Source organism: Adiantum capillus-veneris, chromosome 7 (assembly GCF_014529385.1).
Source record: "Adiantum capillus-veneris isolate H3 chromosome 7, ASM1452938v2, whole genome shotgun sequence".
Classification (NCBI taxonomy): Eukaryota; Viridiplantae; Streptophyta; class Polypodiopsida; order Polypodiales; family Pteridaceae; genus Adiantum; species Adiantum capillus-veneris.
The window spans coordinates 48,553,418-48,697,596 of NC_140937.1; the positions used below are offsets into that span (position 1 = coordinate 48,553,418).

The following is a 144,179-nucleotide window of genomic DNA, read 5'->3' on the forward strand; positions in this document are numbered from 1 at the left end:
ATTCCAACACTTCAAGTGGTGACCAGGAATAGGAAGCAGGGGAAAGTTATTCACCTAAGGAAAGAGAGTAAGGAAGAACCCAGAAGCTCTGAAAAGGTTATCCACATCAATTGGTTGGAGTTGAGGCAGTCTATTAGTTTTTGAGATCAAGAAGGAAATTAAGGTTCCAAACACCCCCACTTCAGTTACCACCCTTACCACCATTAGGTTTAATCCCTTGGGAGGTCCACCACCACTCCAACCACCAATAATGGCTCAACCACCACCCAACCCTAAAGTAGGGGCAACAAAGTTCAGTGGGAAAGATTACCAAGATGTTGACATCCATGTGTGACAGTTTGAGACCAGGGGGTCTACAAGTGGCTATGATGTGCTCTATAATGATGCAAACAAGAAAGAGCACTTTGCAGCAACACTTCAGGGGAAAGCCGTGACATGGTTCATGCAATATGGTATTGCAACATTTCTAGATTATGATAATTTGAAGACAAGACTTTTGGAAAATCAGGTGGAAAAAACCCCTGAAGATGTCCTGAAGAAAATAAGGAGAATCAAGCAAAAGGATCTATTGGTAGAAGCTATATGCACAACAGTTCAGGAACCTGATGAATAGATTGCAAGCAAATCAAAGATCATCTTGGGAGTAATTGGGTGATACCTCTCACCCAACCACATGATTTTGGCAACTTAGTGGATGCAGCAATGAGAGCTGAAAGAAGGCAAGAAGAAATCCAAGAAGGATTCAGACTCAGAAGAAGAGGACTCAGATTCAGAAGAAGAGTAAGAAGAAGAAATCCAAGTAGGATTCATACTTAAAAGAAGAGGACTCAGATTCAAAAGAAGATGAGGATTCAAATTTAGATTCAGATGAGCGAATCAGACATTGATGAGGATGAGGAGGACACTTGGAGTGCAAAGAAGAAAAAGAGATCAAAGAAGAATCAAAATGCTAAACTAAATAAGAAAAAGAGTAAAGGAAAGAAGAAGAATGAAAAATTAGACTTAGATTATGCTACCAATATTAACAAGCTGATTTTGGAGAAGCCGAAGGAGATCCAACCTTCACCATTTGCAAATTCTTCAAAACAACCATTTTGCCAGGTATGTAAAAGGCCTGGACATGATTATGAAAATTGTTATTACAATCCTAATTTTAGGGGAGAAAGATAAACATATATTTTTGCCAAGATAGAATCAGGGGCAAATGTGGTGGCACCACAACCCTTCAGGAGCAGATTTCAGAATTTAGTTCAACCAAGGTCATTTCAGCAAGGACATTGGCAACGTGTGCAAAGATATCAACAACCAAATAATCCAATGAAACCCTATACTTATTGTGGCACCTTGGGACATAAGCATGGACCTGCACGTGAACTTTGGTGCAAACACATGAATGAAAGAGGAATTTCAATTGTGAATTACACTCCTACAAATGCAAGAGGTAGCTCTTCAAATGGTGGGAGGATGAAGGCACCAGCTCAAGTGAATGCAATGCTTTTGGAAGAAATAGCTTATTCAATTGACCAGCATGATAGTTAGGAAACACATAGAAATTGGAAGCAGTATACTGAACAATCACATGCGAGATTGACAAAAATAGAAGGAGATTCTTTGCATTGTTTTCATCGTGATTGCCCTACATGTATCAAGATTGAAGATGTTGTGGAAAAACCTCTGAAGGTAGAAACTTTGGCTATTACAAGGTCAAAGGGGAAGCTAAAAATACAAGATGAGGACCAAGATAATGATCCTAAAGGACCAATGGACTGGAAAGCACAGGACATAATCAGATTGGGGGTTCTAAAGGAAATTTAACTAAATTAGGATGCTGAGACACTTGCAAAATCATGGCCATAAAGGGAAATGCATAATATTTGGGAAATTTTGGAAAAGGATCCTTTAGATCTCAGAGAGTAGATCCTTTTGTTGAGACAGGGGGTTCCAAGGAATTACTTGGGAAAGGATCATCAGATGAACTTTATGAAGCTCTGATGGAAGCACCTATTTTAGTGAAGGTGGGGTAATTTCTGAAATTGGTATTTGATTTTAGTCAGACATTCTTCAGGAAACTGACAAATCAGGTTAACGACAAGGATGATAAGCAAAAGGGGAAAAGTGCTCAAATTGATCTAGCACAAGTTGACTGTGGAGATGTGGCTCCAGTGGATGTGGATTACAAAGTCCCAGTTATAAACATATCAATTGGAAAGGTTTATTTGTCAGATGTTTTAGTAGATGGAGGTTCAAGTGTAAACATTCTCCCTGAATTAGTTTGTAAGAAGCTGAATCTCTTGAAGTGGGACCTAACACCTTTCCAAGTTAAAATGACTGATCAAAGGAGAGTACAACCCATGGGGATTCTCAAAAATCAAACAATAAGTGTAGCAAGGCTAACTTTTGTGGTCAATTTTTGTGTGCTGAGGTTAGAAGAATCAGGATGTTCTTACCCAATGATTTTGGGGAGGCCATGGTTAAGGGCAGCCAAAGTGAAACAACTTTGGGGTGTAGAAACCATCATTATTAAACAGAGAAAGAAGAAGGTTAATATGCTAATGGTTCCAAAGAAGGCACTTCCACCTGGATTCAGATGCTTGTATGCAGAAGGAATAAATATGGGTGAAGCCATTGAAGATGATGAGGAGGAAAAGTTTCTTCAATAAAATAAAAAGGTGATGTGCAAAAAATTGCAGATTCAGTTGAGATTTAAGGTCAGGAACTTGAAATCTACACTCTAATCCATCGTGCATTGGTTTAACCCATAACTAATCTCTCTCTCTTTATTTCTCTCTCTCTCTCTCTCTCTCTCTCTCTCTCTCTCTCTCTCTCTCTCTCTCTCTCTCTCTCTCTCTCTCTCTCTCTCTCTCTCCATTATGATCACATAATGAATTCCACATCACTCTGCCCACCATAACCCATCAAGGTTTGAGGTAGCTAATGGCGAGAGCAACAACAGATAGGGTTGATGAGCTTTGTGAGCGACCTGCAGATTGAGATCGATGGGGCAAGCGACTATTGAAGTTTTAGATGATGATGCCAGATGAGAAAATGGGCCTCTAGGTAGTCGGATGATGATGAGGTAGGTTAGGGTGGGCGTGCTTGACGTGAGCTTTGGATGGGCATGTTGTAGAGTTGGGACGAGCTGTGATGTGCACAGGATTTATTTCAATGAAGAGAGAGACAACGTGGGGTTTGCTGCCTTTTTTGAATAGTAAATATTGGGGTAAAACACAGCCACGCATCTTGAGCTCCGGATGGCAGGAGCGTGTTTCCATGTAGTGATGTGTTTGTGGGTAGGAGCCAGCTCGAGCGGGGTTTACTTCACCATCCCCCTTGACTTAATAAATTTGAAACCCAACTTGATTTAAAAGAAATCGACCTTTTTTCTCTTTAGGTGATGCCTCCCACCACACAATGTGAACACACACTCACACACACACAATCCAAAAAGTGTAGAGATTGTCTAAATATGCTTATGAACAAAAATGAGCAAGGTAGAATGATGATTACATTTAGTGCATTTATTAATGAAAATGAAAATATATACACATGCGCTAATTGATGGAAAATTTACCAAAGAGGATAGTAGCTCTATGGATTTCCTTGAAGTTGCTTACACATGGTTGATTGCTTACACTGGATTAGTAGGAAGATTATTATGCTACTTAGATTAAGAGCTTAGTGCTAGGATCAAGGATTAGGAGATGCTAATCCCTCATAGGCTCCGATACCATACCAAACGTTTCTCTCTGCACAATAAGCGATTCCATCAACAGCCCAACAAACTACATCCTCGCCAGGCAATACACCCCTTCTTCACCGCCATCCCTCATGGCCACGATAGCTTATCCAAAGCTCAAAAGATTGTCACCTTGTCCTTGGAATCTTGCACTATCGCACTAGCTAATCTGCCACATGTCACCCCTGCAATGCAACCTTGCATGCATAATTGTCCACATCATCTATTGCAGCCACCATCTTGCTTAGTTTTCATAAATCAAAATTGTTGAAGCTACTTGCCCAAGGGGCCATTCCCATAAGGAGTAGCACCGACACCTCTTTTTCACCAGCTTGGCCCCCTTCCCCCATGGTCAGGGACTTCATTCATGTATTCATGTGAAGTATGAAGTGGTAATAACTCATGTTATTAAAACATCAAATTCACAATGACTAGCTAAAACCGAGCCTTCTTGTTGGCTTGCTGGTCATCCTTCCTGGCCCGTCGGGCGAGCAAGGATGCACGGCAAGCTTGGCTATATCCTCTTTTCACCCCCCATCCTTCTAGCCCGTCCATTTTGGCACACTCTGCAAAGCTTCCACCAGAATTTTTAGTTGAGGTTTACTTATTGGATTTTGTTCAGATATCTTTGATCCCTATATTCTTTAAAATCCACAAACAGTTACCTCCCCTGGGTGTCTATCCGCCTGGAAACAGGTTTGGGTAGGGAGCATCCTCGTGAAGGGTTTAGCCTGGTTTAAGTGCTTGGGACTCATTTCTATGGTTGGAATGGAGTGCTCCTTATCACTACACCTACGTACTGTTTTGTTATGTTTAGTTACCTCCCCTGGGTGTCTATCCACCTAGAAGTAGTTTTGAGTAGGGAGCATCCTCGCAAAGGATTTAGGTGGTGCTAGTGCATAAGGCTCATTTCTATAGCTGGAATGGAGTGCTCCTTATCACTACACTAGTATACTTGTCTATTACGTTTAGTTACCTCCACTGGGTGTCTATCCGCCTTGAAATATGTTTGGATAGGGAGCATCCTCATGAAGGGTTTAGATGGTGCAAGCGCCTCGGGCTCATTTTTATTGTTGGAATAATGGAACATAGTTGTATGTTATGTTTAGTTACCTTTCCTATCTATCCGCTGTCTGGAAACAGGTTTGGATAGGGAGCATCCTCGTGAAGGGTTTAGATGGTGCACGTGCATGGGGCTCATTTTTATGGTTGGAATGGAGTGCTCCTCAACACTACACCAGAGTTCTTGTTTGTCCATTTTTATTGTTGGAATGGAGTTCTCCTCATTACCACCAATTTCATGTCTTTTTGTTTTATTTTATATGTACATTATTTTACTTTATTATATGATTGTTCAATTAATTACAATTTTTCAAAAACCTAATATTTTTATGATTGTATGAATGCATAGGTGCCTTGTGAACTTGTCATGGACGCTAATTCTTGCTCCCAAAACATCAATGCAACTACTTCTAATCACCCATCGACAAGTGGTGAAGGATCAAACAATGGAGCTTCCAAGAAAGGGAAGTGCAAGGTTGGTGGTAAGGTGAGGGCCTGAGTGGCAATTTGCTAAGAACGTAAGAAAAGAGAGAAGTCATCAAGTAGGTGTCCCCAATGTATTACATGTGATCATGGGAAAATGCCAAACATTGTAGAGTAGTTGGTTGTCTCTTGGAGGAGTGCTTTCCTAGCTTGCACACATTTGGTTGCAATGCACATAGCTTGAATCTTGTGTTGCAAGATTGGTATAAAAAAGATGACATTGATTGGTTCAAAATCATTATAGATAAATCAAGAAAGGTGATGAAGTTTATTTTGAAGAGACAACGTGTGCTAGGCATGTATCCGCAGCGTATGTCCACAATATTGAAGCTTCCGTGTGAAACAAGATTTTGCACTAACTTCAAGTACACTGGAAAGTCTTTTGCAAAACAAAAATGTTGTTTTGGAGACATTTATTTGTGCTGGCTTTTATGATGGGAAGCAGTGCAACCAGAAGGAGTTACATCAAAGGTGCAACCCTTGAAAGTGCTTATTGATGATAGACACTTTTGGTCTAACGTTGGTGCCACATACTTGGTGATGAGGCTTGTGACGATATCCTTGCGTTGGTTTGATCTTAAGTTGCCCAATATAGGCAAGGTGTACATGGGTTGGTATAATGTTTAGGAGAGTTTGAACTCTCCTTCAAAGCCTGCAAATTGTTTGATTAAGCCTTAGAGAGCACCTTTTAATAAGGCTAAAAGGGATATTTTATATAAGTATGTACATGCTCAATGGACCAGTGCGCATAGTCCACTACGTTGATTTTTTGCTTGATCTAGAGTACTGGAACATGGATTGGAATGAATCAGATGAGGAGGTGATTGAAACTTATATGAAGTGGTTAGTAATTTCTACAAAAATCTAGATGATCAAGCCTAGGCAATCACTAGCCTGACAAAGTACAAGCTAAAGGATGGCCTTTTCAATTCAGAGTTTGTGCAAAATCTTGCATTGGAACAGCCAGATGGAGATGGTGGCGCATGAACGGTGCTTTGATGCCTACATTATGGAGATTGGTAATTAGGGTTCTTGCACAATGTGTTGCCAATTCAAATTTTGAGCAATATTGAAGTACCTCTATCTATGTACACTCAACTATTCGTAATCAGCTTCTCATCGATCATGCTGAGCAATTGGAATAGCTATATATTGAGATCACAGGCTTCTAAGCAATATTCAATCAAAAAGGTATGAAGAAGACAGACCATGGTGGATTGTGGATACATAAGCAAGGGGAAGAGGTGACAGTCTCAAAGAACTCAAATTTTGTGAGCTTGGTGGATGTACTTTGCTTGAATTGAATTGAGATGGATGATTGTCCTCCTACCCGACAAAGAAGGGTATTGCGGAGCAACGATGTAAACATAGATAGCATTGTAGGTTAGCACTTTATTGGGGTGCAAGTCAATTGAAAGTCATGTTAACTCTTTTTTTGTGACTGTGGTTCGTGGGCCAAGGGAAATACTGTTTTATTGTCTTTCAACACGATAGTCTGAGTGTTGCCATTTATGACTTTAAAAAAGTTTGTTTGCTTGAATCAATTGGTGGCTTTATACACTTTGTTATCTAAGACTTCTCTGGTGCCAAGAAATCACCATAATTTTTTTTTTTTTGAATCAATGGGTGGCTTTATACACTTTGCATTTATAAGGTTATTTTATACACCAAGTAAGACTATCAAAACATTCACAGATCAATTTATCCGCATTTGGTTACAAGGCAGTTTGCTTCAGCGTTCATTGCAAGGATATCATATACCATTAAAATTCACTGCATGTTTAGGGAGGCTTCTGCTGGTATACTTGCAATGCCCACCTCTCTCAGTTTTGCCACCCTAATATATGCTGCACATTTTGTAAGGCCCCCATATGAGGAGAAGCCAATGGTGCACATATATTTGGTGGTTCCAGCTTTGCACACTGATGAGATCTCTATTTGTGATCTTGGATGGTACGGAGCAAATTCAGGGCCAAATTTTTATTCCTTTCACCGGAATATTCCTTTTTACCAGAATATCTTGGCCAGACAAGGAAGACAATCGGAAAATGGCCATCCGGTGGCCTGTTGTCCGTGGTCTTTGGCCGGTGGCCGGATTCACTTGGCTAGTGGCCGAGTTCTAGGAGGACTTGTCTACCCAAAAGCGGCTACACATGGGCACATGGGAGAGTCCTACTTTGACTTGGCTATCTAAGGGCGGCTACACATGGGCATTTAGAGGCTCCCTTAAATCTATATAAGGAGGCCTTCTCATGAGTAATTCGGTAGAATGGTGTGCACACTTGACGCACACAACACATCTTTGTTTTGAATGATTGTTAGTCCCTTGTATTCCTACTTGCTCTAGTTGTCTAAATCACCATCTAAGCTATACCTTGAGAGTGCATGGGTGGATGACGCCATCACTTTGCAATAGTGTGGTAATCTAAAGTTTTTTATTTGCCACTAATCTAGTTTGCATTGTATCTCTCTCTACTCTCCTTGCTAGTAGAGCCTTATTGTATTCCGCATTTCTTACAACTTCAATGTTCATGGCAAGGGGGGAATATACAATGATCAAAAAGTCACTACAATCCACTCTAGGTTAAGATGTTTACAAAGATAAATTCAGGATATCCAAACAGAGTCTCTCTCCCTTGCAGTGGCTACCACTAAGCATTGATAGTCTTTTTCCATTTTGAACATGGAATACATAAAGCTCATCAATTGGAGCCTTGCAAGTGTGGCACTCTTTTTTAATTACCATGTTTTGCATGAGACATGGAAAATGGTACATGTGGCCACAAGTTATTCTGTAGTGGCCACTCCAAATGTGGAAAAAGTGTCCGCATATCGGGCAAGGATCCACTACGTGTTTTGTGTAAGCTGGAGGTGGCCGCAATGTGTTGGGAAGCTCAACCATAGTTATGATTGACTATTGCTGACACTGTTACTCCATCTCACGGAGGTCATGCCTCAGGAGCTCGATGTCTCTCTGTAACTCTTTGGTGTTGCTTGTGTCACCTTCCCCCATTGTCTGTAAGGAGGTACAAATCTATGTTTGCAATTCCTCCACAGCATCGTGTGTTTCCATAGCAGCACCGACCAATGCATATCTTAGCTCCTCTCATGATATTGTGACTCTCTCACTTTGGATATCCACTATACTCTTATTGGGGGCCCTGTTTGCTGAAGTCCACTGGCTCATTTTGAACATATTGGACGTTGCAAAGGGGAAATGGGGGAACACACCCGGCACAAAAAAGACTTCCTCTCTATAGCCCAGAGCGTACACAATACCCCAATCCACTAGAGTTCACCTTCAAAACTCACAACACATGTTGGGAGGCCACCGCCTGCGCACACATCTATGCGTAAACACGCACACACTCAGCTACCCAAGCATTTCACTGCTCGTTTGGAGCAACACACCACTGCCGCACATGAAACCACACTCTCACTTCCATTCCGCACACAAGAAGGGGCTCGGAGAGCACACACATCCACACTAGCACTGCACACACAAGCATAAGAAGGAGAGAAGGAGGGGCAGGGGAAACGACGTGGGAGAAACACAATGGAGGCTTCACCATTGTTCAAACACTCTTTACAACTCTTTTACATCAAACGGTGCACCCACATGGTCGCCAATCAAGAAAACACACACTTGGGGCTTTGCAGGCACACACCTCTGCACAAAAAAGCCAACCCAAGAACTCACACACACTATCTTGGTTCTCTACAGACTCACCGGCTAAAGGCCCTAGCAAGAAGGCTATTGTGGCAAAAAGCCTGAAAAATGTCATAAAAATGGCTTATATAGGGGTGCCCGTTTCAATTTGGGCATCTATACTTTGATTGGTCCACTTTGCATACTTTTTTAGCAACTTTGGAGGGGGTAGCTGCCTCTGGCTTCATCTGCTCACTTGCTCTCTTCTTTTGCACTTGGGGAAGTGCACTAGCGATATCGCTAGTGCCCTTTGGTATTTTTTATTATTTTATATTTTCCTTTATTTTTTACCCTTTGGGAGGCTTCCTCTTGCACTGCCCATTTGACTCCTCTTCTTTGTCCATTTTTTGTCTGACCCTTTTCTTGGTCCACCTTCCACCAACCTTCTCTCTCTCTTTCTCTCTCCTCATTCTCCCTCTTGGTCCTGTTGTGCCCGGCCTTCTTGTGCTTTCTCAGCCTCCCTTGGACTCACCTCTCTCACACAAGACCTAGCCCGATCCGTTGGGGATCTGCTAAACCTCCTGACTTTGAACTGCAATATTTGGCACATCGGGGTTCCCTTTGACGAGCCATCTGGACCAGCTTTTTGAGCACCTCAAACACTACATTACAGATCACTAACTTGGCACTTCGGGCACCTCTAACTGCTATCCCATATGGACCATTTTTGAAGACCTTTTGTTCTAAAAACCGCATAGAGCATACATCCCCGCTACCCACTAGTCTTCCCAGGGTCTTCATACCTGCTCTAGCCTTCTGCATTGCACCTGCCTCTGCAGCCTTCTCTTGGCATAGACCACTTTCTTGCACAGACCAACTTTGGTTGCACCAACATATAGCATCTTTGAAAAGCACAAGAGACAATCCATGTGGTTTAGTGTACTCCCTGTGCATGGAAGGTTATGGCCTTGGCATGCATGCAAATGTCTGCCACAATTTGTAGAGCTTCAATCTTCCCTTGCGGATGGAGAATTCTGACACAATCGGCCACGCTTTCTTGACCAACTCTGTGGTGACATCTTTGTTGATGTCTTTCCATTGCTTGCCATTCCCCGATGCCCACTCGCTGGTTCGCACGATACTCTCGCTTGGTCATTTGGGCCAGTTGCATCTACAAGTGCGCGGAAGCGGTCGTATCCTTTTTTGGATTTCTCACGCTCATCCATGCCTGGCAAAAACACATTTACAATGTCTTCAATGTGCGATAAAAACTTAAGTTTACATCATAGAAACTCATTTACATTTGCAAATCTAGTGGTACAAATTGATTTAAGTTAGCACACCACATTCTGTATTGATCACTTTGCACCATGGTCAATATTACAAAAAGACTTTACTTATGAATCCAGTGTCCAGAATTCAATAAAAACTAGTAACAACAAACCACATACTGTATTAAATCGCTTTGCACCATGAGTCCATCATTATAGAGAAAAACTTTACTTGTGGATGTAATGGCTAGAAAGTGAGATAAATGATCAAAACAAACCACATAGTGTATCAGTCACTTTGCAACATGATCCATCACTATACAAAAAATGTCATTTTCTACTTTGGTGTCTAGAAAGCATCATAAATTATGCAACACACCACATATTGAACTTTGCACCATGGTCCATAAGTAATGAAAGAGAGCATAGAAGTGAGACAGATACAATTTAACTCCATGGTCCATGACTATACAAAAAAAATCCATTTACATGTGCGATCTGTACAAATCCGGTCCGATAATCCAAATAAGACCGTTGTCTACAAAAGTGATCAAAATAAACTAGAATCTAGGCATCATCTCACTAAGCAGACGCAAACACACCTCCAAGTTGAGCTCTAACATATCCATATGCTCACTCATATTTTGGAATGTCTTTCTCTGTCTGGGTGGTTGCTTTAAATAGTTTTTGCGCATTATACTGACAATCCCGCAATCAGTTTTCTTTTACTTTTTCCATGTCACATTGTAATGCTCTAAAAATCTTTGCACTAATTACATAGTTGCTTGATGCAAAAAGTAACTGCATAGGTGTGAGTGGCTTTACAATACGGGCAAGCCAATTTTGGGTTGCAAAGCTTGAGGTCCTCCAAGGATGTAGGGCATTCTCTGTGGAGTCTTTGTTGTTGGTTGCTCGCTTCTCCATGCACACTTGCAATGCCAATCCGCAATCAATGACACCCACATGCGGCACACCCTGCTTGGTGAAATCGCTCATGATGTTCCATGGGTGCAAGCCACATTGTATGATTTCTTTGTTGTGTGCATGTGCCATGGTCTTCACCAGGGCATCCATAAAAGAGGCACCCAATTGAGCATATGCTTGCATATCTCTAACTCTTGCTCTGTGGGGGGGGGGGGGGGGGGGGGGGGGGGGGGGGGGGGGGGGGGCGCATCTAGGATCTTCCTTTTGATCCGCTGGTATGTTAAAAAATATGCCTTTAGGTGGTGGAACACACTCTAACATGTCACCTAGATCCATTCCATTAAAGTAAGGAAAGATGAGGGAACATGGCTCTTGATATATTTGTGCTATGCACCTTACGATGCCCCCGTGGAACAATTTCATGCTCGCCTCTATAGAAAAAGATTGGTGGTTCTCTGTTGCATCTCCTTTGAAGTCCTTGACCACATATTGCACTGCTAGTGGCAACCAAGTGACTCTTTCGATGGTGCACTCTGACATAGCTCCATAGCATCCTTTCCCAAGCTTTCTACCATGCTAGATAGCTTTGGGTGTGAGGTAAACACCGGTGGCACACTGGGACGTAAAGCAGGTGCACAATAAATCTTGTGGTCTACCCTAGATTGTGCATCAAACCTTCCCACTACTGCGTCTTGAGACAAGGCTATAGAAAAAAGGATGGTTCTAGCTTTGTGGCTAGAGACATCTTGTGCATCAACTCTTTTTTATTCTGACCTCTCTGCATGCCATACATTAGTCCAATGTTGTAGCTTTGCTAGATCTGCATCCGCTGGTGTATCAGCATCCAAGTCTCTCAAGCACTGTGTCATATTGCCCACAATAATATCCATTAGTCTATGAATAGCCTTTGCATTGTAAGCTGAGAAGTGTATCCAAACTACTTCAATTCTGACATCAAAGAAATGCTCTCTACACGTCTTACTCTCCAATGTAGAGGTGATCTCCTCCGTGGCCAGGGCATACATATACGTGACCATAAGAGTTCTGATCTTTTTTTCTAACTCCTTTATTTCCACAGGATCCATCTATTCTACAATGATAACATATTTTGTGATCTTTAAAGACAACATAACTTGAAATTTTATAACAAATATAATATTCATTCATTGAAACTAACGACAACACTAGCTTAAAGAGTAGGGCATCATTCAATGGGAGTAACGACACCTCCAGCCCGGTAGTAGAGTTGATGCCAAGACCACCATTGAACTAGCCTAAAAAATCAGGGCATCATTCAATGCAACTAATGAGACCTCCAACCCAATAGTAGAGTTGATGCCGATAGCAACACCGAACTAAGCCTAAAAAGCAGGGAATCATTCAATGAAACTGACGACACCTCTAACCAAATGGCAGAGCTAATGCGAAAGCAACACCAAACTAGCCTAAAAAGCAGGGCATCATTCAATGAGACTAACGGCATCTTCAACCCAATAGTAGAGTTGATGCAAAAAGCAACATTGAACTAGCCTAAAAACCAAATCATCATTCAACAAAACTAACGACACCTCCAATCCAGTAGTAGAGCTGATGCCGAAAGTAATACCGAACTGGCCTAAAAGCACTTATATAACACACTGAACATAGAAAGCAACCTATCATCTTGCACAAAGACACTCCCAGTACAATAATAGAATTGATGATGATGACAAGACTAATAGAGCTACCTATAAATCAAACATAACCAAACAATGACACTTTCGATCCAAAATAAAACTAATGCCAAAGTGAACATAGTCAGCATGTTGTAAAACAGTGCCTATTGGTCTAGCGTTTCACAAACGATAGTATCGATGATCGAATAATAGAACTGATGCCGACGTGAACAGCAAGATCATCATACTTTTAAATATACAAAAAAACATTTATTAAAAAAAGGTATACCAGCTTAAATACAAAGAAAATAAAGAACTTATGAGATTAAGCTAAGATTTATACCAAAAAATCTATGCTTTGGAGGGCTTTGCAAATTTTTGTCTTGCTTGTGAGGATACCTAGGAAGATTTGAGTGGAGGGCAAGGGAATTGAGAAGAAAATGGGCCCCCTTAGCGGCCCTATATATAGATACCTCAAGGGCCTGTCGGGTTGCGCGTCGGGCTGGCTATGTTGCCTGATGGGGCCCCACGGGCTATAGCACTGTATCGGTGGGCAAATCCCATAGGACCTTCAGGTTCCCATCAATTGACCATGCCATTTCCTATGAATGTGAAGACTTGTGAATTGAGAATTTTGTTAATTAACAATGTGATAACAAAAAAAAACACGTGATCACGTGAATATGAAATCCTTGCGGGCCACGATAGCCAACCCTTTAGCTTTGATTCCCTTTTTTCTTGGTGGCCAAGCCCGTGACCCTCGCAACTCAAACATGTCAAGGCATCCCCACTCACTTGTAGTGCCCTCACACATTGAAAGCATCAAGGCTTTGATACGATCTTCAACTCTAAGGCTTCACAAAGGCTTTTAAATATTCAAAGAGACTCAAGGGTTTAGCAAAGATCCGAAGTAATTCAGCTTCAAAGTGTCTCCATCATTTGTGAAAAGGAGCTTCACAGAAGTGAAGAGTGACTTCACAATTGGTACAAATAATTGCAATTAATGTATACATTCATGCTTTCACTTATGCCTTTTGTAAGAGGTCTAGACACTGCTCTTGTCAAAGAGTAAGACCTTCCTCCACATCACTTGGGGTGCACTACAATGGGTGAGACAATCATCGACAAATTTATCGGGGCAAAGGCTTCCACACATGGCAAGCCAAAACTAAGGGTTACTTGATGAAGAAGCAATTGTGGAGTGTTGTCAAGCCATTGGGGGAGAGTGAAAGGGTAGAAACATGTCAAAGCCTTGCACAATTTTCTCCCAAAGATGAACAGGCACTTGGTATCCTTCGCACATCACTTGGGGACAACTTTGTGCACTACTTAGATGAATGCACCACAACACACAAGGCATGGACTACTTAGAGTGTCATTTTGGAATTGTTGCAAAGCACTCCAAAATATCCCTAAAGATGCAACTCTATAGCCTAGTTATGGAGCCTGGATAGGACATTGCTTCCCTTGTGAATCGGCTCAAAACCAAGCTTGGCTACAACTTATGTCCCATAGCAGATGAAGATCAAGTTTCCATTTTTCTCAAAGCAATGCCTGACAACAACTATGGACAAATAATCACGATTTTTAAAAAAAAGGAACCCCTTCCCTATCTTGAAGACGTAATTAATTCACTACAACAACATGAGAAGAAAATAAAGGGAGGCACAAGTGAATCTAGCGAAGCTTATGCAATAAGAACAAGCCCAAGAAATGTCAACAAAAAGAAAAATCTTAAGTGCACATGCTACCAAATATTGTAGCCTCAATGATAGACAAGTGAAGTTTTCCAACAACAACACCAGAAGCAACTACAAAGAGCTGTACGAAGACAAAGGCAAAGCCAAAATTTGGCTTGCTGCTGAAGGTTTTAGTGATGAAGATATGATAAATCAAGTTGGCATAGTCTACAATGATATATTGTGAAGCACTATCATTTGTGCTTCTTTCATTTGTGTTGTAGGAAAATATTTGTGTATATCCCACCTACTTGTGTTCAAGGGGAGGCTTGTGAACATGTGTGTGCCTAAACCCTAGTGTGTTTTGAGGAGAGGAGTGTGTGTGGGAGTAGTGCAACAAAACCCACAAAGGGAGGGTTGTTGGGGTGTGAGATAAGTTGCACTAGAACTATGTGTGTATACCCTCTAGGGTTGTTGGGGTGCACGATTTGTTGCACCACAACTATGTGTGAATTACATCTATCCACATAGATAGACATGTGCTCTAGAGTCATGTGAATTTGTATGCCAAGAAATGTGATGAAACATGTAGGTCAAGCCATCATGTGTAGCCATGTGATTCCATGTGAAAGATCATGTGTACGGCCAAAGGGGACAAAGGCATCTTGCCTCTTAACTCTTGTCTACAAATATCTTGGTGGAAAGATCTCCACTTGTAGTGCCTATATAAGAGGCATTGTAATACTCTTTGTGTGTTGAATAATCAAGCCTATTTGTATCTACACTCTAATCCATTGTGCATTGGTTGAACCCTTAACTAATCTCTCTCTCTCTCTCTCTCTCTCTCTCTCTCTCTCTCTCTCTCTCCCCCCATTGTGATCACATAATGAATGCACATTACTCTACCCACCATAACCCATCAATACAAGAGTTCGTGAAGTTTTTGTTGTGCTTGCAATTTTTGTCTGCTGCTTGGATCGATGTAGATGTGCTTGACACCATGAGTGTATGCCCTACCCAAGTTTACTACCAATTTCAACTTTTGCAATCAAATTTCTATTCAACTCTAGAATTTTGGCACAGGAGGACCAATACTATCAAAGGGTCTGGGTAAAGTACTCTAGAATATATACGCAAACTTGGAGAGGTTTGGGCTACTCATTGATGAATTGGAATGCATGGTTCTTGACTTTATGCAGCAAGAAGGCATAGATGAGGTTAAGATTGGAAATGCGGTGATCATGCTTTTGCTTTATGCCGATGATGTAGTGCTCTTGGCACATACCTTAGAAGATGCACAAAAGCTTATGAGTGTCTTGGAACGCTTTTGCCTACATAGCGGGCTGATCGTGAATGGATCCAAAACCAAGGTTATGCTTGTAAAGACCCTCAATGATGAAAATCCATGCATTGTATATAACAATGAGAAACTTGAAGTGGTAGATCACTTCAAGTACCTTGGCCTTGAGGTTCCATCCAATCATAAATGGAAGGATTGTGCAATGCGTCGCTTGGAAGCCAGAAAGAGGGCCTATTATGCATTTGAGAACATGTGCAATGCAGGAGAGATCAAGTGTTGGGCTCTCAAAAAGTACCTCTTTGACACATTGGTGACACCGATGCTTCTTTATGGAGTGCAGGTGTGGGGTGGAAGCATTGGGAAGTCTACTTGGAAAGAGTTTGAGAATGTCCAAAAGCGTTTTCTCACCAACTTTCTCCAAGTCAAGACACAAACACCCTACATGCTCTTACTTCTTGAGTCCGGATTGCTTCCCATTGAGGTCTTGGGCATGCAAAGGGTTGTGGAGTACATGCGTAAGACACAACGTAGTCCTTTGCATCGACTTCCTAGAATCGCATATGAAGCAAGTCAAATGGTTCAAAAGACATGCAAGAGCAAAATACTAAGTTCGGGGTGGATGCTTGATATCAAGAAATGGTTTGGAAGATGGGATGCATGTCACTTGGTCAAGGATGCGTCGATCGACTCCCAAGTTAATGAGGCCTTCTTACAACGCCAATGTATCACGGCTTGGGAGAAATCCGGAGGTTCTTGCTTCAGCCATTACACCACACACATTGCCCCAAACTACAAATCTCTCTTCTTCTCGGAACGAGGTAACTGAACCCATTCCTACATCCTTGAGCCCATCCGTTTGAATGCGATCCGCAACATTGCCTCCATTCGTCTTAGCTCCCATTCTCTACGTTGCGAGACAGGACGTTGGGGCACTGACGAGGAGTGTCATCGACTTTGCACCTTATGCCCTCGTCAAGTGCGAGAGAGTGAGTACCACACACTACTTGAGTGCTCAGCTTTTGACCACATTAGGTCCTCTTTTCCCCATATATTCAGCCATGATCTCTCCCTACATACCTTCCTCTCCCAACCACGATGTGGACTCTTTATTGCGACGCTCATTTCAGCCATTTTTGAGCATCGAGAGTCACTTATGAACTCCACTCACACCACGTGACATGTTCATTTGGTCCCATAGGTCATATTTGACCTCCCAGGACGATAATAGAACTATCTCTCTCTCTCTCTCTCTCTCTCTCTCTCTCTCTCTCTCTCTCTCGTATCCCCTTATCAGCATCCTGTAGAGTAGTATGAAAGGATGTATCCTTTATACAAAGCAAGTGTCCCTGCACAATGGAAGGTGGAGCACTCATACCACCGTCATATCCCAATGCTAAAAGGGAATCATATCATCCTCCAAAATTATTTCCATGTAGTCAAAAGGTTCAATCTAGAAAGATTATCATTAATTAAAGATGGTAGGTGAAAAAAGACCACTACCACCACTAGTGTGTGTGTGTGTGTGTGTGTGTGTGTGTGTAGGTTACCAAATAGAAGCTCTCTAGAAAGCAAATAAACAAGGGAAGATGCCAAAAATAGTAAATCATAATCAACAAATCTTGAATTATGGTTGGGTAAGTGGTACAAAAGAGGAGAATTTTGTAGACGACCAAACTTGGAAGGAGATGATGCTAAATGAATAGAATAAGGATCCCTTCTATTATACCTACCACCATCACAGTCAACAAAAAGAGAGTGTTAAATAGTGGAAGACATGTGTCAAAAAAGAGATCCACGCGTTATTGATGTCAATTCTAAGATAGAGCGTATGTAATCCTTCAAGGGGGTGTGTATGCAAAGTAAAACACATAAGTAGTACCCTCCATAGTCGACTTGGCGTGAATGTAAGAATAAAGCCCAAGCAGCTACTCTAACAATTGTAGAGTCTGAATGTCATGCACTACGACTCTAAGGTAGTATGCCTCATGTTGCACCAAGTCAGAGAAGAACACTTCTTTTAAGTCCATGGCTCCTCATGTGCAGGGTGTAGTTGAGGTGGAGCCCAATTGTAGTAAAAAACCGTTGAGTAGTGGGGGGCATATGAGCCCGCGGGGGTGGGGTACTGCCGAATGCATGATGTAGTGGGGTTTTAAATTAATGATGTGTCTTTACACGCGGCTAGATGTGCAAATCATCTAAGTGTTGAGTAGATTTTCAAAAAAAAGGATAAGGTGGGTTTTCATGGCTTAAGTAAGCTAATGGTGAATTTAGATATAAGGCATGGTGTTTTAGATCCCTCCATCCACTCCCACAATAGGGCCTTAAGAGGGGCACTAGGCCACCTCTAAGGGGTCCTAGTACCCAACACCAAAAGATAGTTGTGCCAAGACTTCATGAGGGTTACAAGTACAGGGTGATGCTGCAAACCTAAGTAGGTTGAGTCTTACAAGCAGTCTATCTTTTAAACACACATATTCCCACCATAATTCTATTGGGACTGTTAAATACATCTTATTATTGTTTCTCTATAAAAGTTTGTCGATCTTGTTTGATATAATTTCATTAAATTAAAGGATAAAATTGCTAATATTTTATTAATGGCGAGGTCCTTGCAACCATCATGATCCCCACTCCCATCACATTTGGTGAAAATGTAATTCACTTTTGGTACTCCAAACTGTTAAGTATGGAGCCTGATTTACCCTTGTAATTTTCTGTGGTAAAAGCGCACATTTGTAAGGCCCCCATTATGAGGAGAAGCCATCGTGCGTGAAGGAAAATCACTCACCGGAAACCAAAATTTTCACGGACAAGAATCAGGGGCAACTTTAAAGGCCTCGGGGGCCCCCGAGACTTTTTTTCGCCAGAATATTCTTTTTCGCCGGAATATTTTGGCCGGACGGCAGCCGAAAAGTGGTCGAAAAACAACCGGTCGGTTGGCCGGTGGCCGGTAGTCAATGGCCGATGGCCGATGGTCGGAAGTCAATGGTCGGTGGCCGGTGGTCGGTGGTCGAAGGGTCAAATTTGGACTTATTCACACAAGGGCGGCTACACATGGCTGTCTCTCATAAGAGAGGGCAGCCCTTTTGGCCTATAAAAGGAGGCCATTTCTACACACATTTCATAGTGTGAAGTTGATGCAACAAGGTGAGTGTGAGGTGGTGAGAGTGAAGCAAGGCGGGAGCTCCATTAAGGGTATAATCCCTTTGTAAACTACTTCTTGTTTTGAAGTACTAAAGCCATTGAGTGGCTGCTTTCCCGTGGACGTAGCCCACATTGGGTGAACCACGTATATCGTGTGTACTCTCTCTCTCTCTCTACTCTATAATCTCGTGTATATAAATCTGTCTCTCTCCATTAAGTAATCTACTCAATTATCTATTTAGCTACGTCTTATTTCCTAACAACTGGTATCAGAACAAGGTTTGCTCGTAGCTAAATTATCTCAAGGAAAGGATTCTTTGAATTGAGTGGGAGTTATGGCGGAGGAAGGGAAGCTCAAGATTGAGAAGTTCAACGGCAAAAACTACCAACATTGGAAGATGCAGATTGAAGACTATCTCTACCAGAAGGACCTCTATTTGCCACTAGGCGGTCTTGCGAAGAAGCCCGCAACAATGGCAGATGAAGCATGGATTTTCCTTGATCGAAAGGCACTGGGAACAATCCGGTTAAGCTTGGCGTCAACGGTGGCCTTCAATGTTTCGGAGATGAAGACCACGGAGGACTTGATGAAGTCACTTGACGAGAAGAAGAAGGAGACAGAGTCTCAAGACAACAAGCCAACATCGGAGGCCAATGTGGCAGGTAAAGTAGAGCAAGATGCTCTAATTCTCTCATTAGACAATGTGTCTAATTCCTGGATAGTAGATTCCGGGGCTTCATTCCATGCGACACCACACAAGCAACATTTCCAAGACTACACCAAAGGTAATTTTGGGTATGTATACTTGGGAGATGATGAAGCTTGTGAGATTGTCGGCAAAGGTACAGTTTCTGTCAAAACTGCTAACGGAAATGAATGGAAGCTTAAAGATGTTAGGCATGTTCCTTCTCTTCGCAAAAATTTGATCTCTACAGGACAATTGGACGATGAAGGCCACAACATTGCATTCGGAAACAAACGGTGGAATATCTCAAAGGGATCTTTGGTGGTTGCCAAGGGTGAAAAAGTCGGTACACTTTACTTGTGTACTGTTAGCACGCAACCTTCAGCTTGTGCAGCAACTACAGAAGTTGACAGTGCGGTGTGGCACTACCGACTTGGGCATATGAGTGCCAAAGGAATGCAAATCCTTCAAACAAAGAAGCTTCTACCAGGTTTGAAAGAAGTGGACTTAGAGTTCTGTGAAGATTGTGTTTATGGTAAACAAAAGAGGGTAAAATTTCAAAAATCAAGAAATGAAAGAAAAAATAAAAAACTTGAGTTGGTTCATTCTGATGTTTGGGGTCCTGCAAGTACACCATCACTTGGTGGCTCATTATACTATTGAATATTCATAGACGATGCGACTAGAAAAACATGGGTTTATGTCATGAAGAATAAATCCGATGTATTTTCCATATTTCAAAGGTGGAAAGCCTTTGTGGAGAATGAAATAGGTACCAAGGTTAAATGCCTCAGATCTGACAATGGAGGCGAATATTGCAGCCAAGCTTTTGAAAACTTTTGTGCTAGCAATGGAATTCGGAGGCAAAGGACAACCCCAAGGACACCTCAACAAAATGGGATTTAGAAAAGGATGAACAGGACAATCATGGAACGAGCACGAAGCATGCGGCTACATGCAGGCCTACCGCTTGACTTTTGGGCGGAAGCTGTAAGTACGTCTGTGTACTTAATCAATCGGTCACCCTCAACGGCATTGGATAGGGGAGTTCCAGAAGAGGCATGGACAGGTAAATCGGTGAATTATGCATTTCTCAAAGTGTTTGGGTGTGAGGCTTTCATGCACATATATAGAAACCTAAGATCAAAGTTAGATGCAAAGTCCAAAAAGTGTTTCTTCATTGGCTATGGAGAAGGAGACTTTGGGTATCGCCTATGGAATCCTGAAGATGGTAAAATCTTAAGGAGTAGGGATGTAATTTTTAACGAACAAAATATGTACAAAGATTACTTGGAAAGAAAACAAACAAAAGAAACAGGTGATGAGTACATGGAGCTTGAGGATGGTCAAGACACAAGGACTGCAAACGGTGACAATGTGCAGCAACGTCAACCAAATGAGGAGCCTTAACCTATTCCCCGAAGATCTACAAGAGCAAGTAGACCTCCATAAAGTTTTGTTCCTTCCTTCAACCATCTCTTGATCTCAGATTCTGGAGAGCCGGAATCATATGAAGAAGCTATGCAACATGAATCCAAAGAAGAATGGACGAAGAGCATGCAAGTGGAGATGGACTCACTACATCGCAACCAAACATGGGAGTTGGTTGAGTTGCCTAAAGGTAAGCGGGCACTTCAAAACAAATGGGTGTACAAGCTAAAGGAAGAAGAAGGTGGGAAGAAAAGGTACAAGTCTAGGCTTGTGGTAAAAGGTTTTTCTCAAAAGAAAGGTATTGACTTCAATGAAATATTTTCTCCTGTTGTAAAAATGAACTCAATTAGGCTTGTCTTAAGCCTTGTGGCTGCTCATGATCTAAATCTCAAGCAAATGGATGTAAATACGGCATTCCCTCACGGTGACTTAGAGGAGGAAATCTACATGCTTCAACCAAAGGGGTATGAAGTAAAAGGTAAGGAGAAAATGGTTTGCAGATTAAAGAAGAGCTTGTATGGTTTAAAGCAAGCATCAAGACAATGGTACTTGAAGTTTGATCGATGGATGTTGGATCATGGATTCACAAGATGCAACTCGGATCACTGCGTCTACACGGAGAATTTGGGAGATGGGAAATACATCATCCTAATGTTGTATGTTGATGACATGTTGATTGCAAGTGCTAACATGCAGGACATCAAAGACCTAAAAGAGGAGCTGTCCAAATCTTTTTCAATGAAAGATTTAGGTGCTGCAAAGAGGATACTTGGTATGAAAATATCAAGGGATAGGACGAAGAAGACAATAAAGCTATCTCAAGAAGATTACATCAAGAAGGTACTAGAAAGGTTTGCAATGCAAAATGCAAAACCAGTTTCTACACCTTTGGCTGGTCATTTTAAACTAACGAAGGATATGTGTCCAAAGACACAAGAGGAGATAGCCTATATGTCTAAAGTTCCATATGCTGCAGCGGTAGGTTCTCTAATGTATGCTATGGTCTGGACAAGGCCAGACATTGCACATGCAGTGGGAGTTGTGAGTAGGTTCATGGACAACCCAGGTAAAGAGCATTGGCAAGCTGTGAAGTGGATACTTAGGTATCTAAAAGGGACAACAACAAATGCTTTGTATTTTGGAGGAACTGATATTTTTCTAGAAGGGTATGCTGATGCAGATATGGCAGGTGACAAAGATACTCGAAGGAGCACTACTGGATATGTGTTCACGGTTGGAGGCACAGCAGTAAGCTGGGCTTCAAAGCTGCAGAAAGTGGTTTCACTTTCTACCACGGAAGCAGAGTATGTAGCAATGACTGACGCAAGCAAAGAAATTATGTGGCTTCACAGATTCTTAGAAGAGCTTGGATTCAAACAAGACAATTGTGTCTTGTACAGTGATAGCCAAAGAGCTATCCATCTTGCGAAGAACTCAGCCTTTCATTCAAGGAAAAAGCACATTGAGGTGAGATATCACTTCATACGCACTCTTTTGGAAGAGGGATAACTAAAGCTAGGAAAGGTGCATACAAGTGAAAATCCTGCAGACATGTTTACAAAGGTGGTCAACAAGGAGAAGTTGAGCTTTTGCTCATCTTCAATCGGCATTCAAGGATAAGAAGCCAGAATGGAAAGCAGTCACAGGTTTGGTTTGGAGATCAGTCTCCAAGTGGGAGATTGTTAAGTATGGAGCCTGATTTACCCTTGTAATTTTCTGTGTTTAAAGCGCACATTTTTAAGGCCCCCATTATGAGGAGAAGCCATCGTGCGTGAAGGAAAATCACTCACCGGAAACAAAATTTTTCATGGGCAAGAATCAGGGGCAACTTTAAAGGCCTCGGGAGGCTTTTTTTTCGCCGGAATATTCTTTTTTGCCGGAATATTATGGCCGGATGGCGGTCGGAAAGTGGTCGAAAAACAACCGGTCGGTTGGCCGGTGGCCGGTAGTCAATGGCCGATGGCCGGTGGTCGGAAGTCAATGGTCGGTGGCCAGTGGTCGGAAGTCAATGGCCGGTGGTCGGTGGCCGAATTCAAAAGCGGACTTGTCTTCTCAAGGGCGGCCACACATGGGCGGATTGGAGGGTCCGATTTGGACTTATTCGCACAAGGGCGGCTACACATGGCTGTCTCTCATAAGAGAGGGCAGCCCTTTTGGCCTATAAAAGGAGGCCATTTCTACACACATTTCATAGTGTGAAGTTGATGCAACAAGGTGAGTGTGAGGTGGTGAGAGTGAAGCAAGGCGGGAGCTCCATTAAGGGTATAATCCCTTTGTAAACTACTTCTTGTTTTGAAGTACTAAAGCAATTGAGTGGCTGCTTTCCCGTGGACGTAGCCCACATTGGGTGAACCACATATATCGTGTGTACTCTCTCTCTCTCTCTACTCTATAATCTGGTGTATATAAATCTGTCTCTCTCCATTAAGTAATCTACTCAATTATCTATTTAGCTACGTCTTATTTCCTAACACAAACATGGCCGCAGGGTTTAGAAAAAACATGTTTTTCTACACAATCAGAATAGCTTCTTCTTTGATAGATGACCTATTTAAACTTTTCCATCTGGATTACAAAGATAACAAATCAAAGTTCTACGTTCGCTTACTTTCAAAGCACAATAGTGCCAACAAGTGCATGTGAGTGTATGCATGAAGACCCAAGTTCAATTCTTAAGAGAATAATCGAATAAACTAAGCACAATATATTTCTTAAAATCATAAAAGTTTTTGGTAGTGACAAGTCCTTAGCTTCATTAAAGAGGATGTTTTACAGATTTACTACCAGCTTTTTGAGGTGCAAGCACTCACTAAGATATAGCAGGCTCATCCACCAGGGGCATAGAAAGAGGGATGTTGTCCTAGCAAAAAAGGAGATGAAAAAAAGGGAGAAGTCATGAGAGGTGAAATGTCTCAAGAGCAAAAAAGTAATACATGCAGGTCAAACAACAATTTGGGGGTTCAAGGAGATGGTAATCAAATATGCTTGATCACTATGTGTGCCTTACATGTGCTCTCTCAAGAGTGCTTAAACTAAATATCACACATCGGATGGAACTTGGTTGATTATATAACATGCCAAAAAAGAGAGGAAAGGTGCCCACAACCAACATGAGTATAAATGCGAGCAACAAAATAGCATCCATCAGTGGAGAGATTTGGCCAACGTTAGGGCAGTATTTGCACATTCCCATCACTGTCGCCTCTAGGGGCTGGCAGTGAAATAGGTGCCGCCAAAAAGCGGATGGAACCAAGATTTCTTACAAGGCTACTTGCTTTGCCTTTAGATTTGACGCTTAACATTGGTCGAGCATCTTCTTCATGGTCTTCTTGTGTTTCATAGTTCCATAGTATGGCTATCATTGCAAACTGCTCTCTCTCTCTCTCTCTCTCTCTCTCTCTCTCTCTCTCTCTCTCTCTCTCTCTCTCTCTCTGTGCCCTATTGTGGGAGTGGATGGAGGGTTCTAAAACACCATCCTTATATCTAAATGCACCCTTAGCTTACTTAAGCAATGAAATCCCACCCTATCCTTTTTTTGAAACTCTACTCAACATTTAGATGATTTACGCATCTGGCCGCGTGTAAAGACACGTCATTAACTTAAAACCCCACTACCTCATGCATGTGGCAACACCCCACCCCTGTGGGCTCATATGCCTCCCACTACTCAACGGTTTTTTACTGCAATCGGGATCCACCTCAATTACACCCTGGGCATGAGGATCCATGGCCTTAAAAGAAGTGTTCTTCTTTGACTTGGTGCAACATGAGGCATACTACCTTAGAGTAGTTGTGCATGACATTCATACTCTATAATTCTTGGAGCAGCTGCTTGGGCCTTATTCTTACATTTACGCCAAGTCGACTATGGACGGTACTACTCAAATGTTTTACTGTGCATACACACCCCCTTGAAGGATTACCATATGCTCTATGCTTAGAATTGACATACCATGTGGATCTCTTTTCGGACACCTGTCTTCCACTGTCTAACACTCTTTTTGCTAGTTGTGGTGGTGGCAGGTATAATAGAAGGGATCCTTATTCTATTCATTTAGCATCATCTCCTTCTAAGTTTGGTCGTCTACAAAATTCTCATCTTTTGTACCACTTACCCAACCATAATTCAACATTTGTTGATTATGCTTTATTATTTCTGGCATCTTCCCTTGTTTATTTGCTTTCTAGAGAGCTTTTATTTGGTGACCTACACACACACTAGTGGTGGTAATGATCTTTTTTCACCTACCATCTTTAATTAATGATAATCTCTCTAGATTCAACCTTTTGACTATTGGGAAATAATTTTGAAGGATGGGATGCTTCCCTTTTAGCCTTGGGATATGATGGTGGGCTGCTTGCTCCACCTTCCATTGTGCAGGGACTATTTCTTTGTATAAAGGATACATCATTTCATACTACTCTATAGGATGTTGATAAGGGAGCACTATCTCTTGATGATTCTAATGAGCTTCTGGTCCTTGCCCAACTTGACATACCGGCATGGTTCAACATCTATACTCTAGCACGAGAGAACTCGGCTATTGCAGTCACCCAAGTCATGAACATTACTACGAATCCACATAATATTCAGGATGATGATGGTAGAGAGCGCAAGGAATGGCTTGATAATTCCCCCCACATCATCATAAAGTTTATGGATTTGCATGGTAAGAGACTTCACAATGACCCCCTGATTAGGAAAAGAAAGAAACACATGCTGCAAGGTGCTCCTTCCTTATCCCTATCACCCCCAACCACCACCACTAACTTGTTGATACTAGATGGTCTTGATGAAGATGAAGTTGCTATCACTACTCAGAATTTCTCTGTCACTAGTCCTTCTTTGGGAATTGCTAAAAAACCTTTTGAGACTTACACTGACCCCTATATCCCCTCTAGACTGTTGGAAGTCTACTTGGCTGATGCTAATCACAAACCTTGGGCCCCTTGGGAACTTTTCTTTACTGGCTCCTTTCTCACCCTACTTAATGACAGGGACAAGGAAGCTCTAAAGATTGGTCTTCAACACATACTGCAAAATAATTGCTTAACCATTATTGAGTCTTACTTACTAAATTGTCCTTTCACTATGAGAAATTTTGAAACTCAAAGATGTAAAGCCACTCTGGGCTGTCTCCTTGGTGTAAAAGGGCTTATAAGCTCCACAGGCAAAGACTCTAACTGTCATAAAAACTAATATCTAACCAACCCAAATGATTTTCTCATATTAAACTGACCACTTAATGTGGGAGAATAAACGGGAACAAGGGTTAAGATATAGACATGTGCTTTTAGATCTATCTCAACACGGGGCCATTGGTAAAGGGGCCCAAATGAGAGATGGTCTATCAAAGAACAAGGCTAACCAATGGAGCATAAGACCTTAGGGTTAGCTTCATTGAAGACCTCCAATAATATGTGTAAAAGTCCTTTGACCTTAGGTAAGCTAGGGTTGATGAGCTTGAGGCGTGGGAACCCGACCCAGCTCCAGGTGCTTGTCCTGCTTGTCATGCTTGATGACTAAGGTGCTTAAGGTGCTTGATGATTGAGGTTCTTGAGGTGCTTAATGATTGAGATGCTTGAGGTGCTTGACATGCTTGAGATGTTAGGGTTGCACTTGAGGTGAGAACCAAGGTGAGAACCCAGCCCAAGCTTAAACTGCTTAAGGGCCAAGCTTGTGGTGGGAACTGGGCCTATGCATGAGGGGTTGAGGTGTCAAAAAGTCAAAGATTCAATCCCTACAAGGAGGGGGCGAGCCCTACATGAGGGGGGATGAGAGAGAACACCCACACACTCACACAAGGCATGCATGGTACAAAGAAAGCAAAAGGGACACTTGTCAAGTTCCTCCTCATGTTGCCCTCATGGTGTGCCTAAAGCCTATTGGTTGGCCACCCAAGGGGTCCAATGATAATTTAGGGGATTTAATTAATTGATTTTTCATTTATCAAGTCCTCTCTCTCAAAGGGGAAAGGGGGACACTTGTCTCAAGGCTAGTCTCAAGGCTACCCTTGCTGCTTGTAATGCCTCCTGCTTATGATTGGCTAGGCCTAGAGGGGTCCAATGAGCTTCAAGCATGAGCTACAAGGGAGGGTCGAACCAAGCAAGCTAGGGGGTTTCTTAGGGGGTATACTCACCCACACACACTCACAAACACTCTCATTGTGTGCTATGCAAGGTGCAAGAGCTCCATCTCCTTCTCCAAGCTCCTTGAGAAGTTGAGAGCCTACACCAACACTCTTGGCTATGGAATGCAAATCCAACCAAGAGCTATGCTTCAATGCTTAAGCTTTCCATCTTCTCCATCTTCATTACTATGCTATTATGTATGCTAAGCAAGAAGAGTGATGATAAGTGAGGAATTATTTCTTTCTCCTATGGAATACTTCTTCTTCCTCTTCCCTACCCTCATTCCCTGCTAGCTCTCTCCACATTTGAAGGTGTTTGAGGTCTTGGGACTGAGGCTTGGGATAGTTAATGCTTTCCACAAAGTGCATGTTATGCTTATTGCAAGAAGGCTAATGTTTTATTGCAAGTAGATTAGTTACTTAATGCAGTAGATACTTCGGACTTCGCTTTAAATGGAATACCCATGCATGCCTGGAGTAATCATCAATGAAAGTCACGAAGTAAGGGTAATTTCCCAAGGACAGAGTTTGCATGGGCCCACAAACATCACTATGCACAAGCTGCAACCTGCATGTGGCCCGAACTGAACCATCCTTTGGAAACTTAGAACGCTGCATCTTACCCAAAATACAGCCTTCACAAACATGTTTGACAGGTGCTTCAAGAGGCGGCAAAGAAGCAACTATATCAGATTTCTGCAAACCAAGCAAATTGGCAAAATTCAGATGACCAAAACGTGGGTGCCAAAGTTTTGCATCTGAAATAGCCCTCGAATCTGCAACAGCATTTGCAAAATTTTGTCCACACTTGTCATACAAAGTGAGCTTATATAGCCCACGGCACAAGAGGCCAGATGCAACAATTTCATCACCAAAACTGAGATCATGAACTATACATCTGCCATCCACAAATTCGACTACAAGTCCAAGTCTAGCAAGTACGAATACAGACAAGAGATTCTTCTTGATCCCAGGTACATAAAGTGCATCAACAAGTGTGAAGGAACTTCCATTTGCAGCATTAAGCACAATCTTTCCAACTCCTCGAACCAGATAAGAGGCATTGTTGGCACAAGTGTCTGAATTCCCATGAGGGACAGACTCGAGAGAGGTAAACAATTCACGATGTGAGGTAATGTGCTTTGTAGCACCACTATCGAAGAACCACACATGTGAATCTGCAGCAACTGACAAGCATGCATCATGGACAGCAGGATTATAAGTGCACTATGCACTAAAGCCCATTCTGCATCAACATCAGCATTACAGTCTCCTTTCACAGAAGACTCAACAATGGCTGCATTTGTAGTGGAACCAGCATTTGCAGTGGAACCACACTCTTTCTTCTTAGCCTCTTTGGCCTTCAACTTAGGACACGACTTGATCAAGTGATCATTAGCTTTACAATAATGGCAACGCATCTTCTTTTTGCCCTTATCACCAGAATTTCCAGATGAAGTGCTGCCAGCAGAAGCATTAGGAACAGAATTTTTGCCACTCGCAGCAGAACCATAAGAAGTGAGTGCTACCAACAGAAGCATTAGGAACATAATTTTTGCCACTCACAGCAGAACCATAAGAAGTGGTTGCATTGCTATTACCACCCTTTCTTTGAGAAGCAATAAAAGCTTGTTCAATTGCATGCTGTCTAGTCCTGTTTTTTCTAGAAAGTGACTCTTGCAACAACAATGTGCATAATGCATCAAACTTGACAACTTCAGGATTTCCTTGGGTCATCAGTCTCCAAGTACTAGCAAAAGTCTGGTAGGAATCTGGTAAGGCATCAAGAACAGTCTGCACAAGGGAACTGTCTGAAATGACTTCTCCTGCAGAAATAAGTTGCTCATTGATATCCTTGACACTAGCAAGGAAAGTGTCCATATCATCTTCCTCATGCATAATCTTCGACTCCAGCTCTTTATGCAGCAAAGCAATTTTAGCCTCATTGCGGCTTGCATAAAGACCAGCCAAAATATCCCAAGCCTGTTTTGCAGATTTTGCTGAACGGATGTGAGGAACAATGGTGCGTTTCACAGACAATGCAATCAATGCATGAGCCTGCGCATCCTTAACATCCTAACGAGCTTGTTCTGCCGTAGGCAAAACAACTCTAACAACAGCAATCCTTGCAACAAGACCTGCAACATCCTCAACATCGCCTACATCCTCAGAACCAAGACGTACATCAATGCCCTGCACAATATTCTAGACGCCCTTTGACACAAGAACGTGTTGCATCATATAAGCCCACATAGGGTAATTGTCCCCATCCAACCTGTCCTCAGCAGCAAACATCTTGAACACATCTGTGTTGTTGTCAGCCATGGTAAATGCTGCACCTGATGTGAAAACTGCCCAAAAATAGGAGAAACGGAGCGGGAACAACACGTGCTATATAGCACAAACTGTAGAAGACTATAAGGCACTTGTTATGCAGAAAACGACACTGACAGAAATTCTACACAAAATGACGAAATAGCTTGTGCAGCACTGCTTGTAGTGGAAACGAAGGCCAAAATGAGTCCAAATCAAAAATATGAGCAGACTGAGCTCTATGAGCTCACCCGAAATATTTGTCGACCTACGAACGCTCGCCAAACCTCACTGTAATCGAAGAAAGTGAGCAGGCGTGTGTTGGAGCAGCTGGCGACTGAGCCCGGGAGAAGGCAACCTGCTCTGATACCAATTGTTGGAATTAGGGTTGCAGGGAAACGCACACAGCTTGGAGAAGACGAAGGAAGCTCAAGGCACACAACAGAGAGTGTGTTACTTAGTATGCAATGGAAAGATAGATAGCCCTAGAGTGATGGGCGTATATACAATGCTCCGGGGGAAAAACCTCCTAAAGAGGGAAAAAAAGCCCCGGCGGTCCTAGCGTGTTCACACACATCACTACCACATGTATATGGTAACAGAAACGACGACTCTGGAATAGAAACACAAAACTTCAATCAGTTAAGTGTAATTTTGTAGATGCTCTAACTATAGCCATAGACCAAGGCATAGATAAAAAATGAGAACTTAAAATGCTTTCAAGAGAAATGGATGTATTGTTTTCATATGATGTGCTCTTCCCCTTTCGATTAGCCCTGACCAATTTTATTTGTTTCTTTCATGGGGTGGCCTGATCAAGGAGTAGGCTTTGGGCAAATCAGCCAAACTTCAAGAACGATGGAGATACCTATAGCTATTGGCAAATACTACCTGACAAGTGGCAAGGATATTTCATCAAAGAGAAAATCAATTTGAGAGCAATTTGATCTATTTAAAACTAGGGAAAATTACCAAAATACCCATAAAACCTATGGAAATTCCCAAAATACCCCTCAAATTTCGAAGATATCCTTGCATTATTTGGGATGGATTTGCCCCGATTTTTGCATAGTTTAATGTTATGACAATGGAGATCTATCTTTTAATGTTTGAGGCAAAATTACTCACCAATGAGCTCACAAATAGAGGCACTTTTGTTCAAAAATGATGAACGATTTCATTTGAAGAGCCCTCAACACCATCTAAAATCCTAGATTTATCATCTTCTAGTCAGGAGAACCAATCTTCCTATGAAGAGTTGGAAAAAAAGTTGTTTTTAAATATGTTTGTAAGATAAATTAGGGGTATTTTGGGAATTTTGGCAAAATTGAAGGGCATTTTTGGAATTTTTGGCCAAATATAAAGAATAATTGGAAAATTTTCAAATTTGAGGGGTAGGGGTATTTTTGTAATTTTCCCTCAAAACTATCGGGTTCAGTGACATGAGGAAGGTCACTACTGAGGGCTACTAGATCAAAGATGTGAGCAACAAGTACAATTGTGTGGAGAGAGCTGGCCCTTCCTCACTACAAGAAGTGGTTTTGCCTCCTTCATGCGAGCTATTGCTTCATCATTGGCCAAGAAGGCTCAAGGTTCACAATACACATTTGCATAGCTTATAAGTTGGCATCCATCCCTGCCTAGCAAGGCTCGCTAATTCCAACCATTACAACCAGGCGGTATGTGGAGAATCCGAGATCAAGAAAAGCACAATTTTTATTATTAAAGACATTAATCACCATACCTCCCAAAGACTACACCAATGTTGTAAGCAAAGTAACAAGGGTTTTCACAACATCAAACACGTCCTCATCCTAGCTTTTATTTTATTAAACCCCACACATTCTTGAGCAGAATCTGTTGCGTGCGACAACAAAGAACGCATGATGGCATTACACAAAGATTTGCATGCTGCTAGCTGAGGATGGCATGCTTTTAGCTCCTTCCAAACTCTAGTGTTGATTATAATACCATCCAAGTACTACTTAATCCTGTGCATTGTCATTTTGAACAATGAACAATATGTTGGGTAAAACATTTACTACACGCACTTTGAAAATGAGTGAGTAGTTCCCTATCTCCTCCCACACCTTATGTGTGTGGTGTGTGTATATAGCAGATGTACCATCATCAATACCCCCGCCCTTGTGAAACTCATGCACGTTCACTTTTTGATACAGGCCTTGAGCCGAAGATGTAGACATAATTGGTGAGATGCCTACGAAAGTACAATCCTTATAAGAATTTCACCTTATTAGCCCCTGCAGTGAAATCACTAACGGGAAAGCCCTTCTTGCTAAACCAACAAGTGATGCAGTCTCTAACTCAACCCTCATCAATCTTGGTGATCAGCAAGCTGCATGCCTAATCAAAGCAGCAAAGAGTTATCTTGCATTGCTTGGCACACTGAACACATCACTAGACACAACAAAGGCCAAGGTCTACCAATGTTAGCATCTATGATATCTTGCCTTCGCTTATGTAAATGTAATGGAAATGGCCTATGAACTTTGAGAATAGCGGAATTAAGAGAATTAGAGTGAGCATTTTTATGAGATTACTTTGAGAACATAGAGGGTGAACTTAATTGATGGTAGCAACATGAACATAGTACTTAATTAACTTGGCATGAACAATAATTTTGCAAGAGAGAGAGAGTATTAGAGAACATGACAATAGTTGAGGACCAAATTTACTTGGAGCCGGTCCCCCTTCCAAAAGCGTTGTATTATAGATTCTCCCATTAAGAGAGACTTGTTACAATACAATCTTTGTGTTCCTTGTGACCTTGGTGATGCTATGAAGATGGAAAGTTGTATGCATCACGAGCATAACGTAAAATTTGCAAAAAGAATTAACTATCCCAAGCCTCAGGCCCAAGGCCTCAAACACCTTCGAAGGTGGAGAGAGCTAGCGGGGAATGAGGGTAGGGAAGAGGAAGAAGAATCATTCATAGGAGAAAGAAATAGTTCCTCACTTATCATCACTTTTTTTGCTTAGCATAGCATAATACCATAGTAATGAAGATGAAGAAGTTGGCAAGCTTAAGCATTGAAGCATGGCTCTTGGTTGGATTTACATTCCATAGCCAAGAGTGTTGGTGTAGACTCTCCACTTCTCAACAAGCTTAGAGAAGGCGATGGAGCTCTTGCACTTTGCACTCCACACAATGAGAAAATGTGTGTGTGTGTGTGTGTGTGTGTGTGTGTGTGTGTGGGAGAGTATACCCCCCTCTCATGCTTGGTCCACACCCCTCTCTCTCTCTCTCTCTCGTATTATTTAATTATTTCATTTGGACATATATCCTCTTTTTTCTCTTTGAGAGAAAGAACTTTATTATTTATTTTTATGTATCAAAATTCTCATTGGACTCCTTTAAAACCTATACAATAGGATTCAAGTACATCATGAGGGCCACATGTGGAGGATCATTTGAACATGTGTTTTTTATGCTTACTAAGTCATTTGGTTTGAATTGAATACTTCAAGCACTTAGTCAATCAAGCATAGAAACGTTTTATGCCTCTTGAGAGTTTATCTTTGAATTGAACACTTCAAGAACCTTTATCATTTAAGCATAAAAATTACCTCAAGCTTTGGGCAAAGTTCCCACAAATATTTTAAGCATCTTAGCATCTCATGCTTGGGTAGGATTCCCACCTCAACGTTAGCCCTATCTTGCATAAAGTCAAAGGACTTTTTAACACTAACTTTTGGAGGTCTTTAATGAAGCTGACCCTAAGGTCTTTTAAGCTTCATTAGATGCACGTTGCTCTTTGATAGACTACCTCCTTTTGGACCCTATTGAGATGTAACCATCTTTTCTCTTGATCCCTTGCTAAGGTAAATCTAGAAGAACTTATTGTGCATTGCTCTTTGGTAGACCGTCTCCTTTTGGACCCCTATTGAGATGCAACTATTTCTCCTTTTGGTCCCCTATTGAGATAAGTTTAGAAGCACATATCTATATCCTAACTCTTGTTCTCCTTTTATCTTCCCATATTAAATGATCAATTTAATATGAGAAAATCATTTAGTAAAGTTAGATATTATATTTCATGACATTACCTCTCTTTTGAAATCATAATTGTCCTCGACTATGAGGTAGAGAAGATAAAGCCTAGTCATTAGTCCATGTTTCTTAGCTAAAAGAGGATCCCTTTTTACCCTATAACATCATTCCAGAATGAATGACTAATCCATTTGGTGCTCGGGAGGCTTAGCTGGTGCAAGCATGTCTGCTCTTTAGTCCATATCATACTTCCAAAGTAGCGTGACAAGTTCTACTTCGTGTTTGGGAGCTATCGTCAGCACAAACATGATCCTAAGCATGCATACTTCTTAAATTTTGTACACAATGAAAGAAAGAGAAAGAGTCTTATAAGACAAAAACATTGTTCATTTAAAATGCATTTTCATTTGCTTACTCTAGTGTAGCATAGTAAGCATTGAGAAGGTTCATAGTATCCTTAAGCTAGGTTCCTTGCATCCATCTAGCATCTTTAAAAGGATAATTCTTAAACTTAACAAGATATCATTGGATAATCTTACCGTTTTTTAGTACCTTGTCTTCATATCGAAGAATCGATTCGGGTTGCAACACCTCTTCTTGATCTTCGATCTCTAGTGGGTCCTCCATTTTTGGTTCTTTTGGCGTCTTTTCTTTGTAAGGCTTGAGTAGGGCAATTCAACATTGTGAATGAGCCAATGGTTGGGTAAATTTAACTAATAAGCCGTCTCATTGATTGGCTTAAGAATTTAAAAAGGACCATAATATCTTTTTGCTAGTTTAGCATAATACTCTTGGTGGCCCGTAGGATTCTTACCCGTAGTATGCCTTAGACGAACCTTGAGAAACTTTAGCAAGACCCAATCATTTTCCTTAAAGGCTAAGGCTCTGTTATGAAAGTGCATCGACCACTTGATTGTGCTTGCCAGCAATGTGAGCAATATGAAATTGCGAAAGAAAATTTGTCCACCTCATTTGTTTGTCGGAGAGCTTGGTTCATCATGAATTTTTTGAGGCTTTGTGATCCATTCGTAGGATGAATGGAGCCCCCAAGAGATAGTGCTTCCATGTGTCTAGGGCATGTAGAACAACTAAAAGCTCTTTTTCGTATATGCCCAAGACCCGTTCATCAGCATTGAGCCTTCGGCTCTCATATGCTATGGCATGCCCTTCTTGAAGCAAGACTGCTCCAAGGCAATCACCACAAGCATCACATTGGATCTCAAATGGCTTTGAGAGTTTCGGAAGCATGAGGACTAGTTGGGAGGTAAGATTCTCTTTGAGCTTGTCAAAAGCATTTTGTTCTTTAGCAGTCCATGAGTACTTAACGTTCTTCTTTGTTAAGTCATACAATGGTCCTGCTATTTGAGAGAATTTTGCTATGAAGCGTCTATAATATGCACACATACCAATAAAGCTTCTTAGCTCATGTAGATTTCTTGGATTAGGCCATGCTTTTAATACCTCCAACTTTGATGGATTCATACATACACCATCTTGAGAGATAATGTGACCTAAATATTGAATCTCTTGTAGGAAAAATTCACTTTTCTTTTAATAAATGTAAAGCTTATTCTCTCTCACAACTTGAAAGATTACCTAGAGGTGTCACTTGTACTCCTCAAGAGAATTTGAGTGGCTTGAAGATTTTTGTCCATCGTGAGTTTGAATGCGGCTGGAGCATTTTTCAGGCCAAAACTTGTAACTTATCAAATAGATCTTCTACCCGCGGCACGGGAAATCTTTTTTTTTTTTTAGTGATCCTATTTAGTGCTCTATAGTCGACACACATGTGATATGTGCCATCTTTCTTTTGCACTAAAAGTATTGGTGAACAGAATGGAGAGGAGCTAGGCCTCACTATCCCTTTTTTTGCCAATTCATGCACTTGCCTCATGATCTCCTCTTGTTGAGCTTGTGAAACTCAATAAGGAGGTTTATTAGGCGGTGAGCTTCCTGGTAGGAGCTCAATTCGATGGTCATCATCCCTTCTTTTTGGAGGTAATTCCATAGGGATATCATCGATGGAAACATCTTGGAATCCATTTAGAAAAGTAGACAACTCTAACTCTTCTTGATTCCTATCATTTTCATTTGATAAACCATTAGCGTCATTAGTGGATTCTTTGACAAAAATCATGTACACAGAAATCGAGCTTTTCATTGACTTATCAAAAGCTGGTGAATTTACAAGTGGTATAGTATGACCAGTCTCATTAGCATCTATATACATGTTCTTTCCCCTATAGGTGAAGTAGATTCTCCTTTCAAGGAACTTCATGTTGGCAGCCATGCGATCAAACCATGGCACCCCTAGGATAACATCCTCATGTTGGAGAGGAGAGATGAAAAAGTCTTGTTCGTTGACATAGCTTTGGACATGAAGCCTCAACGTCCCAATCAAGGGAGTAACGGAGGCTTGATGTCCCTTGAAAACTGTGTCAGTTGTTACAATATCTCTCATCTTGAAAGCTTGAATGCACAACTTGGTGTCCAACTCCATTGATATGAAGTTGTGAGTAGAGCCAGGGTCAAACAAGATGAAGGCATCATGCTCCCTTACCTTTCCCCAAGCATAGGAGAGAGATGATCCTTTGCAATGAGCATCCTCTTTTGGAGCTTCGATAGTAGAAGCCCTAGAAGTCTCATTGCGAGCATTTTTCTTGGGGCAAGAGCGATAGCCATGTCCTTGCTCCCCACACTTAAAACACTTATGGTCCTTTCGAAAAGCTTCAAGCTCTTCATGAGAGAGTTTGTTTTTACCTTTGTAAACTCCTTTCTCCTTGGACCTATTGTTGTTGTAGGAAGTGCCTTGGGAAGAATTTTGGGCATTGGTTTTTCCCTTTGCATCATTTTTGTCTTTGTTTTCCATGGGCTTGACATTCCGTCTAGCCCCTTGTTGGAAATTGATGTGGAAAGCAACCATGGTGTGGTGGATTACTTCGGTGATAGAACCAGGCCGTTGGGAGTTGACATACTCGGCCATTTCTTCAGGTAATTCCGCACAAAATTGTTGCTTTTGCTCGGCAAAGTATATCTTTTGAAAGACAATAGCCTTGAGATGTAAATCCCAAAACTTGTCTACGTATTTGTGAATAGACTCATGTGAGAGAAGCTTCAAACTGCACCATTCGGTAAGTACTTTGTCCTTTGCATCGCTTGCAAGAAATTGCTTCATGATGGAAACTCGTAGAGTTTTCCATGTCTTTGGGGCTTCATTGCCCCGGGGATTCACCATGGAAAACTTACCGCACCACGTAAATGTTGGGGAGGGGTATTTTTTTACAAGTTACATAAGCGTGTAAGTTAGGGACAGGCCCCCAATAATTTATCTCTCAAGCTTAAAAATAAGGGAGGGGGGTATCATATTTAGGGGGAGGGGGACCTGACTCAGGTTGATTACTTGTAATGATTGGTCATCGGTGTGCACTAGAACTCGGATGAATTTTGGGAAAGATTTTTATCAGGTCACATATCAAATTTTGCATCAAGCCGATTGTAGATAAGGGCTGATTTGGAGCAGGTCAAGAGTTGATTTACACCAGCTTTGGATGGGTCAGATTAAGAAACATCGAGGGTACATTTAGTTATCAATAGAAGTGGTTCCTTAGTACATTGCCAGTCACTATGCTACACACTCTTTGACTAGTTTTACTTAGTTAGATTATGTGAGATCTAAATTTTATATGTAAGATAGGGGTATGATAGTTTTCTTTCTTGATTTTTGTATAGCGTAGAAAGGGGGTTATATTCCCTAATATGAGTCGTATATAGGGGTTGTATCAAAGTTGTCCGCCGCGTCTCGTTTTTGTATATAGAGTGAATCCCCTGGGCTTCACCGTTGCCACAAAGGCTAGCCCACCATTGACGAGCCGATTTTTGGAAGTGCATAGCTACATGGCATAGCTTGGAGGACTTCGTGAAGCCCTCGTCTCCAAAGGCCGCATCAAATTGCTAGATGAAAGCCAATACTTTGTCGGTGGCACCAAAGGTGCCATCATAGGTGAGAAAAGAGATACTCTTTCCTCCCTCTTTAAACTTCTTGAGCTTTTGTGATCTTTGCTATGCAGGGTATGATTTGTGATGTCCTCCCCTCTTGTTATTCTCTAGGAGAATAGCCATAGCTTTCGTCGGGAGAGGAGGAAGGTGAAGAAGAAGGAGAAGAGGGTGACCTCTTTCTTTACCTTTTCTTCCTTTGTTTCTTCTCTTCCCTTTCGGAGTGACGAGGAGAAGGACTGTGTGTTGACCCTCGTCTTCGTGGAACCACATCTTCAGAAGAACTTAAGGATTCATTACTTTCTTGTTCTTTGGATTCCTCCTCTTTTATGGGAGAGAGTCTTCTTTTGGGGGTCTCATCAAGAGGCCTCCTAAGCTCTCTCTCTCCTCTTGGAGAGGAAGGGAAATCCCATAAGCACGAAGTTGTTGAGTAACTTCTTCACAAGAAGAAGAAGAAGAAGAAGAAGAGAGTTTTAACGTCGTAGGAAACTATCCCAAGAGACCTTAAAGATCTAGCCAACGAGGAGTTGAACTCGAGACCTGTTATTCAAGAGGGAAATGGCATAACCAGTCTACCACGCTTGGGTGAGAGAGAGAGAGAGAGAGGGGGGGGGGGGGGGAGAGAGAGAGAGAGAGAGAGAGAATCTGTTCATGAAGTGGGATGGCTCACGAGACTTGTGCAATTATGTTTCAGTAAGATTTTCCCAGCAAAGAACTGGCAGGTGAAAGATCCATTAGTTCAATAAAAGACAAAATAATGAACATTTTGAAGAGCATCACCCACCACTTTACGTCATAATCACATTATCAAACCAATCCCAAACCGTGCATTTTCCAAAAAATAACTTCTCCTTTTTCATTAGCAAAAATGGGGCGGTTTTTCATGCTGGCCTTTTTGTCTTCTCGGATTTATTCCCTCGCCTTATCAAATAATCTTACTTTCATTTGCTTGTGTTTTTTTTTCCACAAATGACGAGTGGTGTTGCGATGCTCGTCAGCTGCGGTGCAGTGGCGCTGCACTTGTCTGCCTTCAATGGGGACTTTGGCCGCTGCTCTTCTTCACCATCAACCTTATCTTCTTCTTCCTCCTCGTCCACAGGCAGTGCAAGAACCGACCCTTTTGCTAACAAGAAGCAGTACAAAGACTCCCCACTTGACCTCCTTTTCATCAATGGCTGCAGGCAGGTCTACGGTAGTCTCGCAGGCTGGCAGGTTCTCTTTTTCTTGCTGAGTTACGCTTAGAGAGAGAGAGAGAGAGAGAGAGAGAGAGAGAGAGAGAGAGAGAGAGAGAGAGAGCTGCACTGCATGATACAAACCCTGCCAAGGAACCATGTTTTGCTATCTTTACTGAAAATTACAACACCTTTGTCTATCAAGACAAGCTAGATTACTCTCTTTCAAGAAGGGGAGATGTCACAAACTACTTACGTGTCAAAGCCCTGAAGAATGGAGCCAACTTGCAGATGCCTGCCGAGGGGCCTAAACCCTAAGAAAAACAAGTAACAGAAGAAGAAGTCCTACTAACTTATGGGGACCCCATCCTATGGGGCCCTAAGTGACATAAAGGATTAGAATAAAGCTGGACCCTCACACACACACAGTGTGGAAATGATGATGTGGCAGGCTGTACGGATTTTTCTCGATTTGCGTTGATTGCTGATGTGGCAGTTATATGGAATTCCGTGATTTACGCTGGCAGCTTTTTGGCATTGCTTTTGGACCAGAAGCTTTTGAGTGTAAATTGCTTTTCATAGGCAAAGGTCCTTTAAATATGTGCTAAGAGCTCGTTCTCTAGCATGCTTCTTGGAGAAGGTGCAGAGTCTAGAGTACTGGCTTGTACTGTGTTGATGCAATATAAAGAAATACTGAAAGGGGCGCCAAGGTTTGGGGCCAATACTCTCTGGGATGGAATTCCACCACTCCGTGTTGCGTGTCATCTCTCTCTCTCAATTCAATTGTTATTGAAGTGCTAAAAGTCTGTTCAGTCTGTTCTTTTCCATTGGCACGTGGTGCCCGTCATGTGACAGTGATATCAGAGCATTAGGCGTGTTCTTTTTTGAAAGCATACCGGTCCTACCAAAGAGCAGACAGAGCTACTGGAATGAGCTACTGTAATTTTACATGAAGTATCTTTGGGTCCTGACCCCGGACTTATTAGCCACTCCCACCCTTCATACATCGCGCATCGTCTTCATCGCTCATGTCTTACCGGGCATAAGCGATAAAGATCACTTGCAAGAGAAGGATCCAAGATTTGTTTTGAGTTGCTGTTTTTCTCAGAGGCAGTGCCATGCAAATGTTGATGTCTATAGCTACCAAGCCGCACACTCCAAGGACTTGGCAAGCTTTCAAGAAAATTTTTGCCCGAAGTTCTATGGTTTCTGATATCTTCCTTCGGAGTGCAACTTCTGGCAGAGTGGGGTATCTTGAAATGCTTGTCATGGAAACCCTAGCAGATTATAACTTGAAATTTCTCGACATCCCTCAGTAGATATCTCTTCAATAGGTGCAGCGGAAGTGAATGTTGAACTTTGCTCAAGAGAGTGCTCCGAACTGTGCTCAAGGTTCCTTGTTCTTAGGGAAGGGAGAGCCTTCCGTGCTTTAATGAGAGAGTGCAAGTGATCACAAACAAAGTGAATAGACACTGTGCGTGAAGGTGTTGAGATTGAGGGATAGAGAGAGAAGAGAATACGACACCAGGGAGTTGTAAACCCCTCCTCCAAGGGCCCCACTCTCAATGGCGAGAGTGGTCTACTATTGATTGCGCAATCTGATACAAGATGCTAATGCAAACCTAATGGGGCTATGTCGAGGCCGACGGTGTGGACGACGATGACGAGACTATGGCTGGAAACTGAATGCTTCGACGACGACGGTGACGACGACGACGACGCTATCTGCTACCGTGACTTTGTTTGCAACAAACGCTGTCCTTGGAATCGTTGGATCTGTTGCTCTTCTATCTGCTGAATTTGCTGCCCTAAAACGCTGAGTCCTTGTCAAAAAGGCTGGTCCATGGGCTGCAAAAACGCTATGATGCAGGTGTTGAAATGCTGGTGGAAAATGCTAGGCTGCTGGCTGAAATGCTGGTGCAAGAAACGCCAATTGCAGGGCTGGAAAAAATGCTGAGTAGGTTGGTTTAAAAACGCTAATTGGCTGGTTCAAAACGCTGAAATGCTGAGCTTTTGCTGGCTGAAAACCCTTGCTGAAAACGCCAAGGATTAGGGCTGAAAACGCTGAAGTGGCCTTGTGGAAAACGCCAGGCTGCTGGGTTCTTGTTCTTGCTGAGAGTGGGCCTGTTGAGCAATGCTCCTGCTGCCTCCTCTGCCAGAAGGTGCTAACTCTGGGTTGCTTATATATTATCTTAGCAAAATTGCCCTACCTAGTTCCCAACAAAAGTCACTTAATAAATAAGTGAAAAATGTCAAAAATAGGGAAAATAGGTTTAAATGCACTGGAAAATTCCCCTTATGGATTCTGATGGGAATGCTGATGATCATGCTGTGTGCAACCGGAGGATATGCATGTAATCTAAGTGTTTGGTCATGCACAGTCTGCAAACAGACTCACAAAAGTGCCAGATCACTTCCTATTCTAGATTGACTTGACTGGCTGAACCTTGGTTGTGCTATAGCTTGTCCATAGATACATATATTTGAATGTGTCACGTGACATGTCTCTTCACGAGTTGATGACCTTAGAGGTCCGATGTGATTACTATGTCTTCGGACTACCATGGCTGCCAGAGGAACACTATCTGTCTAAGAGCTAATGGACGATACTGTGGTCAGCTACGATCTTATGGAAGGAATCTAACCCTGAGATTGTTTTTTCTAAGTTTGAGTTCTGTTTGAGAACTTGTTTGGTGATCCGGTTTGAAATTTGTTTGAAATGGATGGTATCTGTTTTGAACCTGTTTGGTGCCGATTTGAATTGTTTGACTCTGGTTTTAAATAGTGGTTTCAATGATTGGTGATTTTACTCCCGGGTGGAGGAGTGAGAAATATTGTTTTGGTATTGTTTGAACCTCGGAACGACGCAGGCCGATGCCTGGGGAGCGTTTCGTTGTATGTTTGAAACCTCAAAACGATGCAGGTTGCCCAGTTTCCCCGCATCCAAAGCACTTCCCTTCCTTGCTGTAGTGAGCTCTCATGAGGAGTGAGTTTGGGTCGTGCATCTTTCTTTTCTGGGTTGCTCTTCCTCTTTCTACTTTCATTTGTCGAAGTCTGTTCAGCTCTTTGTGTCATGATCTCATTGGTGGGGTAGGTCAAACTGCCTTAGTAAATGGCAAAACTCGGTTTTGCATGACTCATCAACTCCTGAATGGAAGCTGACTTTTGTTCCAAGCAGTGATCTCGGATCTCTATAGGAAGACCCAAGGTAAATCGCTTAATCTGTTCTTTGAACAAGATCTTCTTAAATGAAGAGGCGGGTAGAAAAGAGCTCCAGAATCTCTCGCAATAAGCGTCCAATGTATCCTTCTTGGTCATCCGAAGATGGTTCCAAGCATTTCGTATATCGCGTTCATACTCTCGAGTCAGCCAAGAAGAAATAAAAAGCCTCTTGAATTTCAGCCATTTAACTGGCGCAGTCTTGTTTAATAGAAGCGTGGACCGGCAAGTTCGAGCATTCCCCTTACAGTAAGAGACAGTGTCACAAAAATACGGAAGCGTAAACTGACTTTTAATTGTACTTCAAATACTGAAGAGAATTAGAGGGAGAAAGAGAGAAAGCTTGACACTTCATTGGGGACCAGAAGATGGGCTGGTCCCCCCCCATAAAGAGATTATCTTTATTACTAAGAGAGAATCTTTACAAGCATAAGAACGGGGCAATAGCCCGTCCTCTATTCTTTCTTTTCTGCTTCTGACTGAGAGAGTGCGAAAGCTACTCTCTGAATACTGAGAGAATATTCTCTCTACTATGAGATTTTGGGAAGCTCTCGAAACGAGAGTCCATCTTCCACAAAACTCAACGGAAGCTCTCGAAAATGAGAGTCTACCTTCCGCTAACTGAGTCCCTTTATGCATAGTTATTCCTGCAACAAAAACAAGGGAGAAACACGCAAAATGCACGCACACATGCTTGCTGTAATTTTCTGCACATAACCTGAAAATGTTACCTGAGCACCTTCCAGAGCTGAAATAGAGACCTTTTCCGCGATGGAATTGCACGAAACTTTGTGTATACGTAGTGTAGGTAAAGAAGAACCAGATTCTATATGTATTTTGCTGAAATTCAGCCTAAAGGAGGTGATTAAGGGCTGAAAACAGAGAATTTACAGCCACCACACTCTACGAAGAGAGTGCTTGCTGCAACTTCTCGCGATGAAACTTCACCAAAAGCTGGCTATGACGATGAGAAACCTTGTTCTAGACAATGGGAGCACGAGGCCACCACATATGTCGCAAGGGGCTTCTCTCAAGCTTCCATGGAGGGCTCCAATGCGTAGAGCATACTCACAATAGGGGGGGTAGGAGCACTGCCAACATTGAAAATGGGGGAGGGGGGCCTTCTAAATAGCCATGAGGGAGAGGGGGCGCTAGGAAGAGAGAGGGTGAGAGTGAGAGTGAGAGAGAGTTAGTTTGCATTGGTAAGTGTGTACACAGAGTTGTTAGCTGCTCCCCAGCGCAATGCCGTACCGACACTGCTCTGGCATTACCTGTTCGCACTTGTCTGATCATTTGGTCCGGCATAGACAATTTAAAAATACCTTAACTGACTTATCCTAAGGCCGTAAAATGATTCAGGCCTTAGGGTTATTATTCTAAGGACCCCATCTCATTCCTGTGCTTGCACTAGCGCGCGTAATTTTCTGAGCCTGAAATCTGAGGCTACTATCTACCCCTTCATTGAAGACCCGATTTCCCAATCACTAGGGCTTCATGGTATTTTTCTGCTAGGGTCTCCCTGAGGTGCTCTGGCACAAACTTGGGCGCACCTGAGGCCCCAGAACTGCTAAATCTATTCTGATGTGCATACAACTAATTAGATAATTCTTTTCTTGTAAATAAATTAATTATTTACAAAGTCTGACATAGTTACAGACAACTCTCCGAATCTTATAGTGCTCTGAGTAACACCCTCCTGCGAAAGCGATGTCAAACTGTTGTACAAAAGACAAAGCCTTCGAAGCATCTCTACAACCAGAAAACGTGTTAAATTTAATTGATTGTCCACCTTCCTTATACTCTCGGACTTTTTTGCTTTTTGTCTTCCAGACAATCATACTGGTTGGCTTTGTAAAACTTCTTCTTCTTTGCATAAAAGTTGCTGTCATCAGAGTCCGAACTGCTTGTAGATGAGTCCTCTGTAGAATTGTCAATCACGGGGCGAGATTTAGGCTTCTGTGCCTTTTTCTTGCCCTTTCTGAAGCGTTGCTTTTTGCTTCCCTTTTTGCCTTTTCTGTCTTCTTCGCTCGAGTCAGATGAGCTAGAAGAACTGTAAGAAGAAGAAGAAGAAGAAGAAGAAGAAGAAGAAGAAGAAGAAGAACCGGGTACTCCTTCAAATCGAACATGCTTCTTCTGCTTTCTTGCCTTTTCAAATGTAGACTGACGACCTAAATAACCCGGGAAGTCAGTGCCTTTCTTCTGCTTTTTGTCGTGCTTTTTAGCTTTGTTTTGCGCGTCAAACAGCTGAGCAATTCGTGCATCAACCACCTCTTCTAATTCTTTCTCTGTATACTTCTTGGGAGTAGGAGGTTTCTTGAGAGCGGGTTTTAGAAGTGGTTTTGTGGTCTTCTGCCACTGTGTGTGCACCTCCTCGAAAGAAGTCTTGCTTATATATTTTGCCAATTTCGGGTCCTTGGCAAAATTAGGCATCATCTTTGTTGCATTGCCGATCAATTGTCGACGCTCGATCTCTTGACGCTCCGCCTGAGTAGGCTGAGGTGGGCCATACTCGCGTGAATCTTCGTTGCGATCCCTTCCCACATCTCCGGATGCAGAGGGAGTCCATTGATCTTTGCCTGAAGCCATAGGTGTCGCGAAAAAAAAAGATCGGATTTCCCGTAGAAGAGAAATTGGCCGTGCTCTGATACCACTGTAACAGACTTGGACATTCCAAGTCAAGAATCAACCACGGCACCACAAATAATCACTTCAAACAGTTCACAGTTCACAATTGATTCGACACTGGCCCGGCGGAGTTCCGTGCCTAGAGATATTGGCCCCAAAGACTGGCGCCCCTTTTGGTATTTCTTTTTGTATTAATCTATGTTCAAAGTACAAGAGTGCGGGTAGGCGCTCACACTCAGACTCTGGGTCCAGATGCTCTGAGCTATGAGAGCCTGCCTGCATATTTAAAAAGTACAAGGGATGCTAAAAGTAGAGCCCTAGAAGCTGGTAAACTCAAAAGCTCTCCAATAAAATAAAGCAGGTTCTCTCTCTCTCTCTCTCTCTCTCTCACAAGCTCTCTTGAGCCCATAGCCATAAAGCAAAAAGCTTCTCTCTTTTTAACTGCGTAGCCAGCCCAAAAAGCAAAATTGCCCTGCTACCGCAAGATGCGCCGCCTTTTACGGATGCCACGTCAGCAGCCTGTCCGTATGGCAGTGCCACGTCAGCAGATACGGTAGGTTTCCCGCGGGGCTGTTTTGAGCAGAAGGCAGCCACGTCATCATTCCTACATTTGCCAGAGGGTGTGTACCAGGCAGCCACCAGTCACCAAGTGGGCAGCCACGTCACCAGTTTGTGACATCCTCAGCTGCCCTCGATCTCTCTGGCCTGTCTTCATTCTGTTCTTGCTGTGCCCTTTTAGGGCACTTCGTGGAGACGTGCCTATGTTCCCTGCATCCAAAACACTCCCCCTCTTTGATGTAGTTGGCCCTCTCCCGAAGACTCAGCCGGGGTCGTGAATCCTTGTCTTTCTTTTCTTGAGAACTCTTTCTCTTTCTACTTTCATTATTAGAGTTCTGATGGTTCTTTAGTCAAGATCTTATTAGTGGGGTAAGTTAGATTGCTTGAATGTATGGCAAAACCCCGTTTCGCATGACCCATCAATTCTTGAATAGAATTTGACTTTTGTTCTAAACAGTAATCTCGGATCTTTGTAGGAAGTCCGCAGCAAACCGCTCAATCTGTTCTTTAAACGAGACCTTCTTAAATGAAGAGGCTGGTAGAAAAGAGCTCCAAAATCTCTCGCAATACGCGTCCAGAGAATCTCTCTTGGTCATCCGTAGATGATTCCAAGTAGTTTGCATATCTCGTTCGTACTCCCGAGTCAGCCAAGAAGAAATAAAAAGCCTTTTGAATTTCAACCATTTAATCGGAGCTTCCTTTCTCAGTAGAAGGGTGGACCACCATGTTCGAGCACTTTCCTTGAAAAAAGAGGTAGCCCTCCGAATCTTGGAGTGCTCTGAGTAATGCCCTCCAGAGCATAGTTACAGGGGACGGGGCCTAGGACCGCCTAACGTCCGGGGACGGAGGGAAACGGTCAGAAATTCATCCGACCGGTGGGGTTGCAAGCTGCCGGCGGACGGGGACGACGGGCAGAATTTTAAAATTTGAAAAAATGGACCGTTTTTAACGGTTGCTTGCAGCCAACGTTCAGTTCTTTGGGGGGGGGGGTTTGGCCCTTGGGAGGCTATAAAAGCACCCTTGGGCCTCATCTTCTCTCAAGCTCTCCTCTCTACGGTCTACCGTCTACTCTCTACACTCTACGCCGTCTACGGTCTACCTACAAGCGCTCAAGCTCTACCCTTGAGTCTCTCTACCCACTCTCTCCCTCTTCTACCCTCTCAACTTTGAAGCTCTCCTCTACTCTCTCTCCACACAAGCTCTCCTCTAAGCTCTTAGCTCTACTCTCTCCACCATCATGTCATCTCAAGCTAACTCCACTTCTCAAGTTGGCTCTTCTTGAAGGAGGCCCGCCGTGCAAACATGGTCTGGTGGGATGAAGTCGACTCTACAACGCGTGGTAAAGGTGGCGGTGCAAGACCATGGACGTGCAAGCTATGTCCGTACAAAAGAACGGGTGGTGCAAACAAAGTGCGAGTCCATCTTCTTCATGAACCCGGTCACGAGATGAAGTTTTGCCCTCGAGTATCTCCCGAGAAGAGGTTGGAGCTTCTTGAGAAGCTCGCGGTGTATGAGGTTGCGGAAGCGGCCAAGAGGGGCCGTTTTGTTGCCGTTGATCCCTCCGCCACGGCGACACCACGAGAGCAAAGGGAAGCCAGCCTTGACGACACCTCTCAAGCGTTCAAGACAAATGCATCTCTACGGTCCTCTTCCGTTGCTCATCGCCAAAGCACGCTCAACGAAAATTGGAATCCTAAATTGAAGGACGAGGTGGATAGGTCGGTTGCCCGATTCTTCTTCCACGACCACATTGCCTTCCACGCTTCGCGGTGAGTTTCCCTTTGCATATACACATTGCAATCTCCCATTTTGTATTCATTATGGGATCTCGACTCTCGACTCTCCATACTAACACAACATGCTCTATTTTGTGTGGATAGGTCTCCATACTTTCGAACCATGGTTACTAAATAGGGGAATATAGCTCCTCTTATGTGCCACCTTCATCGGAGAGGCTTCGCACCACCCTCCTTGACAAAGAGAAGCTTGCCGTGGAGCAAGCGGCTCAAGCAACAAAGGATTTGTGGGAGACCAATGGCGTCCTCTCCTTGTAGATGGATGGAGCGACACCCGCAAGTGGTCCATCCACGGAGTGGTGGCCTACTCTCGGGGGGGAGATGTACTTTGTGGAGTCACATGATGCATCCAACAGTGGCAAGGCCGCGGAGATGCTTGTTGCGGAGTGGACAAGCACCATAGAGATCACCGGCCCGGAGAATGTCCTTTGTATGGTTGCAGATGGAGAGGCGTCAAATAGGGCAGCCGGGGCTATCATTGAGGGCATGTATCCTAGCATCCATGTCACATTTTGCATGGCGCATTGCCCCAATAACCTCCTCAAGGACATAGGGAACTTGTAATGGATTTCACCCACCATTGGTGACGCCTCTCAAATTATCTCCTTTGTGCTCAACCATCAAAAAGTGCGCCATAAGTTCTCAAACAGGAGCCACTTGTCCTTGCTCAAATATTCAGAGACAAGATTTGCATTTAATTGGCTTATGCTATGCCGCTTGTCTACATGTGGCGGAGCCTTAAGGGGCCTCTTTCTCAGTGATAAGTTCGAGGCCATGTCGGAGTCTACATCAGCAACAGGATTGAAATGCCGAGAATGGGTCGACGACGCCGCTTGGTGGGAGGAGGTGAAGACTCTTGACGCCATGGTCAAGCCTATTCTACACCTACTTCGAGTTGTGGATGGCTTGTAGCCATGCATCGGCTGTAAGGTGCAGCGGAATGAATGATGAACTTTGCTCAAGATGAGTGCTCCGAACTGTGCTCAAGGGTTCCTTTTACTTACGGAAGGGAGAGCCTTCCGTTCTTTAATGAGAGAGTGCAATGGATACAAACAAAGTGAATGGACATTGTGAGTGAAGGTGCTAACACTGAGAGATAGAGAAAGAAGAGAATACGACACCAGAGACGTTGTAAAACCCTCCTCCAAGGGCCCCACTCTCGATGGCGAGAGTGGTCTACTATTGATTGTACAATCTGGTGCAAGATGCTGATACAAATTTAATGGAGCTATGTCGAGGTCGACGGTGTGGACGACGAGGACGAGGCTAATGCTGAAAACTGAGTGCTTGAACACGTACTTGCTATTGTTGCAAAAACGCTACCTTGCTAGGCTTCATGTTGCCGAATTGGAGCGACGACGAGGCTATGTCGAGGTCGACGGTGTGGACGACGAGGACGAGGCTAATGCTGAAAACTGAGTGCTTGAACACGCACTTGCTATTGTTGCAAAAACGCTACCTTGCTAGGCTTCATGTTGCCGAATTGGCTGATGCAAAACGCTGATATGCTGCTCTTCTATCTGCTGAATTTTGCCTTGCTGAAAACGCTGGTATGGCATTGCAATAACGCTGATGCAAGTTGGCAAAAAAGCTGAAGTGGCTGGTCTCTTAAGCGCTGCTTTTCTGCAGCAAAACGCTGATCATAGGCTGCTGAAAATGGCTGGTTTTGAGGGCTGAATATCTGCTGCTGCAGAATCGCTAATTGCAGGGCCTTGCTTGCTGAATGTCCTTGCTGAAAACGCTGGAGTCCAGGTGATGAAAAACACTAGGCTGATGGGGGTCTATTCTTGCTGAGAGGGAGAGGGAGAGGGAGACGCCTGCTCCAAGGGGGCCTTGCCTGTGCACTTTCCTCTTCTTCTGCTAGATAGTGCTAGCCTTAGGTTGCTTATATATTATCTTAGCAAAATTGTCCTACCTAGTTCCCAACAAAAGTCACTTAAAAATAATAAGTGAAAAATGTCAAAAATAGGGAAAATAGGTCTATGCACTGTAAAAATGCTCCATGTTTTGATGGAAATCCGATGATCATGCTGTGTGCAACCAGAGGATATGCATCTATTCTAAGTGTCTGGACATGCACGGCTTGCGAATAGACTCACGAAAGTGCCAAATCACTTCCTATTCTAGACTGACTTGATTGAACTGAACCCTGGTCATGCTGTAGCTTGTCCACGGACACATAGGGTTGGATGTGTCACGTGACATCCCCTCCTTATCAAAGTGAGGTACTGGTACCGAACTGTATGGCGTCGAGGGAGATCGCCAACAACGTCTGGAATCTTAGAAAGGACTCTTTGCCGGCCCACTCTGATGTGTGGGTCGTGCGGTACTTGAACTTCATAAAGGTCTGCAACGCTTGCTTCTTTGGGCCGCGCCGAAAGCGACACAAAGTCATCTGTGGCTCCTTCAATGCTTCAACTTTGTCTAGAGTCATCCTTCTTCCTTCTTCAAGAATCGTCATGGCTGAAAATTCATGAAACCACTTCCAACACAAAAACATGAACATACCTATTCCATGTAAAGTGACTGGAAAAAATATTGTCTTCCTAAAAGACTGTGCATGCAATGTAGATGTACAAATAGATGGAGTGCCAAACCATTCACCACACACACGCAAACAATGAGATTGACTCTTGTCTTGCTGATCTAAATCAATCAACTGTGGCAATTCACAACGGAAATGCCCATGCTTGGTGTTCATACTTGCTTGTGCTCTCTCTACGACTGTGTCGTGCCAAGGAAGACATGGAATGTGACTTCCTTGAATGCATACTTTTCAGCTTTTCATGAGAAATCCGCATACATTCGTACTCATTCATGAGTGAATCGTGCTCAATGTACAATATGGCATGCCTTTGGAAAGGGATCACATAAAGACTCTGACTAAAATAAAGGAAACGATCATGAATGGAACACTCGAACAATGTGTGCTGACGAATCATTCAAACACATAGTACTTCCTGGACCTAGGCTCGAGAGCCAAGATCGGTTTGTCGTGATTGATCGAATCTGCAATGAGGTTAGCTTCACTAGAGAAAGTACCAACTAACATATCATCCTTGTGAACAATCACATCATCTGTATCTTGCAAATCATTATGCTTGTGAGAAATCACATCTTGATATCATGCAATTTATGATGCTTACCATAATCATGCAATTCGTGTGTATCATGCTGTGGAGAAGACGAGACCGAGAGAGTCTCCTTCTCCTGAATCCATTCAATCTTCGCCTGCACATTAGAAATGAGAGATGGAGAATGAACAACTTGCTCTCCACGAATGACAATGGGAGAGTCACTTTTGGCATTGAAAGTGAACGTATTTCCGCCCAATCGATGAGAGGATTATGCTCACGAAACCATCGAATACCCAAAATCATATCACATCCTGAAAGAGGAGAGACAAAAAATTTTCTACGGAAAGCAGCTTGTTGAACTGTAAACAACACATCAAGGTACTCTTTTGTGATGAGAGAGTCCATAGCGGGGGCGAAGCCAGAGACCTCGAGAGGAGATTTCTGACTAACCTCTAGGTGGGCTTTCTCAACAAGAGAGGGACTAATCACATCATGCATACTGCTTGGGTCAAACATTATGACAAAACGCTGTCCCGTCATATGACCATAACATTTAATGAGACTCATCAATGGGAGGGTCATGAGAAACTTGGGGCACACTCGTGTTGTCATTGATTGCATTGACAGAGAAAGTGGGTTCTGTGGATTCTTTAGATTCATTAGAGTCAAGCTTAGGACATGTTCTTTTTATGTGACCCTTAATGTGACAATGAAAACAACGACCTTCCTTAGAATAAGTGCTTTGCTCTTCCAATGTGATGTATCCTCCTAGAATTCCTTGTGCTATCTTTTCATCTGGAGTGAGCTTAGGTTTAGCAATTGTGTTAGCTTTACCCTTAGGTTCACTTTGAGAGTTCTTTTTTGAGAGACTATTGGAAGATTGGTTAGAAGAGTTACCGTTCTTCCCATTCGTACTGTTCTACGGGTTCTGAGAAGTCTGAGAGGTACTTGTGGAAGTCTTGTTTTCCTTAGGCTTTCCCTTGTTGTGCTTCATCTCCTATGCGAGAGCAATCGCTACCGCCTTGTTGAGATCGATTGGATCGAGCACCTCGACATCATTCTTGATATACTCGTCCAATCTATAAAGGAATGTCTCCTTGCGCTCTGCATCCAATTTGCGTAATTGAGTGCCGAGATGCAAAACACGATTAGAGAAAGACATAATTGGCATACCATTTTGCTTGAGACCGTGCCAATCGTCCTTCAATCGTGCTAGGTACTGAGGTGGCATAAACCGCACCTTGAGCTTGTCTTGGAGTCGGCCCAATTGAAGGAAAGGAGCGTGAATTCGTTGGCTTCCTCTAGGTGCGCGGCTAACTGTGCCTCTTGCCATGGGTGGTACCAATTGATGGCATCACCTGCAAGGTACATAGCTGCCGTCAAAACCTTGCTATTTCCTGTCTTCTTAGTTGTCACAAAATAAGCATTAAATTGATGCAACCAAGATTGAATAACGGTAGCATCCATCTTACCATCGAATTGGATCTTCTTTGTGACTGGGTTGTTGGAGTCCGAATCTCGGCTTGCGCCACTTGATGAACCACCAACATCTTTGGCTGGCTCGGACTTCGAGGCGAGAACATGTCGTACCAACTCTTGCATGTGTCGTCCACTCTGTGCTACACGCTCTGCCTGTCTTTCTTCAACCGCCAAACGATTCGCTTCTTGTTGTGCCATCATGTCCAGCATTGTCTTGACCAAAGCCTCCATAGGATTTGGTACAATCCGTGGTGTAGATGGGGAAGGGGGAGGGTCGAGAAAACCTCATGGTGGGGAAAACTCTTCTTCGCCACTCCCATGCTCACCACCTCCATGCGAAGTATCCATTCCGCTTCGGGTGATGACCATACACTGTGGTCTTGGTTCTTAAGTTCTCGAGGAACTTGGGTTCTTGTGGGTCTTGGGTTCTTAGGGGTCTGGAGTTCTTGAGGTTCTTGAGGTTCTTAAGGTTCTTCTTTCGCTTGCAAACTATGTTAGAGAAGGATCTTCTCTTCACCCGAGTTCTGCTCTTTTCTGCGGGAGCACCTCTTGGCGGCCTTGCGTTCACACCAAGGTTGCTTTTTGCCACCTCACGTCGATTGGCCGGCCGCTAAGTGCACGGTCCGCTCTCAATGATGGAAAAGAGGCACAAGGGGAGGCTGGACAAGCCCTTGTTTCTTGGGTTTCCTGTCACTCTTTAAAAACACGATTAGGCATCGACACGCCCAAGCGAACTTGGGTTCGTGTGACCGCAACAAGCAAAAAAAATTCTTGTGGTTCTTTCCTTGAGTGATACAAAACACTGCCAAAGCTCTGATACCAATGGAAGGTGCAGCGGAATGAATGTTGAACTTTGCTCAAGATGAGTGCTCTGAACTGTGCTCAAGGGTTCCTTTTACTTACGGAAGGGAGAGCCTTCCGTTCTCTACTGAGAGAGTGCAATGGACACAAACAAAGTGAATGGACATTGTGAGTGAAGGTGCCGACATTGAGAGATAGAGAGAGAAGAGAATACGACACCAGAGACGTTGTAAAACCCTCCTCCAAGGGCCCCACTCTCGATCGCGAGAGTGGTCTACTATTGATTGCACAATCTGGTACAAGATGCTGATGCAAATCTAATGGAGCTATGTCGAGGTCGACGGTGTGGACGACGAGGACGAGGCTAATGCTGAAAACTGAGTGCTTGAACGTGTACTTGCTACTGTTGCAAAAATGCTGGCTTGCTAGGCTTCATGTCGCCGAATTGGCTGATGCAAAACGCTAATATGCTGCTCTTCTATCTGCTGAATTTTGCCTTGCTGAAAACGCTGGTATGCCAGTGCAAAAACGCTGAAGTGGCTGGTCTCTTAAGCGCTGCTTTTCTGCAGCAAAACGCTGATCATAGGCTGCTGAAAATCACTGGTTCTGAGGGCTGAATATCTGCTGCAGAATCGCTAATTGCAGGGCCTTGCTTGCTGAATGTCCTTGTTGAAAACGCTGGAGTCCAGGTGATGAAAAACGCCAGGCTGATGGGGGTCTATTCTTGTTGAGAGGGAGAGGGAGATGCCTGCTCTGCAAGGGGGACCTTGCCTGTGCACTTTCCTCTTCTTCTGCCAGATAGTGCTAGCCTTAGGTTGCTTATATATTATCTTAGCAAAATTGTCCTACCTAGTTCCCAACAAAAGTCACTTAAAAATAATAAGTGAAAAATGTCAAAAATAGGGAAAATAGGTCTATGCAATGTAAAAATGCTCCTGATGGGTTCTGATGGAATCTGATGATCATGCTGTGTGCAACCAGAGGATATGCATCTATTCTAAGTGTCTGGACATGCACGGCCATATCACTTCCTATTCTAGACTGACTTGACTGAACTGAACCCTGGTCATGTTGTAGCTTGTCCACGGACACATAGGGTTGGATGTGTCACGTGACATCGGCAAAGTCTACGAAGCCATGGATCGGATGATAGAGACACTTGAGAAGCTTGTGCCATACCCTGTTGAGTATACGGAGATTCATGGCTTGTGTGAGTCGAGGTGGAATGGATACTACTCTCCACTTCATGCGGCAGCTTATGTGCTTAACCCTGAGTTTCAGGGAAGGCGTCAAGAGACCGACAAGGAGGTGAGCAAAGGATGGCGGCTTGCATTGGAGTGCCTTGAGCCTAGCAATGACACTAGCCGCAAGATTAGAGACGAGCTACTCAACTACAGGCAAAAGAAGGGCTCCTATGGATGTGTAGATGCACAGGTTGATCGCAACAAGATTGGCTCGGTTTTGTGGTGGGAGAACTATGGAGGAGATGGCCCACATCTGCAGCTTGGCTGTTCGTGTCCTTAGCCAAGCATGTACCACTAGTTGCTTGGAGCAACTATGGAGTGTGTACAGCCACATTGCCTCTTAGAAAAGGAATCGCCTTGGGGTCTAGAGGGCCATGATTTGGTGTTTGTGAGCGCTAACTTGCGCATGCTTGCCAAGAGCATCACACACAAGGCAGATCCCTTCACTGAGTGGGAGATGGCACAAGAGAATCCATCTATGGCCGATACACTTTTGGAGGAGCTAGAGGAGGACTTCGAGCCTCAATGCGAGCCTTGCGAGGCCTCATATGTCGCTGACGACCTCGACTACGACGACGATATGGAGATTCAGCAGGCGAGCACTTCTTGAGTTTGATGATCATTGATCACTCTGGAGTCTAGAGTCTACTTACTACCTAGCCCTTTGTACTTTTTGTTATCCTTGAGGCTTTGAGCCCTTGTGGCATGCACTTTTCATTTTGTATCCATCGATGTTTTATTAGCACATTTGTGCCTATATGACTCGTGCTCTCTGGTCTATTTAGTGTAAATTTGTGGTCAAAGTGATGCTCTATGTGTGTAGGTCAAAAAATGCCAAGAAAACTCCTTTTTTTTTTTGCTGTTCCGAACCCCGTCCCCGTTTCCTCACTTTTGCCGTCCCGTCCCCGTCCCTGTCCCTGTCCCCGTCCCCGTCCTCGTCCTCGTTCCCGACCCCGACCTGCCGTCCCGTGTAACTATGCTCCAGAGAAAGCTATGTCAAAGTGCTGTATGAAGGCCAAAGCCCTCGGAGCATCTCGAAATCCAGAAAAAGAGTCAAATTTAATTGATTGTCCACCTTCTTTGAATTCTCTAACTTTCTTGCTTTTATCTTCGAGGAAATCATATTGGTTGGCTTTATAGAAATGCTTCTTTTTCTTGCCCTTTCCGAAGCTTTGCTTTTTGCTTCGCTTTTTCCCTTTTCTTTCTTCTTCGCTCGAGTCAGAAGAGCTAGAAGAACTGTCAAAAGAAGAAGAAGAAGAAGAACTGGGTAGTCCTTGAAATCGTAAATGCTTCTTCTGCTTTCTTGCCGATGCAAAAGTAGATTGACGACCCAAATAACCCGGGAAGTTGGTTCCTTTCTTCTGCTTTTTGTCGTGCTTTTTGGCTTTATTGTTCGAGTCCAAAAGCGGGTTGATCTGTGTCTGAACTACCTCTTCTAATTCTTGCTCTGTAAACATCCTCAGAGAAGGAGGTTTCTTGAGTGCCGGTTTGATGGGTGGCTCTGTGGCCTTCTGCCATTGGGTGTGCACTTCTTCGAAGGATTATTGAGGTCTTGCAAATTTTGAATCCTTCGCAATGTCAATCATCATCTTTGTTGCGTCGTCAACCAATTGTCAACGTTCCAACTATTGAATCTCAGCTTGAGTAGGCCGAGGTGGGCCGTACTCTTCATGAGAATCTACTTCGTGCTCTCCTCCCGCATTCCCAGATGTAGAAGAAGTCGATTGATCTCTGTTGGAATGCATAAGTGTCGCGAGAAAAGGATCGGATTTCCTTGTAGTAGAGAAATTGGCCGCGTTCTGATACCACTGTAACAAACTTGGACATCCCAAGTCAAGATTCTACCGCGACACAGCAGAGATTCACTTTAAAACAGTTCACAATTCACACTTGAGTCGACATGGCCCGACATAGTTTAGTGCCTAGAGGTATTGGCCCCAAAGACTAGCGCCCCTTTCGGTATTTCTTTTTGTATTAATCTGTGTTCAAAGTACAAGAGAGTGAGTGGGTAGGTGCTCACTCTTAGACTTTGCATCCAGATGCTCTGAGAAGTGAGGCCCTGTCCACTTATTTATTGTTACAAGGGATGCCCAAAAGCAGAGCCCCAAAAGCAGTAAGTGAAAAGCTTCTTAAAATAAAGCAATTATCCCAAAAGCAGTGCTAAATCAGCCAGCGTAAATCCAAGAATTCCGTACGCAAATGCCACGTCAGCAGCTGTCAACGTGAAAAGCACCGCTTTTTCCGGAAATTCCGTACGGTAGTCTGTCAACGCTTTTTGCGGATCCGTACTGCCACTTGTCAGCGTGTGTTTCCCGGGGTCTACTGCCACGTCACCCATTTGTGACAGATCTAGGTCCATCAAGATTTTTGGACGGATGAGATGACTAGATTGAATGATTGAAACACATTGCTCAATGTGAACTAAGTGTATGATTTGTGAACTGCATGTTCAGTGAATGTACGTTGTTGTGGACTCTAGTAAATGGATACTTAGGGTCAGTGTCTACTGAAGAAAGTTTTTGTCCTATAGTTGTTTTGCAGGTGTAATCGAGGACAATTACTCTTCTTTAAAAGAGGGGTATGTGACAAGTCAGTGACGTGGCAATAGTTGTACGGACACCCGCAAATTGCCTGGCTGATGACGGGGCAATTGTACCACCTTTTCCGTGATTTGTGTTGAGCATGACAAGTGGTACTCCTGTATGGATTTCCGCACTTTACCCCGGCAGCTTTTGACAACTTTTAGCGCTAGCTTTTGGGAGCAGAAGCTTTTAAGATTAACTTTTAGCACTAGCTTTTGGGTGCACAAGCTTTTAAAATTAAAGTTCTTTTAGAACTTATGTTTTTGAGGCTTTGCTTTTGACAACCCTTGTAAGTTTATAAGTGCCCCATGGGCGACTCTTTAGGGGATCTCGACGCAGATCTTGAAGAGCTGGACCCATCAGGAGTTGTATCTTCGCAAGTCAACAATAAAGAAATATAGAAAGGGATGCCAGTCTTTGGGGCCAACGCGTCTTGGCTTGGAACTCCACCGTGCTGTGTCGTCTTCTCCAGTTGTTTTGAAGTACTAAAAGTGAGTGTTGCCAAGTGTGTAGATTGCAGTCATCTCTATGTTTTCGTACGCTCTATTGCCGGAAGTGATTACAGGAGCAATTAGTAATGTCAGTAGCAGTCGCAGTTGTGTGTGCCTCGGGTCTATCCATAGGGCATGTCAGATCTATGCTGGACCACCCTTGGTCACTTGTATGAGCAGCTTGTTATTAGCTTGGAGAGCCTTTCTCAGATCTCTCTCTCTCTCTCTCGATACTTTGGTCGCTTCAGTTATGCACTACGCGGTTCAGGTTTGGGGACCGTCTATTGACAGTGCTGGATGGACTAATATGGAGAGACCCCTGATATCTATGATTTCTAGGTTGATTAGAGCCAAGGCCTCAGTCCCACATGACATCATACGAGCGGAGCTGGCTGCCCCACCTATGGAGGTTGAGGCACTCACCAGATCAGTATCATTTGTACACAGCTTATGGGACACCACCAGGGACAGGTATGCCAGGCTTGCTCTCGAGTCATCCAGACAGTTGGCATTACAGGGAGATACATCATGTTGGTATGCACAGATGAGCTCATGGTTTCAGAGGCATGGTTTCAGCATGGACAGGCTGCCCCCTTTCCAGTATTCTCTTGATGCACCATCCTTGGCTCTTACGTGGATGGAGACTACTAGACTCATTCGGCAGGTTCTTATCCAGCTTGATAGCAAGAGGACATGGATAGAACCATCACGGGAGTTGGGTACGAAGAGGGTTTTCTATAGAGAACATCTTCTTCAACTCACGACAGACGGATTTGTCACACGGCCCAGTTACATGGACACACATCTATCTCATAGGTTACGATGTGCTATTGGCCAGATTCGCACATCTTCACACCAGCTTGGGATTGAGACAGGTAGATTCAGAGGCATACCAGCAGACAATAGGATATGTCAGTTATGCCATGCAGAGCCAGAGACAGAGTTTCACTACATATGTCGCTGCACAGTCTACTATGAGATACGGGGACGCTTTCATTGTCTATTCAGAGATGGTTTTGACTCGTTAGACAGAGTCATGAGATATCAGGATCAAAGATGTCTCGGATTATTCCTACTTGAGATTCAGAGACATAGAGACGCTCTATTGAATGGGCAAAGACAGAGACAGTCCCAGAGACGCATCTCAGATTTCTTCAGTCTGAGTACCACAGAGTCAGAGAGGACACCACCACCAGAGAGCTCGGTTCCCACCCATACACACATCAGCGGTACTCTCATTGATCGAGCTATTGAGTTAGGGAGATCGAGACGACCGCGACTGAGGAGGGGGGCCACGCAGCACCAGCGGAGATTGCGGCAGAGGATCCACAGGATTCTAGCACGACACCCAGAATGTCGATCGGGATAGGCTTCATGCTACTGCTATATTGTATCATGGTGACACTTATCCCCACTTTGTACCTTTATGGCATGATACCATTGCTCAGCCTACCAGCCACCCATAGGAGTCGGTAGCACTCCTATCATTTCTTTGTTTGTAGTTTTCTTGTTTGTACCCAGACTTGGTACTAGACTCATCATTGTAATCAGTTGGTCTCATAGGTCATTTTGGCCTCTTGTAGACGTTAATCTATCATTTCATTTCATTTTCTCTCTCTCTCTCTCTCTCTCTCAGATGTCGTCTCTTTCTACCTCAGTGATCTCTCTTCTCCACAGGTGTCTTGTTCATGTATGTGGCATTAAAGGTATTCTAGATTGAAGTCGAGGTGTCCACCGTATCACGAGTTTGTTCTTGTCTTCATTGCATCTTCCGTTGCCACCTTTGACACATCGAAGAGGGGGTTGGGCTGCGAGTCTTGATGGGGTTCTCTTGTCTTATATTTGCTAAACATAAGTAAGCCATTGTAAGAGGTGGCAAGGTGGAGAGGGCTCCCTTGGCCCTAAGACAATGCATGGGGTGGCTAATTTGAGCGTGTGTGTTGATTTCTAACGGGCCTTGGCATTCTAACTCTTGAAGGGCAAAGTTTGCTTAGTCTTGGTGTGTTGTGGTTCGCTTTAGTTTAGTCTTAGTTCTCACTTAGATTGTTGATCATGATTATATGCTTTGAGAACATCGAATGCCAATTGGTTGTATATTTCGATTTGTCCGTCAAATTGTAGATAAAATATAGAAGAAAAATCTAATTGATCCCAAAAATGGGATGTGAACTATGTATCACAATCTGATACAATTGATTTAGGTAGACCACACAATGGATATCAATGCTTTATGAACAATCGTGTAACATCTTGTGCAATAACATTGGACTTGCAAGGGATTAACATGCAAAATCTTATCAATCTATCAACGATAGCCAGACATAGCATGTTCCGTGCAGATGAGGAAGGAGGTAAATTGGTTACGACATCTATACTAATGTCCTCAAATAGTCCATCAAGAACAGGCAACGGCATGCGTAGCCCTTGTTACTTACCATGAGGGACTTTTAACTTTTTGACATACAACACATTTAGTAACATGGTGTACACATCCTTACGCATCTTTGACCAATAGAAATATCGTTCAATCTTTTCTAATGTAGCATTTATACCTTTGTGACCACATGTTAATGCATCATGTACGTCATGCAAAATTGGTGCTCCGTGAGAAGACAATACACAAACAGTTCCTAAAGAAAAGCCAACCATCATGAATGACATAATTGCATGGACCTTCTGCGTTAAGTGTGTGTAACCAATGCTTTTGAAACTCTAAACCTTTTGCATTAAGTGTCTGTAACTAGTGCTTTTGAAACTCTGAACTATGTAATTATTTTTGAGATCGTCAAAACTCACACCTTGAATAGAGAGAAAAGAATGTGTTTCTAACGAGAAAATTTGTTCTTTCCTACTCAATGTATCCGCAACAGGGTTAGCTTTGTTAGGCACATACTCAATCATACCACCAAATTGCTTAAAAGATTGAGGTTATCGTGCTTGTTTATCACTCCAATGTGCACTAGGCATAGATTGAAGCTAAGTGCTTGGTGATTTGTGCGAATGACAAAATCATGCCCATAAATAAAATGCTTCCAATGCTTCAATGCATAAATGACAGAGAGAAGGTCCTTATTATAAACAATATAATTCTTTTTAGCACTATTTAGTTTACGAGAGAGAAATGCTACTGAATGATCATTTTGTTGTAAAAATGCACCTATTGCAATGTTGTTGTTACAAGCTTGGACACTCTAAGCGAGAAATCAATAGCAACACATGAACGGAAACTTCAAAATCGCTAAACTTTGAGAGAGAGAGAGAGAGAGAGAGAGTCGACACGGCATGGCGGAGTTTCGTGCCCAGAAGCACTTGCCTCAAAGACTTGCGCCCCTTTCGATATTTCTTTATTATTGATCACATCAAAGTACAACTCCCGAGGGTCCTCTGCTCTTAGACTCTACGTCCAGATGCTCTGCAGAGTGAGGCCCCAAGGGCTCTTATAAACAGTACAAGGGATGCCCAATAGCAGAGCCCCAAAAACATCAGGTTCAAAAGCACTAAACCCCAAAAGCTAGCATAAATCGCGGAATTTCGTATAGCTTGCCACATGGCACAATCAACGCGAAATGCGGAAAATCCGAACAGCCTTGCCACGCCATCGTTCGTACGGCTTGCCACATCAACATGTAAGCGCTGTAACACACTTGAACACTCCAAGTCAAGAATCAATCGCGACAGCACCAAATAACCACTTCAAACAATTCACAAATCACAATAGATTTGCTCTGGCCCAGCGGAATTCCGTGCCTAGAGATATTGGCCCCAAAGACTGGCGCCCTTCTCGGTATTTCTTTTTGTATTAATTAGTTTAAAGTACAAGAGAGTGGCTCGGGGTTCACTCTCAGACTCTGCGTCCACATGCTCTGAGAAGTGAAGGCCCAAACCACTTATTTAAATGTTTACAAGGGATGCCGAAAGCAGAGCCCCAAAAGCTTCAAATCAAAAGCAACTGCTCTCTCTCTCTCTCTCTCTCTCTCTCTCTCTCTCTCACAGAGAGTCAAAACTTGAGAGCAAAAGTACTCTCTCTCTTTCTCATTGCGTAGAGAAGAAGCAAGATTTGCGTAGCTCAAAACCAAAAAAAAATAAAAATAAAATTTCCCGCCACCGGGATTTCCGGAAATTAGGGTTTCTGGCAGAAATTATTTTAGGGTTTCTGGTAAAAATTAGGGTTTTTGCTGTCCGTAGCCATGTCATCACTTTGTGACATACCCCCCTCTTGAAAGCATTGTAATCGACCGCGATTACGCCTGCAAAACCGACAAAAGCCATAAACCGTCTTAGCAGACATTGATTGTTAGTACCTACGTACTAGGAACACACATCTAGCACATGTACAAAATCGACAGTCACATCACACGACATCATAGGACATCACATGACATTCAACATTCATTCGGATCTTAGACCATGATTTATCGACAATGTAGCTAGCAATCACATCTAGGTCCAATCGGGACCTCATCGATGTCCGATTGACTAACCCCTATTGCAACCATGTCTATTCTAGATCAATCAGACCAAAATGCTGCAGTCATTTCGTCTATCAGTTCCTGCACTCAAAAGAAGTCAAGAACAAATCAGTATCTTTATCAGGAATTCCATTTCATAAAGTCATCCAACAGAATACTGTCAGCTCTCAGTATCCCTGAAGCTCAAAGAGACATCAGTGACTTTAGTATCAAAATCAAGGCATCTATTGACAAAGGAGCGGAGTAACTCCCCTCTTGTGCATCCCACTGCACCAGATCTTCGGCCAAGCTCAATTTCTGGGTTCCGTTTGGAGTAGACTATGCTAAACAAAAATATCGAGGTAAAGTTTCACAATCCGAGGAGTATCTGCTAGGTCCTCCTCCTCCATCCACTTCCCATCAGATGCAGGAAAGTTCTTGAACTTAACCAAGAACCGCCTTCGGACTTTACCTTTGTTCGTATCCTTATGTGCCAAATCTGTTCAGGAATAAGGATCTCCTCGTTTTCTTCCACTTAGGGTTGCTCATCAGGCTTCCCATCATCAGGCACATCACCTTTAAAAGGTTTCAAGAGACTCATATGGAATGCATTGTGAATCCTCCAAGTATCTGGCAGTTTCAATCGGAAGGAGACATCATTTATCTTTTCAGTAATTTGGAAAGGTCCGTAGTATCGCATACTTAGCTTTGGAAAAAGCCTCTCCTTTCCCTTTTTCTTTCTTAGGCGTGCCTTCTCAAAACATAAGAGCACCCAATCATCCTCCTTCAATTTCAAGTCGTGACGATGGCGATCCGCTGCCTTTTTCTGTCGTTCTTGAGACTCCTGCAAAGTCTCACGAACCTTGGCAAAAGTTGTATCCAAATCTCGCAACTATTCATCCGCTTCAAATATCTAATCTTTCGTGCTCAGGAAGGATGGAACCTTCGCAACACTTTTAACAATCTTAATGGCGTCTTCCCCGTCGAAGAGTGTATCTTGTTATTGTAGGCAAGTTCCACCAAAGGTAAGTTCTTTTCCCATTGAGTCTTCTGATCCGAGATACAAGACTTCAATAAATCTAAAACCACTGAATTGGCAATCTCAGATTGCCCATCAGTTTGCAAGTGGAACGATGACGAGAACTGCAACCGCGTGCCAATGTTCTCCCAAATTGCCTTCCAAAACAAATTCATAAATCTGGGGTCTCTGTAGGAGACAATCGTCTCAGACGTGCAATGTAATTGGAAAATCATCGTGATCATTCTGTGTTCTCGGGAGATCAAAAATGAAATCCATTTCAATATTTTCCCAGGGGCGGGTGGGTATGGGTAAAGGTTGTAACAATTCCTGTGCCTTATGCCTGTCAAACTTGACCTTCTGGCATACTGCGCAAAAACTCTTCCACATCCTTTTTGAGTCTCGGCCAAAAGAAGTATCTCTCTACCCCTTCATGGTGGTAGCAATGCCGCGGTGACCCGTAAAAGGTGGACAGTGGCATTCAGTCATAACCTTTTCCCGCAATGGCTGTGTAACGCACAACATAGTCTTTCTCATCAAGTAGCCTTCCCGAAGGGAGTATCCAGCTACTGTCTCCCCATCCAGTATCCGTGTGAAAATATCTGCAAAATCTGTATGTGTGGCATACTGATCGACCATATCCTCGAAGCTCCTATGATGTATCGCGGAAATAGCCAGAACCAACGGCTTCCGAGACAAAGCATCTGCCACCACATTCTTCTGTCCTTGCACATGGACAATCTGGAAGTGAAGTGTGACAAGATGTTCGCCCACCGCATCTGCTTTTCCGAAAGATGCTTCTGTGACAAGAAGTAGCGCAAACTCTGATGATCTGTAAAGACAGTAAAATCCGCCCCGAGTAGGTAATGCCGCCACTGAGTAAGAGCATGGATAACCACCAAAAGCTCTTTCTCATAAATCTGTGCTGTCATCTCCGGCCTAGAGAACAATCGGCTCTCGTAAGCAATGACATGGCCTTCTTGCATCAAGACCGTACCCAGACTACGACCATAAGCATCACAAAATACTTCAAATGACTTCTGCAAGTCCGGCAAAGTCAAATCTGGTCGTGTAGTCAATTTCTCTTTCAATGTCTGAAAGGCAGTCACCTCTGTGGATCCCCACGAGAAAGGGACTCCTTTCTGTATCAAGAATATGCAAAGGGGAAGCAACCTCTGCAAACTTTCGAATGAACCGTGTATAGTACGAAGACAGTCCCAAGAAGCTTTGAACTTCATGGACATTCTACAAATCGGGCCAATCACGGGTAGTGTCCATCTTGCCGGATCCATTTGCACTCCTGCTGCTGAGACAAAGTATCCCAAAAAAGTGTATCTCTGCAGCAGATGATCTCTGTGTTCTGCCTCATTCTTGGAGAAAACAATGATATCATCAAAGAAAGTGCCAACAAATAGCTTGTACTATCGAAAAATCCTGTCCATCATCCGGTTAAATGTCGCAGGAGCATCGGTTAAGCCAAAAGGCATCACCAAAAACTCAAATAACCCAAAAGTTGTTCGAAAGGCTGTCTTGTAGACGTCTTCCGACGCGATTCAGATTTGATGATATCCACTCTTCAGGTCAATCTTGCTGAAGCACGAGGATCCCTGTAATCTGTCAAGTATATCATCGATCCTAGGAAAGGGAAATCTGTTCTTGATGGTGATTTTGTTGAGAGCTCTATAATCGATGCACATTCTCCAAGATCCGTCTTTCTTCAAATCCAACAACAGTGGAGAGCAATACGGTGAAGTATTATGCTGGACAAGACTCTTTTCCAAGAGGTCTTTCACTTGGTTCATAATCTTTTCAGTCTGTACTCGGCTCACACGGTAAGGTGGCCGGTTCGGTGGTGTGCTTCAAGGTATCAAATCAATGGTATGATCTTGAGGCCCTCTAATAAGCATTCGGCATGAGTGTGGAGAAAAATCTTGGCGTTCTTTTGATCAGGTCCAAACATATTCAACCTTTATCCATCGTTCAGGTCTCTCCCATAAGAATGAGTAAAGAAAACTGAAGTTCATCAAGTACAATCTCTGAGCCCTTCATTTGTCAAAGTCGCTTTCTCGGCCCGATAGTCAACCACGGCGTAGTTCTTGTGGTACCAAGGGATCCTGAGTAGAACGTCACTCGCGTGTCCCGAACACCCCTGTCGTTGCAAATGAAGTTTGCCAATGCTCGGTGTAATGGCAACATCCCATCCGGGTGCCAGTCGAACTACCTCCGCCTGTGGCGTTAGTCTGTCGGGCGTAATTCCAAATCGAGTCGCCAATTCCAAGTGAAAAGAAGTTGGCCTTGGCTCCTTCAAAAGAGCTTCCTGATCCTTCACTTTGCCCCAAAAGCGGCAAAGTTTGTACTTTCATTCATTAGATTCAGTGCAGGTCCCACGCCATGTGGTACCTGTTCTGCTTTTCTATTTGCCTTTTCTGCCATGTTCCTCAACTGCTCTCGAACTCTCAGGCCTGTCGTCGTCTTTATCATTTTGTTCTTTCTATGCCTTTTTAGGGCACTTTGCAGAGATATGTCTATGTTCCCCGTATCCAAAGCAATTCCCCTCTCTGATGAAGCGAGCTCTCTCTGTCACAAAGTGATGATGTGGCGGACAGCAGAAACCCTAATTTCTGCCAGAAACCCTAAAATTCTTGCAAACCCTAATTTCTGCCAAAAACCCTAATTTCCGGAAATTGCGGAGGCTTTATTATTATTTTTTTTAATTTTTAATTTTGAAATGATGAGCGACGCGAATTTTGATTTAAAAAAAAAGAAAAAAGAAAAGACTCTCTAAAGAGAGAGAGAGGACTACTGCTTTTGATTTTAAAAGCTTTTGGGGCTCTGTTTTTGGGCATCCCTTGTAACCTTTAAATAAGTGGTGAGGATCTCACTTCTGAGAGCATCTGGACGCAGAGTCTGAGAGTGAAACCCTAACCGCTCTCTTGTACTTTGATGATTGATTAATACAAAAAGAAATACCGAAAGGGGCGCCAGTCTTTGGGGCCAATATCTCTAGGCACGGAACTCCGCTGGGCCAGTGCAATTCTATTGTGATCTGTGAATTGTTTTGAAGTGGTTATTTGGTGCTGTCGCGATTGATTCTTGACTTGGAGTGTCCAAGTCTGTTACAGTGGTATCAGAGCACGACCGATTTCTCTTCTACGGGAAATCCGATCCTTGAATTTTTTTTCCACGGCACCTATGGCTTCACGCAAGGATCAGTCGACTCCCTCTGCATCTGGAGATGCGGGCTGGGATCACAACGAAGATTCTGGCAGAGAGTATGGCCCGCCTCGGCCTACTCAGGCGGAGCAAAGAGAGATGACGCGTCGTCAATTGATTGGCGATGCAACGAAGATGATGCTCAATTTTGCCAAGGATCCGAAGATGGCAAAATATGTGACCCAGACCTCGTTGGAAGAGGTACAGATGGAGTGGCAGAGAACCACAACACCACTCCCGAAACCCGCTCTCAAGAAACCTTCTGCCTCCAAGAAAATATACGGAGAAGGAACTGGAGAACGTGGTTGATGCATGGATTGCTCAGCTTTTTGATGTGCAAAAGAAAGCCAAAAAGCACGGCAAAAAGCAGAAGAAAAGCACTGCCTTTCCAGGTTATTTGGGTCGTCAGTAGACTTTTGACAAGGCAAAGAAACAGAAGAAGCGTGTCAAGTTTGAAGGCTTACCCAGTTCTTCTTCTTCTTCTTCTTCTTCTAGTTCTTCTAGCTCCTCGGATTCGAGCGAAGAAGACAGAAAAGGTAAAAAGCGAAGCAAGAAACAAAGCTTCGGAAAGGGCAAGAAAAAGGAAAAGAAGGCTACATCTTGCCCAGAGACTGACAGTTCTACTGAGGACTAGTCTACAGACAACTCAGATTCCGATGACGGAAAGTTTTATGCGAACAAGAAGAATTTTTACAAAGCCAACCGGTATGACTTTCTCGAAGATAAAAGCAAGAAAGTTCGAGAGTTTAAGGAAGGTGGCCACTCGATCAAGTTTGATACTTTTTCAGGATACTCAGATGCTTCGAAGGCTTTGTCTTTTATACAGCAGTTTGATAAAGACGACGACAGGTCTGAGAGTTAGAGAGCAGCTGAGGAATGTGGCAGAAAAGGCAGATAGAAAAGCAGAACTGGTACCACATGGCGTGGGACTTGCACCGAATCAAATGAATGAAAGTACAAACTTTGCCGCTTTTTGGGGCAAAGTGAAGGATCAGGAAGCTCTTTTGAAGGAGCCAAGGCCAACTTCTTTTCACTTGGAATTGGCGGCTCGATTTGGAATTACGCCCAACAGACTGACGCCACAGGCGGAGGTAGTTCGACTGGCACCCGGATGGGATGTTGCCATCACACCGAGCATTGGCAAACTTCGTTTGCAATGACAGGGGTGTTCAGGGCACGCGAGTGACGTTCTACTCAGGATCCCTTGGTACCATAAGAACTACGCCGTGGTTGACTACCGGGCCGAGTAAGCGACTTTGATAAATGAAGGGCTTAGAGATTGTACTTGATGAACTTTAGTTTCTTACTCATTCTTTTGGGAACTGAACGCTGGATCATTCTTTTGGGAACTGAACGCTGGATAAAGGTTGAATATGTTTTGACCTGATCAAAAGAACGCCAAGATTTTTCTCCACACTCATGCCGATTGCTTTTCAGAGGGCCTGAAGATCATACCATTGATCTGATACCTGGAAGCACGTCACCGAATCGGCCACCTTCCGTGTGAGCCGAGTACAGAATGAAAAGATTATGAACCCAGTGAAAGACCTCTTGGAAAAGGGTCTTGTCCAGCCTAGTACTTCACCGTATTGCTCTCCAGTGTTGTTGGTTTTGAAGAAAGACGAATCTTGGAGAATGTGCATCGATTATAGAGCTTCCAACAAATCACCATCAAGAACAGATTTCCGATTCCTAGGATCGATGATATACTCGACAGGTTACAGGGATCCTTGTGCTTTAGCAGGATTGACTTGAAGAGTGGATATCATCAGATCAGGATAGCGCTAGGAGATGTCTACAAGACAGCTTTTTGGACGACTTTTGGGTTATTTGAGTTTTTGGTGATGCCTTTTTGCTTAACCAATGCTCCTGCGACATTTAACCGGATGATGGACAGGATTTTTCGAGAGTACAGGCTATTTGTTGGCACTTTCTTTGACGACATCATTGTTTTCTCCAAGAATGAGGCAGAACACAGAGATCATCTGCTTCAAGTCTTTCAGGCATTACGATATCACACGTTAGTGATTAATGCAAAGAAAAGTGATTTTTTCCTACCAGAGATACACTTTTTGGGACACATTGTGTCAACACAGCAGGAGTGCAAATGGACCCGGCCAAGATAGAGACTATCCGTGATTGGCCCGATTTGAAGAATGTCCATGAAGTTAGAAGCTTCTTGGGACTGTGTTCGTACTACAGGCGGTTCATACGAAAGTTTGCAGAGGTTGCTTCCCCTTTGCATACCTTGACACAGAAAGGAGTACCTTTTTCGTGGGGACCCACAGAGGTGACTGCCTTTCGGACATTGAAAGAGAAATTGACTATGGGACCTATTTTGACTTTGCCGGACTTGTAGAAGTCATTTGAAGTATATTGTGATGCTTGTGGTCGTAGTCTGGGTGCGGTCTTGATGCAAGAAGGCCATGTCATAGCTTACGAGAGCCGTTCGTTCTCTAGGCCGGAGATGACAGCACAGATCTATAAGAAAGAGCTTTTGGCGGTTATCCATGCTCTTACTCAGTGGCGGCATTACCTACTCGGAGTGGATTTTACTGTCTTTACAGACCATCAGAGTTTGCGCTACTTCTTGTCACAGAAGCAGCTTTCGGAAAAGCAGATGCGGTGGGCGAACATCTTGTCACAGTTCCACTTCCAGATTGTCCATGTGCAGGGACAGAAGAATGTGGTGGCAGATGCTTTGTCTCGGAAACCGTTGGTTCTGGCTATTTCCGCGATACATCATAGGAGCTTCGAGGATATGGTCGATCGGTATGCCACAGATACAGATTTTGCAGATATTTTTCACACGGATACGGGATGGGGAGACAATAGCTGGATACTCCCTTCGGGAAGGCTACTTGATGAAAAAGACTATGCTGTGCGTTACACAGCCGTTGAGGGAAAAGGTTATGACTGAATGCCACTATCCACCTTTTACGGGTCACTGCGGCATTGCTACCACCATGAAGGGGGTAGAGAGATACTTCTTTGGGCCGAGACTCAAAAAGGATGTGGAAGAGTTTGTGCGCAGTTGCTTGGTATGCCAGAAGGTCAAGTTTGACAGGCATAAGGCACATGGATTGTTACAGCCTTTACCCATACCCACCCACCCCTGAGAAGGTATTGCAATGGATTTCATTTTTGATCTCCCAAGAACACAGAATGATCACGATGATTTTCCGATTACATGGCACGTCTGAGACGATTGTCTCCGACAGAGACCCCAGATTTATGAGTTTGTTTTGGAAGGCAATTTGGGAGAACATTGGCACGCAGTTGTAGTTCTCGTCATCGTTCCACTTGCAGACTGACGGGCAATTTGAGATTGCCAATTCAGTGATTTTAGATTTATTGAAGTCTTGTATCTCGTATCAGAAGACTCAATGGGAAAAGAACTTACCTTTGGTGGAATTTGCCTACAATAACACGATACACTCTTCGACGGGGAAGACGCCATGTGAGATTGTTGAAAGTGCTGCGAAGGTTCCATCCTTCCTAAGCACGAAAGATTAGATATTTGAAGCGGATGAATATTCGCGAGTTTTGGATACGGCTTTTGCCAAGGTTCGCGAGACTTTGCAGAGTCTCAAGAACGACAGAAAAAGGCAGCGGATCACCATCGTCGCGACTTGAAATTGAAGGAGGATGATTGGGTGCTCTTACCTTTGAGAAGGCACGCCTACGAAAGAAAAAGGGAAAGGAGAGGCCTTTTCCAAAGCTTAGTATGCGATACTACGGACCTTTCCATATCACTGACAAGATAAATGATGTCTCCTTGCGATTGAAATTGCCAGATACTTGGAGGATTCATAATGCATTGCATGTGAGTCTCTTGAAACCTGTTAAGGGTGATGTGCCTGATGATGGGGAGCCTGATGAGCAACCCGAAGTGGAAGAAAACGAGGAGATCCTTGTTCCTGAACAGATTTTGGCACATAATGATACGAAGAAAGGTAAAGTCCGAAGGCGGTTCTTAGTTAAGTTCAAGAACTTTCCTGCATTTGATGCGAAGTGGATGGAGGAGGAGGACCTAGCAGATACTCCTCGGATTGTGAAACTTTACCTCGATGTTTTGGTTTAGCATAGTCTACTCCAAACGGAACCCAGAATTCAGCTTGGCCGGAGATCTGGTGCAGTGGGATGCACAAGAGGGGAGTTACTCCGCTCCTTTGTCAACAGATGCCTTGATTTTGATACTAAAGTCACTGATGTCTCTTTGAGCTTCAGGGATACTGAGAGCTGACAGTATTCTGCTGGATGACTTTATGAAATGGAATTCCTGATAATGATACTGATTTGTTCTTGACTTCTTGTGAGTGCAGGAACTGATAGCCGAAATGACTGCAGCATTTTGGTTTGATTGATCTCGAATAGACATGGTTGCAATAGGGGTTAGTCAATCGGACATCGATGAGGTCCCGATTGGACCTAGATGTGATTGCTAGCTACATTGCCGATAAATCATGGTCTAAGATCCGAATGAATGTTGAATGTCATGTGATGTCCTGTGATGTCTGGTGATGTCCTGTGATGTCGTGTGATGTGACTGTCGATTTTGTACATGTGCTAGATGTGTGTTCCTAGTACATAGGTACTAACAGTCAGTGTTTGCTATAAGACGGTTTATGGCTTTTGTCAGTTTTGCAGGCGTAATCGCGGTCGATTACAATGCTTTCAAGAGGGGGGTATGTCACAAAGTGATGACGTGGCGGACAGCAGAAACCCTAAAATTCCTGCAAACCCTAAATTTTGCCAAAAACCCTAATTTCCAAAAATCGCTGAGGCTTTATTTTATTTTATTTTATTTTTTATTTTTGAAATGATGAGCGACGCGAATTTTGCTTTTTTTTATATAGAAAAAGAAAAGACTCTCTAAAGAGAGAGAGAGGACTACTGCTTTTGATTTTAAAAGCTTTTGGGGCTCTGTTTTTGGGCATCCCTTGTAACCTTTAAATAAGTGGTGAGGGTCTCACTTCTGAGAGCATCTGGACGCAGAGTCTGAGAGTGAAACCCTAACCGCTCTCTTGTACTTTGATGATTGATTAATACAAAAAGAAATACCGAAAGGGGCACCAGTCTTTGGGGCCAATATCTCTAGGCACGGAACTCCGCCGGGCCAGTGCAATTCTATTGTTATCTGTGAATTGTTTTGAAGTGGTTATTTGGTGCTGTCGCGATTGATTCTTGACTTGGAGTGTCCAAGTCTGTGACACTCTCCTCAGGAGGAAGCTTGGGTCGTGCATCCTTTTTCTCTGGGTTGCTCTTTTTCTTTCTACTTTCTTTCCCAGAAGTGTGTTCGGCTCGTTGTGTCATGGCCTCATCTGTGGGGTAGGTCAGACTACCAGAGTGAATGGCAAAGCCCCGCTTCGCATGACTCATCAACTCCTGAATAGAAGCCGACTTCTGTTCCAAGCAGTGATCTCGGATCTCTGTAGGTAGACCCAAGGTGAACCGCTCAATCTGTTCTCTGAACGAGATCTTCTTGAATGAAGAGGCGGGTAGAAAAGAGCTCCAGAATCTTTCACAGTAAGCATTGATTGTATCTTTCTTGGTCCTCCGAAGATGGTTCCAAGCAGCTCGTATATCTCGTTCATATTCTTGCGTCAACCAAGAAGAAATAAAAAGCTTCTTAAATTTCAGCCATTTAACTGGCGCAGTCTTGTTTAAAAGAAGTGTGGACCACCAAGTACGAGCATTCCCCTTAAAGTAAGAGGTAGCTCTCCGAATCTTGGAGTGCTCTGAATAGCGTCCTCCCACGAAAGCGATGTTAAACTGCTGTATAAAAGACAACCTTCGAAGCATCTGAGTATCCTGAAAAAGTATCAAACTTGATCGAGTGGCCACCTTCCTTAAACTCTCGGACTTTCTTGCTTTTATCTTCGAGAAAGTCATACTGGTTGGCTTTGTAAAAATTCTTCTTGTTCGCATAAAAGTTTCCGTCATCGGAATCTGAGTTGTCTATAGATGAGTCCTCAGTAGAACTGTCAGTCTCTGGGCGAGATGTAGCCTTCTTTGCCTTTTTCTTGCCCTTTCCGAAGCTTTGTTTCTTGCTTTGCTTTTTACCTTTTCTGTCTTCTTCGCTCGAATCTGAAGAGCTAGAAGAACTGTCAGATGAAGAAGAAGAAGAAGAAGAAGAACTGGGTAGTCCTGTAAATCGAACACGCTTCTTCCGTTTCTTTGCCTTGTCAAAAGTCGACTGACGACCCAAATATCCCGGGAAGTGAGTGCTTTTCTTCTGCTTTTTGCCGTGCTTTTTGGCTTTCTTTTGCGCGTCAAAAAGCTGAGCAATCCGTGCATCAACCACCTCTTGTAATTCCTCCTCGGAGTACTGTTTGTGATCAAAAGGTTTCTTGAGAGCGGGTTTTAGGGGTGGTGTAGTGGTTTTCTGCCACTGTGCATGCACTTCTTGAAAAGAAGTCTCGCTCATATATTTTGCCAATTTTGGATCCTTCGCAAAACTGAGCATCGTCTTTGTTGCATCGCCGATCAATTGACGACGCTTCATCTCTCTTTGCTCCGCCTGAGTAGGAATCTTCGTTGTGATCCCTGCTCGCATCTCCAGATGCAGAGAGAGTCGACTGATCCTTGCGTGAAGCCATAGGTGCCGCGGAAAAAAAATTGGGGATCGGATTTCCCGTAGAAGAGAAATCGGCTGTGCTGTGATACCACTATAACAGACTTGGACACTCCAAGTCAAGAATCAATTGCGACAGCACCAAATAACCACTTCAAACAATTCACACACACACAATCGTTACCCTGCAGCAGCAGCCATTCAACGTGTTGCTCTCCTCTTCTTCTCTTTTTAACTATTATCCAAAGTATATTTACAACATAGTATAGTCAGTGTCCAGCCGCCCATAGCACAATGGACATATTCTTTAACATCATATTCTTTAACACTCCCCCTCAAGCTCAGAGTGAGCTTGCATATGATGGATACCCAATGCTTCACGAAAGTAGCAAAACTTCTCCTTTCCCAGAGCTTTTGTGAATATATCCGCAACTTGATCATTTGTCTTCACATACACGAAATCAATCTCATTTGCCAAAACTTTTTCTCTAATGAAGTGATAATGTACCTCAATGTGTTTAGTGCGAGCATAGTAGACTGGATTCTTTGCCAACATGATGCTGCTAATATTGTCACAATATATAATGACACTGTCAAGATAGTCAAAACCAAAGTCTACCATAAGTACTCTCAACCATGACTCTTCACATGCTGCCAAAGCTGCTCCACAATATTCAGCTTCTGTACTTGATAATGCTACAATTAATTGCTTCTTGCTACTCCAACTTATCATACCATTGCCAATGGAAAATGCATAACCACTTGTAGATCTTCTATCCATAAAATCTCCTGCCCAATCTGCATCTGTGTAACCATAAAGACAAAGCTTCCCATTCTTTTCATAAAACATTCCATAACTGACAGTGGCTTTCACATATCTCATAATCCGTCTCACTGCATCAAGATGACTTTTACATGGCTTTTGCATGAATTGACTCACAACACCTACTGCATAACTCAAATCTGGCCTTGTTATTGTCAAGTAAACAAGGCTTCCAACCATCTTGCGATACGTAGTGACATCCTCAATGCAATGTCCATCATCAAACAACTTCACATTTTGATCAAGAGGTGTATCAACCGGTTTGCACGCTGTCATTCCATACTTCTTAAGCATATCCAACGCGTATTGTCTTTGTATCATCCAAATTCTTGATAATGTATTGACAATTTCAATTCCCAAGAAATATCTCAACTCACCAAGGTCCTTCATGTTGAATTCTCTCAACAAACTCTTCTTGACATGCAAAATTTGCTCATCATGACTTCCAGTGAGAATCAAGTCATGAATATAGATAACAATAACGACGATCCCTCCATCAACATGCTTCAAAAACAATGAGTGATCAACAGTAGACTGTTTAAATCCAATCTTCTTCAAGAATCTGGTTATCTTTTCACACCAAGCTCTAGATGCTTGCTTCAAACCATATGTAACTAAGTCAGACTTTGTAAATAATTAATTTATTTACGAGAAAAGAATTATCTAATTAGTTGTGTACACACCAGAATAGACCTAGCAGTTCTAAGGCCTCAGGTGAGCCTAAATGTGGGCTAGAACACCTCAGAGGGACCTTAGCAGAAATTACCCTGAAGCCCTAGTGATTGGGAAATCGGGTCTTCAGAAAGGGGTAAGCAGTAGCCTCAGATTTTAGGCTCAGAAAATTACGCGCGCTAGTGCAAGCACAGGAATGAGATGGGGTCCTTAGACTACTAACCCTAAGGCCTGATTATTTTACGGCCTTAGGATAAGTTAGTTAAAAGTATCTTAAATGATTTGCGCTGGACCAAATGGCCGGACAAGTGCGAACAGGTAATGCCAGAGCATTGCTGGTACGGCAATGCGCTAGGGAGCAGATCAAGTTTTCATTTGTTGCATCTATGTGTGTAGTTGTGCACTTAATTGCACATTTCATTAACTAGCATAGGATTTTTAAAAGTCAAAAGTTGAATGGTTTAAAAGTTTTAAAGTAAGTGTGCCACTTGGCACACTTTCCCATGCAATCTCTCTCTCTCTCTCTCTCTCTCACTCCCTCTCTTCATGCTAGCGCCCCCTCTTCTGGGAGGCTATAAGAAAGCAGCCCCTCCCCCTCTTGCCAGGTTGGCAGTGCACTACCCCCCAAAGTTGATCATCCTCTATGCAGTGAAGCTCTCCATTGAAGCTTGAGAGCAGCAAGCACCTTGTGGTGTATGTGGAGCCTCTGAGCACCCATCACCTAGAACAAGGCCTCTCATGGTTGCTTGCAGCTTTGGGAGAAGTTTCATCGCGTAAAGTAGTGGAAAACTCTTTTTCTCCCTTGTCTAGCTGCTGCAAATTCCCTGTTTTCAGCCCCTAATCACTTGTATTAGGGTGAATTTCAGCAAAGTCTTATTAGAATCTCATTCCCCACTACCTACTCTACACATACACCAAGTTTGGAGCATTTCCATCGCGGAAAGGACCTCCATTTTGGCATTGGAACGCGCTCAGGTAACAATTTCTGGTTATGTGCAGAAAATTACAGCAATCGTGCGTGTGTGTGTTTGGCATGTTTCTGTGGTTGGTTAATTGCAGGAATGATTACGTCCAAAGGGGCACAGTTAGCGGAAGATAGACCCTCATTCGTAAGAGCTTCCGATGAGTTTTGTGGAAGGTAGACTCTCCCCTACGAGAGCTTCCCAAAATCTCACAGAAGAGGATAGATCCTCTCAGTAGTCAGAGAGCAGTTTTTCTACTCTCTCAGTCAGAAGCAGAAAAAGGCCAAGAAAGAATAGAGGACGGGCTTTCGCCCCGTTCCTGTGCTTGTAAAGATTCTCCCTTAGTAATAAAGATTTTCTCTTTATGGGGGGGGACCAGCCCATCTTCTGGTCCCCAATGAAGTGTCAAGTTTTCTCGCTCCCTCTAATTCTCTTGAGTATTTGAAGTGCAATTAAACGTTAGTTTACGCTTCCGTATTTTTGTGACACCATACAATGCTTTCTTTAACTTACACACATAATATGGAAACTCTGGATGTTGATAACCCTCTGGCTGTATCGTATAAACTTCTTCCAAGTCACCATTCAAGAATGCATTATCGATATCCATTTGCCGTAACTTCCAACCGAACATACTTGCCATTGCTATCACCAATCTGACTGTTGTCATCTTTGCAACTGGAGTAAATGTCTCATCATAATCAAGACCTTTTGTTTGTGCATAACCTTTAGCAACAAGCCTCGCTTTGTATCTTTCCACACTACCATCTGACTTGCACTTCACTTTGTATACCCATTTTGAACCAATTGCTTTCTTTCCACTTGGCAAGCGAATCAAATCCCAAGTGTCATTCTTCACAAGAGCATCCATCTCATCATCCATAGCTGACTCCCATTCTGATTTTCCAATTGCCTCTTGAAAACATGTAGGCTCTTTATATTGCACACGTGAAACTATGTATGCATAATGTGTACGCATGTAACCGTTGTATGTCAATCTATCAACTGGATAACGCACCCTCTTTGATCTTCTCAATTGTGGTACACTCTTCTCTTCAACTCTTGCATATGGGGGGTACATATTTCTCAGCATGCTTACTACCAGGTGTCCTCAAATGTGGTAAACCATGCTCTTCATCGAGGCTTTCATCTCCAGAACTCTCTTCAACCACTTTCTTCTTGCCTTTCTCGTCTTGCTTCTTGTCTCGCAAACGACCACTTCATGAGTTGACACTTCCTGTACACTCCTCTGCCATATGTGGTCCTGAAATAGTTCTTGTTGATGGTCCTGGCTTATCAACAACATGATGCACATTCTCTTGCTCTTCATACTCATCTTCTATCATCACTGGCTTTTGTTTATACCATGGTTCATGCTCACAAAATCTGACATCTCTACTGACATAAACTTGTCTTGTCGTAGGATCATAGCACTTGTAACCTTTCTTTTCAACTGGATAGCCCAAGAATATACACTTCACTGCCTTTGGCTCCATCTTCTTTCTTGCTTCATTTGGCACATGAACATAGCTGTGGGGGAGCAGGAGAGAGAGCCCACTTGCTGTCCTATGCAATGAGAGTGAAGGAGAAGAGGAGATTGGCGCAGAAAGAGCACACGCAGAGAAAACGTGAGAGAGAGAGAGAGAGCTCGTTGAAATCTGGGAAAAGCCACGCTAGTTATCTTTTGGGCTTCACATTTGAGTATATGAGTAAGTGACTAGGGGGCCATTCACACTTGGGCCCCCTCACTTATAAGTCTTTTAACTTATAAGTTAGTAAGTACAAGGCACTTAGGCCTTTATTCCCTAACAACCTCCCACCTAAAGGCAATGTACCTTGGGAGATCAAAGAATCAACTAACTATGATACATCAGCTGATCATGCACTTACTCATCCAACACCCATCATCTGTCGGCAATATGCAAACCGTTCTGCTGGAAGACTCTTGGTCAAAAGATCTGCAGGATTGTCATCTGTGTGCACCTTGACAAGTGTAATGCTCTTGTCATCAAGCACACTCTTGATAAAATGATACTTCACCTCTATGTGCTTTGTCTTGGCATGAAAAACAAGATTTTTTGCAAGCATAATTGCACTCTGACTATCACAGTGTAGCACAGGAACCGGTGACTTAATGCCAAGCTCTTCTACCAAACGCATGAGCCACAAAGCTTCTTTGCATGCCTCAGTGGCAGCCACATACTCAGTCTCAGTGGTAGACAAAGCAACACATTTTTGCAGTCTAGAAATCCAAGAAACTGCACCTCCTGTGAATGTAAACACATATCCAGAGGTAGACTTCTTGCAATCTGGATGTCCAGCAAAATCTGCATCTGTAAAGCCATGCACAGATGTCTCACTCTTCCCAAAACAAATGCACAAGTCTTTAGTGCCTTTCAAGTATCTCAAGATACACTTCACTGCTTCCCAATGCTTTTTGCCAGGATTGCTCATGTACCTGCTTACCACTCCCACCGCAAATGCAATGTCCGGACGTGTAGCAACCATAGCATACATCAAACTGCCAACGGCTGATGCATAAGGAATCTTGGCCATTTCAGCCCGCATATCATCTGTGTTTGGGCAGTCATGTGCAATCAATTTTACATATGGAGGCAGCGGAGTACCAAGTGCCTTTCCCCCATCCATATGAAAACGATGTAGCACCTTATTAACATAATCTCGTTGAGATAGATACAGACGCCTGTTGGGTCTATCTCGAGAGATACGCATGCCCAAAATATGATTAGCATCACCAAGATCCTTCATGTCAAAGCGATTCTTTAAGCTTTGCTGTAATGCATCCAACTCCGTGACATTTTTACCTGCAATAAGCATGTCATCAACATACAAAATCAGCAATAGAAGAGATCCATCACTTGCCGTTTTGATATACAAACAATGATCAGAATTACTTCTTTTGTATCCTTGAGACCTCATGAATGTATCAAACTTGTGATACCATGCACGGGGAGACTGTTTCAAACCATACAAGCTCTTCAAGAGTCTACATACTTTCTTCTCTTGCCCCTTTGACACAAAACCTTCTGGCTGCATCATATAGATCATCTCAAGCAAATCGCCATGCAAAAACGCTGTTTTGACATCCATTTGCTTTAACTCCATATCTTCAGAAGTAACCAGGCCTAAAACAAGACGTAATGTGGCAAGCTTTACAACAGGAGAAAAAATCTCATCAAAATCAACACCATGCTTTTGTTTGTACCCTTTAGCAACCAAACGTGCCTTGTACTTAGAAGAAGCATCAGATGTGACCTTGGTCTTGTAAACCCATTTACATGGCAGAGCCTTATGCCCTTTAGGCAAATCAACCAAGTCCCATGTATGGTTTTTCTCCAAAGACTGCATTTCCGAAACCATTGCTTTGAACCATTTCTTACTGTCTTCCCGTTGCATAGCCTCTTTATAGCAAGACGGCTCACCACAATCAGTAAGCATGACATAGTCCAAAGACGGTTCATATCTATCGGGGGGCCTTGTCACCCGAGTAGACCTACGCACCCAATGATCCATAACAGGTGGATTTTCAGCCTGTAAACCATCAAAAACAGCAGGCTGTTCAGCCGGTTGCATCGCAACAACGGGCGGTCTAGGAGCATCAACCTGTTCCCCTACCTGTGGTGCATCAATGGCAACTTGTTGGGGCTGATTTTCAGCAGCTAATGGCTGATTTTCAGCACCATTTTCAGCATGTAAAGGCTGCTGAACATTGGGCCTTCTTGGTTGTCCATATGTAACATCTTCACGAAAAACAACCCGACGCACTTCCTCGACCTTTGTGGGCTGTTTGTGCATGCAATTCTCATTGAAGATGACATCATTGCTGCGTATGATTTTCCGTAATGCGGGATCCCACAATCTATACTCCATTTCACCATCCTCACCATATCCTAGGAAAATGCATTTATGAGACTTTGGTTCTAGTTTGGTGCGCAGTTCACTCCGGATGTGAACATAGGCCTCACAACCAAACACTCTTAAATGTGCATATGAGGGTGGCTTGCCAGACCACACCTCCTCAGGCACCTTTCCACCCAAAGCCTTGCTAGGTGAGCGATTAATCAAGTGAATAGCTGTTTGCACAGCTTCTGCCCAAAAACCATGAGGTAATGCAGCATGTGACAGCATACTCCGAACTTTCTCTTGGATAGTCCGGTTCAACCTCTCTGCAACTCCATTCTGAGAGGGATTAAAAGGAGCCGTGAGCTCTCTTTTAATACCTTTAGTAGCACAAAAGTCAATAAATGCTTTTGATACATACTCCCCCCCATTGTCTGAGCGCAAAGACCTAAGCTTCTTGTCAGTTTGGCTCTCAACAAACGCAAGAAACTTCTTGAAAGTATCCAAAACATCGCTTTTAGCACGTATTGGATACACCCACACCTTACGTGTAGCATCATCGATAAACGAGACAAAATATTTCTTTCCCCCTAAGGACAACTGTGGCATTTCACATACATCGGAATGCACTAAGTTTAACCTGTCAGACTTCAAAGAAAGAGACCTTTTGTGCGGTGTTTGACTGTGCTTACCATAAATACAGTGCTCACAATGAGAAAAATCAGCATACCTCAAACACGGCAAATAACCACAACGAGACAGAGTTTCCATTCCTCTTTTACTCATGTGTCCCAACCGGCCATGCCACAAAGAAACACTTGGCTGCTCGGTTACGGCGACAACATGGTCACGCACACTAGATACATGCAAAGGATACAAAGTGTCCGATTTACAACCCTTGGCTACAATCCGGGCCCCTTTACAAATTTTCCACTTACTATCACCAAAAGTGGTGTGATAGCCTGCATCATCTAGCTGCCCTGTACTAATCAAACTCTTCTTGAGTTGTGGCACATGACGCACTTTGTGCAAAACAAAAGTCATACCATCAGCAAAGGAAAACTGGACACTGCCAATACCTGCAATGTCACATGCATAGTTATCTCCCAAATAAACAGTGCCCTGCACCTCACCTGAGTACTGTGTAAACCAATCCCTATGAGGTGTTACATGAAAGGAGGCACCTGAATCAAGAATCCAAGTATGCATGTCCACATCAGAACCCATAGCAAGGGTATGTGCATCCACAGAAGAGGCATTGAGTACATCAGTGCTGCTGTCACTGTCACAACTACTAGCAACATTGATTTCCTCAATCAACACAGTGCTCTTCTTGGCATTTCCCTTGTCCTTTGCATCAGTTTCAGCACCCTTGTTCTTCTCTTTCTTCCACTCATAGCATTCCCGTTTATAATGCCCTTTCTTTCCACAATGATGACACACAACATCTTTCCTACGAGATTTGCTGCGTGCCCTGTTCTTACTGTCAGATTTCTCCCTCTGTTGAGACCTGCCTCTCAAGTGCAATGCATTAGAAGACCCACCTGTGGTGTTCTTCCTGTTCATCTCTTCCATCAAGAGAGAACTCTCTACATCTGCATACTTAAGTGACGCACTTGAGTTACTAAGAGCTGTCCGGAATACATCCCAACTCTCGGGCAATGTGCATAGCAGAAAAGTAGCTTTGAACTCCTCATCAATCGTGAATTTCAGCTCTGTCAGTTGGCTGAAAATAGAATTGAATTCATTGAGGTGCACTGACATGTGCGTGCCCTCCTTCATGCGGAGATCCATAAGCTTCTTAAGCCAATACACTTTACTGGCAACACTCTGTTGTGCATACAACTCGTCTAAACGCTTCCACATGCCCCATGCTGTCTGCTCATTCTCTACATTGAAGAGTAAATTGTCAGACACCGAAAGCATGATCGTGGAGCGAGCCAACTCGTCCACTTCTTCCCATTCTTCAACCTCCATATCAACCGGTTTCACACCCTGTAACTTAATAGGTTTCGCCTGTTTCTTCTGCAACATTACATTATAACATTGCTTCTTCCATATAGCAAAGTTATGGGCACCTTCAAGCTTGCGAATGTGCAACAAATTGCCACTTTCACTGCTAGAAGCCATTCTGAGTGATTGCAAACACTGAAACCCTGTTTTGCCGACCTAAACACGCCCAAATGTGCGCAATCGGGCAAAAAACAGCTTGCTGTTACAGAAAAACAGCGAGCAAATTTCACGCGAAATCACCCCAAAACGGCGTACATTCATTGCCAAACCCTTACCAAAGGTTTCCACAAGGTGTATACATCATTTGCTTGCTGAAATTCCCTGTTTTGGGGCAAAAATCAGACCTGTAAACACCTGTTTTGCTGAATTTTCAGAGCCTCGTTGGTGGAAACACCTGTAAGATTGACCTGTGAGACTTGCCCTAATGAAATTGCATCAAATTGACCCCGAAATTGGTCAATTTCAGCAGAAATAGACTGCTGTTCGCCAGTTTTTGAAACCCTAATTTTGGGGAAACTGTCACCGGAGGTCGATTCTACACGGTGAGAGGATCCCTTCGCGACAGAGTTGATCGAAAACGGTTGAATATCCTTCCCGCAGCGAGCAAGAATAGAATTCTGATCTGTGTTGCGAGAATGGCTCTCTTGGAAACCCTAAAGCTCTGATACCATGTGTGGGGGAGCAGGAGAGAGAGCCCACTTGCTGTCCTATGCAATGAGAGTGAAGGAGAAGAGGAGATTGGCGCAGAAAGAGCACACGCAGAGAAAACGTGAGAGAGAGAGAGAGCTCGTTGAAATCTGGGAAAAGCCACGCTAGTTATCTTTTGGGCTTCACATTTGAGTATATGAGTAAGTGACTAGGGGGCCATTCACACTTGGGCCCCCTCACTTATAAGTCTTTTAACTTATAAGTTAGTAAGTACAAGGCACTTAGGCCTTTATTCCCTAACAATAGCAAACACATCCAAAAACTTTCATGTAGGAAACTGTTGGCTTGATCCCATAAAGTCTCTCATAAGGTGAAATTTCATGAATGGAAGTTGTTGGTGTTTGATTCATAATGTGTACTGCTGTATGAATTGCTTCAGCCCAATATGTTAATGGCATATTCATCTCATTCATCATGGCTCTTGCAATCTCTGCTATGACTCTATTCTTTCTCTTAGCAACTCCATTTTGTTGTGGTGTGTATCTGCAAGTAATCTGTCTTCTTATGCCTTGTTCACGTAAGTAATCATCAAAACTGTGTGACATGTACTCTCCTCCTCCATCTGTACGTAGGCATTTAATTTGACAACCATTCTCTTTCTCAACCATAACTTTGAACTCCAAGAATACCTCAAATGCCTCTGACTTTGCCTTTAGAAAGTAAACCCATGTCATTCTGCTGTAATCATCCGTGAATGTGATGAAATATCGACAACCATTTAGCGTAGCATGATCACAAGGTCCCCAAATATCTGAATGAACAATTTCCAAAGGACTTTGGCTAATTCTCCCCCTCTTTGGAAATGATAAACGAGATTGCTTTCCAAATTGACAAGCTTCACAAACATAATCAAAATTCAATCTCCCAAACTTTGGTAATCCACGTACAATTTGATTTGATTGCATATGCTTTAGTCTTCTAAAATTGACATGACAAATCCTCTTATGTCATAACTCTGCCCAATTATCTTGAGTGGCTGATTTGTTTGCATACATACCACTGTGTAAACATGGATCTCCAGCTTCCAATGAGAACAAGCGACCTTTCTTTCTTCCACGTGCCAATATCTTGCCTGGTCTGCCTTTGTGAAACTCCTCTATGAAGCAGCCATAACGATTAAAACGGACTTGCAACCCTTGATCTGTCATTTGTCTAACTGATGCTAAATTCTTTGTGATTGAAGGCACATATAGAACATCTCCCAATGTGTTGTATGTCCCGTCTTTTTCTAGCAATGGAACTGAACCAACATGTGTAATCCGATGCATAGTATCATCACCTGTAGCGACAAACTCATCCTCTTTTAATTTCTCTTTTCTGTCAAACCATTCACCATGATATGTCATATGATTTGTGGCACCACTATCTAAATACCAATCATCTGTATGATGTGGCTCCACCATGCTTCCAACAACATGCTCCATAGGAAATAAATGTCCACTCGATCTATTGTCATATATATTTTGATCATGAGGATTGTATCCAACAAAGTTTCCTCCATGTCTGCCATAACCTCGGCCTCTTGACCATAAATGCCACGTCTGTTACAATATCCATCTCTTTGAGGATGTACATATCGTCCACCTCCACGTCCATGAGGTCGGGCTCTCCCCCTGCCTCTTTGGCTATAATCATTGTAACTTTGACTTTGTTGGTTTTGCCATTGACCTCTTCCAGCATTGTTTCCACGACCATAGTTTCGTCTTTCACCTCTATTGTTTCCATGACCTCTAGAGTAAAATACCTGATCTCTAGAATGGTTATTTGATGTAGAAGGACCTGACTTGCCTAACTTCACCTCTTCTTGCAAACAAAGGTTTACTAACTCTTCAAAATCAGGCATGTGTCCTCGAACAGATATAGATGTATCCAATGACTTGTATTCCGGCCCCAAACCATTCAATGCCACTGAAACTAAGTCATCATCTGGAACTTCAACATTAATGCTCGCAAGATCTTCCTGTATTTGCTTTATCTCTGTCACATAATCTGATATGGATCTATTTCCTCACCATACACAATGTAACCTTTGCTTCAAGTGAACTTTTCGTGGTTCTGTATTGGAGCTGTTCATTCTTGCTAGTATCTCCCATGCTTCCTTTGGAGATTGAGCCTTCTTCACATGTGGTATAAAGAAGTCACTAATGCACAATGAAATCCAATGCATTACTTTCCTTGAATTCTCGATCCACTTCTTGTAAGCTTCTACTCCTGCTTGCCATGTTTTATGTGCTTCAACATTCTCTCTATTTGGTTCCAAACCAACCTCGGGACACTCTTGTTCACCTGTAATAGAATCCCATAAACCTTTGCCCATGATAAAGTTCTCCATCCTGTAAGACCATATGCTGTAGTTCTCTCTGGTCAGCTTCTCTCCAACAATCTGTGTGACTTGAGTTGAACTTTCTGCCATCTTCACTCTCTCAATTTCTTCCAAAGGATTTTGACAAAATTTCGGCAAAGTTTCGTTTGTATTTGGACAATATCTCAAGTGACAATCTCAACCAAAGTGCTCATAAACACTGACAGAAAATCTCTCACTGCCAAGGGAAAATCCACTGACTCACTTTGCCACAGACTGACTCAGTACTATGCATAAATACTCTAAAACAATGTCCACATGGACCAGTATGCAAATGCAATCCATACGCTGTCCTGTACCACATATCCATACATCCACCTTCTTCCCATAGTCGTAAACGACATATGAGGTCTTTCGCGGGGCCAATCGAGGGTTCGCTCCAGTACCTAATCCACCTTGCCAAGGTACCAAAGCTCCCAAGGCAAGGCTTCAAAAAACCTCACTCGACCCTCACAAAGGCTGCAGTTTTCCAAAATACATTGACTGCATATCTATACATAACCACAAAGTACTCAATCTGACAATATAACCGCCTCAACTTCTTTCCACAACCTTTCTTACATAGGCGGCTGTCCATAACGGACCCACAACAACCAAACATAATCTTCGATAACACAATATCATGATGCAAAAGCTCTATGTCGCTCTCCAAAACCTGTGTAAATGCTGAATTCTTCACGTGTAACTTGTAAATCTACTGTCGAGTGCAAAACTGGACATCTCCTATGCTTGTGTGAGTTGGCTGTTTGTTGCAGAAAATTACTATGCCAATGCGTTCGGAATGCCTAAAAACATAAAGATAGACTCCTGGATCACTGTATTCCGAGTTCGGGTGAGGGAGTTATGACCAAAAAACCTCTCTTTTTTGTTGTTTTCCAGAGCTGCAGAAACCTGTGTATTGACTGTAGCTCTTTAAACTGAGTTCTGATACCACTTTGTAGAGTGCGCAGGTGATGGAGAAGGTAGAAAAGAAGACTACGCACACACACCAACACACATCGAGACACACACACAATCGTTACTCTGCAGCAGCAGCCATTCAATGTGCTGCTCTCCTCTTCTTCTCTTTTTAACTATTATCCAAAGTATATTTACAACATAGTATAGTCAGTGTCCAGCCGTCCATAGCACAATGGACATATTCTTTAACATCATATTCTATAACACTGCGAACAGGCTCACAAAATTGCCGGTACTTATCCTCCTAGGATTCTAGACATCCCTATCTAGGAAGAAGGGGAAAACTGGCTCTAGATGTCGATGAAGCATGTCCATGTGGCACACAGAGCCATGCGCACGTGACATCCCCTCCTGCTGAAGGTGAGGCTAGGTGGTCTCGTATGGTCACGACGTTTTGTCCACATACGAAGACGTGCGCTATTCATCGAACTTTAAAATATATTGTCGCACGACGACGTTACGTATGTTCAAAAAAAACAAGCGTGCAGTTGTAGAGCTTGGGAGATGTAGACTTGGGGAAGGCTTGAGAGCTATGAGGGAGGGAATGGAGAGCTTGAGAGCAATGTCTCATGAGAGAGCTTGAGGAGAAGCTTAAGAGCTATGAGTTTATGAAGAAGAGGAAAAAAGAGGGTATGCTTCTACAGAGTTAGGGCTTTGAGGCCCTTGAATCTTGAGCTAGAGGAAAGGAGGGAGACAGGAGGAACATTATGCATAATGCAGAGAGGGAAGGAGAAAGGGAGAGAAAGAAAGAAAGTTCTATTAACGTCCTTGTCGAGGCCAAAGCTGGCCTATAGGACAATCATATACATCTTTGATTACAATCCACTTTGGGTATCATCAAAAAAGAAAGGTGCATGTGCCAACTAAGTTGAAGGCTCTAATGACTCATGAGAGTTAGATATTACAAATGATAGAATCACCATGTGCATAATGTGACTAGATGTGTGTGTGTCAAGTCCATGTCTTTGACAAGGGGCTGTGGTCTTGAAATCTCTGATAATAGCTTTTCCTTCTCTGTAAACTGCCCATTTTCCTTGTTTCCTTGCTTCTTTGACGCATTGGATTCCTTTGTGAGAGAGAGAGAGAGAGAGAGAGAGAGAGAGAGAGAGAGAGAGAGAGAGAGACCATGTACAATGCGAGGGAGGGGGATAAATTATAATGGGCAACTAGCATTGACTCTTGAGGTGATGTCACAAAGGTATCCTAGGCTAAATGTGTGCAAAAAGTCCCCCTCAAAAAGGCAAAGTCAAATAGTCAAACTGCTAGTTGACAGTCAACATGATAGTTTTGGTCGGACGGAACGGACTAAACAATCGGATGGGATGAGACTATACGGACCGCACTAAACGTCCCGTCCAACGGACGTGAACTACCCCGAGGTGAGGTACGGGTACCTATTTGCATGGTCTCCTTGCATGAGGCTAGCAAATGTGGAAGTCGGTAAAGTACTCCTCATCCACAAAAGAATCTGCACGTGTTCCTCGATCCTTGGATTTGAGGAAATGTTGCTTTGCTTCCTTCTTATTGCCAAACTGAAATTGAAGTATTGAAAAACGCTTCGGGTTGATGACTTTGAATGGAACAATGATCTTCGGTGGTTCTTCTTTTGGATTGCTCCTTGAAAGTCCACCCTTTTGGTGGCAACTCGACAGGTCCACTTTGGAAACTCGTTGTGCCTCATGTAGACGCTCCAAAGGAACGGCCATGTGACGTCACAGCTTCCGAAATTCGACCATCCTTGACTTGAGTGCCTTGAAATCCACACAAAACTGAAGTGAGTTTGATTTCTTCTGAACAAAGAGAACTGGTAAACCAAAAGACCGTACCTTGGGAGGGCGAAGCCTCCTAAACGAGAAATCACCTGGTTTTGGCTTCTCTTTATCCGGTTCAGAAAAAACGTTACCCATCATGCAATTGATGGGAGACAATGTCCATAGATCGATGGGGAGGGTGTATAGGGGAATGATGATCCTAGGAAAGTACGAAATTGACCTTGACAAAACCTTAACTATACCTGTCAGGAATACCCAAGTTCCTTGATGTGGGGTTAACATAGATGACCGCCTCTTGGGCTCCTCTTTAGCGCTCTGTTCTCCTGGACGTGAGAGATGAGAGGGAATACCACTCTCGCCTCGAATGAGGACAAGTTGCGACACATTATCTTTGATGAAAAACGTGAACTTCTCCCAATCGATAATGGGCTTGAACCTGCGAAACCACTTAATGCCCAAAATGATATCACATCCTGCAAGTTTAGAGACTACAAAACGACAAGTGAATTGGGTTTGTTGAATGATCAACTTGACATCATCACATTCTTGAAGGATCGAAGCATCCATGCCTTCAGAAACCCTTGCATCGGGAGGGTGGGGATAGGAGAAGTCTGAAGACGTGTACATTTCACAAGAGATTCACTTATGACATCATGAGACCTTCTAGAATCAAACAACACAATGACCCTTTGACCATTAACTTGTCCATGACATTTTTTAAGTTCATCCTCTTTGAAAGTCCCCTCCTGCTTAGCTTCTTGCTCGACCACACTCATAGCACTTGAGGGGTGGAGTGAGAAGTTGAGGCAATAGAGGTTTTGAAACTGGCCCGTAGGGCGGTAGACGTAGGCTTTCACCCAAAACTTTACTTTAACTTTATGACACAAAGGAACTTCATGAATAAACCTGTGATTGGAATTCAACACTTCAAGACATTTCATGACTTGGTAGCTAGAGCGCTCCCAAGTAGACAAGGACACCCTGTTGGCCCCAAAGACTGGTGCCCCTTTCGGTATTTCTTTATTCTTATTAAACTTGAGAAAAACCTGTAAACTTTTACAAGCTGTCCCACTTTTATCGGGCTGAAATTCCTCTACTCTAACCCGATATTGGCAACATAACCACAGTAGAAGTCTCCACGGACAAAATCCCAAGTAAATAGTGACTTTCCATGCACTTTAGAGCACTTTACAAAACCTGGCCAGAAATTACAGCTCGCTGAATTCTCTGTTTTGAGCTCCGATCCGCGTGCCAATCTTTTCTGTGGATAGCCCTCGAGCTCTCGCACCTGTAGGGTCACTTGCCCCTTGAATTAGACGAGATTCCTCGCGGGAAATCTCTTTAAATGTCTTGTACAAGCACCCAATGCTTTCCCGAGGCTCCCCTGGCAAATAAATGATCCGAACGCTTGTACCTTACCCTCACCAAGCTGTCCAAACCTGTCCATGGCTGTAATTGCAGGTTTTTGACCCAATTTCTCCAGCATAACAGCCCAAAAGTTCCTCTAGGTCAAAAGGTACATGTCAAGGACACTTTCCCTTGCGGTATGGAAGCTTTCCAATGAGCTGTAGGTCAATTTCAGCATGCTTTCCCCTGTAATTCGGACGAGTTTTCACGCGAGAAAACTTTCTGTTTTCGCATCCCTTCGCGATGGACTTGTGCGTACCTGAAGGGGATTAGCAATTAGCTAATCCGGTTCCTGTATAGAAGGCTCTTGCCTTGGCAAACGCGCATAAACCCCTAGAACTGTACATGGTCATCTGAGCAACCCAACTAGTGGGGCATTACCATATGTGCAAAGGGGAGAGAGAGATGCGCGAGAGCAAATCGTCGTGCTACATAGAGCAAGGGAGAAGGAAAGCTTTCCATTAAAGCTGTGATCACCTGCACCCACTACTCACACAGACTATAGCACTCTCCTCAAGTCAAATCAGCCCTCTCATGGGCGCCCCCTCTTGCTGATGTTTCTTGCAGATGCATCTGGAGCCGCCATGTGTCCCTTATGCCTCTTTTAAGTTAATTTCCTAGTACCCACCAACTTAGAAGTGTCGCGAGGGGCCTAAATGACTTTGAACTGAGCCTAGACACTTTTATTGCTCGGATTCCAGTGCCGATTTGCCCGACCAACTCGTGGTGACCTGCCCTTCCCGACTACGAATGAAACTCTCGGCCGTCGGCTATTTCACACCGGCCATACAATGTCCGACCATTTGCAACTTCAAAAAGAGGGTCCCAAAAATTAAACAAAAATCATCAGAAAGAAACCAACAACTCAAGTTAGCAATTGCCACGTCTTCGTGACATGTTTCCTTGTAAGATTCTTTCTTAGGACACTCCCTTTTCATGTGACCAACTACGTGACAATGAAAACACCTACGATCCTTTGCATACAATGCTTGTTCTTCTTCGCTTTATTGACCACCTAAAACTCCTTGAGCAATCTTTTCATCGGGTGTGAGTTGAGGTTTATCAGATTTTCCTTTACCCTCATCCTTAAAGTTATCGCTCTCTGATTGAGATTGACATGGAGAATTAGATTGAGAAGAAGAACTGGAAGAGTTCTTTTTATGTCTACCATTCCCATTAGAGTTCTTGTCCTTAAAGGAGTCATGAGAGGAAGAGTTACCATTACCTGAGGCCGTCTTGAGCTTACTCTTGTTGTGCTTCATCTCTTGGACTTAGCCAAACGTATAGCGTCTTGCAATGTCTTTGGATCAGCGGCTTCCACATCAAACTTGATTTAGTGGTCCAATCCAAAGAGAAAGGCCTCTAACCTTTCCTCATCCGATTTCCGCAATTGTCAACCTAATTGCAACACACGATTAGCATACGACATCACAGGTTTACCTTGTTGAGACAAAGCCCGAAAATCCTCTTTCAATCACTTCAAGTACTGTGGAGGTAAGAAGCGAGTCTTGAGATCCTCCTCAAACTCCTCCCATTTAAGCTTGAGAGGGGGAACAAGGAGAGACTTGGCATAGGCCGCCTTGTGGACCTCTTCCTTCTTCTCCATCCACTCATCCTTCCAAGTGATAGCATCAGCCGGTGAGATGCATGGAAGCCAAGAGAACCTTGTTATTATCAGACTTTTTCACAACCACAAAATAGGATGTAAATTGATGCAACCATAGGTAAAATAACAATAGCATTGTCACAAACTGCTGATGTGTCAAGCCATTGAAGAACGGAGCCAACATACAGATCCCAACAGAGGAGCCTAAACCCTAGAAGAAGCAGCAAAAGAAGCAGAACCAACAGAAAAAGTTCGACCAGCTTGCAAAGTCTTGCCGAGTGGTAGTCTTACCAACTTATGGGATCCCGTCTGATGGGGCCCACGGGACCTGAAGTGTAACAAACTTGGACACCCCAATTCTAGGTTCTGTCGCAACACAATAGAGATTCACTAAAAACACTTCACAATTAATGAGTCGACACAGCCCGGCGTAGTTCCGTGCCAAGAGAGATTGGCGGCAAATGCTATAATCTTGTCGTTAAAAATCGGAAGAGTTTTAAGTTTGTCCTTTTTCTCTTTGGTTAGCAAAAGCATTTTTGGTGAGCCTTGGTCCACAAGTATGCCACTCAATGTTTTCAGTTTGTGGAGGATCATTCAAACGCTTTGCGGCGTAGCCTATCTACTGGAGTTGCTTCCATAGTGTCGAGTTCATCCAATGTTTCGTGTTAGTAAATTGAAAAGGTTTATTTCTAACGACAATAATGTAATTGATGGAATGATTATTTTACGAGAATCGAAAGAGTATGACCATAGTCCATAGAAGATACTAAATAGGAAAGAGAAATGGTTGAAAAACCCTATCTTCCAAGAAATCATTGAGGACAAAGATTTGTTGAAGGGGGAGAGAATGCCAGACGAAGAAGACCTCGAATTTGAGGATCGGACCTAGATGGTTGAGAAGATCTAGATTAGGCGTGAGCCAGCAACGAACGAGGTGTGAGGCCGAAAGCTCGGGTTTTTTCTTGGGTTGATCTCCAAGAGGAAGGTGAAAGGTGCCCAATACTGTAGGGGGTAAATATGGTTGGGTGGTGAGTTGAAAATCACGCCATTGAAGAGTTTGCAAAAGGGAAGGCAGTGGAACACTCTAGAGTGGGAGCTCTGAGCTGTGGAAGGAGTAGGAAACTGAGAGAGGAAAAGTCTCTTATAAAAAGGTCTTGTACTTGGGTCATAATTTCTTCCTGTTGAGCTCAGCTCACTCTTGATTTGGAGGAGTACTGCCAGGGTTCGATTCTATGGTGTGATCCTCTGCTCTTTCTGGCAGTATCTCACTAGGCAAATCCTGTGAGAAACAATCCGCGTGAGCTTGTCGGAGAAAAATCGAGTAAACAAAAAGACTTGATTTTATTAATTCAAAATGACTGAAGCTAATACAAGCGGAACTGTCTCGCCTTTGAGTTTTACGTCAATAACCACTTCTCTACCCTTAATCGCCTCTATTTGAAGTGTTTTCAAGTTCTGTGATTGCAAGTCTATATAGTTCTTAGCCAGCCAGGTTTCACAATGTGTTCACTTTATGTGGACCAACCAAACATCGGACTTTTAGTGCAATAACGGCATAACTATTATGTTGACTTCCTTCTGGTTTTGTTTGAAGTGATTTTGCCTACTTTGAAAGGGTTGGATCAGCATAGACACTCTCGTTGTGTCTACAACGTTAAGTTCCATTTCATGCTGTTCCAAGATTTGTAGAGAGAAACAAGTGAAAACTTATTCTATTTTATATGTGCTTGTCATGACAGTAAGTCAACATGCTATGCAGTCTCCCCGCAGCTATGAGGAGGGTTATCTAGGGATGGTGGAAGTTTCACATGCATTAATGAGAGGCAAAAGTGCAGCACAGCAAGCAGAGGCTGTCATCCAGGTCTGCATGCTAAGTTCTCACTTCAAGTACCACTGTTCTCTCTATTTCAAATATGAATAATTTCATGGGCATTCCAGGGATTCCCAAAAGTGCCAGTTTGGTTTAGAAAATTATTTCCTTATTCTGATTGGGGAGCTGAATTAAATGCCCGGATTACTCCTCTTTTCTTCGAATGGCTCGTGGGTCCTTGCAAGGTACTCGCTTACTGAATTATGCTTGGTAGGATCAGTAGCTAAATTGAACATCTTTGGTTCATATTGGCCTACAGATAATTGAAGTGGAGATAGGAGGAAAAGCTCTGAGTAGTGGGGTGCAAATTGAGAAATGTCGGTATTTGGAGACAAGTGGTTGCACAGGAATGTGTGTCAACCTTTGTAAAAGGCCAACTCAGTATTTTTTCACTAAAGAGCTTGGGTGTGTCTTTTGTGATATTTCATTTCTTTTACCTAGAATTGGCATATGGCTTCAGATTTATTCACCATAGCTTATACGCACGTTATCATTGATAGTTGCTTTCTAATGGGAGAAGTTTTACTGGGCAGAATGCCACTAACAATGGAACCCAATTTTGAGGACTTGAGCTGCCGCATGATTTTTGGTCAAGAACCCCCTCCATTAGAGGAAGATGAAGTTATGCAGAGAAGTTGTTTCAGCTCCTGTCCCTCTGCAAATATTGCCGCGGAAAGGTGTCCCAAGCTGATGTAAAATCAATCGAACATTCACTGTACATGAACAGAATTCGTATCTATTTGCAAGCTTGGCACGTGCCATTAATAGATATTAGCAATACCAAAGCAAAACAAATTTTTAAAATGCCTAACTAAAGAGATTTAATCCTATGGAAACTAGACTTGGTATAAGAGCCCTTGGGAATGATGCCCCTATCCTTTCACCTCGTAAACAAGCTTAATTATCTGGTTTTTTTCACCCCGGTCGCCTTCTTCGTATTTGCAATAACTTGTAGCAAGTATTGTGTGGCTTGAACTCTGTTCACAATGGCTGCTCGTTGGCTCGACTCCTAGTGATAGCTATATTAGAGGTGAGGTGCGACCCCTCAGGTTATTTATTCACCTAAGATGGTTACTTTTATTTTTCTACATGGATGATTATTCACCGAAAATTATGGGAATGAATGATCTCTGCATTGGCTATTTATTGTTGTTGAAAACCTAAAACAGAAATGCTATCGTCGTTGATGTTTGAAAAAAAAAGGGTAGAAGGAGCCATCCTCTTTTTTTATACTTACTGCTTTAAAATTTAAAAACCTTTTGATAGGAATAAATCCTACTAGGGAGGACCTTGTAATGAGGAGACTTTTTATGTTAATGTAATTGGATAGTTTGGTTGATGTTGGTCTGCTCTTAATAACCTGGAGTGTATTACAGTCTTGGAACAAGGACCTTTGGATAAAGGGAATGAATATTTCTGTCGTTGGATTAGGAATATAGGTCTCTTAGTGAGGATCTTGTAATTGATATGCCACACATTGGTAAGGGCACCCCTCACAAGAAGTTTTGGATAGATTCTCACTATAATTCTCACATTGTGACTTCCTCAACATCATGAGCTTTTGTGAGGGAGGCACCGCATACCTAGCTAAGTACGATTGGGGCCAGGGGACCGTCGGCCCCCCATCGGGCCGGCGGTCCCCTGCCCCCAATCGTACCTAGCTGGGTATGTGGTGCCTCTCGAGCAGAAGCTCATGATGTTATGCATTGTATGAAAAACACTGAAAAAGACTCCATTTTCCTAGATCAAAAAATTTCTAATCTTCGTGTGCCTATGATTAAAAATAGTAGCAATAATTATGTCTATAGTTGGAAACCAGTGTGCTACTACTGAATCTAGGACACTGAGTCTTGAGATTGCCTAGACTCAAGATGTTGAGGAAAATTTAGAGCACTTCATTTTTTAGAACAGAATAGGCTAGTGAGACTAAGGGAAACACATTGGCAGGGGGAATTGTATGGTTGGGTATATTAGGTTAAGAAGAAATGCCTTAAATTGCATAATGTGTTAACTTGAATAATGTAGAAGGGTTGAAATTCTTGCGTCTAGGAGCTCTATGTTAGGTGAGGTGTAACCCACTAAGAGCATATGTTTGGTTGAGCACTAGACCTAGACACTCTAAAGAAAGAGTCCGAACTCTGAGAGCTTGATATTTTTCATGTATGATTTGAGTGTTGTTTTGGTACTCACTGATCTTTCTATTCTGCCAATGGCTACTAGTGGCTAGTCTTGACTGCTTACACTCCTTGAGATGTGATAAACCTTTAAAGACAAAGGACCAGCTAAGTCAATAACATATGCCTCTATTGGGCTATCTGTCCTATGGTGGGGTAAAATATACTAGGTTATGCTATTGACCTCAGGGTTATTATCGTAATGTCCGAAAAATATCAAATGGTTTAATATAAAAAAATACAATGTATTACAATGTATATCGTATGGTTTACATTTGTCCGGTGTGCTTGACTTGACTCTTCGATACTAGTCTTTGGTTGGAAACCTAGTGTTTTAATTCTTATATATGAGTGGTCGATCAAATTCTCAACCATAAAAATAAACATACTCCTTCGAACCTTTTTACTTAACTGCATAGTTGAATATAAATGATAAAAGGACTAAAATTGTGTTTTTGTTTATACCTAGGCTGTATTGAATCAAGCTTAACCTTTGCATTCGTCTCTACTAGATGCCGTTTTCCACTACTTAATGTTGGAAGAAGGTGGGGAGGGCAATAAGGAGTTTGCACTTTGAGTAGTTCAAATTAGTGGCTTTTTTCTAGACTTTCTAAAACTAACATCAGCTCTGTGAAGAACTTGAAGATTGAATAAGTTAAAACAATGCTCTTGGCCAAGTTATCTTTTCAAAATTCCGATAAACATTGGAGATACAGGGGACAAAGTATTGTGCTTAGTGTGGAGGATATATTATTGAAGCGTACAAATGAGTGTACTTGTGATAAGGACATCCCTTTTGATCCTTTTGTGATTGAATTTCATATTTTGAGCATGAATGATACAAAGGCCAAAACTTTAAGTTGTACTGAATCAAGCTTAACTATAGGAATTGTCTCTCTCTCGATGGCATTGTCCACTATGAAATAGAGAAGGTGTGGATTGCACTATAGGGTTTGCACTTTGGGTAATGGGTAGTACTACCTTTTTTATAACCATCTTTTGAAATTTTTTTACCAACATCAATTTCAGACCTAAGGTTACAAAGGAGAAGTGTTTTGAATACTTTGTGGGACTTTCTCTTTGATCTAATTGCTTGAAGTTGTCCTTAAGGATTCCTAAAGGGAAGCTACTTGAGAATATAGGAATCTATAGTCATTTCTTTGAGCATTCTCGTCTAGTAATGAACATGTTGCTTGGACTTGAAACTTATAATCTAAGCAAAATTGGTGGTTGATTGTGGAAAAAGCTATTCTTTTATGATTGAGGCTTACAAAGGGTATAGGAGCTAAAAATAGATGATTGGACCTATCCAAACTAATTTCTTTTTATAGACACTTGATTTTATGGCATAGATACTATCGTAAATAGTTTTAATGGATTGAATCAAACTTTGTATATATGGGGAATGGAATAGATGATTGGACCTATCCAAACTAATTTCTTTTTATAGACACTTGATTTTATGGCATAGATACTATTGTAAATAGTTTTAATGGATTGAATCAAACTTTGTATATCTGGGGAATAGTTAATCATTTGCACAAGAAGTCTTAATGACTTTTAAAGACCAAATTTTATGGTAGAGATACTATTGTAAATAGTTTTAATGGATTGAATCAAACTTTGTATATCCGGGGAAATGGTTGATCATTTGCACAAGAAGTCTTAATGACTTCTAAAGACAATATATAATATTGATTTGGTAGTTTAGTTTTTCATAAAAAGTAGGTAAAAGAAACTATGGGTTAAATGCTATATTCTTTTTTGAAATAGAGGATTATCAGTTTGAATAATTCATAATAACAAGGATCTATTAGGGCTTAGAATAAGTGAATAAAGACTTAGCCTAGTTGAAGTTTTTTACAGTTTTTGCTTAAGAATGGGGACAAGGCCCAAATATAACTATCAAACTTTGGAGAAAAAACACATATAGAGGAAAGAAACATATATAGAGGAAAGAAGAACTTTGCATAAGAAACTATGAGTACAATAGGAAGAATCCTAATGGTTAAATATGGTAAGCTTTGATTAGCTTCAAAATAAGTGAATAAAATTTGATAAAATAGGCTAAAGTTAAACATTCTTGGGTGACATCTTTAGCATGTAATGGTTCCTTGGATTTTCGTAATACTAAAAATTGACTAGTCAATATGTTTTCTCTATTGATGGATACAAGTAGAAGGGATTTCTCTTCTCTTGATGTGTAATGATTGGCCTCTAGATTGCTGGATGATGAAGTATAGTTCTTTTGTTCATTAATGGACATTTTTGTAAATTATGGATGTGATGAAATCTTTATAAAATAATTGTGTAGACTTCTAATAAATAAGAATGATGTACATGTTTTTGGTCTCTGAGAGGTAGATGCTAACCTTCTTGCACAAAGTGTCCACTCTTTGTGCTATTTTATAATACTTCAATACAAGAACACATTAGCCATTAGAAACAAGGGCTTTTGCTAAGAGACTATGGCTTCAATCCCCTTAATGAAGGAAGTATAAAACAATATATATTCCCTTGGTGGGGTTTTTGCACATAGTCATGTGTATGGTTTGATGGTAAGAAGGATGCAAAAACTACCTACCTTGTAATCTCTTAAAAGCTACACAAGCTTAGCTGTGTTTTGTGTCTTTTGATGCCTTTGATAAACCATACAAAGTGAGTGCTAGGATGAGAACGTCTAAGTGTTTTGAAAATATGTCTCATTGACGAAAAGTTTCTGTTGCCTAGTGTATACAAGGAATATATTCTTGTCACATTGGTTGTGCTCTCAATAACTTGTGGCTAGTATTGTGTGGCTTGAAGCCTATTCACAATGGTTTCTCCTTGGATACTCTAGTTTGAATCCTAATTATAGCTATAGAAGAGGTGAGGTGAGACAACACTAATGTGTCTCAATTGATCCATCTGGTTTCTTCTTCTCTCTTTCTATCTTGTTGAAGTGGTGCTTTCATGGAACTCCCTCTCGTTGTTGTGGATTCATTATCATCCTTAAACCAGGTAAAAGAGGGTTGTTTATGTAGATGGACGAATACTCAAAGAAAGTTTGATCATTGGCTACAAACTCTTGTTGAAACCTAAATTGGAAATGTTGTTGTAAAATGCAATTTGTATTCATTTACCTAAGCTGATGTTGGATAAGAGGGCTACACAAGATCTAGGGAAACCACTGACCTGTTGAATCTAGGACATTGAATCTTGACGTAGCCAAATAGGGATAAGAATATTCCTAATATTTCCTAGACTCTAAGTGATGAGAAAAATTCTGAGCACTTCATCTTTTTGAACAAAATATGCTAGTGGCATAATGGTGAGACTAATAAAAATGCAATGGAGGGGAAGTTGCATGATTAGGTGTATCAGGTCAAGAAGTAATACTTTAAAGTGCATAATGTTTTCTCTTGTCTAAGGTAGAAGAATTGAAATCCTCATGTCTATGCATAAACTAGGAGCTCTATATTAGGTCATAGGTAACCCACTAAAAGCATGTGTTTTGTTGAGTAGTAGACTTGAACATTCTGAGCAAACAACTCAAAATCTAAGAGCTTTGATATTTCTTGCCTATGATGTGAGTGTTTTTTTGGTATTTTGGTTAGACAATTGATTTTTCTATTATTGACTGCAAATGGATGCAATGGGTTGGTCTTGACTTGATGAACTCATTGATTTTTTATAAATCCTTGGAGACAAAGGACCATGCTAAGTCTAGAAAATATGCCTCTATCGGGGTATGAGTACTTGGTATGGTTCCTAAAGTGGTGAATATCAAGGTCTACTATTGGACCTCAGGGTTATTTCATATGAGAAAATACATTGTGTTACAAATATATCATATGTTTAAGATTCATTCAATGTGCTTGACCGGACTCCCAATAGTGGTTTTTTCTTAGAAACCTATTGTTTTATTGCTTATGTATGAGTGGTCTATTAAATTCTCAACCATACAAATAAACATTCTCCTTAGAGCCTTTCAGAATTTCATAGTTTAACTGTGAGTGATAAAGGGACTAAAATTTTGTGTTTATGCCTATGCTCTAGAGTTTGCTGAATCAAGCTTAACCATAGGATTAGTCTCTACTAGATTCCATTGTCCATTATGTAATATTAGAAGAAGGTCGGGAAGGCAATAAGGAGTTTACAATGTGGGTAGTAGATATTAGCAATCTTTTCTAGACTTATTCAAATGAACAACACTGTTTGAAAAAGTTGAACATTGACTAAGTGAAATGGATGCTATGGGTCAATCTCAACTTCCTAATTTTTTCAGGTTTTGATAAACACTGGAGATATAGGGGAAAAAGTATTGTGCTAAGTATAAAAGATATATTGTTGAAGCATACAAATGACTGTACCCGTAATAAGTGCATCCTTTTTGAGCCTTTTGTGACAAAACTTAATCTTTTGAGCGGGAATGCTATAAGGGCTAAAAATATTGAGTTTTGTTTGTACTAAATTAAGCGTAACCATAGGGATTGTCTCTCTTGAAGGGAATGTCCACTATGAAATGCATACAAAAGGTGTGAAATGTACTGAGGGGTTTGCAATTTGGGTAATATGTAGTACTAACTTTTTTATAGCCATCCTCTGACTTTTCAGACCCACATTAGTTTTTGACTAACTATACAAAGGAGAAGGGTTTTGAATAGTTGGTGGGACTTTTTATTTGGGTTGATTGCTTAAAGTTGGTCCGTAAGGACTCATGGGGGAGCTACTTGAGAATATAGGATTCTATGTACTGCGTTATACAAGCATACTTATTTGGTAATGAACATGCAACTTGGATTTGAAACTTGAGTGTGGAGACATTGAATAAAGCCTTAACCTAGTTTTGATAAAATTTCTTTCTAGTTTTTGCTTGAGAATGGGGATAAGACCATACTCTCATCATCAAAATTTAGAGACAAAACATATATAGAGGAAAGGAAGAAGTTTTCGAAAGAAACTAAGAGTACAATATGATTTCTAATGATTAAAGTTGTCAAGATTTGATTGGGTTTAAAAATAAATAAATAAATTTGATAAAATGACCTAATGATAAGCATTCTTTGGTGACATTTTTAAAATATGGGGGTTTTAGATGGCACCTATAATACCAACAAATGACTAATCAATTGGCCTTTTTGGGGCCTTTCTCTATTGATGGATGCTAGTTTTATGAATTTCCCTTCTCTTCATGTGTGATGCTTTGTCTATAGATTCCTAGATTATGGAAGATGATTCTTTACTGTGAAACTGAAACTTTCTATTCATTATGGATGTGTGACATAATACTTGCTAAATAATTTTACATATCTGTAGTATATGAAAATGTTGTAGATACTTATGGTCTTTGAGGAAGCTAGGAGGGAGTATTTGTTACTTGTGGAATTATACGATAGTTTAATACAAGAGCACTCACACACATGCATGTGTACATGCTTGCTCGCTCTCTTTCTCTCTCTCTCTCTCTCTCTCTCTCTCTCTCCCCCCCCCCCCCCCCCCCCAAATGTCATAGCACCATTGACCATCTTGTCACTCTTCGTAGTCTCATGGAGAAAAGTCAGTTGTTTGAAAGGCAAATGATTGTATGGTTGCTTTGTGGACGTCAAGAAAGCGTTTGATAAGATTTATGTAATTATTTGTGGAGAAGGATGGAAGATTCCAAGTGCCAAGTGAGTTTATGCTTGCGGTTTCTTAAATCTATGAGAAGGTGGTATGACAATTGCGCATGGGTAGAGGAATTTTAAAAAATTTGCAAGCACTATTGGAGTTAAACAAGGATGTTCGTTGTCACCAACTCTCTTTGGTCTATGCATTGATCAATTGGAACAAATGCTACTTGACTTTGTGCATCAAGAAGGCATTGAAGAGGTTACTATTTGCACTAAAATAAGCATGCAGTTGTTGTATGTGGATGATGTAGTGCTCCTATCACACAGGTTAAAGGATGTACAAAATCTTGTGGTCGTCCTTGAGAACTTTTGCTTACATTTTGGGGTGATTGTGGATGAATCCAAAACAAAGGTTATGCTTGTGAAACTCAACCATAAGTAGAAGCCATGCATTGTGTAAAACAATGGGACACTTGAAGTGGTTGAGAGCTTTAAGTACCTTACCCTTGAGGTTTTGTCCAATCACAAGTGGCATGAATGCGATATGCATCATTTGAAACCTGGGAAGAGAGCATACTATGCATTTGAGAACATGTGTAATGTGGGGGATGCCAAATGTTGGCTTCTCAAGAAGTATTTTTTTGACACATCGGTGACACCGGTTTTTCTTTATGAAGTTGAAGTCTGGGGTGAGAGCGTCTCAAAAGTCTACTTGGAAAGAGTTTGAGAATGTCCATAAGAGTTTTCTTACAAACTTTTTTCAAGGTAAGACACAAACACCATGTATGAAAAGCGTTGTGGAGTACATGATAAAGATGCATCAAAACCCCTCACATCGAGTGCATGCAATTGCATGTGAAGCAAGAAAATGAGTTCAAAAGACGCATTGAAAGCAAGATCTTGAGCACAAAAAGGATGCAAGACATAAAGAAGTGCTTTGGGAGATGGGATGCTTTACACTTGCTACATGATGCCTCAATAGACGTCCAAGTGAATGAAACCTTTCTACAATGCCAATGTATTATGGCTTGGGAGGAATCCAGTGGGTCACGCTTCATATATTACATCACCCATATTGTCCCCGACTACAAAACATGTTCTTCACGGAAATATAAAACTGTACACTCCCTTACAAGTGTGGGCTTCTGCCGCACGTATCAAAGCAAGGGCCTTGCCTAGCACTGTGTGCGAGCCACAGATGGCTCCAAGCACGGAACTAGCCTAAACTAGTAAGCTCAAACATGGCGATGGTGTGTCACTCACCGCTCTACGCTTGCTGTCGTGGAGGATTCCTCGCCGCGAAGAAGAAGGAGCCACCACTGCGTCCCGCTCAACCGCTTCACTGCCGTCGCCGTGCCGTCGTCGCAATGCTCGATCACACACACACACTCTCTCTCTCTCACGTGCACACACACACACACACACACACACACACACACACACACACACACACACACACACACACACACACACACAAGGAGATGAAGAAGAAGAAGATGGAGATGGAGCAAGAGCACTCTTCAATTGCACAAATGAGAGAATGAATGATTTTTAGGTTTAGATGACTTTTATATGAGCTCGCCCCATTCACACTTGGGCACCCATACTTAGCCAACTAACCCTTGAATGTGCCTGTTAGAGTGCGCCTCTCATCGGCGATCACTCTTACCCTTTTCCTATTGGACTGACAAGCCCGGACCATGACTACTAGAAGTGGACGCTAATGGTTAACATGCCCCCCTTTTTGATGTAGATTCTGTCCTCGGAATATAACAGTGCAACATTGAGATCCACGATAGAAGTACCTGTATCAGAAGAAAAACAACATTGTGAAAGCTCAAAGGCAACATGCACATGTGTGCAATAAGTGGGATGCATACATGATATTCTAGGAAATGCAAAAGCAAATTCATGAATGGTAACATTGCCAACTAGAACAAGCGTAGAAAATGCAATTGAGTTAGGGTCTATTAGGTCAACTCTAAGAGAAGTACACAAGAGCTAGGGCTAAAGTAAGTACTAGATTGACCAACGTTAATTAAAAAATGTCGACTAAAGAATAGTTAACCCTAGGAATGCTCGTCGAGGTCTAAGGACTAGTGGTCTTGTCACTTATACCACTTAAGTGTGATCTACAAAAAATACAAGGAAGTTTGTGCTATTTTTTTTTTCTTTGTTTTCTTTTTTGTTGTTGACATAGTTGCTACAATTAGCTGGGGGACTCAAGGTCTCAAATACCAGCTTAACACACGGGCTTCCATAACACAAGTCACACTTAGGTGGAATAAACTAGAGAGAACTATATCCTCTTAGCCTAAAACATTACTAAAGTTACTACAATTAATAGACTATTTAGGAATTAAAGTCAGCATAGTTTAGCCTAAGGTCCTGATACCTACTTAAAGCCAACTAATAGACCAAACTCAAAGAGAAGAACAAGGTATTAGAAGTTTGAAAAATTATAGCATCTAAATTGGCAATGTCACAACTTTATAAATTTTATGCATTGTTCGAATTCAAATGACAAGATGCAAACATGTTAATGTGGAAGTATAGATAAAAGGAAGTAGTACACCTGATATAATGGAGAATATCTATTGTAACATGTAAACATGCATTGTCGTTGTCCTTCAAAGGCATCCTTATGTAGTCACAAACTATACAATAGTTATCACCAAACATCCACCTTCCAGAGGCACATTAGTGGGAAAAGGTACCAATACTTATTGAACACAATTAAAAAACATAAGGATCCCTAACCTAATTATTTGCTCTCCCCCTAGAGAGTCAAGGGAATAGGATATTGTAGAGATTGGGAGGGACCCCTAAGGCTAAACCCCTATCCTCGTCGTCAACAAAAACAAAGTCATCATCCGTGAGACCATATTTGCATCCGTGTAATCATGTAAATCTTCTTCTTCATCAGAGGCACCAATGTTTACTAAGAAGGTCACTAGACGCCCATAGTCATATTGGTTAAAAGGGTAGGCTTGTGCAATGGGAGAAACGCTCTCTACTAAGTATGGATCAGTCGTGGTCAAGAGATGTATCAGCCATTCTAACTCCTCGAAATTCCTTTCACATGCTAGCGTACCTACCAAATCCCATTCACAGGCAAGCACCGGAAAGACCATGTGAAATACTTGTGAAAAGTAACGAGAGTACCTCTCACCCAAGGCAAGAGTGGATGACTCTAGCATACTAGCCATATCTGTACACACATATAGATGATGGTTAGAGTGCAATATTACAAGGGTCGTGTTCTTGTGCATAATGTGTTTTTATGATTTTGTGCTATGTATAGAACTTGTAAGTTTCCACATTATTGTTTGGTGGCTCTTGCTCTTTTACCTTTTTTATCTTGTTTTTGTGAGTATAAGGCTTTATATATACATTCCCTAGGATTGGAGATTGATAGTTCAGGGAGGAAGGTTCAGAGGGAAGCAAGTGAATGATGGATGTCAGAAAACACTCTCCCCTTCCTTGGGTAGATCATACCTTTTGGAATGATGTCATCACCTTTTGAAACCAATTGTTCCAAGTTGTTATGGGTGAAGGCTTTAACCAATAGTTTTCGACCGCCCTATGCGTTTCATCTAGTTGCAAGGCGGTAAGGTACTCTCCCACGATTTTATTTACAACTTTTTGTTGTAGGTGGTGAACTTACAATGGGAGGTGCAAACTCTTCCTTGTTTATATGAATATGTACAATGGTGGGTGGAGGTTGTGTCAAAGCTTCTATTTCCATATAGGAACTACATGAAGAGCAAGAAGCTTCATTTGACTTCCCTGTTCCTGAGATAGGTGGAACAAATCATTCTTTCTTCAGTACCCAAACTAGCTCTGGAGCGGGTGTGTAACATTCCGTGATTTTTTCCTTTCTGCAATTTTCAATTTGTTTTGGAGCCACAGGATTGGGCTCACATGGGCTAGGTAACAAGTAAGAGCACAACTTACGTTTTGGCACCCAGATTTGATCATTTTCTTCATAGTAGCCTTGGGCTTCCAATAGTTTTTTAGGAATCCAACGCAACATTTATTTACATTTCTTGGGGCGAGTGGGACGTCTCTTACCAGGCTCCTGTGTTTTAGCACTAGCTATGCTCGCAAAAGAAGCTTTAGGGACCCACTTGTATGTTTTCTTTGTTATGTTGGGATGGGTCTTGTGTGTCTCAAGCTTTATTTCAACTACATCAATTGAAGATCTAGAGAGTTGGGCTATGGGGACATATGGTTCAACCTCTTGGACATGCAATGTTTTGGGTTATCTTTCCTTAAGAGGCAATATCTCAGGGACTATGGCTTGAGTCGCAGGGCTAAGAGTTGGTTTTTGCGTTGTGACACTCCCTGTCCCCCAATCAATAGTGCATTTGGTGGCTATCATCCACGTGCGTCCTAGGTTTATATTACCCTCCATAGTTCCAACAAGCATGACCAAAAAGTGTCATAACTGTCAGAAGTGTGCCAGATTCCAAAAACCGTAATTTTTTTCTTGTTGACACCCTTGACTTGGATAATACTCTTAGATAGAGGTGGCTTCCCTAACTGACACCACACCCCATATGATAGTAGATTATATTTGGCACACGTGTTCAATAAGGCGTTATATAGCACTTTTCCATAGGCAGTGTTTAGCTCAATAGGGTATCGTAGAGGTGTGTCAGAGTCCAACAAATCCTCGTCGATTTCAACGTGAAATGCATATGTAACTCCAAGGTTAGCCTCTCGTTGTCATCTTGTGCGTTATTGTCTCTCCTTAGCCTCAGCTTGAGCTTGTATCTTCTTCAATTCTGTTTGTGCCTTGGCTGCCTTTTTTTGATGGATGGCACGTAGCTCCTCTTGGCTTAAAGGATCATAGTATCTTTTAAACTTGCTCCCATTGAGGAATCCAATGGTTTCAACTCCATCAAGAGTCTCCACACGAATGGTTCCTTGTGGGGTGATCTCACATACTCTATATGGTCCTTTTTCCACATATTTCAAATTTTTTGTTTTGTTACGCACTCCATACATAAGGACTTTATCACCAACATTGATATCTTTGTTCTTTAGATGATGGTCAAACCATTTCTTCCTCCTATCTTTCTCCACAAGTGCATTTTGCACAGCTAATTGCCTCTCTTCATCTAGCTTTTCAAGGATATATAATCACTCAACTAAGGGGTTACCATCCCAACCTTCTTGAGAAGCTACTCGAAGACTAAGAACGACAAACTCCCATGGCATAACCTTTTCTTAGCCATACATCATCTTAAATGGTGTGCAGTTAATGGCAACTTTGTACGCAGTACGATAAGCCCATAAAGCTGAAGTCAGCTTTAACTCCCAATCTGTGCGATGAGCATCCACCATTTTGGTCAAGATAGAGATTAAGGTCTTGTTGGTGCTCTCAGCTTGGCCATTTCCTTGTGAATAATAAGGTGTGGACTTATGGTGAGCTATCATAAAGTTGGTAGTGAGTTCTTTTATTACTCCATTTATAAAATGAGTACCATTGTCACTCACAATCTCAAAGGGACAACCAAATCTTGTAATAATGTTCTCAAAGAGAAACTTGGCAGTTGACCTCGCATCAGCCTTACGTGTCGCCCTGGCTTCCGTCCACTTTGTGACATAGTCAGTTGCAACGATAATATATCGAGATTAAGTTCTACAAGGTGCCGGACTAATTGGGCCTACAAAGTCCAAACCCCATTTTTCAAATGATTGAGTCACTTTAACAGGATGTAAGGGCATCCTATCCTTTCGTTGCGTGATTTTGTAATGTTGGCATTCATCACATCCTTTTGCAAAAAGTGATGCATCCTTGAATAAGGTAGGCAACCAATAGCCTGATTGTGATACCTTTCTAGCTGTTAGTTCCCCTGAGAAATGTCCTCCGGCTATACCCATGTGGGCTTCTTGAAGTATGTATAAATACTCATCCTCACGGGCACAACGTCTAAGAATATCATCCTTCCCTAGTCTATAGAGAGCTCCTGCAATGAGAGAGTAAGGTTCACATTCTTTTAACAGTTTTCGAGCTATGTCCTTATGAAGCTCTTTGGGTGGAAAACCATTAACTAGAAGGTTCACAATCTTCTCACTCCATTCAAGTATGGTTTCGACTAGGAATAGAGAAGTATCGGGAAACTCATCATCGACTCCAGTAGGGAATTCACCATTGGGTATGCGAGACAAATGATCCATCCCATGACATGTCTTTTACCAGGCCTCACCACAATGGTAAAATCAAACTCAAGGAGAATTAACAACCATCATGTAATTCTTCCCGTGGAACAAGGTTTATTTACTAGATACAACAAGGCTTGATGATCAACATAGAAAACAAACTTGTTGTCCAGAAGGTAGTAGCAAAATTTCTTCAGTGCATGAATCATACCTAAACCTTCTCACTCTGTAGTGGTGTAATTTCTCTCGGCATCATTCAATTGACGACTTGCAAAGCTAATGGGATAGTCCAGTTTATGTTCTCCTGGTTGAGCTAGAACACACCCAATAGAAAAGTTTGATACATCAATATGCACATGGAAAATTACATTCCAATTGGGCACTCGTAGAATAGGAGTGCTAGTCAAGGTCTTTTTCAATGACTCATAAGCATGGTCACACTCCGCGGTCCAATGGAACTCAATAAGAAGCTTGTACAAAGGACGAGCTATCTCGGCAAAGTTTAAACTAAACCATCGATAATAACCAACATGGCCCATGAACCTTTGAACTCCTTTATAGTTTGTAGGTGGTGGCAATTCAGCAATGGCTTTAATTTTGCTCTCATTTGTGGAAATCCCATTTTTTGACACTATATGTCCTAAAATGACTCCATGTTTAACCCAAAAATTGCCATCTGAAAGGGTTTAAGGAGATGCGATACAATTTGAACTTCTTGAACACTTTTTGTAAGCATGATAGATGTTCTTTCCAAGAGGAAGAAACACAAAGGTCATCTAAGAAAGCTTCACAAAACTCCCTCAAATATTCTCTAAAAGCAGTGTTTATTAATCTTTGAAAGGTAGCAGGGGCATTGGTTAAGCCAAAAGCCATAACACGAAATGTGAACACTCCAAACTCGATTATAAAGGCTGTTTTAGCTTGGTCCTCCAGCGCAATTGTGATTTGATTGTAGCCAGAGTACCCATCTAAAAATCTATAAGCTTCCTTTTTTGCAACTCTTTGAAGCACATGTTCTGAATATGGCAAGGGGTTATGGTCCCTCCTAGTGGCGGCATTGACCTTCTTGAGATCCAAGCACACTCTGAGTTTCCCATTCTTTTTTGGCACAATCACTATTGGAGACACCCATCTGAGTGTTGGGGTATAAAGCCCAATGTGGTCGCCCAGGTAAGTGGGCGGGCCGCCAGGTATGTACACATATTCTTTTGTAAAAACCTAATAAGAACTCACTATGCTCTACACATTACAGTAGAGCGAGTTCACCATATCGTCGTGCTCTTCTTCTCGCACTCTCTCTCGCGTCGCACTTCCGCTCGTACTCCTTCAACTGGTATCAGAGCTCAGATCGAGGCTCGGGGCAGCACTACAGGAGGCTAGAGTCACCAACTCAGATTGGAGTGAAATTCAACAGGCGAAGACATGACCCCGAATTTGGTGGGTAAGCCCAAAGGGCTTGGTGTGCTCAGAATTTCATTCTGAGGTCATCTCGGTCACCGTTCGGCTTCGACAAAGGTCTGCGCAGGCCATTTTCGACTACGAGGTCTCAACGGGTGCAGATCTGACTCTGCAAATTTGGGGTTTTCGGCCTACGACTGCAGGTGCTGAGGATATCGACACTCCCAGAGTGTTGATTTGTGGCTGTCTACACATCGAAGGATGGCTCACAGTTCTTGGAGGCGTGTCACATACGACACGGGCGCATCTACACACAAACTGTAGGCGACATCCACTAGTTCATCAGGTAGCTTGTGTTTGCTGCTTGATATTCCAGATTTCATCCTGACATTGCAGGTACATCCGCATGGGATGTATTGTCAGAGATGATGTATGTCTGTTGAGGGTTTGCTGGCTGTGAGTCACGCAGCAAACAACCGCCGCAGCGGTTACAACATACAGTGGGAAATTTGTCGATGTATGACTTTGTGGGAAGTCTATGTATTGTCAGATTTACTACAGCCTTTGTTGAGGGTCGAGTGAGGTTTTATTGAGCTAGGGGATTCTCGAATGTTGAGATCCTTTCGATGATACAGGTCTTGGAGCGATCCCTCGAGCACCCTTAGATAGGCAGCTAGGATGTATTGACTGTGAGTTAGACAGTTGGGATTGCATCTTTGCTTTACTGCCGTTGAGGCATTGTCGCAGTCTATGCTTACAGGACAGTGACAGGACAGTCAGAGACAGTACAAGTGCAGGACAGGTTTACCCGCAGCTTACAGTGTCAGAGAGACAGTGTTTTTTTTTTGAGCTGTTTTTTGGTCTGTTTTTTGAGTACACCAGAGCCATTTTACAAAGGAGACTCTGCCAAAATTTATGCAGAATCTGAAGCTTTCTTGGTTCATTTGATAGGTTGATATTGGTTCAGAGGTCAGTTTACAGGGGAAACTCTGCCGAATTTTTCCCAGGAAAGTAAACCATTGTGAAGCGTAGCTATGGCTGGATCACAGGACACTGCTCTTTACAATATCAAGAAGCTGGATGGAACCAATTTCCCATTGTGGAAGAAGCAGATTTGGCACATGTTGGTACAAAAGAAGCAGATAAAACCTATAAAGCTCAAGGGGATAAAACCAGAAGATATGGACGAATATGAATGGAGCGAAATGGATGAATTAGCACTTTCTACCATTATGCTGACTTTGGCAGAAAGCGTTTACTTCAATGTAGCAGACGAGATGTCGGCTTATCAAGCATGGTTAAAGCTGAGTGATCTTTATGAGAAGCAGAGTGCAGCTTCACAGGTATACTGGCTTAAGAAGCTTGTTGACTTGAAGATGAAAGAAGGGACACCTATGTCCAATCATCTGAATGAATTCAACACAATCTATAGTCAGTTGTCAGCTCAAGGTGTCAAGTTTGATGAACCTGTTAGAGCTATGTTCCTGTTGATCACATTGCCGGAAAGTTGGGACACTTTTCGCACAGCTTTGAGTAATTCTGCACCTCCAGATGGTTTGAACATAGCAGGTGTAGAAGGAAGTCTGCTTACTGAAGAAACCAATAGAAAGACAATGGACAAAGGCAAAGGAATAGCCTTAGTTGTCAGGGGAAGGACCAAAGAAAAGTACAAAGGTGGAAAGAGGAATCAGTCTTTAGCAAGTCCCGCAGTGCTAAAGGCAAGAGTGACATAGAATGCTACCATTGTGGCAAGAAGGGTCACATGAAAAGAGACTGCAGAGAATGGAAAGCAGAAAAAGGAAAAGAGAAAGCTGAAGACCATGGTGAGAAGAACAAGTCCTCAGTGAAGATTCAAGAAATAAATGTGACAAACACTGTTGCAGAGGATGACAGTCTAGTGTCAGGAGACATCTACTTCTTGAAAAATACAATGGACTCAGCTCTTCTTACAACATCTGATGGAAATGCACTGAGTGACTGGATTATAGACTCAGGGGAATCACTTCATGTGTCTCCAAACAAGGAGTGGTTTACTTCTTATGTGACCACTAAAGATCATGTTCGGCTAGGCAATGGGCAGACATGTGAGATCTTAGGTGTTGGAGATGTTCAATTGAAGTTTCAGAATGGCTCTTATTTCACGCTGAAGAATGTGAGACATGTTCCCGCAATTACAAAGAGCTTGATCAGCACAGGTTTACTTGATGATGCTGGCTACGTCACCACTTTTGGATAGAACATGTGGAAGATATCCAAGGGTTCTATGACAGTAGCACATAGAGTAAAGTCTGGAGGACTTTACATGATTTATGTATCAAATGTCTCTAAAAATGTAATCAATGTAACCGAGCAGCCAAACGTTTCTTTGTGGCATAGCCGGTTAGGACATATGTCCAAGAAGGGAATGGAAATCTTGTCTCGTTCTGGTTATTTGCCTGGATTTTCATTTAATGATTTTGAATTCTGTGAACATTGTCTGTATGGTAAGCAAACACAGCAGCCACATAAGCATAGAAGCAGTAGAAGAGATACACAGTTGGCACTTGTTCATAGTGATTTGTGTGGACCTATGCCTAACCTATCTCTAGGGGGAGCTTCTTACTTTATGACATTTATAGATGATTACTCGAGGAAAGTATGGGTTTACTTTCTCAAGCACAAGGATGAAGCGTTTAGTGTTTTCAAAACGTTTGTGACACTTGTGGAGAATCAGAGTGGCAAGAAGCTTAAATGCTTACGCACTGACAATGGTGGAGAGTATGTTTCAAAGGCCTTTCAGGACTTTTGTGAGTCAAAAGGTATAAAACGTGAACTTACTGCTCCTTACAATCCTCCTCAAAATGGTGTTGCTGAGAGGATGAATAGGACCATACAAGAGAAGGTCAGAAGTATGTTGTCTAATGCACAACTGCCAAATGGGTTTTGGGCTGAAGCTGTATCAACAGCTGTTCATCTTGTAAATAGATCTCCTAGCAAGGTTTTGCAGAAGGATTCAGTGCCAGAGATGGTATGGTCAGGCAAGGTGCCCTCATACAAGCATCTCAGAGTCTTTGGCTGTGAGGCATATACTCACATTCCAAAAGAATTTAGGAACAAACTTGAGCCAAAGAGTAGAAAGTGCATCTTTCTAGGCTATGGTAATTCTGGTGAGATGGGGTACAGACTTTGGAATCCCGAATCCAGGAAAGTTGTCCGCAACAATGATGTTCACTTTAATGAATCCAAATATCATTCTAAACCAGAGAGGGTTGGGGAGATTAGAAGAGTTGTCTTCCAAGAAGATGGACCTGCACGTGCAAGACAAAATGTCAGGGCTCAAGAGGAGCAAGGACAGGATAGAGTGGAACCACGGTTGTGGCTGAGCCTGAGCCACCTATTGTGCATAGATCTGGACGTGTCACGCGACCTCCTGATTGATTTGTTCCATCTATGAACTATGTCATGTTGACTGGTTGCAATGAGCCTTCATGTTACAAGGAAGCAGTGCAAATGAAGGACTCCGGGAATTGGCAATTGGCCATGCAGTCAGAGATGACAGCTATGCATAAAAACAAGACATGGAAGCTAGTTAAATTACCACAGCGCAAAAAGGCTCTACCTTGTAAATGGGTTTACAGGTATAAGATCACCGCTCATGATAGTCAGCCAAAGTACAAAGCGAGGCTTGTTACCAAGGGCTTTAAGCAAGAACAAGGAATTGACTTTGATGAATTCTTCTCTCCAGTGGTCAAGATGACTACATTGAGATGCTTTCTTGCATTGGTTGCCATATTAGATTTGGTGTTGCACCAAATGGATGTCAAGACAGCGTTCTTGCATGGTGATTTAGATGTGGAAATTTACATGCAGCAGCCAGAAGGGTTTGTTGAGAAAGGCAAGGAAGATTGGGTATGCCAGTTGTTAAAGAGTCTTTATGGCTTAAAACAATCACCGAGGGCATGGTACCATAAATTCCACAAGTTTATGCTTTCTCAAGGCTACAAACGTAGTGAGTTCGATCACTGTCTATATACAAAGAAGGCTAAGGATGGCAGTTGGTTGATCCTTATTTTGTATGTGGATGACATGTTGATTGCTGGCAAGCACTTGGAAGAAATTTCAGCTTTGAAGTCAAAGATGGCAAAATCGTTTGACATGAAAGACATGGGTGAGGCAAGTCATATACTTGGTATGCGCATTGAGAGAGACAGATCAAAGAAGTTGATTTGGTTATCTCAAACAGAGTATATTGACAAGGTTTTGCAACGTTTCAATATGGAGAAGGGAAAGGCATTGAGTGTTCCATTGCCACCATATGTGAAACTTAGCAAACAAGATTGTCCTGTGTATAAGGAAGAACAGGCTGAAATGGATAAGATTCCATATGCGTCTGCAGTGGGTAGTTTGATGTATGCAATGATTGCTACTCGCCCAGACATTGCATTTGCAGTGGGAGTAGTAAGTCGATACATGTCAAACCCAGGCAAGAAACATTGGGAGGCAGTGAAAGGAATATTGAGATACCTGAAAGCTACAAAGAGTATGCGTATATGCTATGGGAGTCAGGAGCTAAGTGTAAAGGGTTTTACAGACTCAGATTATGCAGGTGACTTAGACAACCGAAGGTCTACGTCAGGGTATGTCTTTACATTGGCTGGTGCAGCAATATCATGGCGTTCTAGATTACAAGATTGTGTTACTCAGTCTACTACAAAGGCTGAATATGTTGCAGCATCAGAGGCATGCAAAGAATCAATTTGGCTTAATCGACTAGTAACAGATTTGGGAATCAAAGAAGAGATGCCTGTGTTATATTGTGATAGTCAAAGTGCTATACAATTGGCTTGCAATCCAGTTTATCACTCAAAGACAAAGCATGTGGATGTGAAGTATCATTTCATCAGGGAAATGCTCGAGGATAAGCAACTTCAGCTTGTCAAAGTTCACACCACAGAAAATCTTGCTGATCTACTTACAAAAGGACTTTCCTCAAAGAGCTTTGCGCATTTTCGCAAGCAGATAGGTGTAGGGTAGTACATCACTTCTCTACATCTCTTGTATATTAGCTTGTATAGTAGCTTCTCTCACACTTAAAGTACCACATTAGACTTTAAGTGGGAGGTTGTTGGGGTATAAAGCCAATGTGGTCGACGCGAGAGAGAGTGCGAGAAGAAGAGCACGACGATATGGTGAACTCGCTCTACTGTAATGTGTAGAGCATAGTGAGTTCTTATTAGGTTTTTACAAAAGAATATGTGTACATACCTGGCGGCCCGCCCACTTACTTGGGCGACCACATTGGACTTTAAGTGGGAGGTTGTTGGGGTATAAAGCCCAATGTGGTCGCCCAGGTAAGTGGGCGGGCCGCCAGGTATGTACACATATTCTTTTGTAAAAACCTAATAAGAACTCACTATGCTCTACACATTACAGTAGAGCGAGTTCACCATATCGTCGTGCTCTTCTTCTCGCACTCTCTCTCGCGTTGCACTTCCGCTCGTACTCCTTCACTGAGTGCTCAATAGGGTATATGAATCCACATTTCACAAGCTTTTCAATCTCTTCTTGAATGATCTTTGCATATTTAGGATTCATTGGGTAGGGTCTTGGAGCTGTGGTGTTACTTGACTGGGGCTTCCATGGATGTTGTTGATGGAACTCTTGGACTTTGAGAGATGCATGCTACAGATCGTGTGCTGGTTCCCAGGTTCGTTCACTGACATCATAGCCTTTCCAATGCACCAAGTACTGTAACTTGCCACGCGAAACTCAAGAATCTAGGACTTTCTCGACCTCATATTCATCATGTCTTTGAATCTCAACCAGAGGAGGTGGTTGTAGGGATCTTCCTGGGATCTTAGATATGTGACAAGTTTCTAGGACTGAGACATGAAAGACCGGATGGATTTTCATGGATGAGGGCAACTAGAATCCATAGGTGACTGGATTGACTTGACGGATAATTTTAAACAGGCTAAGCCTTCGATAATCAACCTTTTGATAGGGACGAGATGAACGCAGATCACGCCAGATGAGCCACACTTTATCCCCTTCTTTGTATTTTGGATGCTACATGCGATGGAGATCTGCACTGTCCTTATACTTGGATTGGGCTTCTTTGATATGAATTGTAAGCTCTTTGTGAATTGCAGAGAATTGTTGTGTAAGATGAATAGCAGCTGGATTCTTGACTTGATGGTGTCTATGGATATCCTGTTTGGGATGTTGACCATAATTAGCAGAGAATGGAGTGTGATGGGTGGAGGCGTGAAAACTATTATTATAGGAGAATTTTGCTAGCGGTAGGAGCTCGACCCAATTATTATCCTGGTGATAATTGATAGTACAACGGAGATACTGTTCCAAAACTTGATTTACTCTCTTTGTTTGTCCATCACTTTGTGGGTGATTGGATAGAGAGAGATTAATCTTTACAACTTGAAGCTTGAACAAGCCTTTCCAAAAGCTTGATATCAATTATGGTCCTTGGTTTGAAACAATGTCACATGGAAGCTCATGATAGCGGTAAAGATCCTCAAAGAAAAGCTTCTCCATCCCTTTCCCAATGAATGAAGAAGGATGATAGCCTTGGCGTAGCTTGCTAAGCTTGGTTTCAACAACTACTTCTCCAAAGCGTGTTGAGAGAAGTGCACCAATGAGATTAATTTAAGAAGCACCATCCAAATAAAGCTTTGGTTGCATGCATATAAACAGCTCCTCTTGTTGGAAGAAGCCTCTAATTTTGATCCTATCCCATCATACTTTTCAGGTAAGTTGACCTCGGGCTCCTTCCTTTGTTGTGGTGAACTAGCTAAAACCATGGGTAGATTTTTGAACGTATTGGCTTCTTGGATTGGTGATTGAGGCTCTTGCACTATTGGACTTGGAAAGTGTGGTTGCTCTACTTGACCCACTGGATCAGCCAAAATCATGGTTGGATTTTGGCACATAGTGGCTTTATGGAGTTCTTGCACTGGGGGTTGAACCTCTTGGGAATGGGATGGGGGTTGAAGCTCTTGCACCACTAGACTTGGCAAGTGTGATTTCTCTTCTTTTCGTTGTGCGTGTAGCTCTTGAATTTGTTGTTGCACCTTTTACAAGGTGGATGCAATGCTTTCCAAAATAGATTGTTGCATGGCTAGGTAAGCCATGATGTCAGTCTTGCCAAAATGTTATGAGGGCGTATAGAGCTAGAGGAGGCACTCACAATGTACAAGAACTTGGGACTTGATGATAAGCTTAACCTTGATTACAAGACTTAATACTTTATTAAGAGAGCCAGATACAAGACTTGGATTACATGACTTGAGTATAAGACAAGGCTTGATTGCAAGGACAAGACTTGAACATAAGACAAGAACTAGAAGAGGGCTTTCCTCATAGGAGCCTCACAACTGGTGTTGGCAAGAATGAGAGGCTTGTGACCCAAGACCCCTATTTATACTAGTGCTTGAGGAGGTTACTTGAGGAGGTTAGAACTTTCTAGGTTCTTCTTGAGGAGGTTAGAATCTTCTAGAACCTTCTTGATCCTTCTAGTTCTTCTAAATGTTGTTCATCATGTCGTTCATCCTTTTGAGCATATCTTCTATGGCTGAAAGTGGTGCTGCAGCAGACGTTCCCACTTGTGCTGGTTTAGTGGATGTTGTTTTCTCACTTTGGTTATCCTTAGGGACATCTTTTTCATTAAAAATATCACAATTGTCTCCTAAGTCAATAGCATCTGATACACACTCTTCTAGGGTTATATGCTTCTTGCTATAGAGTATAGCATGAAGTTCTTTGTTTAGCAGTCCCTCTAGAAACAAAGATACGAGTCGTTCTTCTGCAGGTATCTCTAGCCCTGGGCATCTGGCAATGTATTGTTTTATTCAAGTTACACAATCCCTAACAGACTCACATGTTTCTGTTTAAATCTGTAGATTTGAGCTACCGTATTATGTTTGATCTCCGTTTTGGAACAAGCAGCTACAAATCCTTGAGCTAATGTGTTCAAGTCCATGATTGACCTTGGTGGAATGTTTTGGAACCATGTCAATGCTTTTCCTTCTAATGTCATTCTAAACTCCTAGAATTGAGTATGGAAATCGAATATACGTTCTGCTCTTAGCACTTGCTTAAAGCTTGCTAAGTGGTCGTATGGATCCCCTGATCCATTGTATTTTGTGACCCATTTCTGAAAATCAGCTGGTCTGACGTGTCTGTTTTGGTTCAACTCCCGGTCTTCTGGCAGTTGGTCCTGTTCCGAGTCCTTCAAACCAGTCTGTTGAAAATAGTGACTCATGTAGCCCTGGACTGGCCTTAGGGTCACCCGGTTTTCTTCGTGATGAGGTGGTTCCTGGTTTCTTAACATTACTCTCAGATGATCTCTCATGGTGTTCATCTCTTGGAATTGTTTCTGGTCCTTGTCCCAATATCCAATCCCTTATGGAATACCCTCGGTATTTGGTTTGTTCTACCGCCTCAGGAGTCATCATAACAAGGTTTTTGTTATAACAATTCCTAAACAGGTAGGTTGGTAGGTCTGTTGATCCCTTATCTTTGATCTTGAAGATATAGATGATCTTCATGGCCATTAGTTGTCTTGATTTGGCATACAAAGTCCACAGAAGATCTTTTACGTTTCTATCCTCCCAACAATAGACTCCAATCCTAGGATTATCCGTACTAAGCCATTTCAAAGGCTTCAAATCTACTTGATCGTATCCCTCGAATCTAAAGTTGGTGGTCCTTTTTTTGATGACATATCTGGGATTATGTGTTTACTTCTAACCCCCATTTTTCTATCACATCAGGGTTTTCGACTTACCTATGAGGGGACCAGGACAAGGGATACCTCAACAGGGACAACCAATCAGGCCACAAAAACGGTGTGCAATTGAGGATAAATGGACCAACCATGACACCCACGATTTCTACTTCCAACCAAAGTATGATGGGAATGTTCAGTACGTGCCTATGAGGCCACAAGGACAACCCATGTACATATATCAGCCTAATATGGCCCAAGCTCAAAGACGACCGATGGGTATGGAAAGACCTCAACCTGTGTTGGGTCAGCAACCTCCGTATCCAGGACATAATGTAGTGCCTGTAAAGTACATGCACTCCGAAGGAGCATAGCAGTGAACAAGCATTAGTGCCTGTTACATCCTATGCGGAGCCTAGTCCATCTACATTAATGGTAGAAGGAGATTGGCATAATTCACGTCCAACATCAATGGAAGAAACTGCGACTTATGCTCCACCAGAGCTCGCACCAGTGTATTATGTAGCTAATCAAGGTGTCAGGTCTCCCATGGTAAGACCCATGATTAATCCAAGAACGGGAAACTGTCACAACTGTGGTGCAGATGATCATTACAAAAATGAATGTCCAGAGCCTGACAAAAACCTCAAGCCAGTTGAAGCCTATTGCATACAATGTTGCAAAAAGGAAGGACACTTTCCGAAAGATTGTCCTAAAAATCCTTTAAACAAGGGTAAAACAGTAGTAAACGTAGTTCAAGTGATACCTAGTAGCTCATCAGAGGGTGAACCGATTGTTCCAATCAAGGTAATCACTAGAGCCTAAGCTAAGAAAAAGAAACACAACTCCTTTGATGATTCGGAAAATACGAAAGTTTCCTCTCAAAGGATCAAAACAAGCAAAAGCAAAAGATATGAGATGAAAAAACAAAAACAACGGGTTGAAATCGAGGAGAAAGCAAAAAATCTATTCCAGGAAAAGGTGAAAGACACTCGAAGTGAAATCAAGGAAACAACCGTGAAATATGGAGGATCCATTTTGGTTGATAAAATTTTTGAGCCTATTAATGCAGCCTTGGAAGCCTACCAAGCAAGGTTGAAAGTAGGCCAAAACATGGAAAACAAATGGAAAAACTATTCTTCTCCATACATGGAAGCAACTAAGCTGGAAGCTTATCAAAATTTGGTAAGAATCATGCAAGAAATGCTAGAAAAACAAAAACCCAAGCTTGAAAGTATCGCAAAACCTGAGGAGCTTGTGGTAAGAGACACTAAAGAAAAATCTGATGTGGTGGTAACCCCACCTTGAAACAAAAGAACCAAAACTTATAGTGCCGGACAACGAAGATGCCTTAGATAAACTTCCATTCGTAGAGGAAGACTGGCCAGGACACTTATGGGAAAGAGCTAGAGAGGTCAATGATGGGAGCCTAACTCTAAAGTCAGCTCCTATAAAGGAAGTTTGATTGGACAACCTACCTTCTGATATGAACATGGATGTACAATCCTTGTACGGGGATTGCGGATCTAAAGCTTCAGGAATGTCAAAACAATTGACCTTGAAAACATTACCCTCTTACTTGGGGGATAACGAAGATGAATCCATAGTGTGTAAGACCACTCAAGTAAAAAGAGCTAAACAAACCTTAGAAGTAGAGAACATCCATTCAATCATATCTACACCCATCCAATGCACTCTTACCTTGGGAGAAATGTTAAAACTCAGACCATATTTATGGAATGATCTACAGAAAATCCTAGAGAAGGTGGGGATAAAGGGGCTAATCTCAAAAAATTTGGAAAATTTGAAAAACGAAATGGATAACAAAGAGATTCGATCTGTTACAATGAACAAAGTTGGAGAATATTACGAAGGGGAAGAAGAAAACACCACCCTTCCAGTGAAATATAATGAGATTGAAACCATGACAGTACTGGATAGGGGGGCAGGCATAGCCATAGCCACGAAAGCAGTATGGGAATCCTGGGGACAACCAGCCATTAGACAAACTCAAATGAAATTACAATTGGTTGACGGACACATTGAGAGACTATTGGGGCTGCTTGAAAAAGTGATAGTCAATTCCTGTGGAATTGAATATCAACACACTTTTGCCATAGTAGACTTTGGGAAAAAATTCAATTATGAAATCATATTGGGAAGACCTTTCATGCGACAGGTACAACTTATCCAAGATTGGGGAAACAATTATCTGTACTTGAAGCAAGTGGGATCTCTAACAAGGGTAAATCTAAAAGATCACACTTATAGAGATGTTTTGAAAACACTCATACAAGAGTTTGATTCAGTCTCTTTGGCTGAAACTACGCTTCCATCCTAGTTAAACAAGGACACTCCTATCTGGATGTGTGGAGCCTCACAAAATGGGAGTTTAAAATGAAAAGAATGTATTCTAGAAAGAGATTGCACAAACAAAGCCTATGTTACCATATACTACATGTGGTAGTGATGTGTGTGAACAAACTAGGACCGCTGGGGCATTTTTTCCCTCTTTAGGAGGTTTTTTCCCCCGTGCATTGTATATACGCCCATCACTCTAGGGCTATCTATCTTCCATTGCACACTAAGTAACACACTCTCTATTGTGTACCTTGAGCTTCCTTCGTCTTCTCTAAGCTGTGTGCATTTCTCTACAACCCTAATTCCAACAATTGGTATCAGAGCAGGTTGTGTCCCCCCGGGCTTAGTCGCCAGCTGCTCCAGCACATGCCTACTCACTTTCTCCGATTTCAGTTAGCTTTGGCGAGCGTTCACAGGTCGACAAAAATTTTGGGAAAGCTCGGAGAGCTGAGTTTGCTCAGATTATTGATTCGAGCTCATTTTAGCCTCCGTTTCCACTACTGCACAGGCAATTTTGTCATTTTGTGCAGAACTTTTGTCAGTGTTGTTTTCTGCATAACAGGTGTCTTACAGTCTTCTATGGTTTGTGCTATATAGCACGTGTTGTTCCCACGTTGTTTCTGTCCTGGTTCTGAGGATGTAGGCAATGTTGAGGATGTTGCAAGTCTTGCTGCAAGGATTGTTGATATTAGAGTTGTTTTGCCTACGGCAGAACAATCTCATTGGGATGTGAAGGATGCGTAGGCTCATGCATTGATTGCATTGTCTGTGAAGCGCACCATTTTTCCTCACATTTGTTCATCAAAATTTGCAAAACAGGCTTGGGATATTTTGGTTGGTCTTTATGCAAGTGGCAATGAGGCTAAAATTGATTTGCTGCGTAAAGAGCTGGAATCGAAGATTATGCATGAGGAAGATGATATAGACACTTTCCTTGCTGGTGTCAAGGATATCAATGAGAAGCTTATTTATGCAGGTGAAGTCATTTCAAACAGTTCCCTTGTGTAGACTGTTCTTGATGCCTTACCAGATTCATACCAGATTTTTGGTAGTACTTGGAGACTGATGACCCAAGGAAATCCTGAAGTTGTCAAGTTTGATGCATTATGCACATTACTGTTGCAAGAGTCACTTTCCAAAAAAACAGGACTAGGCAGCGTGCAATTGAACACGCTTTTATTGCTTCTCAAAGAAAGGGTGGTAACATCAATGCAGCCACTTCTTATGGTTCTATTGCGAGTGGAAAAACTTCTGTTCCTATTGCTTCAGCTGGAAGAAATTCATCTGGAAATTTTGGTGATAAGGGCAAAAAGAAGATGCCTTGCCATTATTGTAAATCTAATGATCACCTGATTAAGCAGTGTCCTAAGTTGAAGGCCAAAGAGGCTAAGAAGAAAGAGGGTGGTTCCACTGCAAATGCTGGTTCCACTACAAATGCAGCCATTGTTGAGTCTTTTGTGAAAGGAGACTATGTTGCTGATGTTGATGCAAAATGGGCTTTTAGCGCAGAGTGCACTTACAATCCTGTTGTCCATGATGCATGCTTGTCAATTGTTGCAGATTCACATGTGTGGTATTTTGAGAGTGGTGCTACAAAGCACATTACCTCACATCGTGAATTGTTCACCTCTCTCGAGTCTGTCCCTCATGGGAATTCAGTCACTTGTGCCAACAATACCTCTTATCCGGTTCAGGGAGTTGGAAAGATTGTGCTTACTATTGCAAATGGCAATTCTTGCACACTTGTTGATGCACTTTATGTACCTGGGATAAAGAAGAATCTTTTGTCTGTATCTGCACTTGCTAGACTTGGACTTGTAGTCAAATTTGTGGATGACAGATGTACAGTTCATGATCTCAGTTTTGGTGATGAAATTGTTGCATCTGGGCTTTTGTGCCATGGGCTGTATAAGATCACTTTGTATGATAAGTGTGGATAAAATTTTGCAAACAGTTGCAGATTCAAGGGCCATTTCAAATGCAAAACTTTGGCATGCACATTTTGGTCATTTGAATTTTGCCAGTTTGCTGCGTTTGCAGAAATCTGATATGATTGCTTCTTTGCCACCTCTTGAAGCAACTGTCAAACATTTTTGTGAAGGTTGTATTTAGGGTAAGATACAGCGTTCGAAGTTTCCAAAGGATGGTTCAGTTAGGGCCACATTGAAGGTTCAACTTGTGCATAGTGATGTTTGTGGGCCCATGCAAACTCCGTCCTTGGGCAATTACCTGTACTTCGTGACTTTCATTGATGATTACTCCAGGTATGCATGGGTATTTCCGCTTAAAGAAAATTCTGAAGTTTTTATGTGCTTCAAACAATTTCTGGCTATGGCTAAAAATGTATCGAAATGTACTATGGGCACCCTCCATTCCGATCAAGGGGGGGAGTATATGTCTCATGAATTTCATGCATTTCTAGCTAGTCGTGGGATAAAACACCAACTTTACAGTGCCTTATACACCTCAACAAAATGGTGTTGCTAAGAGGAAAAACAGGTCACTTGCGGAAATGGCACGATGTATGGTCAAAAGTCAAGCTTTGCCGCATTCTTTTTGGCTTGAGGCCATCATGTGTGCCAGTTATGTACTAAACAGGTGTCCTACGAAAGGTTTGCAGTCTATTACTCCATATGAAGCATGGCATCATAGAAAGCCTTCTATTGAGCACATGCGTGTTTTTGGTTGTATGGCATATGCTTTGGTGCCACAAACATAGTGCAGAAAATTGGTTGATAAGGTTGTCAAATGTATTTTTGTTGGTTATAGTGATGAAAGAAAAGGTTACAGGTTGTATCATCCACAAACAAAGCATATTTTGGTTTCACGAGATGTAGTGTTTGTGGAAGATTCTGTTCAGCCCTTGCTGTCATGTACTAGAGATAGTAATGTAAGCTCACAAGACATTTATAACACTTTGTTGCCTCTTTTTAGTGGTGGAAGTTCCAATGTAAATTCCAATGAGTCAAATGTACAGCCTATGGGGGATAGCTTGCCCTTTGCACCAAAAAGAGTGAAAACTTATTCAGGAATCCTTTGGCTTTATGATTTACCTGAACAGCCTGTTTGGATTCCTCATGCAGAATCCTGATGAGGTGATAGAGGAGCAGGATGCAGCACTGGATGAAGAATGCGAGGAGACAACATATATACAAGAAGTCGAGGAGGTTGAAGATACAGTCGACCTTGAGGTGAGGCAATTGAAGTACAAAGAAGTAAGATGCTCTCTGTGAAAACAACGGAAATCAAACTATCCTTGGATGTCAGTAACTTCACGGAGAAGCATGCTCAAATGATGTTGCTTGCTGTGCCTGAGTTCAGGATTGGAGACATGACCTATATCTTTTTACATGATGTGCAAAGAATATTTTATTTAAGGGAGGACTTCTCCCTGGCTATCATTTCCAGAGTCCAAGAGGAGAGGAGTGGATTTGTTTTAGAGGATAGTAGTGATGATGAGGCAATGGAAACATCCAACAATCCAATGGAATGCCTCCGAAGTTGCTTTGAGAAAGCTGAAAAATACAAGGAGACACTACCGGATGAAGCCACCTTCCAAGCAATAAGACAAAGCCTAAGACCATCAACAAGTCACAAAGAAGTGGAGGATTGGTTTAACTATTCAGGTCAAGGATAAACTACATCTGTGGACCTGTGGCAGGAAAACCTCTTTTTAACTGTGTGTGTGTGTGTGTGTGTGTGTGTGTGTGTGTGTGTGTGTGTGTGTGTGTGTGTGTGTGTGTGTGTGTCACTTACTCATACATGATATGTGCAGTCTTGGATTGCTGACAAGGATGACTTCCTTCGACGGCGGACTCGAGAGTATCGTGGAAGGGATGCCGCCCTAGCATAGTACCTTTCAAAGCTTTGCGAGTCGCCGATAATAGTTTTTCACAATGGAATGTCACAAGAGGGTACAATAGCAACTTACACATTAAAGACACTATCACGCTTCTTGGGTGGACCCGTGTTGCCTAAAAGTGCAGATAAAGTCATTCTTGTGGACAAAGTGTTTGCCAGAGATTGTTTTGGTTACTGCCCGGGCTATACAGGTGGTCGAGCAGCGTATTACTACACTTACACAGCAATGGCACTAGCTCTTGGCAGATAAAACCCGGATGAACTTTTAGAGTATGGCAAACATCTCATGATTTGTTACAAGGGTGATCTGCCAAAAAACAAAATTGAACCTTCAAAATCTTGATACACTTCAAGTAGCAATTGTATAAGATCATGTATTACAAAAATTTTGTACAATGCCATCCACTCAAAGTATCTTTCTCCACTTGTGGTTCACATACACCATTGTCTCTCTCCACCTTCGTTGACCTTCACGAGCACCGGAGTTGTTGTATGCCATTGATCTTTTAACTTTTTTTTGTTGTAAATGTCTGATGGCTTGTGTTGTTGCTGAAGAGGCCAAGACTTCTTTTGCCTGCATTCATGAATGATTCTACGATAGAACCATTCAAATAGTTCTCTTAAACTGTTAGCCTTGATTCGAGAGCCACCATGTCGTGTGTGCCTGAAATACGCATTTCTCGCCATGTAATGAGACTTTTCCATCCCTTGGGTATTCCATATTGCCGGGTTCCCATACTTTTGTATAAAATATGGTAAATGATTGAAAATGATGTGCTGGATATGAAAACAGATTACTTAGAATGTTTTACACTCACATAGTTACACATAAAAGAGAATCAAATACACAATAATACCATGTAGTGAGTAATCTGGGTGTCTGTCCATGCTGTCTTGAGTGATTTCTTGAGAAGGTTGAGATTCTCCTTGAACTTGTTCATATCACCTTGTGACCAGTCATCTTTGTCGCACACAAAATTAGCATGTCTATTGATCGCCAAACCTCAGCCTTCGTGCTACGAGTAGTTGGTTCTTGATCTTTGACTGCAATATGTAGCTTTTTCCAGCTCTGATACTCTACCTTGCTAACATAAGATGTGTTATATATTTTTCCATGTTTTGTTAGCTTCGGATCTCGTAATCCTTGGGGTTTAGATAAAAACCTCCATGCCTTCACCCCACTGATGGATGGTTTGCATGGGAAATCCTTCTCTGCAGTTGATCTCTTTTCATCCCACTGGATTTTCACATTGCCACCATGAAGCCCCATATCCGACGGTACCAATTCTAAGCACTGCAGGGCCACTTGTCGCTCTGCTGAGTTCTTGATTTTCCAAGCAAACCCGATATATAAGTAGACCAATTTCTCCACAATTCTACAAAGGGCATGCATTGTACAGATGTGGACATTTACAAGTGGTATTTTCAAAACCGGTCGAAAAGCAGGGTCCTCAATGTGATGTGGTGGAGATTTTCTCCACCACTTTGGGTCCATGACCTTTGCAGGCTCCATGCAGAACAAACACGGTGACTTTGCCATTGCATCCATTCCACAATTATACTAGCACTTTAATGTTTTGAGGTCACCTACAAGATGCCACTGAAGTTGAAAGTCTCCCCTTCCATCTAGACGTAGTACCTCTCCCTGGTTAGTCTGTCGATCAATCACCTCCGAAACATTAGTTTGATGGAACACCCAATATAGAATCTCATGATCTTATTTCTTTACCTGCAACACAAAATAAATGAGACTTAAGTAGATGTGAACATTTGAGCTTAGCTGAGAATCTCGCTGTTGTCGTCACATCACGACAAGGCGGAAAAGCATTTTTTATTTTCTGAAGTTAGCTGGTTTAGCAGATAGACTTGTATGTAATTTGGGGTCACCAAGGACCAAATGTAATGATTTGGGGTATATACCTCCAGCTTGTAACATATGTACACAGTAGACCCATAGAGGGGTTGAATTTTGGTAAGGAGGGACGAGTTTTCTTGGGGGACTATGAGGTGAATAGAGCAGAAGAGGTAAAAGCCTCTTGATAGGCATATCTTTATGGGTCCATATCTCTCTTTGTGCTAAGTATTTTGCTATGAAGTTTTGTGTGTGCAATGTTGATGCTTTGATCTACACTTTGATGTAAGTTGTTGCATGTAAAAAACAGTATAGGCAACCATCAGGACACTTTTTGGCCGTGTTGCTATTTTGCTCATATCTTGAGGTAGGAGTGTCCAAATTAGATGATTTTTGGTGCATGAGGTCGGGCTCACAAAGGGCTTTACACTGATGTCATCAATCGTCATTTTTCATGACCTGCAAACATCATTACGTTTTTTGTCTACGGCTTGTAAATTGCAGATCTAGGACATTCTAGCTTCCAAAAGTGAATTCTAGTGATACCATTGGCATTAGGGACCTTGTGGGGTGTTGAGGAGTGATTTTGGAACATTTTCATTTTTTACAGCATTACGCCCTCTATCATTATGCGTATTGGTGATAGGTACCCAGGTGCTACAGGTGATGCCAAAGTGTTGGGATATAGTCTAGACTTGCTTTTAGCATGTTTCCTTGCATTGTTGATGCCTAGAGGACCTAGTTTAGTGCCGGGACTCTTGTAGATGGAATAGCGTCGTGCTGACTAGAGATTCGTAGCAAGTGCTAGTTTAAAGGACTCCATGGCTTGACAACCCATCGGGGCCTCCGACTGCCTATCCATGGTCCATACTCCCTGTATTGATAATTAGTAAAGCTAGTTGTGAGATAGATCCTCTATACTGCATAGAGTAGTGGTGACAATCCCCGAGGCGCAGTGTCGATCCATGAGACAATATCGCGCCCGAAAACAAGTTTTTGGCGTCGCTGCCGGGGAGTAAGACCTAGGATAAAGTCCTTTTGAAAGAGAGCATAGGTAGAAGGATCCAGTCCTTAGCTCTATTTGCGAGACGGCTAGCGAAGTGTGACTCTTAGGAAGTGATTCCTTGTGAGTTAGTGCTTGCGAGCTAGTTTGAGTCGATAGTGGGATATTTTGTGTGTCAGTTTAGCGACTGATTGACAAGTGTCCTAGGAAGGTCGTAACAGAGTCAGATTTGGTCGTAATTTGGTAGATAGCTGGAATAGATGATGTATTTTCATTGTACAGTGTCATTTTAGGTTTTAGGATTAGGTTAGGCTAGGAAACTGAGTGGTTTTTTGAGTCATTCTAGCTAGCTTATGGTCAACTTGACCATAAACTCCAAAGTCGCAAAAGCAGACAGAAAATTGAGCATAACTCGAGATCCAGAGCTCCAAATTGAACCAAACCACATACAGAGGCTCAAGAGACTAGGGACAAGGTGAAGGAGCAATCACAGTAAAAAAAGGCCAAGTCTGGAGCAATTTGACATCAACATGCGTGTTGATGTTTGGACAACATCTGGAAAAAGTGATTATACCATCTGATAGAGCTAGGTGAGGTGGTCTCATCAAGCCTCCTTAATTCAGATTTGGACAAGGTTGCTAGAGTATCTTGGTCAAGAATTAATTTTCGGAGTGTCGTGCTGTGAAGCAGGCCTCTTTGAGTGACTAAATCAAGTCCAAATTGAATAAAACTTGGGATACAAGGTCTAGAGGACTAGGACAACTCACCCTAGAGTCTGGGTTGCATTCTGATAAATTTTTTTCCAAATAGCAACACGCTTATTGATGTTGGAATTGGCCCCAACCCAACTTTTGATGGCACAAGCCTGTAGAGGGTGTTGAGGTGAGCACATTTCTACCCTCATATCCCAGTTTGGACAAAATTTCATATGCCAAAAGGGCCTGGAGCTAGAAAGCTTTGCAGCTAGAAACTGGTCTCAAACACTGGCCAAATTTGATGCATTTGCTACCAAACTCCACACAAGTGCTTAATACACCTAGGAAAAGCTACCATACAAGTTTGGTGTGAAAAGGACAAAATTTTTCCAGAACATCAACACGCATAGTGATGTTGGAAATTTGCAGAAATTGGAATCTGACCATACCAGCTTGTAGTAGGCATTGAGGGGATCCTAGTGGTACCTTTGGATCTGAATTTGGACAAGTTTTGGTGTGCTAAAAAGCCCAAGAGCTAGCAGATCTTGCAGCTAGAAAGCAGAGCCAGAAAGTGGTCTCTTGGAGTAAAAGTGCAACCAAAACTCTGACATAGTGCTTAACATACCCAAGGCTAGCTACCCTAGAAGTTGGGGTACAGTTTGGACAAAATTTTCCCAGAATAGCAACACGCGTGTTGCTGTTGGAATTGCAGATTTTTGGGAAGCTGGTCACACAGCCTGGAAGCCCTAGACATTGTGAGCACTATTGTATAATTTTGGTCAAGTTTGGATCATTAGTTTGCAAGTTAGGAGCAATTTAGTCTGAAGAGCACGACACTGCGTCATATTGCTAAACGAAAGTTTGTTTTCGTCCAGAGTTCTAGCAAAAAGTGCGAGCAAGTTAGGAGCAGTTTAGTCTGAAGAGCACGACACTGCGTCATATTGCTAAACGGAAGTTTGTTTTCGTCCAGAGTTCTAGCAAAAAGTGCGAGCAGCTAGTGGAACTTCGAAGATCGCAAGACATACAAGAGGAGCTGAGTACCGACAGGTATTCTTCTATCCTTGTGTGTCTATATGTATTCGAGATCAGGGACTTACTACGCTACGGAAGGAGCTAGTGTGCCAAGAACGAAAAGCGGAAAATCTTTGGAGGAGAGTATCTCGAACTTTCCTGCACATCTAGAGCCAATCCTAGAGGAGGTAGAAATCCTATCCACGACTAGCTCAAGCATGTCGATGGACATGAACATGAATGCAGATGGAAGACCAGAGAGTTCATGGAATCCGTACACCATCTGTCTGGTTTATGTCAAGAAGAATGAGTATGGTGCGAAGTTGTTCCACGATCCTTATAATCGTTGGGCTGTGCAGGTTGAAACCCATCCTACGGAGTTCAATCAAGTGCCAATGGTAAATTTCCAAGGAAACAACACTTACATTGCCATGATGAGCCGGAGAGAGTCGATAAGTTTGGAGTGCTTGTCGATGCGTTTCGAGAGGAAACCGTGCAAGACAGAGCTCCATTATTAGACAATGAAATAGAAAAGCTAGTGGCAAGTTGGGATGTGACTTTAGTGCCGACGGATGATCTAACTAAGATAGTTTACCGACGACAAAGCGGTGACAACATGGTGTATTACGCCAAGAGACCAATGGCAATGACTGAAGTTAACCCATTGAGCCGAAAGCTGTATATGTACACTTGCGGATTAGAGACTGGCAAACCATATTTCGCCTTCTTTGACTTCAATGGTGGTCAGTACGAAGGATTGGATGCACAGCAAGTGAGAGCATTGACATACAACGGAATTCCTGTAGAATTCGCAACGAGAGTGGACTCACCAAGTAGGAACGACATGTTCAATGAATTTGCGAGAACATCAAGTGCAAGTCTTCAAAGACCTCTTGCACTAGAATTTCCGAGTACAAGTTCCATGTCAGGTCAAGCTAGTTCTAGACTTGGAGCAACTTTTCATACATCGTATCCACCACCACCGTGGGTACCGCCAGCTAGAAGTGCTTCAATGCATGTGAATCCACCAGTAAGTGCGTTTAGGGATGGCAATGCGACTATGAGAGAGTCAGGAATGCCATACGACCACACTCTAGGACGAGAACCTCCGACGATGGGTTCAGGGAATCCTTTTGCCAATCGATTTGCAAAACACTCTAGGAGAGTAAGACCAAGCCATTTCCAGAAAGGAGTGAAAGCTTACAACGGATCAGGTGATCCTCATGATCACTTGGCAAGAGTCAGGCAGTTTGCTAGAGCTGAACACGTTCAAGACTTACACACGTTGATAGAGGGATTTGGATTAACCCTAGAAGGAAAGGCGGTTGAGTGGTTTCAAACTCTAATTTTGGAAAGCTTTTACAGCCTACAAGAGCTTGAGAGGGAATTCATTACGGAATTCTCCAAGACGGGAATGAAGCACGATGAGCTATCAAGCTTGTACAGGTTCAAACAAGAGAAGGGAGAGTCGATGAGGGATTGTGCGGCTAGGTTAAAGAAATATCTAGCTAGATGTCCACAAAACAAGAGACCGACACAACCTAGACTCATATCCATCTTCTTAGAAGGTTTGTTAGACAAGGCAATGTATAAGACTCTGTACATGAAACATCACGTTGATCTCGATCAGTGCATCCATGATGCGATTGATTACGACGACAACTGCAATGATGTCAAGAGTATACATAGTGCCAAATAAGAGGATCACAAGTCAGTGCGAAGTCAAGTCGAGGAAATAACTAAAGAAGTGGTTGAGAAAATGCGGCAGATGTTTGTGACGCAACCACCACGAGTTCACGAATAATATTGGAGACCGGATAGACCATATGTCTGTGGAGTGTGTGGAGGCAATCACCCCACTGCTCAATGTTTACCCAAGCTGAAGATGGTGCGACCAGATGGCAAACCGCCATTGTGGTGTGACTTTGATAAGAAATGGGGAAACCACGAGATAGAAGAGTGTTACAATAGAATACGACACATGAGAGAGCAAGCTATGAAGCAAGCAGGTGTAGCAGCAGGGGATATGGCTAAGCCAGTACTGGAAAGGAAACCATTACCTCCGGGTGCCGCTGCAGCTGTGCGCTTGTACAATCCTGAGGAAGAGGAGCAATAGGCGAAAGCCTTAGTGCCAGTAAAACCTTATGTAGAAACGGAAAAAACGGAAAAGTTTTGGAAAACGGATCCAGTGAAAACATGGAGAACTCCACCAATAGGGTATAATGAAGGTCAATACAATATGCACTTGAATACGCTCATGTTCATAGCAGGACAAGGGAGGCCCGCTCAGCAGCCCAACGCTTATGCAAAAAGAGCGTCGAACGCACCTTTGGGACCATGCTATAACTGTGGAGGAGATCATTTGATCAGAGATTGTCCCTATCCAAAACAGCCAAGAGCGGTAGACGGAAACACTGTGCCTATGCTGGTGCGATACTGCTTGGAATGTGGTATCAAGCATTTGGTTGCAGATTGTCCTCAAAATCCGGGATTCAAGAAGAAAACAACATTGAACTCGGTCACGGTAGAAATCTCGACAAGCAGTGGAGAAGAAAACACTGACGCTGTGCCAGTAGATGTGTTAACACGTGCCCAAGCCAAAGAAAAAGGGGAAGATCCAACCGAAGCAGCTATCCTGACTAGCAAAACAGAGAAACTGGCTAGACGTAACTACTGGAGAGCTAGAAGGCAAAAAAGAACTGAAGCAAGGAAGAAACAAAAGGAAGCTGAAACCATGAAAAGCGAGGTTCGTGAGGAAGTGAAAGAGAGAGCATACGAAGTAGGGTCAGTCCTAGCAGATAAGATGGTTGAGCCATTAAAGGCCATGATGGATGCATATCAAGCAAGGTTGAAACCAAACGAGACCCTAGAAGAAAGATACAGGAGTTACCCGGATCCCGTGTTGGAAACGAAACGACTGGAGGTGTTCCAAAAAATGATAGAGGTAACCCAAGTTGCACTAGAGAGACAGGCAATTCCGACTAAGTCAAAGTCCGCGAAGCCTACATGTAGAAACAAAAGATGACAAAAACGTAGAGACGAAGGAAGTAAGTGAAACCAAAACAACGAAGAACTCTAGGAGGAAACGCAAAGCGAAAAAGAATCTGGACAAAACAACCACTGAGGCTTTGCAATGATGGTACCAGATAGTGTATCGCCAGAGGAATCAGAGAATTGGATGCAGACCTTATGGAATGAGATTAGAGATGAGAAATGCAAGGAAATTCCACAGGAGGATGCACCAATCATAGAAGTGGATCTGGACAAACCGTGTGTTAAGCATGGAGAAACTCCTATATCAGACTCAGGTGAATCGGGACATGAAAAGGGAAGCAAGGATAATTCTGTAAGGACTTTTCCTTCTTTCATGGGAGACTATGAGGTCAAATTGGACATTCGCAAAATTCCCACTCGATATAAGAAATCACCTAAAGTTTTGGACACCGACAATCTTCAAGCATTGTTATCAACGAAAGTGAAAGTAACGCTACCCTTGGCGGATGTCTTGAAGATCAGACCAGAATTGTGGAAAGAGGTGCTCATAGGTTGGGAGAAACTGGGTATAAAAGTGCCAGATCAGACTCTGGACATGGACACCAAGTCAGAGGAAAGGAAAGGATCAAAGTGTGAGCCTGTTCCAATCAACAAAGTAGGTGACTACTGTGAAAGAGAGGACGGGAATACTAATTTACATATAGCCTATGAAGAGCACACGAGTCTAGCAATACTGGACAGTGGTGCAGAAATTGCTATAGCTACCAAGCAAGTATGGGAAGCCTGGGGCAAACCAGCCATCAGGAAAACTAGGTTGAAATTACAATTGGCAGACGGCTATGTCGAACAACCTTTAGGGTTGCTAGAGAAAGTCATTGTTTCTTCATGCAACATTGAGTATGAACACACCTTTGCGGTGGTGGACTTCGGGAAGAAACCCAACTATGAAATCATCCTAGGACGCCCATTCATGCGGAAGTTGAAAATGATTCAAAACTGGGGCTATAACTACTTGTACCTTAGACAACCTAATGCTACCACGAGGATTGATCTTAGGGATCATTCGTTTAGAGACGTTGTCAACACTCCAGTGCGAGACTTTGTGTCAACCACAGCGGACGAAATAACGCCATCTTGGTTAATTCAAGACAAGCCAGTATGGTTTTGCGATCCAAGAGACGACGACATTGTAGAAGAAAAGAGCGAAAAGAGTTCTGACGGCTACATTGTAGAGACATTTCCAGAACATCAATTTGAGCCTTACGGGTGGCAGGACATCCTTGCCACATTGGATGTGTGTGTGGACAAGATCCATGCAACCAGACATTGTGACGAAGAGGGATACGACATAAGATCTATTAATATGGTGAGTGTCATCCCGGAAGAACTTTTAGGAAGCGATCTAGAGAGGAATAGATCTTTACAGGGAATTCATTCAGAGAAGTCGGAGAGTAGAGATGAGAGTATAGAAATGGAGGGACCAGGCGCAGACATGTCCAAAATAACTCAAGTTGTCTTTGACGGCAAGAGATATGTCACGGACATCAAACAACTGAGAGCCAGAAATGAGATCTCATCCTTCAAAATGGAATCTAAGACCAGGGAAGAAGGGTTCGAGTCAGGGATCAGTCTAGAGGTTGAACAAGCGGAATGTTACGACGCATTTGACGACTCTTTCCTTGACGACGACAGAATTAGTGCTGTTGCGAATCCCAGACTGCGGAGAAGAGATGGTATGGAAATTTCATTTAAATGGGATAATGAAGCAGCTCTAAAGAACCAGAACAAGACTAAAAGACACAGGAATGTTCTAGAGCGAAAGCGCAAAGACAAACGAGTCGAGAAGCGAACAAAGAAAAACAAGGGGAACAATGGGAAGACTCCGGTCCTATTCCGGATCTGGATAACTCAAAAGCATACTTGGCTTTGGTCAATGCAGAAGATTGCATCAAGGATTGTGTAACCGGGTTATATTCGATGCAGCTGCAAACAACCTTGGCAAGTAGGGTGTCGAGGAAACAGGAACAAGCAAAGAACAAAATGAAAGAGATGACAAAGAAGCAAAAACAGAAACAAAATAAAACCACCGAGAAACTCGAGGGGGCTAGTCTTCACGGGTGGAGCACAGAATCAGAGTCTAGTGATGAGGAAACAGAGAAAAGAAAGATGGATGTAATTAGTATGCCCTCTCACTACAAGAAGTATACGGTGGAGGAGAGAAAAATCATGGCTCAGGCTCCAGAGAGAAGAGAACAAGAAGGAGTGTCTTACGATGGTCCTGAAGTTGCCAAGAAGATAGACATTGCGGAACCAGGAGAAGAGTCAAGACCAATGTATATTGCGAATGATTTGACTCCTGAAGAAGAAGATGACCTGATCAAGTTATTGAAAGAGTTTAGAGATGTGTTTGCATGGTCGATCAAGGATCTGAAAGGCGTGGATGCAGCTGTCTGTCAGCATACCATCCCTATGAGAGAAGATGCAAAATTGAGCAAACAACGTCCATACTCGTATAATGATAACTTTGCAACCAAAATTAAGGAGGAGATTGATAAACTAAAAGATGCAGGTTTTATCTATCAGATCGAGCATACGGAATGGGTCTCACCAATCGTGGTGGTGCCTAAGAAGAACGGTAAATTGCGGGTGTGCGTAAATCTCAAAAAGGTGAACGCTGCAACTATTAGAGATCACTATCCTCTACCGATCACGGATCATGTCTTGGAGAGAGTAGCAGGAAAGAAAGCGTATAGCTTTCTGGATGGATTTTCGGGATACAACCAATTGTCCATTCATCCCTTGGATCAACATAAAACAGCATTTGCTATAGAATGGGGGACATTTTCATATAGGGTTATGCCATTTGGTCTAACCAATGCACCTGCAACCTTCCAGAGACTAATGTGTCACATCTTCAAAGAATTTCTCCGAGACTTCTTGGAGGTGTACGTAGATGACTTGTGCGTTAATTCCAAAGAGAGAAGGGATCATCTACAACAATTGCGACAAGTGTTTGAGAAGTGTCGAATTTACAGGCTATGTCTTAACCCAGAAAAGTGTGTCTTCATGGTTAGACAGGGCAAGATATTGGGACATATCGTCTCGGAAAACGGCATTTCTACGGACGAAGAGAAAATAGCGGCTATCGTAAACATGCCAAAGCCTCAGAAAGCAAAAGATGTCCAGTCTTTTATGAGACACTGTGGCTACTATCGCAGATTCATATTTCAGTTCACCATAATTGCCAGACCTCTTTATGCCTTGATAGTAGAATTCAACTGGACGCCAAAGTGTGATGAAGCTTTTGAAAAGCTTAAGTCGTCTTTGATAACAACACCCATTTTGAGAGCACCAGATTGGAGAAAGATCTTCCATGTTCATGTAGATGCTTCAAACTTCGCTATTGGATGTGTCTTAACACAACTAGGAGAGCATAACATGGATTTTCCTATCTCATACGCTAGTCGACAACTTATAAGTGCAGAACGTAACTATATGACTACGGAACACGAAGGACTAGCAATGGTATATGCCGTTAAGAAATTCAGACACTATCTGTTGGCTAATAAGTTTGTTTTTTATACTGACCACCAAGCATTGTTATATCTGGTGAACAAACCTTGCCAAACAGGACGAATAGTGCGATGGTTTTTTATACTGCTAGAATTTGACTTTACGATAGTGGTAAAGAAGGGTGTGACTCATCAGAGAGCTGACCACCTTTCTAGATTGTCCAATAAAGAACCAGCTACAAGAATACAGGATGATCTACCAGATGCATATCTGTTTAATATTGACATGGTACCAAGTTGGAGCAAAGATATTGTGCCATTGTTGATGTTGGGCAAGCTCCAATTAACTTCATCAATTGATGCAAATTTGGCTCAAGTAGAGAAATCCAGAAACTTTAGTATGCTGGCAGGCTGTTTGTACAAGCAAGGGCAAGACCAAATATTGCGTCTTTGCATAGACCCTAGTAGCGCAGAACCATATCTTGAGAGAGCTCACGTGGCAATTTGGCAACATTCACCTCTCTCCAGAGCAGACATTGCGAAGGTTGGAAAGAATGGGTGTCTATTGGCCCACAATGAGACAGGATACGTATAAAAGAGTGCGGAGTGTACATGCGGGTTAGGGAAGCAACCGATCCAGACAAACGCCATTACCCTATTCCAAATCAACACTCTTGCACCTAATTGGGCTAAAACTATAGTGGAGTATCTGCAAAACAAAACGTTTCCAGAGCACATGAGTAAAGTTAGGCAAAGATATCTGCAGAAACAAGCGAATGATTTGACTGTCATTGCCAACCAACTTTACCATCGTGGAAAAGATGGAACCCTGAGAATTTGTGTTCTAGAAAGCGAGTATGTTTTCGTGTTGGAGCACACTCATTCAGGAGTCCTAGGTGGACATTTCTCAGTGGATGTAACGGCAAAAGCGATCATGAGAGCGGGTCTTTGGTGGCTGACATTATTTCAAGACGTAGCAATGTATGTAAAGAGTTGTGACGAGTGTCAGAGAGCCAAGGTTCCTGTCCGCAGGGATGAGATACCTCTCAGACCAATGATGGGAGCGAGAGCGTTTGCTAAGTGGGGAATAGACTTTGTAGGTCCTATTCATCCTGCAGCAATGCGTACACATGGAGAGTACATCATTGTCGCAACAGATTATGTTACCAAATGGGTAGAAGCCAAAGCAATGGTGAAGAATGATGCATACACCACCACAAAGTTTTTGTATGAAAATGTCTTCACAAGATACGGGTTGCCGATAGAGATAGTTAGCGATAGGGGTACACACTTCTTAAATGAAGTCATTGAGAACTTGCTTAGCGAGTTCATGGTGATACATAAGAAGTCAGCTCCCTATCATCCCCAAGAGAATGGTCAAGCAGAAAGCACGAACAAAATTCTGTGTACAGTGCTCAAGAAGATTGTGAGTGACACGAAGACAGATTGGGAAATGAAACTGCCATCTGTTTTGTGGGCTTACAGGGTTGCTTATAAAACGGCAATTGGTATGACTCCCTTCAACATGGTTTTTGGGTTGGATGCCATACTGCCAATGGAGTTCCTAATGCCAACCCTACATGTCGCAAAATAACTAGAATGGACAGGACATGAGTTGTCAAAACGAATAGAAGAGCTAGAAAAGCTTGATGAGACTAGACTGAAAGAAGTCGCAGGAATGTACGCTTTGAAGCGAAGACAGAAGCAATTTCACGATGATCATATCATCACAAGGCGGTTCAAGCTAGGTGATCTGGTGTTAGTATACACTCTGAAGGAGTTTTCCAAGAAGTTCACCAAGCGCGGACGAGGTCCTTACGTGATTAGTCAATTGTCTTCAGGAGGTGCAGTCAGGCTTTCAACTCTAGATGGAGAGCAGATGCCGAATTGGATCAGTGGGTGGCTATCGTATAAAGAAGTATCATATGCCGCTGACCAACGAGCAACTAGCTAAGTTGCACGAAGAAAAGTGGAGACAGGAGAAGAAGCGTCTTACCATTGAGTTGGCTCAAGAGGAGGCAAAATTTTGGGCTCAAAAGCGCAAACAAGAAATTCCACTCAAGGAAGGTGTAGGAAAGCGTTACAAGATAGAGTTCATAGATGATTCGCTAGTAGATGCACCTCTGCCTTTCATTGAAGTCACAGTAAATAATCAATTGCAAACACATGCATTCATAGATACGGGAGCAGATGGTAATACCATTTCATATGAATTGTATGGGTGTTTGAATGACATGTCTATATGTCCTACGGTGTTACAATTTCAGGATTATTCAGGACATAGGTCCACTGCATTAGGTGCTTGCGATTTGATGATAAATGTTGGTGAACTAACCTGTGGGGACGAGTTCTTTGTCACCCAACCTAAGTTGCAGGAGGTGCCTATCATTTTGGGAAGGACATGACAAGCGAAATACGACTGTTACTTCAATTGGGGGGAAAGGTCAGTACACTGCAAGGTAGATGGACAACACAAGTGGGTGGATCTGATGACTCCAACTCAATTCTATGGTCCACAAGTGCTTCCATTACCAGAAGCATAGGCAAAAGAGGCATCGGATTCATCACAAGACTCCACAAAGGAAAAAGAAACTACACCAGCAAAACAGGGACTAACAAGCAAAGCACAACTCACACTGATAAACAAGAAAAAGAACTACTAGAAAGAGTCGCAGCAAAAGGGAAGTGGATATGGGTAAAGAAATCCAGCAGAAGTGCCAAATCCATGACTCACACGACTCCCAATCAAGCAAAGACTGAGAAAGCAAAGCAGACAATCAAGAAGCCAAGCAGAGCAATGGATTTGGAAAAGAAAAGATGACAAATCAAAATCCACGACTCACACGGCTATGCAAAAACAAGCAAAGAGAAATGCCAAGAATACCAAACCCAAAGAGCAAGCAAAGTCTAGAAACACACGAACTCATAGTGGTACACAGGTTTGGATCAGAAAGGATGAAGTGCAAAGCTTGACAAAGCAGGAAACAACAAAAAAGCTGACACGAAGAACACACGAAGAATACCCAAAGGGGAAACACCAGATGAAGATGGTTCCCAAGAGTGTAATTCATCCGGCTTATAATGGTATTAGTTGGGTTCCCAAAACGCTAATGTCGCAAAAGCCATCAAAGACAACACACAACAGTTCTCAAGGAGTAAAGTGAGACACGCAGATACTAAAGAAACCCAAGATGCATAGCAAGATGTGGGTGAAGAAAGTGAGTTCTGTTCTCATAAGAAACACAGCAAGGGTAGACGTGGCGATTCCAAGCAAAAAGCTGATTTGGTATCAAGCTATGGAATTGCAGCGTAAGCTATTCGGATGGAGCTCAATGTTACTGCCAACAAAGTCATGGTTACAGATGGTTCGTCACCAACAAGGATATGTGAAGTTGCCATCACAACCCTGGCAAGAGAGAGTTCGGAAGAAGCAAGGATATCAACGTATCCCTATGACACCATGAACGTCAAGGTCATTCTGGTGACAAAGCACCAAAGACATCGCCTACATTGTACATAATCAATTAGAATAGGATGGGATAGAGCTTCGCCATTGACAGCCCATGGAAACATCGTCCATGACCTATTCTTGCACAGCATATGGTTTAACATGCATGATCTGTGTACGCATACATAGGGTCACTCAAGACCTTGCATAGACACGAGCTTCGTACCTGACACACTCCTACAAGAACCACGTTGTCGCACGTAGTGCTTCGATTAAGTGAGGGGGAGTCACGAGTGCTGGACAGGTCAACCGTGAGGAGAATTATTTTTCAATTTTTAAAATCTAATGTCTCGAGCACACACTGGGCTTCATGTGATGTCGCGCGGCGCGTGTATATGGTTGTTTTCTTGAATTTTTTTGCCTTTTTGAGCCAAAACGAGCCCAAAATGCACTTTCCAAGCACTAATTAGGAGAATTCAAAGCTCAAATGGAGTCCAAAAGGTGTTATCATGGAAAAATTTGAGCGACTGTGCTAAAGTGTGTTGATGAGCTTTATTCGTGTTTTTTCTGGTCAATTTTGGCATTTTTCTTTAATTTTCCTTATTTTTCTTCAATTTCTTTTTAAAAATCCATAAAATTTGCTAGAAGCTCCAAATCAGAAATGGACTTCAAACGCCGAATGTACAAGTGAAGAGGTTTCTAAGGAGTGGTCAAATGACAGAATCGGAAAAGAGCGCCCGAATGGCCACTTAACGCCAAGAGCTTGAAGATGTCAAAGACTAGAGAAGAGCATCGTCAAGCAAAGCATGTGATGTATACAATCGATTTTGCATGTCACGCAATATGCTACACAACGGTATGCTCAGAATAAAGTGTCAAGGTAAGTCACGGAAACCTGTGGGTATATAGGCCATTTGGGGACCTCATTTGGTCATTGCACTAGTGAGAGAGCTAGAGAGAGAGCTTTTCTGTGCGCGCAGTCACCGGCCTAGTAGAGCTCGAGCACACCACCCTTTGCAGCGAGAGTGCACAGGAGTGCTCACCATACATTACAGAGTGCACTCACTCACCCACGCAGCTCAGATCCACACACAGACGGCTAGCACGACACTATGGTGTCGGGATCCCACCGCCCCGATACACGCGGTGCAGGTCATGTTTCGCAGCAGGGAACAATGGAAGCGGGATCTAGTCAAGCGCCGGCAACACAAGTCGAAGATATAGTGCCACAGTTTGAAGTGATCGCACAACAGGCTGTGATCAAATGTTTCATCAGTTGGGAGAGCTTGGAAGCTGCAAAGACATTCGTGCTGAAGACAAAGTATCAGACTCCAGCAGGCGACAACCTGACAATCATGTCAGTGCCGCAGTCTTTCCTGAATTTACAGAGAATGTCCGAAGTGCGGAAAGTGATGCAAATGATTGGATTAGAGAATTGGAATTTGCAAGATGTGGTGGCGGTCGACGCACGAAGGTGCTACGAGCTTATGACATCCCTCAAGGAAGACGGCACCGCATCAGTCACCTCAAACAAAGGGAAGCTTCTCCAAATCCAAATCACATCCGACGTGATTAGAGAAGCCCTAGAAATCAAGACTGGAAGATTCAACATAGCTAAGCTGCGGACAACTCAGAGCATGAAGAGTTCCACATTTCTGCAGACTGATGGGGGCAAAAAACTTTCTATGATATACTTAACGATCAGATAATCTTGCCCATGCAGATTTTACATCAGATGTTCAGCATCATCAAACCACAAAAATATACACATCCAGAAGTGGGACTCACCTATTGGCTAACCACAGCAATGAGCCATCCACAACCACTGAGATACAATCTGCCGGAGAAGATCTTAATGGATATCAAGAGAGCGGCAAAGACGCAAATAGTGCAGAAGAAGGGTTATATGGGAGCTGGCCAAATGCTTACACGAGTATTCTACCAAGCTCTTGGCATGAAGGAAGACTTGAAGCTGCAGGCCTCAGATAACGCAACCCTAATTCACATGGCGAGGCGTTTGCGCAAGAATCTCCTGTCAGGCCAAGCAGAGGAAGAAGAGTCTGAGGATGAAGAAGCCACTGCCACAGCCACAGCTTCAGTCCACAAACCAACAGAAAGGGAAGAAGAAGAAGCTACGGTACAACCTGAGCGCTCCGAGACAAGAGCAACAAAGGGTAATAGAGGAGATTAGTCGTCAAACCGAACCTCAACCCAAGAGGCAAAGGCAAGTTGCTCCCCACATACAAGAGCATGAAGAGCAACTACAGCATTTGACTCGCATGAGTAGATTGGGACGAAGATTAGCTAAAGAACAAGTGAGAAGAATACATGATGAAGAGGGAGCTCCACAAGAAGAGACAACTGCTGCTGTAGAAGAGGAAACCGTGCAATACTCTGAGACGGTACAACATATGGAAGTGGAACTAGAAGAAGAACTTCGAGCATCTTATGAAGAGCGCCAAGTACCACGAGCATCCACAGAGGAGCCAAAAATTCCGCTAGAGGACATTTCTACAAAGGAGGACTGGACATCCATGATAAATCTGGAAGCAGGCAACACTCCACCTCCTTCACCAAGACAAGCTTTGGTTCCTTCACAACCATCTTCTCCATTAATAGCTCAACCTGCAGAAGTTAGCGAGCCAAGCCCGGCTCCTGTCGAGCAAAGTCCTCCAAGACCAGAAATCGCAGAAGAAACGCAAGAAGAAGGAAGGAGAGAAGTAGACTTGCCAATGCTCGCCAGAGATGAACAAATAGAAGATCGAAGAAACCGCATGATTCGATAAATCAATGAGATGGCAGCATTGTTGCAGAGTCAAAGCCAATTAAAAAGAGAGGAGGAGGAAAGAAGACAAAGTGTCCAAGACGAACTTGCCAAAGCCAGAGCAGACGCAAAGAAGTCGGAGGAAGAAAACCAAGCACTGAAGCAACAGATCCATATCCTCCAGACTCAAGTAAAGGAAGCGATGGAAGCAAAGAAAGTGGCCGAGGACAGAAACGTAGAAACTGAAAACCAAATGGCCATTATAAGAAAGGTGCATGAGGTGGCTATGGAAAAGCAAAGGTGGATGCAGGCGTTATTGGCTCCTCAACCATCCGTGCAGCCAACTCATAGTATCGAAGGTCAAGAGATGCTCAGGGAGCTGGAAGCACTCAAGAAAGAAGTGGCGGAACTCAAGGAATAGAGAGAACTAATGACAGCCACGACAGCTCAAGCATCAAGAAATAATTTTGAAGAGATGCCAGAAATGGAACAGACTGAAGAAATGGACACAGAGGAACCTACACAAATCGAAGAGCCGATGGCCGAAGAACCCAGTGGGGAAATGGCTGTGGAAACCGAAGACAACGAACTGCTCCGCACTATGCAGCAGGAGGTAGAAGAAGATCAAGAGCCTACTATCAAGGCATACAAGAAGTGGGAGTATGAGGTAGTGTCAGTGGTGGTGAAGCAGTATAAAAACGCACAACAGATCATTGACAGTATGATACAACCGTCCCTACCTTATCCTTTCCTTCGGCTCATCAATGCCATGCAGATAAAAGAATTGTTGCCTTCTTGCACTATGGAAGAGATAGGAGGCTATGAACCTCTCACATCAGCTGAAATGTCAGGCACTGCTCCTCTCAGGAATCAGCCGAGAGAGTAGGGTAGGGATTGTTGGTGCCATTGCACATTTATTTGATTGGGAGTGAGTTGTGTGACATTGACATAATGAAGTACTCTCATATGAAGTACTCTCATCTCCCAATCCATTGATGCCTTTCATTGCTCATCTACCTCGTGTAACTTTTTCCTTTAGTGCATCTTCTTCAGCCTTTGAGAGTTGGACCATGTGCACTGTGTCTTCTTCTGTGATGGGTACCTGAAATTCATCCTCGCTGCTCAGCTCTACTGCGGCATGTGTCTCCATGTCAGAAAATGGTACTAAGGGGATTTCTATCTGAGGTGTCTCTGAAGTGCGTGCCTCTTCTTGCATTTCTGTCCTTCCCTCTTGTAGTAACTGGTTGACTCGTTTGAGTTCAACTATCTCCTTGAGCAGCTCGTCTTCTCTTTTACCCGCATCAAGGCCAGGTCTCTACGCTGAGACTGCTCTAATTTCAGCTCTAGCTCGAGGTATTTATTTTTCTTTTCTAACGCCTTGTAGACCTCGTATGTTCCCTTGATCAAGGCGACGACTAGATTTTCTCGTATTTACCGCAAGAATATCGCCTGATAATTGATTCTTTGTTCTGAGTATTGTAGAGAAGCATTGGCCACATCTAACTATGCCTGGACCTTTTGAGCTAATAGAGTGGTAGTTAGAAGTTCATTTGTCACTTTCATCCTTGACCTTGCATGCATCTGACAGTTTTGACAGCAACTCACCCAGTTCTTCCCTTTTTTTCTATTGCTTATCTCTTGCGAGCTGGTGTTGTTCAACTTCTGCTCTCAACAACTACACTTGCCTCTGTAGATCAGTGATGACATTAAGTCTATTGTCTAACTCCCCTTGGAGTGCGTCAATCACCATCTCTAACTCTTTGGCCCGTGTGCTACGACCAAGTGCTGCTGAGCGAAGCCTTTCTGTCATCTCCTGCATTTGCTTAGCATATTCGTTCACTTGCAGGATTGCTTCATCACTCGATTTCCAATCTTCATGTTGTGCCAACTGAGTTGATGTTTCTGCAACCTCTTGTGTGTCTTTTGGCTGTGTCAAGACGGCTAGTTGCTATTGTTCTTGTAGCCATGACTGTTCTTTTTCCGTGGAGTTAGAGGGTGGTGCCTCGGCCTTCTCTTGCTGTGCTGAGGTAGAGGGTGCTTTCTGAGCCTCTTGTTCTCTTATGTGCTCAACTTTTGCGGATTCCTCTTGTGGTGTAGGAATGGCTGCCTTTTCTGTCTCTGGCTCTCTCTCTATTTGCTTCTCTTGAGTAGAGACATCTGCTTGTTGTGCTGTTTCCACTGCTTCTTGTTGTTCAGATTCTTGTGTAGCTTCAGTTGCTTTCTCCTGTTCAGCTTCTGCTTCTTTTGTTGGCTCATTTTTTGTGTCTTTAACTGTTGGTGATGGTGGTGGGCTCGGCATTGGTTGATCTTGGTGGTCAGAGACAGGAGAAGAGATGCGGGGAGACACATCACCTTGGGCATGTTGTGATTATCCTTGTGCAGTGGTCTCTTCTGCATGCTCTTGATGTTCTTCCACCTCTTTTGCCTTCTTTGTCTCTTTTTTGGCTTCTTTTAGCTTTAAAGCTTCTGCTTCTTGGTACATCCGTTCCAGTACAGCAGGTTCTTTAGCCTGCTTCCTGGTGTGATGCTTGGTCCTTGGTTCCTTAAGCCCACTAGGCACCCACTTTTTCAGGTTCTTTCCTTGTGCTTGTCGGCTGCGTTGGCATGCGTGTTTCTCTCTTTCAAACCGGGCTTGCTTTTGCATAGGCTCTTCTTGGTGTGCTGCCATGGCTTTTCTCTTCATTTCCTCCCTTCGTGCTCTATTTTCTTCATTATCCGAGCTCTCACTGATGTGCCTTTCCGACAATCTTTCAGCCGATTCTTCTCATCAAATTTGTAGGATCTCTTGGTCGATCTTGTAGCTCGAGGAGATGGTTGAGCTGACACTATCCAAGTGTTTTGGTCTGGGACAGGTTGTCGGCCATGCCGATGGCATGGTATGCAATTCTTGTCAACACCTCTGGTGCACCCTGGTATGTGATCTTTCCTTCTCTCTTTATTCCTTTCAAAGTGGTCAAGACATATTGAGCATGGTCCACTGGTTGCCTGGTTGTTGACTTGAGGACTTGTGTGAAGGTGGTGGAAACCGCATGATTGGGCGTGGTATACCTTGGTGGCCTCTTAGCCACGAAGTGGAAGTGTTGGTGGTATAACCTGGCTGGCTCTTCCACTTGCTTGTGAATAAGGTCCACAAAGGTGGCCGTGGCAGTTTCTTTTGTGAAAGTTCAGGCCGTCTTCCTATCCCTTGCCCTCTTTGTCATTCCTTCTGTGGGTAATCTGAGTGCCTCTTCCACTATTTCCTTGGTGATCACCACTTCAACTTTGTTCCCTTGTGGGTCAAAAATCTGCACAACTCCATCTTCCTTGATCGTGGACAAAATCTCATAAGCTTTTTGGAAGTCCACTCCACACGGCTCTTGTTCGTAAAAATCTCTGAGTCCTAGCCATCGGTTGGCATCTTTGGTTTCGGGCTTTGCGACGACACAATACACTTCTTTCATTAGGAAATTTCGGAGGTCATTTGGAGGGCCTTCTAAGAAAATGTATTTTTCGCACTCTCTCGATCTTCTCTTAATACCATGGGGAATGCCTTCCTAATAATCAATGGTTACTTAGGTTCTTAATCCGATTTAGGCAGCATTGTGTGAAATGTACTAGGGCTTTCTAGTGGGCTTAGTCCCTATTGACCTTTAGCTTAAGTATCATAAAGGGATTTTACTAGTGTGATGAGCCTGGGGAGGGTAGCAGTGTTATATGACCCCCCAAAGTTACAAAGTTAAAATGCTGGAAACAAACGAACAAAAAAAATAAAATAAAAAGTCAAAGTGCCATAATGTAAAATCTTAAGCTGGAAGAGAAATCTCAGCTTGATTGGGTACTCCACTCATATGTATCACCTATGGTACTAGAGCCCTAGAGGTTCCCAGTGTGGGCGCTTTTCCTTGAAAAGCAAAAAACCAAAGAATACAAAATAAGCACACACATCAAAATTGAATCATTGTGAAAAGACTTTGGGAGGTCAAAGAAAAGTAATCAGTCACGCGATGATTTCATGAGAAATTCCTTTTATCGTAGCTTAACTACAAGGTTTTCTAGGTATAGCCTCTAGTCAGCCCTTGGACATGAAAGACTTGGCTCTCGCGATTAAACAGCTTAATTGACCAGAGAAAATTGAGAAGCTTTTTATCCATGGTATTAATAGTCGATCTTTAGTGCCTTTCGACTGTTAAATTAGCGACCCTGGACTTGTTTAATTTTTTACCTTTACAGCTGTTTATGCATTTGATTATATTGCAACTTAATGTTTATTGCTGACAAATGGTTTAAAATTTTGTCACCAATCAAATTGTCCGCCTACAACTGTATATGCCTTTTAATTGCTTATGAGAATGCAATTACTGTGCCAATGTTGTTTGATTTTGCAGTGACTAAAGGAGGCTAAGCACATTCATCTCAAAAGCTCTTCCATCTTTACGAACGAGCTTCAACTCAATAGCTTTCGAGGACGGAATCTACATCAGGAAGGGGGGCATGTTAACCCTCACGCACATTCCTATCACCTACAATGGACATTGTATTATTTATTTGGTAGAGTCAGGTACCGGGCTTGTCGGTCCAATAGGAAAAGGGTAAGAGTGATCGCCGATGAGAGGTGCACTCTAATTGGAACATTCAAGGGATTAGTTGCCTAAGCATGGGTGCCCAAGTGTGAATGGGACGAGCTCAAATAAAAGTCAACTAAACCTAAAATTCACTCATTCTATCATTTGTGCAATTGAAGAGTGCTCTTGCTCCATCTCCATCTTCTTCTTCTTCATCTGCTTGTGTGTGTGTGTGTGTGTATGCGTGAGAGAGAGAGAGAGAGAGAGAGTGTGCAATGGAGCATTGCGGAGGCACGACGGCTGTGAGGTGCTTGAGCATGGTGTAGTGGCGTCTCCCTCTTCTTTGCGGCGAGGAATCATCCACGACAAGAAGCGTAGAGTGGTGAGTGACACACCAATGCGATCTTTGAGCTTACTAGTTTAGGCTTGTTGTGTGCTTGGAGCCATTTATGGCTCGCACACGGTGTATCGGCAAGTTCCTTGCATTGACATGTGAGACATACTCGCACAGTTCTAAACCACCCATTCAACAGAATCCTGGGGATTAGGATCAAATGGGAAGGGCATCCCTTCACCATTGTGAATGTGTACGGCCCTTGCAATGCAAAAGACAGAGCCAAACTATGGTTGCATCTTAGAGATACTCCTATTGAAGGTGAATGGATGTTGGTGGGCGAGTTCAATATGGTAGAAAAGAGTAGGGATAGAACAGGATCCTCCAGTATGTTGGCTGGCTCGAAAAGGTTTATATGGCAAAGTCTGTGTGAAAAATGGGCGATGATCCACTTATGGGAAATCGGCCCATGGAACTGTACGCCTGGGTTCACCTACACAAGCCTCCAGTATGCCCGCATTGCCTCCAGGCTGGACAGATGCTACTGCTCACACCAAGCTGATTGGATACCGTTGTTGATGGAAATGAAGGTAGTCCCAACAAAAAGCCTTTCGGATCACATACCTCTGCACATACATTTTAAGAAGAGTACAGGGGAGAAGCAGACCCCAAGAGGTGGAAAAAAATTGTTAGCAATAGGGGCACACCTATTCAAAGACCCTCTTTTCAGGAATCTAACCAAGAAAGCATTAGGTAAGCTCAAGAAAGATGTCGACCTCAACAAAACACAAGGTGTGGGACCTCTTTGCTTGGAGCATTCAGAAACAATCAAAACCTCGGGCCCCCGAATCAAGAAAGTTAGGGAGGCACACCTGCAGCATCTTACGGTGGAGGTACAATTGCTTACCTCTAGAAAAGCCAAGGGGTTGGCTACTGAGGATGAGCACAAACGATGGCTC

General features: G+C 42.7%; 2 protein-coding genes and 1 pseudogene across 4 annotated transcripts; all 3 read left to right on the forward strand.

Moving 5' to 3' along the window:
* The first annotated feature begins 38,419 nt into the window (after nucleotides 1-38,419).
* Nucleotides 38,420-91,703, forward strand: LOC147453809 (beta-carotene isomerase D27, chloroplastic-like). Of its 3 annotated transcripts, none has more exons than XM_086517199.1 (5): nucleotides 38,420-38,681; nucleotides 90,675-90,776; nucleotides 90,854-90,970; nucleotides 91,045-91,190; nucleotides 91,319-91,703. In XM_086517199.1, the coding sequence occupies exons 1-5, from the start codon at nucleotides 38,439-38,441 to the stop codon at nucleotides 91,479-91,481; spliced, it is 771 nt and encodes a 256-aa protein (XP_086373325.1). In that variant the 5' UTR covers nucleotides 38,420-38,438; the 3' UTR covers nucleotides 91,482-91,703. The 3 variants fall into 3 exon arrangements, with proteins under 3 accessions (XP_086373325.1, XP_086373327.1, XP_086373326.1); XM_086517201.1 differs by having other exon boundaries at nucleotides 38,542-38,681; nucleotides 90,655-90,776; XM_086517200.1 differs by lacking the exon at nucleotides 38,420-38,681 and having other exon boundaries at nucleotides 90,648-90,776.
* A 46,157-nt stretch (nucleotides 91,704-137,860) lies between these two features.
* Nucleotides 137,861-138,367, forward strand: LOC147453810 (uncharacterized). Its single transcript, XM_086516973.1, has one exon. It carries the CDS (start codon nucleotides 137,861-137,863, stop codon nucleotides 138,365-138,367), a length of 507 nt encoding a protein of 168 aa, XP_086373099.1.
* Nucleotides 138,368-138,547: 180 nt separating this feature from the next.
* Nucleotides 138,548-139,231, forward strand: LOC147453811 (uncharacterized; annotated as a pseudogene).
* The last annotated feature ends 4,948 nt before the right edge of the window (nucleotides 139,232-144,179 follow it).

What these genes read in the sequence shown, in the direction of transcription:
- LOC147453809 (XM_086517199.1), top strand. Translation starts at nt 38,439, where the DNA reads ATGACGAGTGGTGTTGCGATGCTCGTCAGCTGCGGTGCAGTGGCGCTG. An exon ending in AAGCAGAGGCTGTCATCCAG is followed by an intron (nt 90,777 to 90,853) that starts GTCTGCATGCTA and finishes TGGGCATTCCAG; the next exon opens with GGATTCCCAAAAGTGCCAGT. An exon ending in GGCTCGTGGGTCCTTGCAAG is followed by an intron (nt 90,971 to 91,044) that starts GTACTCGCTTAC and finishes ATTGGCCTACAG; the next exon opens with ATAATTGAAGTGGAGATAGG.
- LOC147453810 (XM_086516973.1), top strand. Translation starts at nt 137,861, where the DNA reads ATGAGTAGATTGGGACGAAGATTAGCTAAAGAACAAGTGAGAAGAATA.